Below are 144179 nucleotides of genomic sequence, written 5' to 3'. Positions count from 1 at the left end.
CTAGAGGGGACAAAGACGGTTTACGGAGAACAACCCGCCGCAAAAAAGATGTTCGCCGTTGATGAAGTTATTCCAATATCAACACTCTCATTGACAAAGGACTTCGGTTTGAAAGCGAGATAGGAAGCCAAATAGCAATCATCGATGCCAGCCTCGACCCAACAGGACGAACATGGGACTAACGAAGACGATGATTACGGGGTTCCTCGGTTCTTCATAGTCCCGGATAATTCTGACACTACCAAATCTACAATTGAAGAGCTGGAGCAAGTCAAAGTGATTGAGCATCAGCCTGATAAAAGGGTATACCTAGGCATGGGGTTGACCCCCGAGCTCAGGAAGAAACTTATTCAATTTCTTTGAACTAACATGGACTGCTTTGCTTGGTCCCATCTCGATATGACAAGGATCCCTCCAGAAATCACTATCCATAAATTAAGCTTGCACCCGAAGTTCCATCCGGTGAAGCAGAAAAGAAGACCCCAGTCCGAGATCAAACATGCCTTCATCAAAGACGAGGAAACCAAGCTTCTTAAAATAAGGTCCATCCGGGAAGTAAAATATCCTGAATGGTTAACAAACATAGTAGTAGTCCCTAAGAAAGGGAACAAACTTAGAATGTGTGTAGATTACAAGGATTTAAATAAAATCATGTCCCAAGGATTCTTTTCCTCGGCCTAATATGGATTGCATGATCGATGCCACGGCCGGCCACGAGATTCTGAGTTTCTCGATGCCTATTCCGAATACAACCAAATTCAAATGGACCCGGATGATCAAGAAAAGACCTCGTTCATCACTAAATATGGTACCTACTGCTATAACGTAATGCCCTTCGGATTAAAAAATGTTGGTACTACTTACCAATGCCTAGTAAACCGGATGTTCGAAGAATAAATAGGGAAATCAATGGAAGTTTACATTGATGATATCTTAGTTAAGTCCCTGCGAGCAGAGGACCATTTGAAGTATTTGCAGGAAACCTTCAGTATATTGAAGAAGTATAACATGAAGCTAAATCCTAAAAAATGTGAATTCGGGGTCGGGTCAGGTAAGTTCCTCGGATTCATGGTATCTAATCGAGGGATCGAGATCAACCCCCACAAGATCAAAGCTATTGAGGAGATCATGGTAGTAGACAACATAAAGGTCGTGCAAAGGCTAATCGGGCGCATAGCGGCCCTGGGGCGATTCATCTCGAGGTTGTCAGATAAGAGCCACTGATTTTTCTCGTTGTTGAAGAAGAAAAATAATTTTGCATGGACTCTGAAATGTCAACAGGCCTTAGAAGAGCTTAAACGATACTTATCGAGCCCTTCATTGCTTCATACGCCAAGGGCAAATGAACAAGTGTACTTATATTTGGCAGTATCGGAAATAACGGTAAGTGGAGTCTTAGTCCGGGAAGGACAAGGTACACAATTTCCTGTTTATTATGATAGTCGAACCTTAGGTGAGGCTGAGACCAGATATCCCCACCTAGAAAAGTTGGCGCTCGCTTTGATAAGTGCCTCTAGGAAACTAAAGCCATACTTTTATGTCACTCCATATGTGTTATAATAACCTATCTACTTCGGAATATTATGCACAAACTCGAACTTTCGGGGCGATTGGCCAAATTGGCTATAGAGATCAATGGGTATGATCTTGAATATCGACCCTGAACAACCATTAAGTCTCAAATTTTTGGCTGACTTCGTGGCCAACTTCATACCGGTCTTAGCGCCCGAGGTCGAAAGAGAGTTGTTCGTAAGCTCGGGTACATCCTCGGGATTCTGAACCCTTTTTACGGACGGTGCTTCGAGCTTAAAAGGGTTCGAGCTCGGTATCGTGCTAAAACCACCCACAGTCAACGTGGTTAGGCAATTTATTAGAATTTTGAAATTGACTAATAATGAGGCCAAATATGAGGCCATGATTGCAGGTCTTGAACTAGCCAAAATCTTGGGTGCGGAGTTGATCGAGGTCAAATGCGACTCCCTCCTCGTGGTGAATCAAGTTAACGCCTAGATAAGTTACAAGTAACCTTGCAACATGTACCGTGAGATCAAAATAGTGAGGCCGATGAGCTCGCAAACTTAGGGTAGTCGGTCGAGGACAGCGAGCTCAACTCGGGGCCATCGTGCAACTCATGAGGCCGGTAGTCGAAGAACGTCACGCCGAGATAAACTTTACAAGCTTGACCTGAAATTGGAGAAATAAATTCATAGAGTATTTGAAGACCGAAAAGCTTCCCTCAGATCAAAAAGAGTTGAGGGCCCTACGCACAAAGGCAGCACGATTCACCTTGTCCGAAGACGGAACCTTGTTCAGGAGAATATTCGATGGTCCACTAGCGATATGTTTTGGGACCGGGTGATACCAAATATGTTCTGAGGGAAGTTCATGAGGGCACTTGCGGAAATTATTCCGGTGCCGAATCGTTGATCCAAAAAGTAATCAGAGCTGGCTATTACTGGATCGACATGGAAAAGTATGCAAAAGAGTTTGTTCGAAAATGTGACAAGTGCCAAAGACATGCACCGATAATTCGCCAACCCGGGGAATTACTCCATTCGTTCTTGTCGCTATGGCCATTCATGAAGTGGGGAATGGACATCGTTGGACCTCTTCCATTGGCACCAGGTAAAGCTCAATTCATTTTATTTATGACTGACTATTTTTCTAAGTGAGTTGAAGTACATGCTTTCGAGAAAGTTAGGGAGAAGGAGGTCATTGACTTCATTTGGGACCATATCATATGTCGATTAGGGATGCCATCCCAAATTGTTTATGACAATGGGAAACAGTTCATCGACAGCACAGTAACCCAATTTCTCGAAGATCACAAAATCAAAAGAATGCTATCGATACCTTATCATCCTAGAAGGGACGGGCAAGTCGAATCGACCAATAAGACCATCATCCAAAATCTTACGAAGAGGCTATCCGATGCCAAAGGGAAGTGGAAGGAAATTCTACCCGAAGTTCTTTGGGCATACCGCAAAACCTCAAAATCCAGTACCGGGCCTACCCCCTTCTCGTTGGTTTATGGTGCCGAAGCTCTAGTACCGGTCGAAGTCGAAGAACCGAGTGTCCTGTTCCGATATGCAAAAAGGGAATCAAATGACGAGGCCATGAATACGAGCCTGGAATTATTTGATGAAAGGCGTGAAGCCGTGTTCGTCCGACTGGCTGCCCAAAAGCAACAGATTGAGAGATACTACAATCGAAGAGTCAATCTTCGATATTTTAATGTTGGGGACTTGGTGCTAACGAAGTCTACCCTCAACATCCGAAATCCGAACGAAGGGAAATTAGGTCCAAATTGGGAAGGACCGTACCACGTCCTCGTGGTCACTAGGAAATAATCTTATAAAGTCAGAATGCTGAACAGGGAACCACTGCCGAGCAATTAGAATGTAACTCACCTAAAACGATACTACTGCTAAGGTATGACCACTTTTCGTTTCCTTTTGTCTTTTGACTAACACTTGTAGGTGATCGACAAGATACAACATGAAGTCTTTAGGTCTGAAAGCACGCGTTGCACTCTTTTTTTCTTAGACCAGTTTTGTACCAAATGGGTTTTCCGATGAGATTTTTAACGAGGCAACAATGGATCATGCTAACTTAGAATCAAAGGCCGATCACAAATCGATATCGAAGACTGTGTTCACAGTATCCGATGTCTCTCTACAATCAACCTCGAATACTGGGGGGATTACCCTAGGATATCGAATTGCTTTAGCAAGGAAGTTATTTCATAATGGAAGGGTCTCAATAGGTCGGATTTGTTGTAAGGGCCAAATGGTCGAACGAACCATGCCCACGTAGATTGTTCGAACCCTGGCATAAAACAAGTACGCATGTATGAATATTTTTGACAAGAATAAAGAGAAGTACTTTCCTTGCAACTATTTTACGTCTTAGAAAAATTTTCACTTTACAATTCCATACTTTCAATCTCTTAAAGAAACGAGCTCAAGGGCCGATTATAACCAAAGTTTGGATTATCACTCCTTTCTTTAAGATTGATTGTGTTTGACCATTTTCTGGCTCGAAATGACTCTATTTTTAGTAGTTCCTCTTTCGTGCGTCTTTCTCGATAAGGTAACAGAACAACACAAAAATTGCCATCTCAATAACCTAATCGTGCATATATTTTTTTCATATTATTATTGCATTAAATTTAAACTCATGTCTAATCGACTGAAATTGGAAGTAAACAATTTTCACATAGCTTCGTGCAGACTACTCTTAGGCCAATGGGACACTCCAATTATTTATTTTAGATTTTTACTCGTCTACAAAGAGTAATATTACTCAACATAATGCACGTTGGAATTTGGAATTCTAGGTCTCGTGAATCACTAAAAATTACTTTCTTTTTTGTTTCGTTTGTCAGCAAACAATGTTTCATTAATCTAAATAAGTAAGATTCCTATGTTCTTAAATTATTTGAAGCTCTTAGCAACTTAACTAGGTCTAGGATAAACATGTTAAACTAAGCCATTAAGAACTTTGTTCAATACCTTCAATTGAGCCATTTTCTTTCAATAATGGTGGTGTCTAGATTAGTTTTGTGTGCCTACTAAGGTTTAGACCGGTAAAAAAAGAAAAAAATTACTTACTCCCGTTATTCCAATTTATTTGATGCATTTCATATTTCAAGCATCAAACTTTTTAATTTTGATCGTAAATTTAAACATAAAATTATTTTTTTTTAAATGAAATTTACATATTTAAAAGCTATATCAAAAGTACTATAAGTCGCAATAAAATTTAAAATATTCAAAAGACATATAAAAAAATAATGATCATAGAAAAAACTCGTTATCAAAGAAATTGGGACGAAGTGCACCAATAACCACTTTTACGTCTGCTATTTAAAATATATTCACAAGTTATAATGTATTTAAAGATTAACCAATTCGTCCAAACTTCATATCGTTGTGAGTCTAGTCTGGTAGGGTTTTTGTCTAAGTTAGCTAGTTGCAATGTCGTGTCTTACTATTTAGCTTTTCAGTGCCGGACTTATTTACTAGCTATCACTTTTGTTTTGCATCTTTCTTCTGGATTTCATGTTGTTCCTATTTTTCTTATGATTTCTGTGGTGATATTAATATTGTCTCATTTTGTCTTTTTGTTCTCTTGAGCCGAGGGTCTTGCGGAAACAACCTCTCTACCCCTTAGGGGTAAGGTCTGCGTACATACTACCCTCTCTAGACCCCATTAGTGAGATTTTACTCGGTTGTTGTTGTTGTTGTTCTTCTTCTTCTTCTTCTTCTTCTTCTTCTTCTTCTTTTTCTTCTTCTTGTAATTTCAAATTCAGGACTAAGTGTCTTGAATTTCTGAATTGTTAATTTGAAATTCAGGACATAAGATTTATATTTCTGGACATAATTTTTTAACTTTAGGACATGACATCCTGAAGTTTGAACTTGAGGTTTAAAGTCTAGGACGTCATGTCCTAAAGTTTAAGTTTATTGGCTAATTTTTAAATTTATTATAAATTAAGTATATATTTTAAATAACATACTTAAAAGTAGTCACCTGATGTCATTTTCACAGTAAATTGGGAGAAAGAGAGTAGTATTTTTTGTTTTTGAATTTGAACTGCCATTTACCTACTTTATTAATCACTTGATCACATTCATAAGTGGTTCAATTTAAGTAATATCATGCAAATTGTGTGAATTCGACTTTAACTTCTTTTCCCCCTTCTGTAAAAAGATACACTATACATGTTTAGAAAAAGAAAATGGATACTACTATTAGAATTATATTTAAAATTTGAGAGTTATTTGGACTTTTTTCTTCTTAAAGAATTTGCAAATAATATCTATCCATTTCCTATTAAAACTTCATTAATAATAAAAACAAATACGAGATAATTTACTAATGGGGTGCAAATATGATTGAATCCTTTCCTTGAACAAAAGAAATAATACCCCTTCCGTTCACTTTTGATTGTCATGTATTTTAAAAATAAACTTTCATTTTTATTTGTCACTTTTCACATATTAAGAGAAAAATAATTTACTTTTCTTGTTTTGCCCTTAGTATTAATTAATCATTCCAAATCATTTTTCGAATTAATTAAGACTATACATCAATTAATATCGGTATCATTGTAAATTAAGCACTTTATTTATTATTTCTTAAGAGGCGTACAAAATATAAAGTGAACAAGTAAAAGTGAACGGAGGGATAACTAAAATTCAGCTATCTCTATATGGTGTACAAGTTAGCAGTCAGCACAATAGGCAGAGAGGCGAAACTAGGATTTCAAACGTATGGTTTGAAATTTTAATTGTCTTAAGTTACTACTTACTAGGTTCTAAATTAAATGCTTCAATTTAACTACTTTATTGATTTCTTGATCACACTTTTAAATGCTTCAATTTAACTAATATCATGCAAACTGTGTGAATTCGACTCTAACTTCTTTTCCCCTTCGAGTAAAAAGACACACTAAACATGTTTCGAAAAAAAATCGATACTACTATTAGAACTATAATTAAAATTTGAGAGATAGGGTGTGTTTGGTATGAATGAAAATATTTTTCGGAAAATATTTTTCAATTTTCTTATGTTTGGTTAGTTTAAATATTTTGGAAAATATTTTCGGAAAATATTTTTCAATTTTCTCATGTTTGGTTAGTTTAAATATTTTGAAAAATATTTTGGAAAATATTTTTCTTATGAACTTATTTTCCTCTAATTGGTGGAAAATGTTTTCCTTATTAAGAGAAGGGCAAATATTTTCCAAAACCCCTTCTCAATCTTCCCCACCCTCACTAACCTACCCCACCCCCTCTCCAAAGAAAGGTTTTTTTTTTTTCAAATTTCAGTTTTTCCGTTACCCCCCCCCCCCCACCCTACTACCCCTCTATCCCCCCTTTCCAACTCAAAACCCCAAAAATATTTTTTTTACCTTAATTTTTTTTTTTTTTTGCAATTTCAAATTTTTGTTTTTTCGTTTTTCTACACCACCCACCACCTACGCACAAAAAAAATTATATTTTTTGTAACAAAAAAAATTAACTTTTTTTTTTTGTAATTTAAATTTCTGTTTATTTCTGCACCACTCACCACCTACCCACCTCCTCACCTGCCCCTCCCTCACCGGAAAAAAATATTTTTTAAATATATTTTTCAGTTTTAATTTTTTTATTTATCGGTTTAAAGGTTCAAAATTTTACAAGTTCCAAAATTATGAGTTCAGAGGTTTATGTGTTTGGAAGTTTATGAGTATAGAAATTATAAAATTTATGGGTTCGAAATTTTGTGGTTTTGAAAGTTTAGCGGTTCGAAAGTTTATGAAATTTGTGGGTCTGGAAGGTTGTTGGTTTGAAAGTTTATGGCTTCATGTTTATTATATCTAATTTTTTTATGAATACTCTTGAGAAGTCATTTTCTTTAATTTGCGTATCAAATACTGAAAAATGAATAAGATTACTACATGTTTTTCAAAAAAATATTTTCCGTTATACCAAACACACCCTTAGTTTGGACTTTTTTCTTCTTGAAGAATTCACACATAATATCTATGCATTTCCAATTAGAATTTCGTTAATAATATACTAAAAGTGGGAAGCCACGAATGTCAAGGTTGAATTACCAAAATTACCGTGTAAAATTGATGGACCCATTTACCCCTTCAAATCAAATGACTTTTCTGCATTAAAGTACAAGTATGTAATTTTAGATAGCCGTTGGATTTTAAAGTCTCGGCTTGACATGATCAGAAAAATTATTGTGGTTACTTCAACATTAAAAGCATACAATGTATAAATTGTTCTTTCTGAATGTTACTGTCTTTTCCTATTGGAATTTATAACTTGAGATAATGGAACATTAATGTGGTAATTAATAACTCTATTTTCAACAAAAGAAAATATAAGGGAACAGATATTACGTTGAGAAAGAAAAGGCCAATGATTGTTTTGATTAATTATGACTATAAATTAAGGTGTCTAACGGGTGGGCCGGGCCGGGCTGGGTAGGCAAATTTTGGAACTGGACGGGTTGAGAACCGGCCCGGTTACAGGTTAGGGCTTACCAAGTTTAACAGGTTCGGGTTCATCCGGATAAAAAATGAATCGTATGGGTTACGGGGTACAACGGGCCGGGCTGGGCCGGATTATATAATTTTTAATTTTTTTTTGTATTTTGTATAACTATTGTAAGTTATATTAATATAAAGTAAAAATATAAAGAATACAATGAAGATGAGAAAAAATTGCACTTATAAATTGCAAGTGCTACATTTATTTCAAAATTCAAACTTACGAATTGAAAGGTTTACATTTAACAACAAGTAAATTAACGAAAAAAGAATAAATTCAAAGGTTTTGCATTGCCTTAGCAAGTTCTTCATAATAAATATGAACTGATTGGCCTTCTTCTGGAGTGTTAATTTCAGATGGGTTACCATGTGTTAATATATCTCCAAGTTCCTCATCTTCTTGGCTATCAACATCTTCACGTCCTTGATTTCTTTGTTCCGATCTAATCCAATCTTTGAAACTTACTAAAACTTCCAAAGCATTGCTTCTCAATGAGTGACGGGTGTCTCCAAGTTATTGTCTTGCTTGGCTAAATGCACTCTCTGATGCAACAGTTGAAATTGACACATTCAACACGTCCCGAGCCATAGCGGAAAGAATAGGAAATTGCTTTCCATTCTCATTCCACCATCTCAACGGCGAAAATTCCTTTGTGCGACTTTTTGCTTCTGCAAGTAGAAATGAAGTTCATCAATGTTCCTGCTACTGATTTGAGTGTTAGAAAATATAGAAAAAATATTAAAACTATCAAGGCCTTCATCATCATCCACAGTAGTAGAAGTGGTACAGTGCATAGTGGGATTAACATTTCCTATATTAAGAGCATCATCATCAATTATATTTTCATAATAATTATATAATTATTGTAAAGAATCATTTAGCTTGTTCATACAAATATATATATGTGTGTGTGTGTGTGTGGTTTCAGTTGGTCCAATATCCATATAAGTATATAAAGCATTCATTAATTCGTGACAATCACTCATCTTAATAGAAGTATTTAAAACAACACAAATTAAGTAAATCGGAGGAATTGGAAGGAAATATTTTTTGAATTTTGCTTGCATTTGTTCAACAACATCCCTATATTTTTCTTTCTTCTTAAATTCAGAGAGTAGAAAAGAAATTTCAGCTATATGTACTAAAGTCATAGTAACAGTAGGGTAATATACTCCAGAAAACTCAACAGTAGCTGTATAAAATTTATGTAAAAATTTACCAACATCATTAATGACCTCCCAAGTAGTAGTTGTTAACATACGGTTTGGATCAGTACAATGCGTATTAGCAACTTCAGTTATTGGGAATCTATATTTGTAGCAATATTTTAAAAATATATATGTATAATTCCATCTAATAATAATTTCGTCTGGCATGAATCTGGGTTTAAGGTTATTCTCGGTACACTTATTTTTAAATTCCCTAATTCTAGATTGTCTATTATTTCCTTGAATAACACCAACTGCTCTTCTAACATGAGTAATCTCAATTGAAAATAAATCTAAGTCATTTTAACAATTAAATTATAAACATGACATGCACACCTAACATGAAAAATTTCGTCAAGTGGTGGTTGCAAATACAGTTTTAATATTGAAATTGCGGCATTATTGTTAGAAGCATTATCAAAAGACATACACAATACTTGTTGCTTGAGATTATAAAATTCAACAACTTCACAAATAGTAGTACTTATAAACACAACAGCATGACTCTGATCTTCATCATATTTAAAAGCGATAATACGTTTTTGCATACAGTAATTATCATCTATCCAATGACATGTAATTGTCAAATAATCATTTCCATTAACAGCATGACCAATAACAAAAGTTAGAGAAACTCTACAAGGAAGGTGGCAAAACAAATAACGTATGTATGTTTGATATTGTCCATGAAGTCTAAAGATATTAGATCTACAAGTGCTTCTAGGGATACCTTTAAATAAAGGATTATAAATCCTTTGAATATACATAATAAGATATGATGAAGAAGCAAAAGAAAAAGGCAGACAACCCAAAACAATCATTTTTGCTAACTCATCACGATCCTTTATTTTATTATATTTCATAAGTCCTCCAGTAGTAGGGTTTAGAGATGCTTGATTTTCATCTCCATCAGAGCCTCATTCTATAGGATGTTCAATTCTCATATGTCTACTAAGTGTTTCAGGCTCCCCTAATTGTCCTCCAGTCTTATGTTTAAAAGTATCATTACAAAGTTTGCATTTAACTCTATCAGTACCTTCTATTTCGTAAAAAAATTTCCAAACCTTACTTCTTTTTCTCCGATTTATAGTCGGGGCCACAGGTGGTCTACTACTAGCACCACGACCACCACCACTCTACCAGCTCCAACACTACTAGGTATAACTGGTATCTCATCTTCCATTTTTAATTCATTATCTTCTATACCGATATTTTTCTGTAACTGTTCATAATCTATATTATTATCATGTAATGTTTTAGGAATATGCGTAGAGTCATTTAAATTACTACCAGATGCTGAAGCAGAAGTACTGCCTCTTTTTTTATTTCCCCGATTAGTAACCTTATTACAAACTCTTTTTGCAGCATTAAACATATTGTGAAAATTTAACTACTAGCAAAAATTAAATATGCAAATAAAATAGTAAATAAGAGAAAGAGTTGGAGGGAGTGCACCGAATTCGACAATAAATTGAACACTTGATAATTTCGCAACTCCAATATTACCACGAAGAAACGTCAATTGTTCAAACTTCAAATATTAAATAATACGATAAATAAAATTCCAAAAAAAAAACGAGAGCCAAATACTTAATTGCACTTTAGGTGAAGAATTAGAGAATGATAATTGAGAATATGAGTTTGAAAAATGAGAGATGAGTGAAGAAATGAAGAAGAGGGAGAATGTATTTATAGTTTTCAAAGGGCTAAGTAGGTAATTACAAAAAGTGTTTATTTTTTTTTTAAAATGCCCAAAAATGGGCTATTTGTGAAAATTTGCCATTGGGCAACGGCTCCAAGGCCAGAAGACCGTTGCCAACTGTTAGAAAAAGGCCCCACTACAAACAATAAAAAAAATTAAGTAGCTGTTATATCGGTCTGGGCCGGTCCGGGCTAGGCAGTTAACCGGTTATGCAGTAAAAATCGTTGACTCGGTTTGATCGGGTCGGTTAACCGGTAGCCCCAACGTAAACGGAACAACCCCCATACCCCATTAATCCATCCCCACCCTGCCCCTTTGTACCGATCTGGGCCGATTCCGGGTTTAACCGATCTGGCCGGTCCGGTTACGATTAAACCCGGCCCGTTAGACACCCTTACTATAAATCCTTCAATCATGGGGCTTATTCATTCTCATAATTAGCTTTGCAATGACATTTTCAAATTTATTCTTTGTTGTGTTTCTTTCTTATCTCGATTTTGTTGCATGCATTTGATTGTTTGATGTGCTTCAACATCAAATTAACCACTTTGGAATATGAAATACAACAAGCTGACAAGTTACAGAAAAAGAAATCAGTGTAGACAGGTACAAACAATTAGGAGTTTCATCCGAGTGAGTTAAGGGCAATTTTGTTGTTCTATTTCATATTATTTGTTTTCTATTTAGTGTTTTTTTGTTTATTTGGAGAACCTATAAAAATTTTATTTTTGCCGCTGCAGTTGTCTCTATTTAGCTTTCTTTTGTTACATATCATATACCGTATTTTGTATTTGATAAAATTAAATTAATCTCATGACACACTGTATATTTGTATCCACTATAACTAAAAATAAATGTACAACTTTGCATGTTCAAACGTTATCTAATCACTTTAGAGTCAACTGTAAAATTGGTCGAATACGCTCACTATTCATGATCTCGTATTTTTTTCCTTCAAATTTCATGTTAATCATACACATATTTCAATGATGTATGTGCCATTTAAATAAATTTGTACTAACTGTGATGGGAAACACGTGCAACACACATGCTCATAAACTAGTAATAAGAATAAATACGAGATAATTTACTAACGAGTGTAACTATCTCTATGCGGTGTACAAGTTAGCCGTCAACACCATAATAGGCAAAGACGAAATTAGGATTTCAAATTTATTGATTTAGAATTTTAATTGCCTTAAGATATTGAGTTCTAAATTAATAATTATATATATTTAATAAATTTTTTAAAATAAATACAAAGATCGAACTAAAACTATTAAGTTCGGCCGAACCTCCCTCTCCCCCCTCTAGCTCTGCCCCTCATAATAGGGCCTCCAAGCTGAAACAACCAACTGAGATATTACCCAAAATAGAATGGTCCATTTATTTATTTATTTATTTGTAGTAAATAGCCAAATATTTATATTTCCTCTAGAAAAACAAAAACAAAATATCCATCTTGCTCCAACTTAATCGTTCTACAGTAAAAATCGTTGACCGGGTTTGACCAGACCGGTTAACCGGTAGCCCCAACGTAAACGGAACAACCCCTTTAACCCAGCCCCACCCTGCCCCTTGTACCGATCAGGGCCGGTTCCGAATTTAACCAATCTGGGCCAGTCCGGTTACGGTTAAACTCGGCCCGTTAGACACCCTTATTATAAATCCTTCATTCATGGGGGCTTATTCATTCTCATAATTGGTTTTGCAATGACATTGTCAAATTTTTTTCTTTGTTGTGTTTCTTTCTTATCTCGATTTTGTTGGATGTATTTGATTGTTTGATGTGCTTCAACATCAAATTAACCACTTTGGAATATGAAATACAACAAGCTGATAAGTTACAGAAAAAAAATCGGTGTAGACAAGTACAAACAATTAGGAGTTTCATCCGAGTGCGTTAAGGGCAATTTTGTTGTTCTATTTCATATTATTTGTTTTCTATTTAATATTTTTTGTGTATTTGGAGAACCTATAAAAAATTTATTTTTGCCGCTGCAATTGTCTCTATCTAGCTTTCTTTTGTTACATATCATATACAGTGTTTTGTATTTGATAAAATTAAATTAATCTCATGACACACTGTATATTTGTATCCACTACAATAATGACCTAGTATAATCCCACAAGTGGGGTCTGGGGAAGGTAATATGTACGCAGACCTTACCCCTACCCCGAAAGGTAGAGAGGCTGTTTCTAGGAGACCCTCGGCTCAAGAAAGCAACAAGAGACGATATATTAGTACCATAAAAAGGCATAATAAAATAATAGCAATATAAGAGATACGAAATACAGAATACGAAATACGAAATAGATGGCTGGTATAATAAAAACTAGCATGTAAAGCCCTACATCTATAGACGACCAATAACATTCTTAGTCTAACTCCTAACTGGCTAGTCTCACTCTATTGTGCTGTAGAAATATTCACAACTTTCCCCTAACATACAACCTTAATGCTCGACTTCCACAATTCCCTGTCAAGGGCCATGTCCTCAGTAATCCTAAGTCGCGCCATGTCCTGTCTGATCACCTCTCCCTAATACTTCTTAGGTCCCCCTCTACCTCTCCTCGTACCCACTACAGCCAGTCGCTCACACCTCCTTACCGGTGCATCAGTGCTCCTCCTCTGAATGTGCCCGAACCGTCTGAGTCTTACTTCCCGCATCTTGTCCTCCGTAGGGGCCACACCCACCTTCTCTCGAACATCTTCATTCCTAATCTTATCCATCCTTATATGCCCGCACATCCACCTCAACATCCTCATCTCTGCTACTTTCATCTTCTGGATGTGTGAGTTCTTTACCGGCCAACACTCAGTCCCATATAACATGGCAGGCCTAACCACTGCTCTATAAAACTTACCTTTTAGTAATGGTGGCACTTTCTTGTCACACAGGACTCCCAACGCTAACTTCCACTTCATCCACTCCACCCCTATACGGTGTGTGACATCCTCGTCAATCTCCCCGATCCCCTGAATAACCGATCCAAGGTACTTGAAACTACCCCTCTTGGTAATGACTTGAGAGTCAAGCCTCACTTCAACTCCCGCTTCCGTCGGCTCCACCCCAAATTTACACTTGAGGTATTCCGTCTTCGTCCTGCTCAACTTGAAACCTTTAGACTTAAGAGCATGTCTCCAAACCTCTAGCCTCTCGTTGATGCCGCCTCGTGTCTCTTCAATTAGAATAATGTCATCAATAAATAGCATGCACTATGGCACCTCCCCTTGAATATGATGAGTCAGTGCATCCATCATCAGGGCAAATAGGAATGGGCTGAGCGCAGACCCTTGGTGCAACCCCGTAATAACTGGAAATTGCTTAGAGTCGCCTCGTACTGTCCTAACCCGAGTCTTAGCTCCAGCATACATGTCTTTAATTGCCCTAATATAGTCAACCGGGACCACTTTATCCTCTAAGCAGCTCCATAAGACCTCCCTAGGAACCCTATCATACGCTTTCTCCAGATCAATAAACACCATGTGGAGACCTTCTTCCTATCCCTGTACTGTTCCATCATCCTCATAATAAGGTGGATAGCTTCTGTGGTAGATCGCCCCAGCATGAACCCGAACTGGTTGTCTGAAATAGACATTGTCCTTCGCACTCTCATTTCTACCACTCTATCCCAAACTTTCATAGTATGACTCAGTAATTTGATACCCCTATAGTTGTTACAGCTCTGAACATCACCTTTGTTCCTATACAACGGAACCATTGTACTCCACCTCCACTCTTCAGGCATCCTATTAGTCTTGAATATAACACTAAATAATCCAGTAAGCCATTTCAAGCCTGCTCTACCCACACACCTCCAAAGTTTAACCGGAATTTCGTCTGGCCCGGTAGCTCTGCCCTTCTCATCTTACGCATTGCCTCTATGACTTCATCGATCTCAATGTCCCTACAATTACTTAATTCATGGGGACTGTCGGCACTCCTCAATTCCCCTAGTATAATATCCCGATCCCCTTCTTCACTTAGAAGTTTATGAAAATAGGTCTGCCACCTCCTCTTAATCTGATCATCTCCTATCAAAACTTTACCTTCATCATCTTTTATGCACCTCACTTGGTCCAGATCTCGAGTTGTCCTCTCTCTCACCTTAGCGAGTCGGAATAACTTCTTCTCCCCATCTTTGTTCCTTAGTTCCTCATACAGACGGGCAAAAGCTGTCGTCTTAGCCTCCGTCACTGCCATCTTCGCTTCCTTCCTAGCTACCTTATACCTTTCATTGTTCGCTCTCTTCTCCTCCTCGCCAGTGCTCCCTACTAACCGCAGGTAAGCCGCCTTTTTTGCTTCCACTTTACCTTGGACAACTGCATTCCACCACCAATCTCCTTTGTGGCCACCATTGCGGCCCGTAGATATCCCTAACACCTCTCTCGCCGCCTTTCTTATACAGTCTGCCGTCGTCGACCACATTGTGTTTGCGTCCCCACTACTTCTCCAAGCTCCCATTACCGATAACCTTCCTTCCAACTCCTTAGCTTTATCCTTAGTTAAGGCGCCCCACCTAATCCTGGGGCGTCCTTGTACTGACCCCTTCTTCCTCCTTATCCTAATACAAATGTCCATCACCAAAATCCTATGCTGCGTTGAGAGGGTCTCACCTGGGATAACCTTGCAGTCCTCGCACAACCTTCTGTCGCATCTCCTGAGGAGGAGATAGTCAATCTGAGTCTTCGCCACCGAACTTTGGTAAGTAACCAAATGCTCACCCCGCTTCGTAAAACTTGAGTTCGCAATGACTAGATCGAAAGCCTTGGCAAAGTCCAACAGCGAAATGCCCCCCTCCGTTCCGTTCCCCGAAATCAAAGCCGCCATGCACCTCAGTGTACCCACCTGTAGATGACCCAATCTGACCATTGAAATCTCCTCCTATGAATAACCTCTCGGAAGGCGAAATACTACGAACGATCTCATCCAACCCCTCCCAAAAGCGCCTTTTAATATCCTAATCCAAACCTGCTTGCGGTGCGTACGCGCTAACGACATTTAAAGTACCCTCACCCACCACCAACTTAATAATCATTAGTCTATCATTCACCCGCCTGACCTCTACCACGAACTCTCTAAGATGACTATCTACCAACATACCCACTCCATTCTTACCCCTCAGGACACCAAAGTACCACAACTTATACCCATCCACGTTTTTCGCCCTCGATCAGACCCACCTAGTCTCCTGGACACATGCTATATTAATCTTCCTCTTCTGAAGGATTTTCGCCAACTCTATGGATTTACTCGTTAGTGAACCTATGTTCCATGACCCGATTCTCAACCTATAGACTCCCTTGCCCCCTCTACCTCCCCTGCCACCCGTCCCACCCCTGACCAAGGCCCACACTCTACCCCACCCAAGGACATGCCCTTATTCTATCATCCCAGACTGCAGCCACTACACCTACAACAATCTAAAGAAGACTCGCTAGTGCACAACGGACAACGAATCAAACTAGAAGGAAACAAGTGATAACTAGTATCCTAGTTGAAAGATTTAACTATTGCAAAGTAAAGTAACAACAATTTAGCTAACACCAAAAGGGAAACAGTAAAACAGAAGGTACCAACTCCCGATAACAAAACCTGTGGCTGATTTACTGTACTTGATATAGTTGTACGCTCACGCACCACTTCCTACCGCCCTTTGCTGACACTCGCCCAGGTTGCTCTCCTTTGCCAGTGCTCATGCGCCCAACTTGTCTCCAATACTTCGAGAATTTCCTGAAAACATAGAAAATACCACGACCCAAAAACTAGAAGGAGCTATCACCGCTACCACTGGTGTAACCCCAACAATATGAAATGTACAAAGAAAGGAGAAGAAGAAAACGAGAATATAAGGGGGTGGGGGCAGATTTGGGAAGCAAAAGGGGCGAGGCAAGAAGACAAGCAAACAAGAAGACAAGAAAGAAAGGAAAGTAATGGGGAAGGAGAAGAAAGCAGGAGAGAGAAAGAGAGGAAAAGAAGACAAGGGGTGGGGTGGGGTGGGGGTCTTACCTGATTCGGTGGTCGCCGGAGGTCGGAGATAGAGACGTTAGAGAGATGGGAAAGAATATTATAAAGCGTAATCTTGAAGCTTAAAAAAAATAAAACAAATAAAAACTTTAAACTCATATATTTGTATCCACCATAACTAAAAATAAATGTTCAACTTTGCATGTTCAGACGTTATCTAATTACTTTAGAGTCAACTGTCAAATTGGTCGAATATGCTCACTATTCATGATCTTGTATTTTTTCCCTTCAAATTTCATGTTAATCATACACATATTTCAATGATGTATGTGCCATTTAAATAAATTTGTACTAACTGTCATGGAAAACACGTGCAACACACATGCTCCTAAACTAGTAATAAGGATAAATACGAGATAATTTACTAACGATTGTAAATATGATTGACTCCTTTCCTAAAACAAAATAATAATAATTAAAATTCAACTATCTCTATGCGATGTACAAGTTAGCAGTCAGTACTATAATAGGCAAAGGCGGAATTAGGATTTCAAATTTATTGATTTGAAATTTTAATTGCTTTAAGGTATTAGGTTCTAAATTAATAATTATATATATTCAATAAAAAATTTTAAAATAAATACAGAGGTCGAACTAAAACTATTAAGTTCGCCGCCGAACTCTGCCCGCTCACCCCTCTAGCTCTGCCCCTCGTAATAGGGCCTCCAAGCTGAAACAAACCAACTGAGATATTACCCAAAATAGAATGGTCCATTTATTTATTTATTTGTAGTAAATAGCCAAATATTTATATTTCCTCTGGAAAAACAAAAACAAAATAATTATCTTGCTCCACTTTTTCTCCTCCTGCATTTTTCCATCAACAAATGGAACTCTGAAAAATCGACACAAAGCATCAAGAAAACTACATAGTGAACAACAGGAGGAAATTCTCAAGATATATAAAGGGATTGAAGAAATATTTCAATCTTTCTTTTGAAAAAAGGAGATGGCTTTAATGCGCCTTCTCACCCAGGTCACTTCTTTAATTCAAACCTTTTTTTTTCAATTTCATCGGAAAGATTTTTTTAATTTCATTTTTGTTTGGTTTATTGATTGATTGATGGTTTGATAATTCAGTCTATTAGGTCAGAGAAGCCCTAATTTTTGTAGTTTTATGTGTTTTTATTTCAAAGGTTGGATATTTATAAATTTTCTTATGAAATTAGTGGAAATTTTAGAGTAATTAGCTTGCTCCTAACTTGGGGTTTATCTTTGTTTTTTTGTTCCGTACGATTATGTCAGAGAATGAATCTTTTTGTTCTTTCCAATTAAATTATTGGAAATTTTAGAGTGTTTAGCTTGTTCCTAACTTGGGTCTTCTCTTTTATGTTTCTTAGGATTATTTTAGTGCTATGCTACTGTCAGAGAAACCCTAATACTGGTAGTTTTATGGGTTTTTATTTCAAAGATTGAACCTTCTTTTTATTTTTGTTAAATTATTGAAAATTTCACAAGAGGGTGTGTTCTGATGGTAAGCAACCTCCACTTGCAACCAAGAGGTTGTGAGTTCGAGTCTCCCCAAGAGCAAGGTGGGAAGTTCTTGGAGGGAAGGATGCCGGGGGTTTATTTGGAAACAGCCTCTCTACCCCGGGGTAGGGGTAAGGTCTGCGTACACACTACCCTCCCCAGACCCCACTAAGTGGGATTATACTAGGTTGTTGTTGTTGTATTGAAAATTTCACAAGGTAGGACATGTGGCTGCTTCAGCTTATCGAGGATATGGCCCACGATAGGAAGGTGTGGAGATAGAGGATTAGGGTTGTAGGTTGGCTGATAGTAGTGTGTTCCTCGTAGGCTTACCAGTAGTATTAGGATTATTTTTGTATTATCTTATCATGTGTCTTTATCATTACGTGTTGTGTCATTCGTGCTCGTTTCCATATTACATTGTTGTTACCATTGTTTGCTACTTGGCTGCTTTATCTTATCTCCACTGTTCTCTGAGCCGAGGTTCTATCGGAAACAACCTTTCTACCTTTATAAAGTAGGGGTTCTTAGTCTGCGTACACACTACCCTCATTAGGCTCCACTTATGGGTTACACTGGGTTTGTTGTTGTTGTTGTTGTATTGAAAATTTCAGAGTAATTAGCTCGGTCCTAACTTGGGTTTTTATCTTTTTGGTTTCTTAATAGGATTGGTTTAGTATTATGCTACTGTTTTCCAAGTATACTGTTTTACTGAGACTATAACGAGTCCAGAACCAAAGTAATAATATTTTGAACTCAAACTACCAAAATATGTGTTAAAAAAAGGGTGAACAATTTTATATATAGCGCATGAAATAAATGGATCAATTACCCCGTTAATGTATAGCGCATGATGCGCTATACACTTCTTTTCTATCATATTCCACTTAAAATCTAAAGCCAGTCACGCTCCCAAAGCTCACAAAGTTGAACTGTTTTTACTTAGAAGCTTTAAATTCCGATTTGTTATACACTTCCCCAATACGAAATTCCGATTATTTATGTTGGAAATAATCAGTCTTTGATAAACTGATTCAAAATTCTGTAAACAATAAGGGGTTGTTTGATTTATCGTATTAACAAATTATTTCCAACATAAAGTATTTATATAAGTTATACAATATTTGATTATAGTATAAAAGGCCGTGTATTTCAATACAACATCTGGTTGGCTTTATTAAATTCTGCATTTGTGAATATCTCTATAAGTTATGCGAGAATTTGCGTATTAGTTATGTGAAATAGAATACGGAATAAGAGTACATATGTTAGCACTACATGAATACGAATAACTAAAAACAAAATTCCCTAAAAGTAAAAAATTATCGTATAACAATGTTATTTACTGTATAATAATCTTCACATTATTATGTAAAGTATAATCAGCCTATGCATAATTAGTACGTGAATCAAATGAACCTTAGTCTAAAATATCATACAACACTAGGCGTACTAGTTTTTGATACTAATAAGCACTCAATGATATATAAGTGTGTGTAGCTTAAGTGACAATTAGTAGACACATTCTAATTGTTTAACTCTAGTCATTCCCACCGTTCAAAGAACACCAAATCTGTTGTGTATAGTTACCCCGTTAACGTATAGCGCATATGTTTTATGCGCTATATATAAAATTGTTCATCCATTTTTTATCACCTATTTTGGTCGCTTGAGTTCAAAATGTTGTTTTTTTGGTTCCAGCCTCGACTATAACTGCTTTATCTCTTTTTTCTTGTTATAATAATGGTTATGAAACTGAAGAGCGTTTTTTGTTTTATTTTGTATTTATGTTTTTGAGTCTATATCTTATTTAACTTATAGGCAATACCAACTAGTTAGGATTAAGGATTAGTTTTTCCTGCTATGTTTTAAATTTGCTTTGGTGTTTGCTCTAAAATTATGTATTCTGGCTAGATTATAAGTCCGTGCCGCGTGGATAAGTGTTTATGACGACTCGTATAGTTGACCTGAACTAGCCTAGAATTGAGGTGTTTTTGATTGATTGCAATATCAGAATCAAGAATTTTAACAAGGGGATTCAAAAGTTTCAAACTTGCAACCTAAAGTAAATAAAGGGGATATGAAAGCTTACATATATATGACAAAATTGTTTACCCTATTTGGGCAGTACATTTTCCAACGTAGGGGATTTCACTTCATTGGCTGTGGCTCTGCCACTAATTGACTGATGGTTTGGGTTTTCACTCTATTAGGTCATAGAAACCCAAATCTTGCTAGTTTTATGGGTTTCTTTTTCCAAGATTGAATCCTTTCTATTACTTTTGGCAGAATAGCCTGGTAGACTCTTGTACTTGTCCCGTTTTGTCATCCCGGTCCCTGTATTCTATAGTTTGTTAAGTGAATACTTGTACTTGTTCAAACTCTATATATTAAACCCTTATGACGTTGACCGAGACTATAAGGCTGACTTGGCTTCGGTGCGTGACTCACACGCCTTTTAGGGGCGTGAGGCTTATTAGAAAGCCCTAGCAGTAACATTCCCATTATTTAACAGCCTTCTTCTTTATTCTTCATTCATTCTCCATTGTTGAACCTAGTTGGAACTCTCTTGGGTACTTAATAAAATCATCTCTCTTCTTTCTCTTTAATTTTTTTCCAGTTTTTTCGTCCTTGTTTGGGATTTTGTTGATAAAATTACACCTTTATAGGACTCCATAAGCAAACAAACAAAAAACTCTAATTTTTTATCTGATAAAGCATCCGAGATTCTTTCAAGGTCAACCCTCAGGGGTTGACCTTGGTGGCAATTGACTTGAGCCTTGGGGTTTGCTCCCTTTCAAGGTCTCAAGTTCGAAACCCACTGGGTGCAAACAATTTCTGAGGGCCATCGGACTGGGTAAAACCTGGATTAACCGTGGTGCACTTGCGGGAAACTCCTTACCGAGGGCCTGTGCACCCCCGGGATTAGTCGGGGTTCGTAGAGATCGGACACCCGGTGCAAATAAAAAAAAAAAGCATCCGAGATTCTATATCTTCCCCCAAAAATCATATAATATTACGATATAACTTGGTGAACCACAACCCAGAATGAAATCCAACTTACTTCACAAAAAAAATCAGATCGAAGACTAATTTGGTATTTTACAAACAAAACAAAAAGACCTAAAGCGAAACAGAATAATCGAATATGTCACTATATGCATGACAGTATAATAAAGGGGCTTTGTGCTTCAAAATGCTTACAGAACCAGTAAGCAAACAGAATGAAAAAAGATATTCAGACATACTTAAGAGCATTAATTAGCGACCTAACCTAGCCATTAACTGATAAACGAGCCAAAAACGAAATTAAAAAAAAGAGATAAGAAAAATGAGTTAAGAAGAGATGACAATATTTACCACAAAATGACAGAAGAAGCGCAAAAAACGATGACCGGAAATTCAATGAAAGAAGACGAAGGAGAGATAGAGCAGAGAAGACGATGAAAGAGAAACAGTCTGTGTAAAATGAGGGAAATAGGTTTTGGGGGGTTTTAATTTAATTTTTAACATATTATTTCATATGTGACACTAAATAGTGACATGGAATCCTACGTGGAGGCAATTGTGTTGCACGCATACTGACCTCTGGAGGCAATTGTGTTGCACGCGTACTGACCTCTCCAAAAAAGGGTTTAATACATAGAGTTTCAAACAAGCACAAGTGTTCACCTAACAAATTATAGAATACAGGGACCGGGATGACAAACTGGGGCAAGTACAAGAATCTACTAGCCTATTATGCTATTTCTTTTCTATTAAAATATTGGAATTTAACCCTCAGGGGTTGGCCTGGTGGCAATTGACTTGAGCCTTGGGGTTTGCTTCCTTTCAAGGTCTCAAGTTCGAAACCCACTGGGTGCAAACAATTTCTGAGGGCCATCGGACTAGGTAAAACCTCAATTAACCGTGGTGTACTTGCGGGAAACTCCTTGCCGAGAGCCTGTGCACCCCTGGGTTTAGTCGGGGCTCGAAGAGACTCGGACACCCGAGGCAAATAAAAAAAAAATATTGGAATTTCAGAGTATTTAGCTCTGGTTTGGTTCTTGCAGTAAATTTTTTTTTATTGTGTTTGGAGTTTTATATGTCCGTGCAGGGATAAGTGAAATTTGGAGAACCTCTAGTCTTTGATAATCACTAACTTGACTTGGAAGACTCATTATTTAGTATTGGAATGAGATGGAGTTGATAGAGCTTAATGGATAAAGATGTTTCATTTAACCAACTCCGACTAATTTGGGATTGAGGTGTAGTTGATTGATTGTATCTCATCTAGCTCATTACGTGTTTCTACCAGTATCTTTTGTTCTAAGGTGAAATATTCGTGTTGAAAAAAAATAAATTCCCAGCTGCCTTTTTTTAGATTGGTCGTATTTAGTTTGGCAGTGTTCCTCATCTTACACTGCGTGTTTTATGATGGTTTTATTTCCCTATTTTCTCTCCTTTTATGTCTGTAATAGTACCTTCTTTTGTTTTATAGGTTGAGAGGCATCAATCTCAACTGAGGCAGCTAAGCTCTTTGTTCAATAGAACGTATCTTACTTCTAGAAGGATCATAGGAAGTGATGGTATGCTCTGCGTTTTTGGCACTCATGGAGTACAGTTTCTTTGTTTCTCTCTAAATAGATGTCATATCATATGGTTGATGACATGGCATTTTTTTCCCATGTAATTTATCCTATCTTTCCGCATGTTATTCATGGTCCTCTAAAACGTTCAGCTGTTGTGTTCTTTAAATTGAACAATGGCCATACCTTAAATTTTGTGAAATACTCTAATCACTTTACTTGTAGCTAGACACAGATGACGATCTAGAAAACAAGGTTCAGTAAGTTAAAGAATGAGGTGGGTGTGACATGAATAATGTACCAAAGCAAGTGGAAGAAAAACTCTCTAGACGTCGAAATAAGATTATTATGTCAACCTTTTGGAACTGCTTTTATAAAATAAGTCTTGCTAGATTAGATTTGCACACTAGTAGAAAATAATTGAACATTTGAGATTTTCTTGGAAATCTCTCTATGTCTGTCTACCTTTGCATGTCGCTAACAAAAAAACTGTTTTTGTATTTTAATGCTAGACATGTTATCAAAGTGGTGTAAATTTTGATTATAGGTAGTTTAATACTGTTGATTTTCTCCCTGTAGTTTATTGTTTTTGCAAATAATTTGGTTTAAACAGTTTTCTTGTGCTTTGCAAGAGAATGTTGGAGACCATTTTACCATCTTTTGTAAATGAACATGCAACCTCTCAACTCGAATGCAACCTGTTTCTTTAGTATGCTTCACGGAAAGAGCAAGCAAACCTATTCAGTTCAGTGCAATGACAGTATTTATACATGAAATTACAATTGGTAACTTCAAATTTGGAAGCAACTTCGGTCATCTTTTGATTGAGCCAGCAACCTTATGTTCTTTTTCCAACTTGTCTCTTTTTTGTGTGCAGTGCATGGAGTTGCAAATATCAAACAAAGGTTTCAGTCTAGTTATGTGGGCAGTCTAGGCCGCAGAGCACGTGAAACAAATGATAGTAGTAATGCTGCATATCATAGAAATGACCAAGAGGCAGTCATAAGGTTGTTTGAAAGCCAACCTTCATTGCTTTCTAATCCAGGAGCAGTGTCGGCGTATGTTAAGGCACTGGTAAAGGCTGACAAACTTGATGAAAGTGAGCTGCTCCGGACTTTGCAGAGAGGTAGTAATAATTAGAATGTCTCTTCTTACCTTGTATTGTTTGGTTGTCTCGCCATTGATAATAGTTTACGCTAAATATTGAACATTTAGTACTTGCTGATGAGGGTTTCTGTCTTTTTAATTAGTTTAGCATGGATACCAATAGTGCTTACGAGAGCTGTTTTCAGGGATTTCTGGTTCTACTAGTTCTCATGTGGAGGAAGAAAATTTAGGGGCACTATCTGCTTTTAGGAATGTTGGGAAAGCAACAAAGGATGGTGTTCTTGGTACTCGTAATACTCCTATACATATGGTGGCTGTTGAAGGAGGTAACTTCAAAGAACAGTTATGGCGTACATTCCGGTCTCTGGCTGTGGCCTTTCTCTTGATTTCAGGAATTGGTGCTCTCATTGAAGATAGAGGAATAAGCAAAGGTATAGGAGTTCTGCAATTTTTGTTGGACTTTTTCATTTTTGTCCCGTCGGCCGAAAATAATTACAGGCTCTAGCCCAAATATTCAAAACATATACACTGATTATGTATATTTTATGTATATTTGTACTTAATATCCAAAAATATACATTTTCCGGCTATTATTTCTTAGGGCGGGCCAAAAATGTAATTATCCCATTTTTGCTTGGCTTTTGAAACTTTATTCAGATGCATTCTACTACTGTCTTTTTCTTAATCCATTTTCTGAATCAGGACTTGGTTTAAATGAGGAAGTGCAACCGAGTATGGAAACCAATACAAAATTTTCCGATGTGAAGGGTGTTGATGAGGCAAAATCTGAGCTGGAAGAAATTGTTCACTATCTCCGAGATCCTAAGGTGAGTTAATCTGGGTGGTTTTTTCAGTAACCACAAGCAGTTCAATCACTTCATCTGCAAAATAAAGTCCTATTGATATTTGTGTCATTAATCCAGGTAAGTAAACAAAAAAAAACACAGTGATGAATTTTGTTCTTTGCTGTTCCATTCAGTAATATACTAGAAATGCAGGACTGGAGTTCATCATTTACGACAGTGTTCTCGCTAGCCCTCTTTCAACACCCATCTGAAAATATCCCAAGGATAGAAATGTGCGAGAACACATTTCATCAGTTGTTAATTATATCTACAGTGTGTTCTGTTGGGGCGAAGATATTATGGATAGAAGGAGAAGTTAGAGGATTATAAGGTTATTCCCCTTGTGCTCATAAGTAGGTCATGATCATTCAATTAATTCAGCTGTTGAACTCTGATTAGGTTAAGTGTTGAAAGTTTTAGTTTATGCTATAATGGTGCCTAAACACAGATCAAAGTAAATTGTTTTGGCCGTGATAGTCAAATCAGTTAATGGTCACTTATTGCATGTCCATTTGGTGAATAGTATATCATAAACATGATTGAAAAGTACACGGAAAACAACATGTTTCCGAACAGCCAACCATTACATACCTACAAGTTTACTTAGGATACTCTAGAATTTCTATTCCAACGTGATGCTTATTAAAAAAAACAAAGAATTAAGAATACAAAAAAACACGGTGTTTACTTGTGAGTTTAATCTAATATGGACTGCCACGAGCTGAGGTACACGAGAGCTTAAATGGATGTCATTAGCTGTAAAAAAAATTTGTTTAATTCTGTATTTTCTTTAGCTTTTCATGAAAATTCTGCTTAAAACCGGAAAAAAAAAACGGGAATTTAGGTTTTGACCTCCCTAAGTTCAAAGTAGCTACACCATTATTATAACATTCAAGTGGAATCAGCTGCTTTCAGTCTTCATCGAGCAATAGATACCCTTAGGTAGTAAAAGAGGAGAAAGGGTACACGAGAAGGCTTTTGGTGGCTATTGGTGCTTTTGCTTACCTTCTATTATACTAAATCTTTTAAACTGTTGCCTATAGTTTCCACTTCTGGTCAAAGATACTTATCTTGGACAGTAGAATTTGTAATGTATGACTTTCTTATTTTTGATGATTAGTAAATGTGGTTATATATGGCTCAAATGTGTTAACGTCTCATTAGCTGCAATATGTCCCCTTCACATTTCCCCACTGCTTTTTATTGTTTATTCTAGCCTATGTTGCAGACTCTCCAAAATGGTGCTGCACCCGTGTCGGATCCCCCAAAAATGCACTACTTTTGGAGGATACTGACACAAACCCGGAGACATTTTCGGAGAGTCCGAGCAACATAGATTCTGGCTGGGACTTGAGAGGTGATCTTTGTTTTAAGGGTTTGAGGTAAATATTTTGCAATTGCTCATTTCAGCGAACTTTTGGGTACAGCGTTTCACTCGTCTTGGTGGCAAGCTCCCAAAAGGCGTATTACTGGTTGGTCCCCCTGGAACTGGTAAGACCATGTTGGCGAGGGCCATAGCTGGAGAAGCTGGGGTTCCCTTTTTCTCATGCAGTGGCAGCGAGTTTGAAGAAATGTTTGTCGGTGTCGGAGCTCGGAGAGTGAGAGACCTTTTCGCCGCTGCTAAGAAGCGATCACCATGCATTATATTCATTGATGAGATTGATGCTATTGGAGGAAGCCGTAACCCAAAGGACCAACAATATATGAGGATGACTTTAAATCAGTTGCTTGTCGAGCTGGATGGCTTCAGACAAAATGATGGTATCATTGTGATTGCTGCCACTAATTTTCCTGAGTCACTGGATAAGGCATTGGTGAGACCTGGACGGTTTGATCGCAACATTGTTGTCCCAAATCCTGACGTCGAAGGGCGGAAACAGATTCTTGAATCTCACATGTCAAAGGTAATCTTTCCCCTGTTTTCTTTTCCCATTTATTGTTTTAGATGATAAACCTGTTGTGCGTCACATCCTCTTTCCTGGTGTATTGGCGATATATTTTCATGTACCCTGCACGCTGGATTATTCGAAGTTTTCAAAGATGCAATAAATGTTATTGATTCATTTCTTATCTCGTTGCTATTTTTTTTATTGTAAATTGCTACTCTCTATTTTCATGTCCTAGAATAAAAATGAGTTACTATGTTGCACTATGTCAAGCTTCCTTTTTTCCATGTTTGGTCTATCATTGCTAATTTCTCATCTAAAGAATATCCTGTTTGGCAGATTCTGAAGGCAGACGATGTTGACCTTATGATCATTGCTCGGGGTACTCCTGGATTTTCTGGTGCTGACCTTGCGAACTTGGTGAATATCGCTGCTGTGAAGGCTGCAATGGATGGTGCCAAAGCCGTAAGCTTGGCTGATCTAGAGCATGCTAAGGACAAGATCATGATGGGAAGTGAGCGTAAATCGGCTTTTATATCCCAAGAGACGAGAAAACTCACAGCCTACCACGAAGGTGGCCATGCACTTGTAGCAATGCATACAGACGGGGCTCTTCCGGTGCACAAAGCAACTATTGTTCCACGAGGCATGGCTCTTGGTATGGTTGCTCAATTGCCTGAAAAGGACGAGACTACCATGTCTCGTAAGCAGATGCTTGCTCGGCTTGATGTTACAATGGGTGGGCGAGTTGCTGAAGAGCTCATTTTTGGGGAAAGTGAAGTAACTTCTGGTCCGTCTGATGATCTCAAGCAAGCAACAAAGCTAGCGAGAGCCATGGTCACCAAGTTTGGTATGAGCAAAGAAGTGGGGCTCGTTACTCACAACTACGACGATAACGGGAGGAGTATGAGCACTGAGACTAGGCTTCTTATCGAGAAGGAAGTAAAAGAATTACTTGAAAGGGCTTACAACAACGCAAAAACGATTCTCACTACCCACAGTAAAGAGCTTCATGCGCTTGCTAATGCATTGCTTGAGCAGGAGACATTAACCGGAGGCCAGATCAAGGCCTTGATTGCCCAGGTCAGTTCTCAACAAACACAGCAACAACAACATCAATTAGTTAGAGTTGAAAGTACATCACAGTCCAATTCAAGACCTCCCTCGAGTCCAAGTGCAGCTGCAGCTGCGGCCGCTGCTGCTGCAGCCGCTGCCAAAACCAAAGGCATTGCTCCAGTAGGACCTTAGTTCAGAAAACATTGGTAAAACTATTTATCAATTCAATGTGCATATAGTTGATTATTTTCATGCAAGACTTCCAACCCTTTGGGAATCATTGTCGAGCTGCTGTTAGCGAGGGGAATCCATATATATAGGTTAATTTGAGGTCAAAGGTTTTTTAACAGTTTAACGGCAGGTGATCATGTATTTTCAAGTGCATCTCTCAATTTCAAGTCCTCGTATCATATATCTGGCATTGTCTTTCTTGTTAGATTTTAGCTGTTGTCTTCCTTTTTGTTCCCATTTTCTTCGAATATTTAGTCCCACGGGAATATTGTAAATTTCAGTGCAAGAACTTGGTTTTGCCCAGGGGTGGCAATTTGAGCCCAAACCCATCTAACCCGCCCAACTAGCCCAGAGATTAATGGATTGGGCTACAAACATTTTAGCTCATGGGTCAATTTGGGTTGAGCCCAAGTTAACCCATCATTTTTTATAGCCCATTCTGACCCATTTAACAGCCCAAATACAACCCATGAAACTCACCCAAAACAAGGGATTTTTACCTTCCTATACCACATAGGAAACCTTATTACCCTCAATGTTTAAGGTTTGATTTAATTACAAACCCGTATACCAAATTACCAATCCTATACCATACTTAATTAAGGGTCTAATTAATGGGCAGTTTTTACTCCTTAATTAAAGGTATCCATATATCTCTCGTTTCTCTCTCCCCTTAATTCCTAAGATCTGACCAGCGTCGTTTTCCCCCTCCAATAACAACAACCCAGTATAATCTCACTAAACAGTATAATCTCACTTAGTGGGGTCTGGGAAGGGTAGTGTGTACGCAGACTTTACCCTTACCCTGGGTTAGAGAGGCTGTTACCAAATAGACCCCCGACCTCCCTCCCTCCAAGAACTTCCCACCTTGCTCTTGGGGAGACTCGAACTCACAACCTCTTGGTTAGAAGTGGAGGTTGTTTACCATCAGCCCAATATGTACATGATTTGAAAAGAAATTATGGGAAGCTACCCGATTTAGTTGTTTGGAGCTTCTGCTTTGCATTTTCTGCTACTTTTGCGGAAAAAATTAAATTTTTTAAAACCTTGGCCTATTATCTTTTAGACTATTGATTTGCAAAGTTATAACTGTATCACCTAGTTGCAATGTATGTGGGTAGATGTAAGAAAATTGAAGAACAGAAAATTGAAGAATAGAAGTCCACTCCATTCGAAGCTTCGCTTTCGAAAATAGGATTTTTGAGTTATTTGTTTGGATTGAGTGTTGTTCTAATTGATTAAAACATCAAGAGAAGTTCAAATTAAAATTTGAAGTGATTTGGAGTAAATTTGATCAGGATTTGAATTAACTTTCAGAAAAGACGCAAAGAAGAAGACGAAGTCAGTTTTTGTATAATGATGTATACTATTATATAATATTGTATATGGTGTATAAATACTTCTTATACACTATTATATACCTTTATACAAGCATCTGTAGACGAACTTCTTCCACGATTTAAGTTGCAATTCTTGTTCAAAACCATTCCAAATCTCCATTAAATGACTTCAAATTTGTATACAATCTCTTTTTGCTATTTCTAACAAGTCTATAGGACGCCCACTCCAAATTTCTCACTAAACCATATTCAAGATTTAAACCTACTTATTTAAGCGTGTTCAACAATGGTGAATTATCTTAAAAATCTAAGTTTTCACCACCCAAACGGATTTAGTTTGTTGAACTAATATTTAAGTCACAATTACTGATTCGAAAATTAGATTAAAAGCTTGGACATTTTTAAAAAACATTTTATAGTAATTTCGCGTACCTATTTGGAGTTGAATCTTAGCTTATTATTTTGGGCTACAGCTTTGCAAAGTTAAATGTAGGCCACTTAGTTATAATGTATGTGTGTGAGCTGTATTTATGCTTCCTTTTACAGTTCTTGAGTCGAGAGTCTATCAGAAATAACCTCTCCACCTTCGTAAGGTAAAGGTGGTCTGCGTACAAATTACTCTTCCCGGACCTCACTTGTGAGATTTCACTGAGTTTGTTAATTGTTGTTGATTTTTGTAAGTATTTTCCATTTCGCTTTATTTTGAATAACAAATTGTGCCCTTTCCTTCTATTTTAGGATGTCACATCATTGAGGGCAAGAACAAAAAATTGCCACCGTGTTAGTTACACTTATATTTGAGAGAAGAATCTTAGTCCTATCAAATAGGTCATTGCCAGTGAATCACTGGGGACCCTTTGGCACATCATTCACACCTTTTAGCTAAAACAAAATGGCTCCTCATAAAGAAACAGCAAGACAATAGTTGTGCAAAGTGGCTGAGAATAACTTGATATTGTGACCCTTGTTTTTCTTCGGTACACCAGAGTCGAATCCAAGATTTTAAGTCAATCGTACATTGTATCACTGCAACCTGTTACTCCTATATAATAATGTGTACCGACTTAAAGTGAGTATATTTTATTAAGATTATCTAACTATATATGCCCCCTGACGGTTATCCGAGCTTTAGTCTAGTGGTAAGAGAGCAACACGTTATGTGAGAATTAGGCGCATGTCAGAATTTTGAACCGACAAAAATCGAATATTTAAGTAGAAAAAAATAGAAAGACGGATATATTATTCATAAAATTTCGAACAGTGTGCCACTGGGACCCTTTTGGCACATCATTCACACCTTTTAGCTAAAACAAAATGGCTCCTTGATATTGTGACCCTTATTTTTCTTCGGTAGATCAGAATCGAATCCAAAATTTTAAGTCAGTCATATATTATATCCCGTTACTCCGATGTAATAATGGGTACTAGCTTAAGTGAGTATATATTATTAAGATTTTCTAACTATGCACGTCCAGCCAACGGCCACTAGAGTTTTGGTCTAGCGGTAAGAGAGCATCACATTATATGAGGATTAGGTGAACGTCATGAGTTCGAATCTTGCTGGAGACAAATACCTAATATTTAAATGAAAAAAGATAGAGATACCGACATATTTATTATCAAATTTCGAATTGTGTGCCATCGACCCTCGGGGATTTTGGAAGTTGTATGTGGAGTTGTATATGTCAAAACATTTGTTCCTATAGAAAGGCCCCTATATTTTCTCAAGTCTCTATCATGGGCCTTAACTGCAACTGGCATTGCAAAACAAGGTCCTTTTGTACATGTCTTTCTTGCCTTGATTATCCAGACTGGCTGAAAATGAAATCATGATAATGAAGCCATCATATGTAGAATGTATGCATTAATTCTCTTTGTATGGTGCAAATGCTTTTCAATTTTGGTTGCTCACCCGATATTCGGTATCCGTTTTGAATCTCGACTAGTCCAGGTTCGCACCAAAAAATCTCACTTTGGGAGATAAAGCGCTTCCTACCAAAAGTAACTTCGTTCTCTTGATCGAATCTGATATCTGATTAAGGATTGGAGGAGTACTTATAATACCACCGTAATGTTTGATAGTTTTCCTTTTTTTTTTTCCTGGCCACTCGAAATACTATGTTAAATATATTGAGAAAAGAACTACCACATGATATTCTCAAGCCATGTCTCTGAGGTGTGCATAAGTCTATCAAATATTTAGTTTAATAATGTGTTTCTTTTTTTGCGAAAAAAGGAGCTGATGTGTCGAACTTTTGTTTTTTAAGAGGTAAATATAACTATTTTGATAAATGTGTATTATTTGGTATTAAAATTAATTTTTTGTATATCATACAACTCTTGAAGGGAAGCCTTGGCGTATTTGGTAAAGTTGTCTCCATGTGATCAGGAGGTTACGGGGTCGAGCCGTGGAAACAGCCTCTTTCAGAAATGCAAGGTAAGACTGCGTACAATACACCCTTGTGGAAACAGCTCCTGAAGGGGAGTTTTGGCGTAACTGGTAAAGTTGCTGCCATGTGACCAGGAGGTTACGGCTTCGAGCAGTGGAAACAACCTCTTTCATAAATGCAGGGTAAGACTGCGTACAGTAGACCCTTATAATCTGGCCATTTCCCAAACCCCGCGCATAACGGAAGCTTAGTGCACCAGACTGTCCTTTTTTTAAATTATTTCATAAAGCTCTAAATTTTAAAAAGAAATTAAATTGACATTTAAGGTTGCTTCAAAAATTAGTTAAATTTGAGCAAAAGAAAATAAAAATGATATTGAAATTCGAAGGAGGTGGTTCAAGAGTGTGTGTTTATTTCTTTTAGGGTAAAGTTTCCAATGGTTCTCTAAAGTAAAACATCAGACATCTTTTCTTGAAACTTTGTAGCTAAATATTATATGGCCTCTAGCATGCGCGCGTCTCGACTATTATTTTGCTGTAATTGTATCCACTGAGTTACATATACGTCGACACATAGACACACAAATATATTATGTGCGTGCAAAAAATTTAAAAATAATATTATATTATGCAATATATATTTATAAATTTTCTCATACCCCATGATGTTGGATAATACTGAGTATATATCGAGAATGATACTATTTCATACATAAACTGCAAGAAGCTGTCAAGGTCTACTACAACTGTTAAATGTGGTACCAAATTCTATCTCTGGCTCAACCATATCCCAACAAAAAAGTATTTGCTTCAAACATTTTGGACCAAATTAGAAAGTGGACTCTGTATTTTATTGATTACTCAAAGATGATAAAATGGATTTTTTCTCAAAATGGTTTAAATATTTGGTGTCTGAAATTCACTGGTCCAACTAGAACGGATTTGCACTATAAAAAATTAACTATGAGGGTTTTAGCGCTCTCTACCAAAGAAAATTTCGGTTAAGACTAAAGGAACCTTTACCATTACACCACCGTCATTAGCGATAGAAACGATAATACTAGCTCAATAGTTATTGCTATTAAAAAATTTTAACATTTTTTTGGCACCTTTTAATTAGTTGGATAACAAAATTCTGTTTTTGTAAAGAGTTTGTACATTCTTATGTTATTTATTTCATTTTTTGAGTTGGATCTTTGATTAAATAGTGAGAATAACTTCCTTTCAGTTCAATAATAATCAGGGGCGGATACAGAGTAGAAGATACGGGTTCGGTCGAATTCAGTAATTTTCGTCCAAATCATGTATTTGTTTCAAGAAATTCATTGAATATGATAAATTATTAATTTAAAACTCAATAACTTTAAAATATTTTGTATTCTGAAACCATAAAGTTCAAATTCTTGCTTTGCCTCTAATAATAATGACAAATATAGTGTACATATAGAAGAAAACAATTAGTGATCCTACTAATTTTTTATTTCATTCTCTTTCCCAAACACAATTGTAAGAAATGGACAATACATGCAAGAAAACAAAAAAAAAATAATATAGTAATTGTACCAAATTACACAAAAACCTTATTAGAACTAATATTAAGGAAAAAAATTTGAAAACAAAAAGTCATCATGACTAATTGACTACTAAGAATCAAATCAATAGAGTTCATCAACATAAGGAGAAGAATTAGAAGTAAAGAACCGAAAAATCTCCGAGAGTTAGTAACACAAGATCTGAAACTCGGGGAATAATGAGTCAGTCCCTCCGTCTGTTCTCCGTTTTCCTAATATCTTCAATCATTTTCTCCACCACAATCATCTTTGGCCTATCACCGAGTGATGCAAGGTTTGAAACTCGGTGAATAATGAGTCTGCCCCTCTATCTGTTCTCTGTCTTCCTAATATCTTCAATCATTTTCTCCACCACAATCATCTTTGGCCTATCTTTTGGAGATGAAACCAAACAATCCATAGCCACTTTTAATAGTGCAACCATTTCATCTTCCATTTCTTTATACCTAGCAAGTTCAAAATCAAATATATCCCAAGTCCATTCTTTATTCACAACTCTTTGTACCCATTTTGCCAAACTTGTTTCTCCTTCACTTGTTGCAATTTTCCCTGTCAAAATCTCTAATAAAACCACCCCAAAACTATAAACATCACATTTTTGAGAAAATTTTCTTGGATTTTGGTTTGTGTTCATGTTGTTTTGAGTTAATAATTCTGGTGCTTTGTATCCATTATTTGATGAATTTGGCATTTGTAAGAGCAAATGGAGACATACATCAGAAATACAAGCATTGCCAAAATGATCAATTAGTATGTTTGATGATGTGAAATTTCCATGGCAAATCTTGGTTTTGTTGTAACTATGCAAAAAAGCAAGTCCTTTTGCTGCTCCTAATGCATATTTTAATCTTGTTGACCAATCCAATGGTGTTCTTCCTGGTCCACGATTTCCTGTAAGTTTAAGTTTTATACACAGATAACGTAAAAAAAAATATTTACACTATAATAAATGTAACAAACTATAATAAAATAAGACATACAACAAGTTATAAAAGGTTAAATTTTAGTATTTGTACTAACCATATATATTAGTTAAACTTTAAGTCAATTAATCAATTACATCTCAATCCATAATAATCAGGATTAACTATATGAATTCTTTATATCCATTCCATTTTATTTAGTAACTTTATCCTAATATTAAATACTACTTTGTGTTAAGGCAAGATAGGGGAATTCTAAAGCTAAGCTTTTCTTTAAATTTCATACTTAACTCACATAGATATACAAGTTTCTAATCAAAATAAAAAAACTTCTTGTAAATATTAGACCTAGTAAAAGTGTAACAACTAGTACAACAACAAAAATAACTAACTCTCAACTCCAATTAGTTTATACCCTATGTATCTTTTGTTATATTCTTAACTACCGAAGGAGAACCTTGGAGCAATGGTAAAGTTATCTTTTATGACCCATAAGTCACGGGTTCAACCTGTGGAATCAGCCACTGATGCTTGCATCAAGGTAGGCTGCCTACATCACACCCTCTTGGAGTACGGTCCTTCCCGAACCATACGAACACGAAATGCTTCGTGCACTGCGCTGCCTTTTTATATTATTAACTAAATAATTTGAACTTTGGAATTAAAAAAGAAGAGATAGAAAGAAATTACCATGTAAGAGATTATGAAGACTTCCATTGGGTAGAAAATCATAGACAAGAAGCAACTCCTCTTTAGAAGAATAATAAGCTCTAAGTGACACAACATTTTGATGTCTCAAACCACCAATTAATCTCAAAAATCCATCCAAATCCTTCATTTTTTTTAACTTTTCAATCACCCTTTTCACCACAACAACATCTTTACAATCCATAGCCACTTTATAACTTGTTCCAACACTCCCTTTTCCCAACATCTCAGCTGAAGCCTTCAATAAATCCTCAACTTTACTAAATCCTTTGCACCCTTCAAAACAGACCATTGTTGCAAATTGATCACTTTTTTTGTCCTTTAAAATATGGCCATATTCAAATGAATGGTACAAACTTGAACTATTACTACTATCATGATATTTCTTGACCTTATTGTAAATTTCTTTTTCTTGATTCTTCTTTTTTCTGTAATAACAACACCATGTTATTACTAAAACTGTCAACATAACTCCCACTGCATCAATTGTGACTATCAAAAGAAACATATTTTCACTTAGATTTTTCTTCTTTTGATTAGGAAAATTGAGTTGTGAGGGATCGGTATTCATCACTGTTGGATTACTATTCACTATTTCACTCGGGCAAATTGATCGTAACGGATATCCACAGAGGTGAACGTTTCCTGTAAGAAAAATACATTAGCTTTCGCATTTTTTTTTTACAAATACAAAATAAAAAAGAAGAGATCGACTCATGTTGGAGGGGTTGGATTATGACCGTGATCTCAAGATTATTTGCATCGTATGACCTTTTCTGAGGCCACTCTTTAAATTATGTCCTTATTAGTCCAGTTGGCTAATTTCTAAGAAAAATACGTTAGCTTTCACTTTTTTTTTCTTCATAAAACGAAATTGAGAAGGAGGGGAAATTGGATCACATTGGACGAGTTGAGTTAGGGAGAAATTCAAAAATAGCCAGATTTACAACTGGTCGTTCAAAAATAGCCTAGTTTCAAAGTAATCGAAATTTAGCCACTTTTCATGTAAAGATAAATCTGAGCGAAAACACTGTTCAAAACCCGAAAAATACGCTAGTATATTAGTGAAGTTCCAGCATAAGTATGCTTGAACTCCAGCATATTATACTGGAGTTCCAGGATAAGTATGCTGGAATTCCAGCATAATATGATGGAGTTCTAGCATGAGTACACTAGAACTCCAGCATAATATACTGAAGTTCCAACAAGTATAATTGTCTAGTATAATATACTGGAGTCAGCAAAGTATACCGGTCCAGCATAATATGCTGGAGTTCATACACAGGTGCATCGAACTCCAGTATATTATGCTGGACCGGCCTCTGTTGCAGCAAAATAATGGCTATTTTTCATTGACTTCGTAAACGCTGGCTATTTTTGAATGACCAGTCCGAAAACTAGCTATACCGTACTATTTTTACGTTGAGTTATGACCGTTAATTACTTCAAGATTATTTGCACCATACGGCATTTTTTGATGCCACTCTTTAAATTGTGTCCCTTTTAGTCCAATTGACTAAGTTTCGCCTAGTCCACTGAAATAACGGGGACAAAATTTAAATAGTGGATTCCAAAAAAGCCATGCAGTGCAAATAATTCGTTTTCTATTCATCTCAACTTAAACCATTTTGACCTAACCAAACTTAGACAGGTAAGTCCTACTCGACTGAAACAATGAGGACAAACTTTAAATGGTGGCCTCCAAAAAAGCCATATAGTGCAAATAATCCATTTTCTATTCATCTTAGTTCAAATCATTTTGACCGAAACAAACTTTAGACAGGTTAGTCCTAGCCCACTGAAACAACGAGGACAAAATCTAAATAGTGGTCTCCAAAAAAGTCATACAATGCAAATAATCCATTTTTTGTCCATCTTAATTCAAACTATTTTGACCGAAACAAACTTTAGACAGGTTAGTCCTAGCCCACTGACACAACGAGGACATAATCTCCAAAAAAAGTAATATAGTGCAAATAATTCGTTTTCTATTCATCTTAACTCAAACTATTTTGACCCAAACAAACTTTACATAGGTTAGTCCATAACTCAGTTTATTGATTTGACTGGTTTTTGACCTGTTCAAGTTTGACTTGACTCGCCTATCTGCTAACATTATCTATAAAAGACAACAACAATAACAACAATAACAAAAAAGTCAGTGTAATCTCACGAATGGAGTCCGGGGAGGGTAGTGTCTACGCAGACCTTACCCCTACCTTTAAGAAGACAGAGAAACTATTTTCGATAGACCTGAGGAATTACCTGTAAAAGATGCTACTGGAAATTTGGATAACCAATTTGGAATTTTCCCACTAAAGTTGTTGCTAGAAACATTGAAATCCTTAAACGAAGCAACATGTCTTGTTTCATCCATACCAAGTGATCCACTAAATGAATTAAACTCAAGATGTAGAGTCATCAAATGTGGCAATTGATTCAACTCAGTCACCGGAATCTCACCAGAAAATTTATTATACGACAAATCAAGTCGCCGGAGACGCTTTAAACGATAAATCCCAGGTGGGAATTCACCAGAAAATTTGTTATGTGACAAATAAACATGTTTAAGATTAGGCCAAGAATTGAAATTTGGAAATGAAGTGAGAAAATTATGGTGTAAACTTAGGTGACGAATTTGAGTAAGATGAATTAAAGGGTGTATAGAACCTGTAAGATTTAAGTGATTAAGTACAAGTTTAATGACTCGACCAGTCACGCGATGACACGTAACACCTAGCCATGAAGAACAAGGATCATTATTTTTGGACCAAGAAATGAGAAAATTTGAAGTGTCAACTTTGGATTTGAAGGTTAAAAGGGATGAAAAATCATCAGAATGAGATATGGTGAAGAAGATGGAGATGAAGAGAGAGAAAGAGAGGATTTTAGAGAGAGAAAAATGGTTTTTTGGATTTAGAGGTAGCATTTTTTTTTTTTGGAGAGGTTTGTTTTCTTTGGAAAAAGTTTATAGAAGAAGAAGAAGGAGGAGAATGAAGCTGTAATATGGTTGTATTTGATATTATTATCGTCTTATGATGATGTTGACATTACCGTTATCTTTAATTATTTGTATTTTTTCATCCTTTTATATTTTTTTAATTTGCTAATAAATTCTATTTTTTTTTCTTTTTTTGATCAATAAATAGAGACGGTTCAACTTGAACGTTATCTTTAATTATTTGTATTTTTTCATCCTTTTATATTTCTTTAATTTGCTAATAAATTCTCTTTTTTTCTTTTTTTGAGAATTTTCAATAAATAGAGACGGTTCAATTTGACAATATAATAATGGTAATATTATTTTTTCACAAAGTATTTTCGCTTCCGCTTCTTTTTCCTTTTTTATTATGGTTCACCCTTCTCACAAAAATATGAAAGTAAAATAAAACTAAAAACAAGAACCGTCTTTTTATTTATTCTCATTTTGATTTTTTTTTTGGTCTGATTTCTTGTAATTTGGTTGATGAAATAAAATAAATATTTTAGATTAAGTTAGTTGAATGCATGATGTTGCATACATACTTAGATATTTGAAACGGGACAATTAAACTTGTTAGTATATTACATTACACTTGAATTAAGAATTGTTTCAATCGAGCACATGAACACATGATAAAGTGTTTTTATTAGACACTTGTTGGGAAAATTTGAATAAATAGCTCTTGATTTTCTTCTTTTAACGGAGCAATGATTTTGTTTATCGAAGCAATGATTTTATTTTTAGTTGATTGGGTTCTTTTAAGTGATATACCTTTTTTTTTTTGGTTTGTTATAGCAAAGGCTTATATTTTATTTGCATAATTAAAGAATGTTGCATATTTTAAACGATTAATTTATTCACGTAATGGGCACTTGAGAGCACTTACATAAGCTTTTTTTACAATTTGAGTCGAAAGTGTATAATAGAAATATTTTATCATGTGTTCAGGTACTCAATTAATATATGCCTAAGTTACAGTGTCTACATAAAATATAGTGACAAATATAATTAAGGGGTTGTCGATGTATTCCGACTAAGGTATAAATTACAAAGCAAAACAAGATTATCTTAAAAGTAATCTTCTTGGTAAAGTATTAAAAAGAAAAATGTGGAAGGTATAGAAAGAAAAAGGTAAAAAGGAAAGGAAAGAGTATAAAATTAGAAAGTGGCATTAGGTGTTTTTTTGGCTATTAATCTTAGCTGTGAAGTGATGACTTAGTGTTATGATTAAAGTTTGGTGGATTATTAATAAATGAAAAAGAAATTTCTTAGCATTTTTTTGCACCCAACAATGGAAATTACCATTCAATTATTCGTGAAGGATACGTATCATTTTGTTTTTGGCCCTTTTTTAAAGTATTGTTACCGTTGCATTAACCCATTGGGTTAATTCATCATTGGCCTTCGTCAAAATTGTATGGCGTAGCTAGATTTACGGTTGGCTATCGAAAAATAGCCACTAACCTAAATGTAATCGATTTCTAACCATTTTAACTTAAAATATATTGATAAATGACATAATTGTCCTTGACCTTTTTAACATAATATTTAGTTACTTTTTATCGCCTTTCTCTTTGTTTTTACATCAGTTGTACGTATTTCGCTTCTTGAGAGAACACTTTTCTTCGAATCTTGTCTGGGTTAGGTCCAATTTTCTTCAAAATTATGGGTGAGTTTTGTTTTTTACGATAATGTGTTTGAATTTTCGTTGTTATTAATGATTCTTTAGGTTTAATTTTGATTTCCGTACCGTTAAGGTTTAAATATTTATTGTATTTTAACTTTTACGATTTTTTCTCTGTTCATTAGTTTGTCTTACTTCTGGTAATTTTGTCACTCTGTTATTAGTTTTATATTATAATGTTGTAATCGTTGTGTAATTTATTTTTATAAGTTTTTCAAATTTTTCTAGTCTCTGTATATTAGAGTTAATTTTCAAGTATTTTCTTGCTTCATCTGCATTTTAGATTTCGCCAGTTCTTGTCAAATTTTGATTATGGTTTTGTCCAGTATATTATATTGGAAGTCTGTCATGTGAATGTTTATCTTCCAGTATAACATACTGGAAAAATATTATAATACAGTTGAGTTTTGTTTCATTGTAGTATATTTTGCGGGACGTCTGCTGTGTGTGAATAGTTGACGTCTAGTGTGTGGGTTTTGATTATGTTTTTTGTTTATTAAATTTAGTAAAATTTTGTCCAGTATATTATACTGGAAGTCTGTCACGTGAATGTTTATCTTCCAGTATGTTATACTGGATGAATATTATAATATAGTTGAGTTTTGTTTCATTGCAGTATATTTTACGGGACACCTGCTATGTGTGAATAGTTGACGTCTAGTGTGTGGGTTTTGATTATGTTTTTTGTTTATTAAATTTATTAAAATTTTATCCAGTATATTATACTGGAAGTCTGTCATGTGAATGTTTGTCTTCCGGTATGTTATACTGGATGAATATTATAATATAGTTTGAGTTTTATTTCATTCCAGTATATTTTACGGGACTTCTGCTGTGTGTAAGCTTTTTCTCCAGTATATTATACTGGATGAGTTCTGTTTAGACTAAAATTATGTTTTATTTGTCATTACTTTTTTTGAATGATTATTTGTCTTTTTTTAATTATGCTCTTTGATCCAGTATATAATACTTGAGTTTTGTTTGATTTCAGTATTTTTTAAATGAAGTGTGCCATCTTTATACGGAAATCTGTCTTCTGAAGGCTTGTATCCCAATTTTTTTATATTGTGTTGTTTTTTATTATATTTTTTGTTTATTAAATTAAGTAAAATTTTGTCTAGTATATTATACTGGAAGTCTGTCATGTGAATGTTTGTCTTCCACTATATTATACTGGATGAATATTATAATATAGTTTGAGTTTTATTTCATTCCAGTATATTTTACGGGACTTTTGCTGTGTGTAAGCTTTTTCTCCAGTATATTTCATTCCAGTATATTATAAGGAGAAGCTTTGTTTTATGATCTAAGTATTTGAAATCTACTGTCCATTTGCCATCGAATGCGATAAGCAAGAAATTTGTATGCATCCTGCATTTAATGAAACCAAATAATAAGTTGGAGTTATAATTCGAGCAAAGTATAATAGATACAAATTATAAATTGTCTTACCTATCTCTATTACAATATACTGACCTATATAGCTTAATAACTAAATTTTTCAGTATAATTATCAGTAAACAACTAAAATAAGAAATACAACAATAGTTAAATCAGCAAACTTTGGGTAAAATATCTTTTTTGTGAACATCCTGTATAAAATACTGGACATTATAATTCCGCAAGGTACATCTCCAGCAAAATATACAGCAACCCAAATAATTAGATATTTAGATGCTATACTGTTAAAAAATATAACTCCAGTATAATAAGATGGAAATAATTGAGTTTTTCATATAACTTAAGTAAATTTCAGCTTATTATAATGGAGTTACTGGAGTCACACAAACTTCCAGTATAATATACTGGAAGAATCTAATTTTTACATATTAATTTAGAAAAGTCCAGCAAATTATACTGGTGTTATGTTACGAAGGATTCTATATTATTTATAGTTATTTTGAACAATGTAGATTTTATTAGTTACGATCTAAATTACAGAAAAGAAGATATTTAATACAATTTAGCACAGATTAACGCATTGAGAAAATTAGACAATAACACAGATTAAAGCATTAATTGAGAGAGTTAAATCGGCAAACTTTGGGTAAAAAATCTGGTTTGTGAACATCCTGTATAAAATACTGGACATTATAATTCTGCAATGTACATCTCTAGCAAAATATACAGGAAACCAAATAACTAGATATATAGAAGTTATAATGTTAAAAAATATAACTCCAGGGTCATAAGCTGGAAATAATTGAGTTTTTCATATATATTAAGCAAATTCCAGTTTATTATACTGCTGTTACTGCAGTCAAACATACTTCCAGTATATTATACTGGAAGTGTCTAAGTTTTATATATTAATTTAGAAAAGTCCAGCTAATTATACTGGCGTAATGTTCTGATGGATTTTATATTATTTTTTGTGGTTTTGAACAATGCAGCTTTTAATAGTTACGATCTAAATTATAGAAAAGAAGATATTTAATACAATTAAGCACAGATTAACGCATTGAGAAAATGTGTCAAAATAACACAGATTAAAGTATTAATTGAGAGAACTTACTTCGATTTGCAGAAAATTCGAAGAATCAAAAAATTTTACTGAGAGAATTTTCTGGTTTGAATTACAAACGGAAGAATTGTAGAGAATCACCATTAAATCTGTGATGGTAGAAGATAGATTTAATTGAGGGAGCTTACTTCGGTTTTCTGTTTAAAGCCGGAAGGTTTTGCTAAAGAAGAATATAAGGTCAAGTCGCATAAATTTAATAAACATGGTAGGAGTATTTTAGTCAATAAATTATTACCGTGCTTAATTCGCGGCTAAATATCGTTGACTTTTGATTATGTGGCTAAATTTGATTGACCAGGTGTAAAACTGACCATTTATAAATTTTACGCTTGGCCTTCTGATATAAGATTTAAAGCAAATACAGAGTTTTGTGTAGTATTGTGAACTCATTACTAACAATAAGTACTACTAAACCAAAATTATTTTAAAATATTATTTTCTGTAGTTATCTTTTATTTTTATAGCAAAATAAGTATTTATAGCATATACTACTATTGAGGCATGAAATACGCTATTTATGTTTTTCCTCTCTCTTAGACAGCTGAACATACCTATTTTTAAGGTGATTGCCGTTACTGTATTCATGAATACATGGTGCGAATACATGTGCGTACAACTAAACTGCCCTGATTTTAGGCACTGATGTTCATGAATACAGTAGCGCGAATACATGTGAATACATGCGCGTACAGCTGAACTACCCTGATTTTAGGCGCTTTTTGCTGTTATATTCATGAACACATGGCGCAAATACATGTGAATACATGCGTGTACATCTGGATTGCCCCGATTTTAGGCGTTTTTTACTGTTATATTCATAAATACAGTAACATGAATCCATGTGAATACATGCACGTACAGTTGGACTGCCCTGATTTTAGGCGCTTTTTGCTGATGTATTCATGAATACATGGCGCGAATACATGTGAATACATGCGCGTACAGCTGGACTACCATTATTTTTAGGCGCTTTTTCCTGATGTATTCATGAATATAACAATATGAATACATCGAATACACTACTGTAACAACTGAATAGTAGCTATAAGAAGTAATTATGTATATGGCCATTATAGAAAATTAATATATATATATATATATATATTAATGAATGTTTAACCAATTCAAACACCAAATTAGTTAATGTTGTCAAACTCAATAAAAAAAAAAAATTCCACGAGTTAGATAGAATTAGATTAAAAGCAGGTGAATGATTAAGTAAAGATTATTGTCCTTTTAACTTGGACAAGTTGCTATATACCCAAGCTGATAAATTCCGTTAATGTTGCCTTATAGCTAAGCTATAACCAAGTTACTTTCTATTATGATAATAACACGTTAACACTACTAAATTATCTAGTTAAAATAGCATGGTCTAACCAGTTTTCGGACTAGTCATTCAAAAATAACTAGCGTCTGCTAAGTCATTGAAAAATAGACACTATTTTGATGCAACAGAGACCGGTCCAATATAATATACTGTAGTTCGGTGCACCCGTGTATGAACTTCCACCATATTATACTGGACTGGTATACTTTGCTGGCTCCAGTATATTATGTTGGACCGGTATATTATACTGGAAATCCAGTATATTAGAGTTTCAGTATAATATATTGAAAATCCAGTATATTATGCTGGAGTATTTTTCTGGATTTTGAACAGTGGTTTCGTCCAAATTTATCTTTACATAAAAAGTGACTAAATTTTGATTAACTTTAAAACTGTGGTTATTTTTGAATGACCACTTGTAAATCGGGCTATTTTTGAATTTCTCCCAATTATCTAAGGTCACAGCCTGTTAATTATCCACTAGAGAGGTGCTAAAAGTGAAACCGGCCTTCAACGTCAATCGTTTAGGCAACAACTTATTGGATAAAAAATTCACATATAATCACTTTTCAACTTTTGTAATTAAAAAAATAGTCATTATCTTGGAATTTCAAATCTCAGAAGTGAAACTCTTGGATAATATCATAGAATTTCACTTGTGAAATTTATAACTTCAGGGCAGTGGCTATTTTTCAAAGGTATAGGCACCAATTCTACCAATCTTATTGGATGGGTTTTTTGCTGGATAAAGTACACAAATAGCCACTTTTCAGCCAATTGTAATTGAGAAATAGCCACTACGTGGAGTTTCAAATTTCATATGTGAAATTTTAGAACATTATTACGGAGTTTCAAATACAAAATTTAAAACTCCATAATAATTGTTATTTTCAATTACAGGGCTGAAAACTGACTTCGTACGCTTATGCTGATTTACAAGTTGTCATTCAAAAATAACCACAGTTTCAAAAGTATTCGAAATTTAGTCACTTTTCATATTCGGACGAAAAAACTATTCAAAATCCGAAAAATATTCCAGCATAATATACTGGACTTCCAACATAATTATACTGCAGTTCCAGCATAACTATATTGCAGTTCCAGCATAATATACTAGAGATTCAGTATAATATACTGAAGTTCCAACATAATATATTGGTTCATAATAATATGTTAGAAGTTCATACACAGGTGCTTCATTCTCCAGTATATTATGTTGGAACTTTCCGTATGTTGGAGTTCCAGCATAATATGCTGGAAGTTCATACACAAGTGCACCAATCTCCAGTATATTATGCTGGAACTTTTCGTTTTGCAGCAAGATAGTGACAATTTTTCAATGACTTTGTATACGCCGATTATTTTTCAATTACCAGTTCGAAAATTGACCAACCCGTGTTATTTTCACCGCCAGCTAAGGCCCAATGGGTACTTCTGAAACCCACATCCACATGAATAATTGCTTAATCATTCAGGGACATGAGCCCAGAAATGCAACATTTATAATTAGGATCTCCAACAAATTTAAGCATAATTGATATTTGTAAAATAGAATTATAATAACACAAAGAAAGTATGAGGAAACCAAATCAATACTTTTTATTTCCAACCCCTCTGCTTCTTTAAATTTCTTGATATAGGAAAATTTCTAAATTCTCTATGGTAAGCAACCTCCACTTCCAACGAAGAGGTTGTGAGTTTGAGTCTCCCCAAGAGCAAGATGGGAAAATCACCAAGAGGTTGTGAGTTCGAGTCTTTCCAAGAGCAATGTGGGAAGTTCTTGGAGGGAAGGATGCCGAGGGTCTATTGGAAACAGTCTCTCTACTCCAGGGTAGGGGTAAGTTGTGCGTACACACTACCCTCCCCAGACCCCACTAAATGGGATTATACTGGGTTGTTGTTCTTGCTGCTGCTTGTTCTGCTAGCAGTTTGCAAACAATCCCAGGAAAAAAATATATATTGAAGAAAAACAATATGATTACACTTGATGAAAGAAAGAAAAAAAGTAACAATACAAAATTCCCAAACCAAATTGAGTTAAAACCAAAAAATATAAAGAAGTCTTAACTAGAAAGTCCATCTCAAGATCTTAATTCTCAAATCAAACTTACATTTAGCATCAATAATTGAAGCCACAGTTGGAATTTTTCCTTTAGGAATTAGTCCATGTATATTATCACACGTTATTCTAATTCCCACTTTTTTACTTTTCAATTTCTCCATTTTCACAACCATTTTTGTATCCAACAAAATCTTCACTGGCAATCCATTTTTTCTCTTCAGCTCTGACTTCAATGTTGAAACTGAATCCACATCAAGATCTTGTGATACAATTGACAATGTTGAATGTATATTAGTAATATTATTTGGTATACTAATAAATCCTGGAAAATTTCCATTTGCTAGAACAATTTGGTTTGTTGATTCTGCTGTTAGAACAATTGGATCATAAGTGTAAATAAGTTTCTTGTTTTTATTTTTGGTAGAGAGAGTGATATTGAATTTAGTGGTGAGTTTTGTAGTGTCGTCAGAAGTTGTAGTGAGGTTAAATTGTGAGATTTTGAGAGAAGAAATGGCGAACGAAGGAAGTTGAGGGTGGTAAAGGACGTAAAAAATAGCACCAGCAATAGCAGCAAGAACAAGAATGGAGAAAATGATGAGTACAGACCAGAAACAACATAAACAGAAACATCTACGACAGTTGCAATGACGACGGCGGTTGTGTCGGCGGTTTGGTCGGTAAGGGATGACTTTTGGCTTGTATGTTTGGTTTTTCATGGTGGGGTTTGTGGTGGGAGTGGTGGTGGTGGTGGTGCCACTAGGTTTGGTTGCCATTTTGGTACAAAGTGAAAAATGTGGTACAAAGAAAGAACAAAAACTTTAAGAAGAATATACCGTTATTGTTGTTGTTGTTGTTATGGTTTGAATTGAACCTGGCTAACTTCGTAACATTCAGAACCGATCGAGCTTGGCTAATTTTGTAATGTTGATACTATGAAGTGGTAGCAAAAGAGATAGCATAGATAAAGAAGAAAATATGTGAAAGAGTTATCAAGAAACTATATAAATGTTGGTGAAAAAATGAAAATGGTGAAGTGTCAATGTCTTAGTTCTTTGGTTTTTTCTTAAATTTGGTTCAAAACCCTTTTGGTGAGAGACGTGAACTCCATAACCATAAAGGAAATTGGATACATAACAACTCACCAACAATATTTTCTTGCCTCTCTCCCCTCTACTTTATTTTTAGTTTTTGTGTAACTATATATTTCACTTTTACAGCTTGTTTGGATGATTATTATGTATCATTTTATATTGTATTGTATTATATTTTACTACTATATAATATTTGAATAGATTATATCGTTTGTCGTTGTTTCATGATATTATGCACTAGTAATATAAAGAATAAACTTGCAATATAACCAAAAAAAATAAGGTACATGGTAAAATTATAATATAAAAAAGGTAGGGTAAATGCTAAAATATGATTATTTAATAATAAAAAAGAATAAGATAAGAATAAATTAAGGTAATGACATGATCACACCAAATCGGTCGTTATATAAAACGACGTTTTTCATCGTTCGATAACGACGGATTTAACGCGATACAATACGATAAAGTTTAATAATTAAAATAAATATTGTATTTAAAGTAACAATACGATACAACACAATATGTAATAACCATCCAAACAATTAAAAATTCTCACGGATAATTATGGAACTTTCATGTAGAAATTAAGGCCAATTTTCATAGAAAACTCAATCTAAACCAAGGTATTTTACATATCAAACCAAACGAGTACGAGTTATAGAACTAGTCTTAATCCATAGGCAGTTTGGTTCAAATGATTATGTGAGTTATTTCAGTATAATTTTTTGGATTAAATTTCTTTTCATATTTGGTTAGAGGTACTAATTAAAAATGATATTATACAAAAATCTCGGTATATGAGATAAATTGTCTAGGTTATAGTCTTGATTTAAACCAATATTTATCTAGCAATTTACTTAGCTGTCTTCTTTACTCTTTTGAATTTTTTTGATGAACATATTTTAGATTCATTTAAGATTCAATAAAGATTCATTTAAGTTTTAATTATCTCAAATTTATGTATTTAGATTAGGTGCGGTGCACGTTTCATGAAATCTAGGTTTAAGGTGGACACGTTTGAATAATAATAAAATAAAAAATAAAAAGGATAAGGGGTATATACCCCATCATTTTTGAATGTTTGGTAGCTGAGAAAAGGATGCACTTCCACATTAATGATCCCAAATCCTACTAAACACTTTGTCTTAATACTTCTTCTCTTGTTAACGAGTCGAAGCTAGGAAAAATGACATTATATAGCCGGTGTGTGTTATATATTTTGTATGTCATATATAAAAAATATATAAATTTTATATGCTTTTACAGCTATCTAATATAATTCCGGTCACTAGCTAAAAAGTGCTTATATTAAATAAAGCAATTGAACCATAAGTAGTTACAAATTATAAAAATACCTACTAAATGATAAATGAGTGTATAAAAGGTACTTAACTTATATTTATAGATTTGGTGTAAGCACCGAGCGCGACTAAATTTTTACCTAAAAGTCTCAACTCTCTATATTTCTCCAGTTCAATTATGTTTTGTGTGCTTCGTATAAGTACTACTCCTCAAAATTACAAGCCTACATAATTACTCACAAACCTCGCTTTGGCATAATCGAACAGATGCAAATTCGGTGTTTAAATTTAATGGATTCAATCATTAAACAATTTCGTTTATGAGTTCCGAGTTTAACATTTGTTTAAATTTAATAACTTTATATAGAAATATATATTATGTATGGAAAATTTGAGATCTTTACGTTTTAATTATATAGTTTTTCTGAAAATATGACATTTTTCAGGATTTTTACATATGTAGTTGGCCGGGTTAAGTGATTACATATCCTTTCTAGTATACATAGATTATATACAATTATACATATGTTATACATAAATTTTACATTTTTTTTAAGTTTAAACGATTGAGTGGACAACTATTTAAATTATTTCTTTCTATTTTTTCCACAGGTAATTATCCCCTTAATTATTGGGTAACTCATAGTTTTGTCCGTTGTTTAAGTTAGGGAAAGCAAAGAAATGGATGTGCCAAAAATCCAGCGTTACAGCAAGAGAGGAGTTGAATAAGACATTATAATAAGGCCAGACAAACATTCACATGAAAACAATGTGTAGCTTTTGTCATAAACCCAAAATGTTAGAGAAGACGTAATACATTTTTTATTTTTTCAAATTTTTATGTTGACATATTCTACACCTTGGATTAAATTTTATAAAAAAATTCCTTGAAATGTTAGTATTAATAATCCAAATATATGTTTGTTAATTGTCCATGGTAGATCAATCAACTACTTATAAGCAGTAACAAAGATAAAATTTCATCAAAGAGATGCAAAATAAAAAATGTTCGGCTATATATATATATATACACACACGTACACAAACACAAAATAATTAACCTATATATTGAATATAATTTTTCAGCAAAGAAAATTCAATGGAACTAATATATACTAGTTCTAAGCAGAGGCAGAACGTACATTAGGATGATTAAGGACATGTACGAATGTGCTAAGATTCATGTGAGGACTGCGGAAGGAGACTCAGAACATTTTTCTGTGGAGATGGGGTGTATCAGGGATCGGTCCTTACCCCATTTTTGTTTCCCCTAGCGTTGGATGTGCTGACACGACACATACAAGGGAGGCCGCTATGGTGTATGTTATTTGCTGATGACATAGTACTGATTAACGAGACGCGAGGGGGTGTTAACACTAGGTTAAAAGTTTGGAGACAGACGCTGGAATCCAAAGGCTTCAAGTTGAGTAGGTCAAAAATTAAATACTTGGAGTGCAAGTTCAGTGATAGACACATGAAGAAGTAGTGGAAATGAATATTGATACTCAAGTCATTCCCAAAAGAGACAGTTTCAAGTATCTTGGGTCTATAATCCAAGGCAACGGAGAGATTGACGAGGATGTTATTCACCATATTGGAGGGAAGTGGATGAGATGGAGGCTAGCTTCAGGTTTTATGCAATAATAATGTGCCGCCTAGACTTAAGGGCAAATTCTATAGGGTAGTGGTTAGACCGACTATGTTGTATGGAACTAAGAATTGACCCATCAAGAAGTCCCATATCGAGGAGATGAAAGTAGCTGAAATGAAGATGCTGAGATGGATGCACGGACATACCAGGAAAGACAAGATTAGGAATGAAGTTATTACAGACAAGGTGAGAGTGGCCTCTATGGAAGATAAGTTGCGGAATCGAGGTTGCGATGGTTTGGGTATGTGAAGAGAAGTGACATAGATTCCCCAGTAAAGAGGTGTGAGCGGTTGACTATAGCGGCTTGAGGAAGGGCAGGAGTAGGCCAAAGAAGCATTGGGAGAGGTGATTAGGCAGGACATGTCATTGCTTCATCTTACCGAGGACATGACTCGCGATAGGAACGTGTGGTCGAGGATTAAGGTGGTGGGTTGACATGTAATTGTGAGTTTCTCCTAGGTTTACCAGTTGTACTAGTACTATTCTTGTATTCTTTATTCTTATTTCTTTATTACTTGTTATGTCACTCGCTTCCACTACTTATTACATCATTGATGATATTGCCTGTTGCTTTAATTTATCTTATCGTTTCTTAAGCCGAGTGTCTATCGGAAACAGCCTCTCTGCCTTTATATGGAAGGGGTAAGCCTGCGTACATACTATCCTATCCAGATCCCACGTATGAGATTAAGTTGAGTTTGTTATTGTTGTTGTCGTCGTCTAAGTAGGGGCCTATCTAGGATTAAGAGGTTTCAGATACCAAGTTAATCGATTTGGTCAACTTTGTACTGTGATTCAAGTTATTCATCTTTTTTTTTTTATATATAGACATACAGAGCTAGAAAATAAATAAGTGGAGCCTTATTTTTATTAAACAAAAAACAAATGTCAACAATACATTAAAAAAGAAGCTCAGCGGAAATATTTGCTACAGTCTCCGTGTATTCATCTGTGTGTGTCCGCCTCTTTAGTTTTAGCCACTTTTGTTATTGAGGATGGCACTTTAATATTACTACTAAATCTTATAAACTTCACCAAATCAATAATCCGTGTTAAAGGGGGGGGGGATTGGTAGTGCTTTGGTTTAACTTGATTTTGTAGTAAAAAATCTCGAGCATAATTGATTTGGTTTTGTTTTAGCTAAAAAAATCAAATCGAAATTAAATCAACCTGACATTATATGTATGCAATTTATTTTTAAAAAGTATTTATTGTAATATAATTTATAAGTATTTCTTAAGCGTTTTCATAGTTATTGTCTTTTAACATATTATTTCAAGCTAGGACTTAGGATTTTCGTATGGTTCGATAAGTTTTAGGGATCTTTACACGAATAGCCGACCTGATTCACTGTTATTTTTTCTAGTAAGTATACATAGCTTATACAACAATTATACATAAGTATACACATATTACGCATGAATTATATATGCATTGTATATCGGCCAGCTATTTTTAGTTTATACGGTTGGTTGAGTGGGCAACTATTCAAATTAACTCTCCTAAGTTTTATAGCTCATAGATGTCCGTAAATCAAATAAAGCAAACCAAACAAAATCAATACTAATACTAACAAAAAATTCATTCAACACTAGGAATGACAATAGTGTTGGATATATATTTTTATTTTTTAGTTCTGCATTGTTTTAGACTATAAAAATGCTAACTTAGTTTTATTTTCTTTAGTGTTTAGTCATATAATTAATACTGATTAGCCATATTTATTTAATTTTAGCATGGCTTAGTACTTTTAAATTATATTTATTTTTATTATGTCTTATTAATTAGCCATATTTGTGTTATGCGATTTTATTATTTTTATTGTTGAATATTTTAGTGCAATGGCATGACGCATCTCATATTTTATATTATTTTCTTGAGAAATACCTTATTAAGACTAAAGAAATAGTTGAAGCGCACAATATATACTTTGTGCTATGAAAACTTTAACGACAAAACCCCCCAAAAAATTGAAAAAATTAAAAATCCGAGAACAATTGAGATTTAAAATATTTAATTTTTAATGGTTTGGTTTGGTTTCATTTATAAATTCAAATATCTGACATAATTGGTTTGGTTTGATAATTAAAAAATCAAATCAATCCAACCCAATTTATATACATCCGAAATGTAGGTTATTGATGCACCAACTAAGTGCACAACTTCCGAGAACAAAATATAACAAGATAGCTCATCAAGGAAGGAACTACAATGACAAATTTCGATACTTTTGGTTGCCTATAAGTCCCTCCCATGTCTATTTTCGCAACCTTGATGGCTGATAAACTAGGGACTACATTTGGTAGAACATTCTCCGACATAACTTATACTATAATTTGGCCCGCTTGAGGTAACTCTTTTGCTATATAGAGCACTACGTTGAGTAATATATTAAAATAAATTACGGGGCAAGAACAACAAATTATTTACCTTTCACACGTAGCGGAAGAATTGATGAACTCACCATCAAAAGAATTGCCTCAAGTCGAACTTCGATTCACTAGGAAATGATCTGTAATGACCCGACCGGTCGTTTTTTTTAGAATCTCGTTCCCCTAAATAAGACTCCCGTATGTGCTTTTACTATTTTATGACATGTGAGGATACTTGGTTTGATACTTGGAAGGGTTCGGGTTGAAATCGGAATAATTGGATCCTTAAGTTGGCCTTAAAAGGCTAAGTTTGACTTTGGTCAATATTTTGAGTAAACGACATCAGAATTGGGATTTGACGGTTCCAATAGGTTCGTATGATGATTTTGGGCTTGGGCGTATGCTCGGTTCGGATTTTGGATGACCCTGGAGAGTTTCGATGTCTAATATCAAAAGTTGGTTTTTAAAGTTCTTTAAAATTTGGTTTGGAACATGTTTTGATGACATCGAAGTCCAAACAGAATTCCGAGACCAGGAATAGTTCTGTAATGTCATTTAAGACTTGCACGTAAAATTTGGTGTCATTCCGAGTTGATTTGATTGAAATCGGACGTGCGGAAGTCTTTTTAGAAGTTTTGAGTTCATGAGTTAATTCATGCGTTTTGGCATTGATTCGTGGTTTTTGATGTTATTTTAGTGTTCCGATGGTGCGAGCAAGTTTGTATGATGTTGTTAGATAGGTGTGGATATTTGGTGTAGAGCCCCGAGGGCTCGAGTGAGTTTCGGACGTGCGGAAGGGATGAAAAACACACCAAATTTCTAGCATTTCTTGGCATCAGTTGTAGGTCTTGCAAATGCGAGAAATAGTTCGCAAATGAGGACTTTGCATTTGCGAGATGATCTTCGTAGTTGCAAAGAAGCTCAGCCTTGAGATTTTTCTCATTTCTGACACCTGAGCCGCATTTGTGAACTAGGCAGTGATCGCATTTGCGACCCCTCCGTCATATTTGCGACCTTAGCAGCTGGAGCCAAGCCTCGCATTTGTGAGAGTTTTGCCGCATTTGTGAACCTGGTGTCACAAATATGACATCAGAGTCCTATTCCCATCTCATTTGATGCATGACTTAGACCATTTATTTCATCTTACTTCATCTCTTGGGCGTTTTTTGGAGCTTTTGGAAGGGAGTTTTCACCTAGCACTTTGAGGTAAGTAATTTCTACACAACATGAGTTAAATACATAGATTATGGGTAGATTAACATGTGAAATTGATGAAATCAAGGGTTTAGATGAAAACCTAGGTTTTGGGTAAAATTGAAATTTGACCACGAAAATGGTAATGGAATTTGATAAAAATCATATATTTATGTTCCTAAGTTTATGGGTAACAACTTTCTTCGAAAATTTCTGGAATCCAGGCACGTAGGGTCGGGGTGAATATTAGGAACCTTGCATTTTGGGTTGGGTAATTACCTTAATAGTGAGAATATGAACTTTTGAGCATAGATTGATTAATTTATATAATGTTTGACTAGTTTCGAGTCGTTTGGAACCAAATTTAGAGGTTTGAGCACTTTCTTGAATCAGGGAGTGGACTTTGAGACGAGGTAAGTCTCATTTCTAACCTTATAAGAGGAAAATCTCCCCATAGGAGAATTAATTAATATACGTGACTATTTTGGGGGGCTATGTACATACGAAGTGACGAGAGTCCGTGCGTATCTACTATTCATGCTAAATCCAGGTAATCTAGGACCCCTACCATACTATACTTGAAATAATTGCGCCTTTACTTATCAATTAGATTGCTTAAATCACAATCCCATAAATTGTACAAGAATTTCAAAAGAATAAGTCTTCACTCATTTGAGGTTATGAATAAGACATTTGACTGTTATTGAAAAACTTGTGTTCTTTAAGTGTTTTCTATTGTGGAGCGAGCCGAACACCTTGGCAGATTAAATAGATGCATCTATGGTTCGCGTCGTTCGACCCTCGGCAGTGCACATTTAAATATTATTGTGGGTTCGGGCAGTACGACCTCGGCATTATTTGCGCATGTTAACTCTTGGGAATAATAACTGTGAAAAAGATATTTTTCATCTCTTGTTGTTGAGTTTTAGTACATTTATTGTAATTTATGCTTATTTATGATTTTGAATATTTATCATTAGCATCAGTAAGTGTCAGTCAACCCCTCGTCACTACTTCTTCGAGGTTAGACTGGATACTTATTGGATACATATTGTTTTAAGTACTCATGATACACTTCTGCACTTAACTGTGCAGGATCTGAGGCAGGTGCATCTGGATTTCTATCCGGTGCACATTCTTGATCTTGGTTTGAGATTCCACGGTGAGCTGCCCTTCCGAGCCGTTCAGCAGCATGCTAAAGTCTCTCTTTTATTTTGGTTTCTGTCTATTCCCTTTTGGACAATAGAATAGACATTCTTTTGTATAATCTACTAAGTTGCCCATATACTTGTGACACTAGATCCTGGTATGTATTAGTAGACTTTTGGGTTTTGTCCTTATGGTTATAAACATTTCTACTGGTTTCACATATTAATTTAAATCAGTCTCTTGTCAAAACTTTTAAGTTAAGGAAAATCATTACATGAGAAATTAGTTAAAAATGGAAATGTTATTAAGTTATTAGTTGTCGGCTTGTCTAGTAACGGTGCTGGATGCCATCACAACCTGATATGGAATTGGGTCGTGACAATATGGTATCAGAGCACTAAGTTCACGTAGGTCTCACAAGTTATGGGTAGGTCTAATAGAGTTTTACGGATCTGTGCGGAGACGTTCGTACTTATCTTCGAGAGGCGGAGACGTTCGTACTTATCTTCGTTAGGAAACTACTCTTTATTCATCTCCTATCGTGCAGTTGATGATATACTAACTTTCTTCCTTCTATTCTCTCACAGATGGTGAGAACGCGCACAGTAGATATTCCTGACCCGGGAGGAGTTGCTCCCCCTATTGCTAGAGGCCGAGATAGAGGCCGGAGGAAGACACCGGGCCGAGGTAGGAGGTAAGGACGTCCCAGGGTTGCCCCAATTGCACCGCCAATGGATCCAGTGGAGGATCCCATAGTTGAGGAGCAGGGCGAGGTGCTTGCAGCAAAGCTAGCCCCGATCGACTTCATGACAGCACCAGGCTTCCAGGAGGCCATGGGCCGTATGCTATAGTTCATGGATTCCATGACTTAGGATGGTTTACTTCCAGCAGATCTGGCCATATTTCAGGCGGGAGAGGGAGCACAAACCCCTACCGCTCAGGCCCCTGGGCATGTAGCCACTATATATCATAGCCCGGGCACACTTCCGTAGGCAGGGCCTAGCCAGTAGCAGTAGCTCTACCTGAGCCTAGGCTAGCTGCGGCTGGCGAGCCGTAAAAACTTTTAAACAGATGGACTAGGCTTCACCCTTCGGTCTTTGGGGGTGAGCGACACGAGGATCCTCATGACTTCATTGACTGGTGTAGGGACTGACTGCACAACATGCTTATATTGGAGTCTCATGGGGTGGATTTCACTACCTTTCAGTTGGAGGGAAATGCACGTAGGTGATGGCAGTCTTATCTTCTTGGTAGACCAGCAGATTCTCCTCCCATGACTTGGGACCAGTTCACCCGCCTATTCTTGGACAGGTATCTTCCACCCTCTCAAAGGGAAGAGCTACGGTTTCAGTTTGACCAGCTTTATCGGGGTCATATGTTCGTGACCGATTATGAGGCAAGATTCTCCGAGCTGTCCCGCCATGCACTATGATACTCCCTACTGAGGCAGAGCGAGTGCGGAGGTTTGTTGCGGGATTGCACTTAGGTATTCAGGCTAGTATGGCTCGAGAGGTGGAGATGGGGACTCCCTATCAGTTAGTAGTGGAGATTGCTCGCAGGATTGAGGGTTACCGTCAGAGGGGTAGAGAGCATATGTAGCAGGACAAGAGGTCTCATTTTTTTGGAGAGTTCAGAGGTGCCTCATCTGGGGGCAGAGGTTATCTTGGGAGGGGCCAGCAAATCAGGCCCCCATATTCAGCACTGCCACCTCATCGAGGTGCTCTAGTGAGGCCCAATTTCAATGCTATACCGGAGAGTTCTTACTACCCGCCAGCTATACAGGGTTCTTCCAACGGGTATTCCAGTCATCAAGATTCTTCCAATGCTTACTTCAGTGCCATGCCAGAGAGTTCATATCGCCCACCAGCTATTTAGAGTTCTTCCGGTGAGTATTCAATCCATCAAGGCCAGACGTCGGGCAGCAGGTCACCGCGTCAAGAGGTTGTTTTGAGTGCGGGGATCTTAGTAATGTACGCAGATATTGCCCCAGGCTTCAGGGCAAGGTAGTGCAGCAGGGTTAGCAGCCCATGATTACAGCTCCAACAACCGCACCAGCTGCCCGGCCGCTCAGAGACAGAGAGCAAGCGGGTAAAGGTCATCTCAGAGGTGGAGGTCAAGTAAGCGGAGGCCAGCTAGGTGGCACTACAACCAGATTTTATGCTTTTCCGGCTATACCAAATGCAGTGGCCTTAGATGCCGTGATCATAGGTATTATATCTGTATGTGGTAGGGATGCTTCAATATTATTTGATCCAGGATCTACCTATTCATATGTGTCATCCCTGTTTTCTCATTTCTAGATATTCCTCGCGAGTCTTTGGTACTCTTGTTTATGTTGTCCACTCTTGTGGGCAATTCTATTATTGTGGATAGGATTTCTTGGCCCTATGTGGTTACATTCTGTGGATATGAGACTAGAGCGGACCTTCTGTTACTTGATATGACCAATTTTGAGGTCATCCTGGGCATGGATTGGTTATCCCCATATCACACCATCCTTGATTGCCATGCCAAGATTATTACATTAGCGATGCTAGAGTTGCCTAGATTGGAGTGGAAAGGTTCGTCTATCAGTACATCTAGTCGGATTATCTCTTTTCTGAAGGCTCGGTATATGGTCAAGAAGGGTTATTTGGCTTATCTAGCCTATGTTCGGGATAATACCGTAGAGTCTGTGACGATTGATTCAGTGCCAGTAGTTCGGGAGTTCGCCGATGTGTTTTCTTCTAACCTTCTAGGCATGCCACCAGATCATGATATTGATTTCTATATCGACTTGGATCCAGTCACTCAGCCTACATCTATCCCACTGTACCATATGGCTCCAAAAGAATTGAAAGAGTTGAAGGAACAACTTGAGGAGTTGCTAGCAAAGGGGTTCGTCAGGCCGAGTATGTCATCTTAGGGTGCACTAATATACTTTTTGTGAAGAAGAAGGATGGGACTATGTAGATGTGCATTGATTACCTCCAATTGAACAAAGTCACCATAAAGAACAAGTACCCATTGCCGCGTATTGATGATTTTTTTGACCAATTGCAGGGTGCTAGGGTGTTTTCCAAGATTGACTTAAGATCGGGGTACCATCAATTGAAGATTCAGGACTCAAATGTTCTGAAGACAGCCTTCCATACTAGATATGGCCATTATGAGTTCCTAGTGATGTCTTTCGGCTTGACTAATGCCCCAACGACATTTATGGATTTGATAAAGGGTGTTCTGGCCTTATATTGGTTCCTATGTTATTGTCTTCATTGATGACATCTTGATTTACTCACGTAGCATGGAAGAGCACAGGCATCATTTTAGAGTGGTACTTCAGACCTTGAGGGAACAGAAGCTATTTGCTAAGTTCTCCAAGTGTGAGTTTTGGTTGTATTTTGTGGCATTCTTAGGGCATGTAGTATCATACAAGGGTATTAAGGTGGATCCTAAGAAGATTGAGGCAGTTCAAATTTGGCTCTGTCCCACTTCGGCAACTGAGATCAGGAGTTTTCTTGGGTTAGCAGGTTATTATCGCCGGTTTGTGGAGGGTTTTTCATCCATTGCAGCACCTTTGACCAGATTGAACCAGAAGGGTGCTCCGTTTCGTTGGTCCGAGGATTGTGAGGTGAGCTTTCAGAAGCTCAAGAAAGCTTTGACCACAACACCAATTCTAGTGTTGCCTTCCGGTTCGAGGATGTATACAGTTTATTGCGACGCTTCACGCGTTAGCTTGGGTTGTGTATTGATGTAGGAGGGGCAAGTTGTTGCATATGCTTCACATCAGCTAAAGCCCCATGAGAAGAATTATCCAGTGCACGATTTGGAGTTGGCCGCGATTTTTTATGCTCTTAAGATTTGGAGACATTATTTATATGGGGTGTCTTGTGAGGTTTACATCGATTATCGCACTTTGCAGCATTTGTTCAAGCAAAGGGATCTCAATTTGAGGCATCGTAGATGGCTTGAGTTACTAAAGGATTATGACATCATCATTCTTTATCACCCGGGCAAGGTGAATGTAGTCGCGGATGCCTTGATCAGGAAGGCAAAGAGTATGGGTAGTTTGGCATTCATTTCAGCAGAGGAGAGGCCACTAGCTTTGGACATTCAGTCTTTGGCTAACAGACTTGTGAGGTTGGATATTTCAGAGCCTATCTAAGTTCTTGCATGTATTGTTGCCTAATATTCACTATTGGAGCAGATCAAGGCTCGACAGTTTAATGATCAACACTTGGTAGTTCTTAAAGAGACGGTACTACAGGGTGGTTCCAAGGAGGTTTCTATTGGCGAGGATGGTGTTCTGCGACTCCAGGGTCGTCTATGTGTTCCCAACATTGATGGCTTGAGGGAGAAGATTCTAGAAGAGGCACACAGTTCTCGGTATTCCATCCATCTAGGTGCTACAAAAAAGTATCGTGACCTAAGACAACATTATTAGTGGCGGCGGATGAAGGCAGACATAGTTGAGTACGTAGCTAGGTGCCTAAATTTCCAACAAGTTAAGTATGAGCACCAGAGGCCAAGAGGACTACTCCAGTAGATCTATACCTGAGTGGAAGTGGGAGCGCATTACTATGGACTTTATAGTTAGGTTGTCGTGGACTTTACTGAAGTTTGATGCGGTTTGGGTCATTATAGATAGGTTGACCAAGTCGGCACACTTCATTCCAGTTGCAACTACTTATACTTCAGAGAGGTTGGCCCATATTTATATTTGGGAGATAGTTCGATTGCACGGTATGCCTGTTTCCATCATATCAGATAGAGGCTCTCAATTCACTTTGCATTTTTAGAGAGCCGTACAGAGTGAGTTGGGGACCTGTATAGATCTCAGTACTGCGTTTCATCCACAGATCGACGGTCAGTCAGAGTGGACAATTCAGATCTTGGTTGACATGCTCAGAACATGTGTGATTGATTTTAGAGGACAGTGGTATCAGTTCTTGCCTTTGGCCAAGTTTTCTTACAGCAGAAGTTACCAGTCTAGCATCGAGATGGATCTGTTCGAGGCTTTATATCATTGGCGATGTCGTTCTCCCATTGGATGGTTTGAGCCCGGAAATGCTAGGTTGTATGGTACTGATTTGGTGAAGGATTCCTTAGAAAAGGTGAAGTTGATCTAGGAGCGACTTCACATAGCACATTCCCAGTATAAGAGCTACGGAGATCGGAAGGCACGTGACTTGTCATTCATGGTAGGTGAGAAGGTTCTCTTAAAGGTATCGCCGATGAAGGGGATCATAAGGTTTGGGAAGAGAAGGTAAGTTGATCCCAAGGTTTATAGGCCCATTTGAGGTTTTGAGGCGAGTTGGAGAGGTTTCTTATGATCTTGCTTTGCCTCCCAGTCTATTAAGAGTTCATCTAATTTCCACGTGTCAATGCTCGGGAAGTATCATCCCATTTTATCCCATGTGTTAGAATTTAGCACTATTTAGCTTGATGAGTTCTTGGGTTATGAGGAGGAGCCAGTTGCCATTGTTGCCAGACAGGACCGTCAGTTGAGATCTAAGAGGATTTTCGCGGTAAAGGTTCAGTGGAGGGGCCAACCAGTTGAGGAGGTGACCTAGGAGTCCGAGGAGGACATGCGTAGCAAATATCCACACTTATTCAGCACTATATGTATGTTTCTAAACCCATTCGAGGACGAAGGATTGTTTAAGAGGTGGAGAATGTAACGACCCGGCCGGTCATTTTGCTTTCTAGAACCTCATTCTGCTAAATAAGACTCCCCTTATGTGCTTTTACTATTTTATGGCTTGAATGGATGGTTGGTTTGGGACTTGGAAGGGTTTAGGTTGAAATCGGAACAATTGGTTCCTTAAGTTGGCCTTAAAAGGCTAAGTTTGACTTCGGTCAACATTTTGAGTAAACGACCTTGGAATTGAGATTTGACGGTTCCAATAGGTTTGTATGAAGATTTCGGACTTGGGCTTATGCTCGGTTCGGGTTTTGGATGATCGAGGAGCATTTCGGCGCCTAATATCAAAAGTTGGTTCTTAAAAAAAATTTAAAACTTGGTTTGGAACAGGCTTTGGTGATATCGAGGTCCAAATAGTATTTCGAGATCGAGAGTAGTCCCGTAATGTCATGTAAGACTTGCACGCAAAATTTGGTGTCATTCCGAGTTGATTTGATAGGAATCAGACGAGTGGGAGTCTTTTTAGATGTTTTGAGTTCATGAGTTAATTCATGCGTTTTGGCGTATGATTCGTGGTTTTTGATGTTATTTCAGTGTTCCGATCGTGCGAGCAAGTTTGTATGATGTTTTTAGATAGGTTTGGGTGTTTGGTGTGGATCCTCGAGGTCTCGAGTTAGTTTTGGACGTACGAAAGGGATGAAAAACACACCAAATTTCTGGTATTTCTTGGCACCAATTCCAGGTCTCGCAAATGCGAGAAATAGTTTGCAAATGCGTACTTTGCATTTATGAGATGATCTTCGCAATTGCGCAGAAGCCACCATGGGAATTTTTTGCATCTGCGATACCTTAGCTGTATTTGCAAACTCAGCAGTGATCGCATTTGCGACTCTTCCATTGCATTTGCAACCTTAGCAGCTGGAGCCAGGCCTCGCATTTGCGAACCTGGTGTCCAAAATGTGACATTGGAAGCTTGTGCCCAGCTCATTTAATGCGGGACTTAGGCCATTTATTTTATTTCACTTCATCTCTTGGTCGATTTTTGGGGCTTTTGGAAAGGAGTTTTCATCTAGCACTTTGAGGTAAGTAATTTCTATACAATATGAGTTAAATACATAGATTATGGGTAGATTAACATGTGAAAATTGGTAAAATCAAGAGGTTAGATGAAAACCTTAGTATTGGTTAAAATTGAGATTTGACCACGAAAATGGTTATGGAATTTGATAAAAATCATATATTTATGTTCCTAAGGTTATGGGTAATAACTTTCTTCGAAAAATTCTGGAATCGGGGCACATGGGGCCGAGGGTGAATTTTAGGAACCTTGAATTTTGGGCCGAGGGTGTTTGACTAGTTTCGAGTCGTTTGATACCAAATTTGGAGGTTTGATCATGTTCTTGAATCAGGGAGTGGGCTTTGAGATGAGGTAAGTCTCCTTTCTAACCTTGTAAGAGAGAAATTTTCCCATAGGCGAATTAATTAATATATGTGACTATTTGTGTGGGCTACACACGTACGAAGTGACGAGAACCTGTGCGTAGGTACTATTCATGCTAAGTCCGGATAGTCTAGGACCCCTACCATGTTATACTTGAAATAATTGAGCCTTTAGTTATGAAATTAGATTGCTTAAATCACAATCCCATAAATTGTACAAGAATTTCAAAAGTATAAGTCTTCACTCATTTGAGGTTATGAATATGACACTTGACTGTTATTGAAAAACATGTATTCTTTAAGTGTTTTCTATTGTGGAGTGGGTCGAGCGTCTCGGCAGATTAAATAGATGCATCTATGGTTCGCATTGTTCGACCCTCGATAGTGTACATTTAAATATTATTATGTTGGTTCGTACCGTACGACCTCGGCACTATTTGCGCATGTTAACTCTTGGGAATAATAATTAAGAAAAAGATATTTATCATCTCTTGTTATTGAATTTTAGTACATTTATTGTAATTCATGCTTATTTATAATTTTGAATTATTATCATTAGCCTCAGTAAGTGTCAAGTCGACCCCTCGTCACTACTTCTTCGAGGTTAGACTGGATACTTACCAGGTACATATTGTTTTATGTACTCACGTTATACTTCTACACTTAACTGTGCTAGATCTAAGGCAGGTAAATCTGAATATCTATCCGGTGCACATTCTTGATCTGGGTTTGAGATTCCACGGTGTGTTGCCCTTCCGAGCCGTTCAGCAACATGCAATCTCTCTTTTATTTTGGTTTCTATCTATTCCTTTTCGGATAGTAGGATAGACATTCTTTTGTAATCTAATGTAGAACAAAAATGTAAAAATATTTTGTTTGACACAAAATAAATATACCAATCCAGCGATCTAAAAATTCCAAGATTGATAAAATACAAACAACATATAATATTGATCATTTTAAGAAAAAGAATAAAAGGTAAACCAAAAAATCTTGAAGAACATATTTTTGTTTTCTAAATATCTCCTTCTTTAAGGTTTAAGCTTTATGATTTACGGTTGAAATTCATCATAAAGCTTGAGTGGATTGAGCAACACGTGTTAAAAAGTGTTTTAAAATTGAAACAATTTTGTATACATCTTTGAAGTATTACTTACTGCATGCATTATAAATTAATCCTAACGTCAATTATACGATTGATTTATTTAAATACTGATTGAGATTCTAAAATAAAATTACAGTTCAATTAATAGGTTGCACATGTAAAAATGATTATTTGAAAAAGGTTTGGGTGGAACCCACTTCTATCATTAATATGTAGTACATGTACAATTCAAAGTTTGATGGGCCCATGTTTTTTGTACACAGTTACTGCTAAAATGAAACTGAAAAGACAAAAATAACTCGTGCGTTGCCCATATACTTGTGACACTAGATCCTGGCATGTATTAGTAGACTTATGACTTTTGGGTTTTGTCCTTATGGTTATAAACATTTCTACTGGTTTCACATATTAATCTAAATCGGTCTCTTGTCAAATCTTTTAAGTTAAGGAAAATCATTACATGGAAAATTAGTTAAAAATGGAAATGTTATCAAGCTATTCGTTGTGGGCTTGTCTAGTAACAATGTTGGACGCCATCACGGCCTGATACAGAATTGGGTCGTGACAACTCCCACAAACTAAATGTCTTCTCTTATGTGAGTATTTTATTCTCACAGAACAAGAAAAGTCCTCCCCCGTATTGCAATATTTGCTTAGTTCTATGTAGTCAATCTTGTTGTACTTGTCGGTACATCTACTTCATTGCTATCTTATTCACATTTTACATGTTACATTCCGCATTTTCGTACGTTAAAGTTTCGTCATAAGTTAATCGACGTAAATTCGTGAATGAGATTATTTTGGGGTTATTAAGTATTACTCTATTTCAAATAAGTGATAAGTAAATTAATGAAGGTGAGAGGGTAAGCGAATCAAAGAAAGCAAGTTTCATCGAAGTTTGTCATATTGGGATAAAATACGGTCCGAACTATAATACCCGGTATTTATGGACTAGTACCATACAAGATACCACATGACCATGATAGTAAGGCGTATAAGGTATGATAAAAGTGAGTAGTATTTTAAGTAATTTGAGATACTTCTTAATTATATTGATAATTGGGTAATTAATGACTTTAGTGGTAGATTTACTAATTAATTTATTTATTTGGATAAGTTTAATCATTCTTTTTAACGTGGCAGCCCAAGACTACTCTTAGTCATTAAAATATGTGGCATGTAGGGGCCTTAAGGACAAAGATTAGTCATCCTAAGTGGGGCCACTCTCTTTGATAAAGACACCAAGTCATTAAAGGGGAATGATATGTTTAAAATGCAATGGATTACAAAAAGCTCTTATGAAGTGAGATGCTCTTAAGACCCAACATGCGGATCTTCCCATATCAGTAAGAAAGTGAGGTGATTATGTTTGCTAAGCTATTGGATGAAAGCCACAAAATTCATACGATACTATGTAATGTAATAGCAACGAAATTTGCAATTCTAAGGAAGCCTCGTACAATCTTTCTCAAGAATATCATATGGATTCTTCCCTACTTCGATCTGCCATTACGTGTTGTCACAACAGGCGTATGTTAGAGGAATTGTCAAGAGAATCGACTGTCACGACCCAAGTTCTCCCTCCGTGAACTGTCATGACATCACCTAGTTTCTACGACTAGGTAAGACTAACAAATTGCAGAAAAAGAAAATGAAATACGAAACTGGCAAGTTACGGATAAAAAATAATAAAAGAGTCTAAAAAATGCCGCTCGGCATATACAATAGATACTCTCAATACTGAATCAAACTCCCAAAACCCGGAATCTCATGAAATCACAAGTTGTAGAGAAACTATATAGTGTTCTAACTCTAGAATGTCTAATCCAAAGTAAATACATGAAGTCTAAAGCTAGAGGGGAGAATAGAGAAGGACTTTCTGGATTTGCGGACGCGGCAGATATACCTCGAAGTTTCTGATATCGCCCGCCTCACTGGAAGAATAGCTGAGCAGAAGAACCTGGATCTGCACACGAAAAACATGTGCAGGAAAGGGCATGAGTACACCACAATGGTACCTAGTAAGTGCCAAGCCTAACCTCGGTCGAGTAGTGACGAGGAAGGTATATATATATATATATATATATATATATATACACACACACACACACACCTATATATATGTATATATAATAAGGTAAAACAATATGAAATGTGATAGTATAATTAAAGTACTAACAGTCGATAAAGAATGAAATCATAGAAAGAATATAACTCAGTACACAGAGATAGCAACAGGGGATCTCCTAGGATATCGTCCCATAGTCCAAAACGTAAATGTGCAGAGGATCTCCAGGATATCATCATGTAGTCTAAATCATAAATATGCAGGGGAATCTCCCGTATACCAATCCGTAGTCCCAAAGTAAATATATAGTACATGGGAATCTCCCGGGTGTCCTCCCGTAGTCCCAATGTAAACGTGCAAGGGGATCTCCTGGAATACCGATCTGTAGTCCCAAAGCAAACAATGCCGGGGGATCTCCCAGAATATCATCCCGTAGTCCCAGAGTAAACATACAACAGTCTCAAGAAAGAATCTATAGTTCTATTCGAGAATAAACAGAAATTCTACTCTAAACATGTTGCACAGAATGTAAGTAAGCGGTTAAAGCATGTAAGACAATTAGATCACATAAGCATGCTTTTTCTAAATTAAACAAGAGGTTTCAAGTACAAGTATTGCTCAATTACAAGAAAACATAGATATCTACTTAATGAAAATGAGGTTTTTCAATAACTAGTATGTATACGCACTCGTCACCTCATGTACAAGAACTCATATAACAACAATACCAAAATCCTAAGGGGAGTTCCCCACACAAGGTTAGGCAAGCCACTTACCTCGAACCAGCTCAAAATCAATCCGAAATCACGCTCTTGCCACGAGTATCCAACTATGAGTGGCCCAAATCTAATCAAATAAATTTCATAATGTAAATATAACTACAAATAACGAGTTTAGCTAAAGGAATCGAAGCTAAGGTAAGAAAATAGAAAAATGCCCAAAAATCCTCCCCGGGCCCACATCTCGGAATCGGGTAAAAATTACGGATTATGAACACGCATTCACTCACAAGATCACTCGTCCAAGAATCACTCAATTCTGACAACTAAAACCCAATCAAAACCCAAAAACTCGGTTGGGAAACGTTTTCTCCAAATCCCCATTCTTCCACTCAATTTCTTAGATTAAATGCGTAAAACAACAATAGATTGATGAAATATAAATGAAATATGGTTAGGAATCGTTACCCACTGATTTCCTCTTCAAAACCCCCTCAAAATCGCCTTCTCCCCACCTAAAAATAAAATTTGATGTTATGAACTTCAAACCCTCGAAATTTCTATATCTGCCCAGCAATTACCGCATCTGTGGTTCATGGGGCCATACCTGCGGTCCCGCACCTGCCGAAAAAGGCATCACAGGTGCAAAATTCACTTAATGGGCTGGGGCCGCATCTGCAGTCACTTGGTCGCAATTGCGATCATCAAGCCGCTTCTGCGGCGCCGCACCTGCGGGCTCCTCACCACAGGTGCAAAAATACCAGAAGCAGCAAACTTCAGAATAGCCTAAGTCCAAATTCAACTTTTGTTAAGCATCCGAAACTCACCCGAAGCCCTCGGGACCTCAACCAAACATACCAACCAATCCTAAAACATCATACGAACTTAATCCAACCTCGGATCACATCAAACAATGCTAAAACCACGATTCACCCTCCAATCCAAGCCTAATGAACTTGAAATCTCAAGAATTCTACCACCGATGCCGAAACCAACCAAACCATGTCTGATTGACCCCATATTTTGCACATAAGTCACATTCAATACTACGGAGCTATTCCAACTTTCCGAAATGGATTCCGACCCCGATATCAAAATCTCACTATCGATCCGAAAACTTCAAAAAGTCAACTTTCGGCATTTCAAACTTAAATACCTCCAAAACACAATCCGAACACACCCCTAAGACCGAAATCACTCAATGGAGCTAACGGAATTGATGAAATTCCATTTCAAGGTCGTCTTCACACTACTCCGAGTACGATCCAAATTCTAAAGCTTAAGCTCTCATTTAGGGACTAAGTGTCCCAAAACACTCCGAAACTCAAAATGAATCTTCCCAGCAACTCACAATAGCAGAAACAAATACGGGGAAAATAGTTAATAATGGATCAGAGCGTTAATTCTTCAAACGACCGGCTGGATCGTTACATCCCCCCCCTCTTAAAATATTCGTTTGTCCTCGAACGAGCATAGAGACATACCTGAAGTGGTAAAAAGATGAGGTTAACGGCTGCACATATCCTGCTCGGTCTCCCAAGTCTCCTCCTCGATCGGCTGACCCCGCCACTGAACCTTCACTGATGCAATGTTCTTTGGCCTTAGCTTTCGAACCTGCCTATCCAATATCGCCACCGGCTCCACAACATAAGATAGATCCTTGTCCAACTAGACTGAATTGAAATTCAACACGTGTGACGGATCCCCATGATACTTTCGGAGTATCGAAACATGAAATATGAATGACCAAGCTGGGAGGTAAGGCAAGATCATAAGCAACCTCCCCAAAATGTCGCAATACCTCAAAAGGACCAATAAACCTCGGACTTAATTTACCCTTTTTCCCAAATCTCATAACGCCCTTCATAGGAGAAACCTGAAGCAAGACCCACTCTCAAACCATATAGGAAATATCACGAACCTTTCGGTCTGCATAACTCTTCTGTCTGGACTGAGCGATGCAAAGTCTATCCTGAATCACCTTAACCTTCTCCAAAGCGTACTGAACCAAGTTTGTGCCCAATAATCTAGCCTCTCCTGGCTCAAACCAACCCACTGGGGATCTACACCGCCTACCATACAAAGCCCCATACGGTGCCATCTGAATGCTGGACTGATAACTGTTGTTGTAGGAAAATTCCACCAGTGGCAAAAACTGATCCCAAGAACCTCCAAACTCTATCACACACACACATAGAGAGCATATCCTCAAGAATCTGAATAGTGCATTCGGACTGTCCATCTGTCTGGGGTGAAATGTTGTGCTCAACTTTACCCGAGTACACAACTCATATTGTACGGCCCTCTAGAACCGTGATGTAAATTGAGTACCTCTATCTGAAATGATGGAAAATGGAATACGATGCAGACGAACAATCTCCCGGATATAAATCTCCACCAACCGCTCCAAAGAATAGGTAGTACACACAGGAATGAAAATACGCGGACTTGGACAGCCGATCCACAATCACCAAAATGGTATTGAACTTTCTCAAAGTCCGTGGGAGTCCATGGTGATCCACTCCCACTTCCACTCTGAAATCTCTATCTGCTGAAGCAAACCACCCGGTCTCTAGTGCTCATACTTTACATGCTGACAATTGAGACATTGAGCTACAAATCCAACTATATCCTTCTTCATCCGCCTCCACTACTAGTGCTGTCTCAAATCCTGGTACATCTTCGCGCCACCCACATGGATGGAATATCGCGAACTATAGGCCTCCTCTAGAATCAACTTCCGAAGCCCATCAATAATGGGTACACATACCCAACCCTGCATCCTTAATACCCCGTTATCACAAATGGTCACATCTCTGGCATCACCATGCAAAACCTTGTCCTTGAGGACGAACAAATGAGGTCATCATATTGACGCTCTCTGATACGATCAAACAAAGAAGACCGAGAAATCACACAAGCTAGAACCCGACTGGGCTCCGAAAGATCCAATTTCATAAACTGGCTGGCTAAGGCCTAAACATCCATCACCATGGGCCTCTCCGCTATTGGTAGATAAGCCAAACTCCCTAAAATCTCCGCCCGACGACTCAAAGCATCCGCTACCACATTGGCCTTGCTCAGATTGTGAGCACGTGATTTTTGCCCTACAAGAACTACTCCCACAAAAATTCAATAAAATAGTTGTGTGTTGTTTGTGATTTATTTGTATTTGTCTGTCTACGTTTTATTCTATTTTTACTACTAAAAAATACAAAAAATATATATATGTGTTGCATGTGCATTTAGGATTTGATTTTGCAAATTAGGATTTAATTTTACAATTTAGGATTTAAGTAAGCAAGGTTTGTTTTACAAAAATAGAAAATCACAAAAATATATGTTTTGCATTTTTAGCACTTAATGTCCGAATGGTGTAATTTTATCTTTATTTGATGTTTAATTCAGTATGGTAGCTAGTGTTAGGAGTTAATATTTTAGTTAATTGTCAATAATTTAATTAAGATTTTTAGTTGAAAAGGAATTAAAAGAAAAATAAAAGAAAAGAAGAAAAGAGTGAAATTTGGGCCGGTTTCATGTGCAAGAAATCAGGCCCAAATCACCCGTGCACCAGGTCCAGTCTGGCCTGGCCAGAGGCGTCTTAAAAACGACATCGTTTAGTCACTTTTAATCAAGGCCTTTGGATTAAATCGATCCAACGGCCGAGATTCAATCTCCTTACCTATCCCTTGGACCGACCCATTATCCGGTTCAGACCGACCCCCTACTTAAACCAAACGACGCCGTATGGTTTAACCTCCTTGATCCTGGTCGTTGATCTTAATTGATCTAACGGCCGAGATTAAAATACCCCCCCCCGTATATATAGCCTTAATTCCTTACCCCGCCCCTTCAAACGAACCCCCCTTTCTCTGTATCGTCTCCAAGCTCAGAGACGATCCCTCCCCAAACCCTAGCAGCCTCCACCCCTCCCCTTCGCCGTAAACCTGGCGGCAACGATGCCGGTGACCACCAAAAACACACCCCTGAACCCCCAGACCCTCCCCTCTATGTATCCACAACCCTTCTCCGCGAATCATTACCAAACGTCTCAAATCTTCATCTGAAGAATCGGACCAAAACCTTAGTTCACCCAATCGCCCCCAAATCAACACCCAACGTCCACCTGACTTCCCTCGTCCCTAAACCATTAATAGATTCCCTCGAATCTCGTTGGATTTTCTCGAATCTTAGATTGAAGTTTGACCCCAAACCCTAGTTCTTTCAAGCTCGAGGTTCAGTGGACAGTCGAAGATCTGTAGGCCAAATTGGACTTTAATCGTGTGTTTTCACATTGAAAACACACGATTAAAGTCTGCTTTGGTCCAAATCAAAGGATCCAAGGATGAGTTCATGATGGGGTCCGTTTTGGCCCCAAATCCAAAGGTCGGAGGTTCGAACTCGGTCCTCGTTTAAACTGGTAGGTTTCTGCTTATTTCTCTTCTCTATTAGTATCGTTCAGTAAGTTCATTTTCTACCCCTTTCTTTAGGATAGAATGCTTTATGTTTGTTCTGTATTTTGTCTCTTTTTTGTATTGTTGTTTACATCGAATTATTCAGTGTCCATAATGCTTTGTATAAAACCACGACTACTCCTATAATTGTTTGATGGTTACTACTTGTTCAAATTGGCCAAGTTTGCTCTTTGTTGTTCATCATTTGTTTGGTTCCTTGCTCATTTATTTTTGTCTAAGCTGATTAGGATTGGTTCCCAATATGGTTAGCTTATTCCCTGTGTATGTGTGAATCAGTTTGACTTTAGTAGTTCAATACAGGTTGCCTTGAATCAGTAGTTTTATTTGGATACTATTTGGAACTAATCTGAGCGCAAGTTCTAACTGATTTTGCTGAATTGAATCTCAATGATTGTCCTGTATTGGATTCGGTTTTGATATGCTTGTTAGGTATCGGTTCATGTGGCTAGGTAGTTAATTGATTAGCTGAATTAGTTATAACTATTTAGGTTTGTTGCCAGTTAAAGGGATTGGGTAGTACAGTAATTTCAGAGGCTTTAGGAGGGTATTTTGAGGATTGAAAAGTTCAGAAATTGGTTAGTTTATGTGGGCTGGCAGTAGGGTACTAAAATGCCATTAAACTAATACAATTGTTTAGTATTAGTGGGGAACAAAACTTGATAGCATGGGGGGTAATTGAATATTATAAGCTGCCTATACCTTTTGGGCACAAGACATATGATAGTGGGCTGTAAGAGAATATCATGGGCAAAAGATGGTGGTGGTATTAGTTTAAGTGCTCTTGAGAGGGGGAGGGGTCTGTTTTGGGGGGCAGATAAATAGAGGAAGGTTTGGACATAATAGGGGGCTGGATGTTAGAGAGAGGAGAGGGACCTGAAGAGAGGAAAAGTGAATCTGAGAGGAATAAATTTCGAGTCTTGAATCAATTCTAAGATAGAGTTTAAAAGAAAAGATATTGTTCCATTGATTGCTAGGCAGAACTTAGATTCCAAGCATTAGTTCCTGCCCCTTTGATTGTTGAATTCATTTGGCAGTCTATTGATTCTGCTTCTAAACTTATCCGAGCTCAGTTTTTTCTGTTTTGGGTGTTTGTATTGTTGTTGGTTGACAAACTCATTCTGGGCTGGGGTTGAGCGTTATTCTATTTTTTTAAAAATTGGTTTTGGAGCTGTTCTGAATCCCATTGCTGCTGTATTGACTGTTGCTGACTTCTCCTTCTTCTTGTCCTGTTTCCCAATCCATGTACACATTCGAATCCACCATGATGTAGCTTTGAAATGGAGTTGATGATATAAAAGTGTTCATCAAATCCCTGTTTATTTGGATTTTAGCTGTATTTATGGTTAACATAGACAGTAACTGTTTTGGGTTGCCTAGCGTAGTTTAGTTTTGTATTTTACTGTTAAAACTTGGGCTGTGTAATTAGAACTGTAGTGGACTTTTGGACTATTGTTTGGAATGGTATTAGCTGTAGCATAATTTAGCTTGATTCTGTTTAGTTTAAACTTTTAGAACTAAAAACGGTTTGAGCTGGAAATCAATATGGCTATCCGTTGTTTAACATATACATGAGAATAAGTGTCCTGGACTTAGCTAATGTGCGCATCTGAATTGTTATCGTTGAATTAACGTTGGGACTCGTGAGTACTCAGATTCATGGAATTGGTTCGTTGAGTCTAGTAGTTGGCTTTAGTTAATAACCTCTCTTAGTTTGATCCACACCTTCAAATAAATACCTTCAGTTACTTGCATGCCTGAGTAGAAAGCTACAATCAAAACAATCCATACTAACTTGCATCAAGTAAATGAACTTTAGACAACTCAGGAATAATTGCTCAATTCGAATTGTTGCGTTAGGTTTTTTTTGGACTCAATATAGTTTTCAGTTTTTTAATAAGCAGCCCAGGTCCATCTCTGATGGCCGTGTATAGTTGGGTCTAGGCTGAAATCAGTGCATAACCCGTCAGGGCCTGAGAGTAACACTCTCTTCATCGGGTTTATCTTAGAGCCCGATGGCTTTGGCGTAGATTTATTATGTGGTTTGCCTTGGTCCAGCAACAAATAAATTAGGACCTCTCTTTTATCGGTAGAGACAATAAAGGTAGAAAATCGTAGTCACTCTAGGATCGGCCTTAAAATAAAAAGATGAGCCTCGCCGAATAAAAATGCAAAATTGCGGGGCCCTCATCAAATGTATATGTTAAAACACTTAGATTTCGGGATGGGCTGTTTAGAGAATTTCACGGCCTTCCCTAAAATAACAACGCGTTAGTCTCTCTAGGCACGTATTTAATAATGTTACCTCCCTAAACTCGGGTGCACATTTATGTGACCCAAATCCAGATCTCAACGAAGTCAAAATGTGTTGCTAATCACGGGTACATTGATTGTGACGTGGTTTGAGATGCATTTCCACAACGTTGCAAATTCCTTTTAAAAATAATGAATGAGACGAGCCTCGACAAACAAAAATACACAAGTTGCAGGGCCCGCTATACGTGTTGGTAAAATTACTTAGACTTCGGGATGGGCAGTTTAGCAAAATTTCACAGCCCTACCCAAAATAATGACACGCTAGTCGCTTTAGGCGCGTATTTAATAATGTTATCTTCTTAAACTCGGGTGTACATTTATGTGACCCAAATCCAAATCTCAATAGAGTTGAAATGTGTCAATAACCATGGGTGCATTGATAGGTTCAAAATGTATTAAAATCAGATAAACAAGCCAAATATGACAGTTGAGCGACCGTGCTAGAACCACGAAACTCGGGAATGCCTAACACCTTCTCCCGAGTTAACAGAATTCCTTACTTAGATTTTTGGTTCGCGGACTGTAATACAGAGTCAATCTTTTCCTTGATTCGGGATTCAACCGGTGACTTGGGACACCATAAATCTCCTAAGTGGCGACTTTGAAAGAAATAAATAAATCCCGTTTCGATTGTCCTTTAATTGGAAAAACTCCCTTCTGCGCCCCCTTGGCGGTGGCGCGGGTGAAAAAGGAGGTGTGACAGCTCTGGCGACTCTGCTGGGGAAAAGACCCAGAATATCTGGTTCAGGGTTCAAGAATTCGAGCTTAGATGAATTGTTATATTTGGCTTTGTTTATTATCTGGTTTTTACATGTTTGGGCCTAAGGTGCTAAATGCTGCTTTTACCGCTTTGATATTATCTGAATTGTATATAAACTATGCCGAAACTCTTCTCTTCTTACCTCCGGGGATGAGCTTGCTGGTCGAGACTCCCTATTCTGTTAGTGTCAATACCTGAAATAAGAAAGAGGCCAGACAAGTTACAAAGTCGGACGATCCCGCGGGTCCCCGGTACGTAGCCCCTCCTCGACTCGAGTTGTCCGCTCGGGTACACAGTCTAGAACAAATACCTAGGTTATGAACCTAGAATAATGTCGGATCCCTAGTAGGAACGTTTGTTTGCATCACACGCATTTGACTTTGGAGGCTCAACACATGGGTTGGGTCTGTCTAGGACAGGTGTACCAAAAATGAAAACGACCATCCTGATGCATCTTACTTGCTTCTACTTGTGCATTTATTTGTTTCGGACTTGCTTGCTGACCAGCTTTTGAGGAAAGAGAAACAGCAGTGTGAGGGTTAAAGAGGGTTAATCACCTGTTTTGGAAAAGTCATCAATGTCCGAATAGCGTCGAAACTCTGTCGAATTTTTGAGAAAACGAAGAAAAGAAAAGGGTTGTGTTTATGAAAAAAGGGTTTTATTTGCCATTGAAAAGAGTCTTGTTTTCAAAAGAAGTTTGTTTTATCTACCCGAACTACGTCGGTTTGATTCTCACAGGGTGCGGGATACGTAGGCAACTCTCATCGGGTCCAACCTCCCCTTCTACAAAAAAAAAGAAAAAAAATGTCAAATTTTAATTGTCAACGTAAATAAGTCGGGTGATGCCGTTTTTGGCAAGAATAGTCGAATGTTCTCGAAAGGGACGCCGGAAGGCTGACTTTGCATAAACGGCCACTTTTAGTCATTTTTTTGGATTTTCGACCGGCTGACTCACCCAACTTTAAAATCTTCATCCCCGAAGTGCTGAAAAGCCGTGTGCGGAGCCGGATCTTTCTTTTAATCTGTGAAAAATAAAAAAAAATAGTCAATTTATTGAGTCAAATAAATTTTATTTCTTTGCCACCTTAATAAATGTGCAGGATGAGCACGATTCAAAATGAACCTTTTTCAATAATGACTAAAATCCTTCTCAAGCTGCGGCTATGGTGGGATGATTTAGGTGGTGAAGGGCAAGATGAAGTCAAGAAATATCTAAAAGGTCTTACGGGTTTATTGGAAATCCAGCCTCGGGAGGATATCATAAGAGCTTTGGTCACCTGCTGGGACCCGACACACAATGCATCGGTTCTTAGATTGGTCACTGTGCATCGGTTCTTAGATTCGTTAAAGATACCTAGGACGGTCCACAACACAGATTTGGCCGCAGGTTTTTGTAATCCGCGCTTCATATACGACAAATACGGTCATGTTGGAGGATTCAACAACCCGAATAACAAGTTATGCAGCAAGGGTAACCGTCAGAAGTGGGACGAGCATAGATGAGTGGCTTTTATGATAACCTTTTTGAGCCTTTTGGTATTCCCAAGGAAAGACGGAAACATTGATCTGAAAATAGCTGGGGTCGTCAGTACTTTGCTCATTCAAGACAAAAGCACTCTTGCGCCTATGATAGTATCTGATATCTTCAGAGCTCTCACAGCCTGCAAAGCCAGAGGGAGTTTCTTCGAGGGGTGTAACTTATTGCTACAAATATGGATGACTGAGCATCTCTGCCACCGTTACCAGCTCTTGAGTTATGGTTCCTCGAAGAAAACTTGCATAGAAGAGTTCTACACAAGAATCAAGGGGGCCAGTCTACCCGAGGGAGTTACATCATGGACATTATTCTTTCGGACCCTCACCGCCAGCCAAATACAGTGGACACTAGGATGGTTTCCTGTGGACGAGGTCATCCATATGCAGGCAGCTAGGGCCCACTTTCTATTGATGGGGCTCAAGAGCATTCAGCCTTACGCGCTGTATCGGGTTTTGAGACAACTCGGGAGATGCCAAACAGTGCCTTAGGAAGAAGATCTTAGTGCTCAAGTAATTGAGATTATCCCTGACGGACAATTCCCTGAAGCAAGAGTTTGTCAGATCTGGAGTGAATGCCAATATTTAAAAGCAGATACTTGCATGCAGGATCAGGCCAAAGGCGAAGTGGTGCCAGGATACCTTGCTTGGTACATGAGAGAACTTGAGCACGAAAGGCCAACCAAAAAACCTCACATTCAAGAGTTCGTTGAGGCGTCACAAGAACTGTGGGACTGGTTGGCCAAAGAGGGCGAATACCGGGCCGAAGTAGGCAAGCTGAAACAACAGATCAAAGATCTGAAATTTGAGAACAAGGTGCAAGTTGCTGCCGATGAAGGGGAGAAGAATAGGTTAGCCCAAGCAAATGAGGCTATCAAGGCTCAGATCCGACAAATGAGGATAGATGCTGACAATCAGCAAAGGAGTTGGTCGGATGAAAGATTGATTTACGAACTAAAGAAGGAAATCGGTGAGTGTCGGGATAATTTGAAGAAATCTGAGGGTACCATAGCACAACTCCAGGTACAATAGGCAAAGAGAACGAAAGAGCGCACACAGTACCTATGGCAGGCAAGGAAAGATTATGAAAAGACCATTGTCAGTCTAAAAGGGAAAATGACCACCCTAAAGGACAAGGCAGCTAAACAAGCTAAAGATTATGAAATCAAAAGTGGACACTGTTACGATTTACTGGCTCAAATGAAAGATGAAATACGGCAGCTCCAAAGGCAGCATCTCCAGGATTCTTGGGTTTTGGGGGGCTGTAGGGATCAGATAAGGCGCCTGCTCATAGAAAAAGGTCTAACCAGGAACAAGATTGGGACTATTGCCCATGCTATCATTAGGAGATGCCGAATGTGCGAAGACATGACTCGCACTACCTTCATGTCAACCGTAATGATTTTCATCAAGCAGACAATGTACGAACTGGGGCAACTTGAAAGGGATCTCGCGCTTAAGCCTGCGGCAAGGCCGAACGATGCCTCACGGGCACCAACTTTTAAAACTTTAATGTGTTCATAGTTTGAATCTGCATTTTTCTTTCTTTCCCAGAGTCTGTTGTCTGTTAGAGTCTGTTAGTGGTTATCAAGTTTGTACTTGGTTTGGTTTCGAGTCTGTTATTTTCCTTTCCAAAAGGCGTCTAGGTTGTAATAGAATGTTTATTAATGAAAAATCGAAGTTATTATCTTTTCTTTTCGCACTTATAAGGCAGAACTACGCCCGGTCTAATTCATGCGGGGACATGATACGTAGGCAATCTCTATAGAATTCGACCACCACTAAAAAAGAGAAAAAAAGAAGGGAAAATGAAAAATGAATAAAGAAGGATAAAATAAAGGAAGCTTAAAAAAGGAGCACAATTATGAGAGGCCGAAATAACGCATGCAACTGAAGCAAATGCATGATAGAAATGGTTAATTGCCTAGATGCATTGCATCCCAACGTGTAATTGCGTATGTGTTAAACTCTAAAACTAACAAGTTTGTTGATATACCAGAGAATTCAAGCAGTTAGTTTATTTAGAGGATACTGACACATTACCATTACCAAACCAGATCGAAGGAACCAATACCGGAAATCATGTCTATTCCAGATGTTGACACTAGTGTTGAGGTAGAAGAGTTGGACGTCTATAAAATGAAAGAGGAGATGCTCAAGCTTAAGCAACAGATGGCCGAAATGTACCTGGCCTGGTCCAAAGGGAAATCACCGCCAGCTTACCCTGCCAACTCGGCTCTTACCCCACTATTAGCTCAGTCTCAGGATCCTCCCGCCACCGATCCAGGTTTTCCCATTTATCAGCACTACCATGGCACTACTTCTCATACGCCACAAGCTCCACCACCAAAATCAGTTCCATACCCTCCTCCGCCAATCACCCCTGTCTTTGTGACATCTCCACCAACTGCACTCCATAAATCCCCGAGTGAACCTTTGTTCCAAGCACATGACAATCAGTATTACCCCCTGGAGCTTACCTTCAAAGCGCCTGGAGCCTATCCACATGATCCATATTCTGACCTACCGGAGAAAGCAGAAAAACCGGCCAGAAATCCTGAATAGGAAGAGATGTTCAGAAAAATGAAAACATAGAGCAATCCTTCAGGGATATGAGAGGGCTAGGAGGTCAGGTAAGTGTGGCTTACAAAGATCTGTGTTTATTCCCGAATGTACAATTACCGGCAGGATTCAAAATGCCCAAGTTCGACTTGTACAACGGACACGGTGATCCGGTGGCTCATCTGAGAGGTTTTTGTAGCAAGATGAGGGGAGCGGGCGGAAAAGATGAATTACTGATGGCGTATTTCAGCCAAAGTTTGAGTGGGTCGGCGCTAGAATGGTACACCAGGCAAGATCATAACAGGTGGTACACATGGGACGATTTGGCCCAAGCATTCCCTTGTCACTTTCAATATAATCTAGAGATCATTCTGGACCGACTGTCCCTGACCAAACTAGAAAAGAAGCACAGTGAAAGTTTTAGAGAGTATGGGTTCCGGTGGAGGGAGCAAGCAACAAGGGTAGATCCCCCAATGAAAGAAAGCAAGATGGTCGATTACTTTTTGCAAGCTCTGGAGCTAACTTACTTTGGCCATTTGGTGTCCGCAATTGGCAAAACTTTCAATGAAGTTGTGAAAATGGGAGGCATGGTCGAGGAGGGGCTTAAGTACAACAAAATCATGAGCTATTCAGCGATCAAGGCAACCACTCAGGCCATCCAAAGCGGCACTGGGGTGTACTTGGGAAGAAGAGGAAAGAAGATGTCACGACTGTTGAGTCCGGAGCCTGGTTCGGATCCAGAGGTCAGTCACCCTACTATAGCCAACCACGACCATACCACCAAAATTACCCCCATACTCCATATAGCCCTCCATAACATTACTACCCACCGCCAGATCCCCATTTTCTCGTCATCTCCACAAAATCCCTACCCAGCCCCACAGAACACATATCCACCCCCAAGGGCCTACAGAAATCCCCCCGGGATAGGTTTTAGACCAAACCCAGCCCTCAAGAATGAGAGTCCACAGAAGCAAAAGACTTTCACTCCACTGGGGGAATCATATACCAGTCTTTTCCACAGATTGAGGCAGTTGGGCATGTTGAGTCCAGTTGAGCCCAAAATGCTAAATCCTCCCCCTAGAAATCTTGACCATTCGGTGAGTTGTGAGTACTGTTCAAGAGCCCCAGGGCATGATACAGAGAAATGTTGGAAGCTGAAAACAGTTGTGCAAGAGCTTATCGATACTCATCGGATCGAGTTTCAAGCACCCGAAGCAACAAATATTAATTAGAATCCATTGCCAGCTCACCATGAGACACACATGATTGAGTTGATACACAAAGAGGGGGAGCCCCAGAAGCCCTCACAGACGGTAATGATGATCCGTTCTAGCGAAACCAGCTCAAAGGAAAAAGTAACCAGTGGGAAGTCCGTGGTCCAGTTGAGAGGGGTAGATGATAAGCCAGCTGTGGTAGCCGAGAGACGGTCGTCAAGCATTGTTGCAGTGAAACCAGAGAAAGCTAAAGTGGTAGTGCCAGGGGTTGCAAGTAAACCTGTTGTGGTTGTGAAGGGTGCTCGCACAAAGACTGTCATTATAAAACCGGTAACTCAGCTTCCAGTGATCAACAACAGAGCTGTTCCTTGGAATTATGAACAAGCGATGGTGATATACAAAGGGAAAGAAGTCAAAGGAGAAGTGTGTGAAGCTCAAGGTCTAACGCGTTCGGGGAGGTGTTTTGCTCCCACAGAATTAAGAAGGTCCAATCCAGTAGCAACAAAGAATCCAGTTACCGAAAAGAGGAGGAAGAATTTTTAAAGAAAATGTAGGCACAAGATTACTCCATTGTGGAGCAGCTGAGGAAGACCCCGGCACAGATCTCATTGTTATCCTTGTTGATCCATTCAGATAAGCATCGCCAGGTATTGATGAAAATTCTGAACGAAGCCCACGTTCCGGATAAGATCTCTGTGAACCATCTGGAGAAAATAGCAAACAAGATTTTTGAGGTCAACGGGGTCACTTTTTCAGACGATGAGTTGACCGTGGAAGGTACAGAACATAATAGGGCCCTCTATTTGACTGTGAAGTGTGAAGACTCGGTAGTCACTCGAGTACTGATTGATAATGGCTCCAGAGCCAATATATGTCTGTTGACCACCTTGAACAAACTGAAGGTCGATGGTGACAGAATTTATAAGAACAACATCTATGTTCGAGGGTTTGACGGTGGTGGTACAAACACAGTGGGTGACATCATACTTGAATTAACAATTGGTCCGGTCGAGTTCACCATGGAGTTTCAAGTGCTGGACGTGGCAGTGTCATATAATCTTCTGTTGGGGCGACCCTGGATCCACGCTGCCAAAGCAGTGCCTTCTACATTACATCATATGGTCAAATTTGAGTGGGATAAGCAAGAGATCATAGTACACGGGGAAGAAAATGCAAACGCCGTAAGTGATGCCATCATGCCCTTCATAGAGACTGATGATGATAAGGGACCGTAGGTTTACCAAGTTTTCGATACGGTTTCAGTGGGTAAAATTTCTGAAGGCGAAGACCTTCCACTTCCCAGGATCGCAGCTGCGACTGTCATGGTAGCCTCAGAGATGTTGAAGAACGGGTTTGTGCCAGGCAAAGGTTTAGGGGCTGATCTTCAGGGTATTGTTTAGCCGGTTTCTTTGCCCAAAAATCTAGACACCTTTGGGTTGGGGTTCAAGCCTACAACGGCGGATGTGAAACGAGCCCGCAAGTTGAAGAAAAGAGGTTGGGTCCTTCCCAAGCCAATCCCACGCCTGTCCATATTTTTTGTCAAGCCAAGCATCAAAAAGCAGTTACTGTCCAAGGTTACAGGGCCATTGATTGGTGCATATGGAGACTTAAATGAAGGTTTCGAAAGATTATTCACCGAAATCAACATGGTAGAAGTTGGGGAGGGGTCCAGCAAGGCGGATGTGCAGTTTATGGGGCCAAAGGCAAAAATCAACAATTGGATGGCTACTCCTTTTCCCATTAGGAGGGAGTCTTGGTAGTGGGCTCTGATTTTCCTTCCCGTTTTCTGGATTATTCCAGGGTTGTAGTCCATATTTCTTTATTTTGTTGTGTTCGCCCAAGTGTGAAACTTTGTTATCCTGTAATTCAATAAAATAAAAAGTTTCTTCTTCATTCCTTATTATATTTTAATTTTGTTCTCTTCTTTTCTTTTTTTGTACAGTTCTTTTTATACTGGTCTTAATGACATGGCGCGTATAAGGAATTCTCAGTCCAGTCTTAAAAATCAATTTGATTCTGAAATGATAGTTCAAGAAGTAGATTGTGATTACGAATCAGAATATGATGATGAGGATGAAGCCTTCGAAGAAATTAGTAAGGAGTTAATTCACTTCGAAGAAAAACCAAAACCCAATTTAAATGACACAGAAGCTGTCAATTTAGGGGACACAGACAACATCCGAGAGGCTGAAATAAGTGTCCACCTTGAGCCAAAAATCCGGGAGGAGTTAATCAAAACACTCATTGAGTACAAAGTTGTTTTTGTGTGGTCATATGACGACATGCCAGGATTGAGCACTAATTTAGTGGTTTACAAATTGCCCACTGATCCAGCATTCCCTCCCATCAAGCAAAAGTTGAGGAAATTCAAAACTGATATGAGTGTGAAGATTAAAGAAGAGGTTACCAAACAGTTGGATGCAAAGGTTATCCGGGTCACCCTATATCCTATTTGGTTGGCTAATGTTGTGCCTGTGCCGAAGAAGGATGGCAAGATCAGAGTATGCGTCGATTACCGCAATCTCAACAAAGCAAGTCCGAAGGATAACTTCCCACTACCCAATATCCACATTTTGATCGATAATTGTGCCAAGCATGAGATCGAATCTTTTGTGGATTATTATGCCGGGTATCATCAGATTCTAATGGATGAAGAAGATGCAGAAAAGACGACATTCATCACACTCTGGGGAACTTATTGCTATCGGGTAATGCCATTTGGTTTAAAGAATGCTGGGGAAACCTATATGAGGGCAATGACTACTGTGTTTCACAATATGATACACAAGGATATTGAGGTATATGTAGATGATGTGATCATAAAATCAAAGCATCAGGCCGACCACGTCAGGGATTTAAGTAAATTCTTCCAGAGGCTTCGCAGGTACAACCTCAAACTCAACCCCGCCAAGTGTGCATTCGGTGTTCCATCCAGAAAACTGTTGGGATTCATAGTTAGTCAGCGAGGCATCGAGATAGACCCATCAAAGATCAAAGCCATACAAGATTTGCCCCCTCCGAGGAATAAGACGGAAGTGATGAGTCTGTTAGGAAGGCTGAACTACATCAGCAGGTTTATTGCTCAGCTCACGACAACTTGTGAGCCTATTTTCAAGTTGTTAAGGAAGGACGGTGCGATCAAATGGACTGACGAGTGCCAATAAGCATTCGACAAGATAAAGGGTTACTTGACAAACCCACCTGTGCTGGTTCCGCCAGAACTAGAGAGACCTTTGATTCTTTACTTGACAGTCTTGGAAAATTCATTTGGATGTGTACTGGGGCAGCATGACATCACCGGCAGGAAGGAGTAGGCCATCTATTATCTTAGCAAGAAGTTCACAGCTTATGAGGTTAAGTACACTCACTTGGAAAAGACATGTTGCGCCTTAACTTGGGTGGCACAGAAGTTGAAACATTATTTGTCATCCTACACTACTTACCTTATTTCACGCTTGGATCCATTGAAGTATATCTTCCAAAAGCCTATGCCGACAGGAAGACTTGCAAAATGGCAGATTTTGCTCACAGTGTTTGACATAATCTATGTGACTCGGACTACGATGAAAGCCCAGGCATTGGCCGATCATTTGGCCGAGAACCCGGTCGATGAAGAGTATGAGCCGTTGAGGACTTATTTTCCTGATGAAGAGGTGATGCATATTGATGAACTAGAACAAGCCGAAAAACCAAGCTGGAAACTTTTCTTTGATGGGGCTGCTAACATGAAAGGCGTCGGAATAGGAGTTGTGCTTATTTCTGAAACAGGGCATCACTATCATATTACGGCTCAGCTTCGGTTTTATTGTACCAACAATATGGCTGAGTACAAAGCATGCATTTTAGGTTTAAGATTAGCTACGGACATGGATGTCCAGGACGTCTTGGTCTTAGGAGACTCGGACCTCCTGGTGCATCAGATTCAGGGTAAATGGGAAACAAGGGATTTGAAGCTCATACCATATCGATAATGCTTGCTCGATCTGAGTAAACGATTTCGATCAGTGGAGTTCAGACACATCCCAAGAGTTCATAATGAGGTCGCCGATACTTTGGCCACTTCAGCATCGATGTTGCACCATCCGGACAAAGCTTATGTCGATCCTTTGCATATTCAAGTCCGAGATCAACATGCTTATTGTAACATGATTGAAGAAGAACTGGATGGCGAACCGTGGTTTCACGATATCAAGGAATACATCAGAATGAGGATATACCCAGTGCAAGCCACGGGGGATCAAAAGAGAACAATTCGATGGTTGACAAGTGGATTTTTCTTGAGTGGAGGAGTTCTGTATAAGAGAACACTAGACGTAGGACTGTTAAGATGCATAGACGCTAGACAGGCTATGACTGTCATGTCCGAAGTACATTCAGGAGTCTGCGGACCACACATGAGCGGATATGTGTTGGTAAAGAAAATTCTCCAAACAGGTTATTATTGGCTCACCATGGAGCGAGATTGTATCAGTTTTGTGCGGAAATATCATCAGTGCCAGATACACTGAGATCTGATTCATTCTCCACCGTCAGAATTACATACAACGTCAGCACCATGGCCATTTGTTGTCTAGGGCATGGATGTCATTGGACCTATTGAGCCGGCAGCTACCAACGGTCATAGGTTCATTCTGGTGACCATCGATTATTTCACTAAGTGGGTTGAAGCTAAGACTTTCAAGTCGGTAACTAAGAAGGCAGTGGTAGATTTTGTTCACTCCCATATCATCTGTAGATTCGGAATCCCAAAGGTGATCATCACGGATAATGGTGCTAATCTTAACAACAATTTGGTGAAAGAGGTATGTCAACAGTTTAAGATTACACACCGCAATTCCACCCATATCGTCCCAAGACGAATGGAGCCGTTGAGGCAGCCAACAAAAACATAAAAAAGATACTTCGGAAGATGGTAGAAGGTTTGAGGCAATGGCATGAAAAATTACCATTTGCATTGTTGGGTTATTGCACTACTATCCGTACTTCAGTGGGTGCAACTCCTTATTTGTTGGTATACGGAACTGAAGCAGTGATACCGGCAGAAGTTGAAATTCCATCCCTTCGGATTATCGCTGAGGCTGGGATTGATGACGATGAATGGGTCAAAGCCCGGTTGGAGCAGTTGAACTTGATTGATGAAAAGAGATTGGCAGCAGTATGCCACGACCAACTATATCAAAGGAGAATGGCAAGAGCCTACAACAAGAAGGTGCGCCCTAGAAAATTTGAAGTGGGGCAACAGGTGTTGAAACGAATCTTGCCACATCAGGCCAAAGCAAAAGGCAAGTTCGCCCCGAATTGGCAAGGGCCATTCATTGTAACCAGAGTGTTATCCAATGGCACTTTATGTTTAACAGATAGCGAAGGGAAATGCGTCGACATGGCTATCAATGCGGATGCAGTTAAGAGATATTATGTATGATTTCTTTTGATTGTAATTGATGTTTGTCTGTACTTGGCATTTATCGGATAATGAAATGATGGAGGCAATTCTTTCTTCTATCCAAACACTTTAACCTTTGCTTCCCCTTTTGAGCCTTATTTATTCTTTCATACCCCTTGTGAGCACGTGATTTTTGCCTTAACGAAAACTACTCCAAAATAAATCAAAAATAAAATAAATTTCTTTTACTGTGATTTGAATTTTGCGTGATGTTAAATATTTGTGTTATGTCCGTAAATGTTTATTTTTGTCATAATAAAATGAAAAATAAAATAAAATACATATTGCATGCATATAGGATTTAATTATGCATTTAAGAGATAATTTAAATAACATCACAAAAAAATATGCATTCGTTCTATTTTTAAATGTGTTACTGTGTGATTAATGTTTTGACTATGTGTTAAATAGTTGTTATAGAGTAATTAATATATTGTGAAGTTAAAATTGTTTAAATTGAAAATTTAAATTAGAAAATGAATTAGTTGAAAAAGGAATAAAAAAAAATCGGACCTGGATTTAAATCCAGGCCCAATTACCCCAACAGCCCAACATCCCCTGTCCGGTCCAATTCAGACCAGACCAAACGACGTCGCTTCTGGATTTTTAATCTGGGCCGTTGATTCATGTCAATCAAACGGTCCAGTTCAGCCCCTGCACAAAAGAAACGACGACGTTTAGGGCAATCAAATCTGAACCGTTCATCCATCCTGATCCTACGGCCTCAAAAACTCACCCAGACCCGATCCATTTCACCCCCGGGTTGACCCCTTTCCCCAACTTAAACCAAACGATGTCGTTTGGTTAAGTGGATTGATCCTAGCCATCCATTCTACTTGATCCAACGGACGATACCAATCCACCCCACCCCTATATAAATCCCAAGCCTTACCCCGGCCCCTAACTGAACACCCCCCCTCCTACACTGTTCATCATCGTCCCCCAAACCCCCATTCCTAACCCTAGCCGCCCTAGGATTCCACCGCCTGAAACCCGGCGGCATCAACGCCGCCGGTCACCATCTTGACACCCCAGAACCCTCTGAACGTCCCCTACACGAATATGACCTTAGATTCCTTCGAATCAGGCCCCAACCCTTCGAATCTTAAATCGAAGGTTGGCCTGAAAACCTGATCTAAACCAATCAGCACCTAGTTAACACCATAGCTTCCCCTAGTCATCCTGAGTATGGATCTGTTGTTTGTTTGGCTCGAATCAGTTCCGAGCTTCTCGAATCTTCTTTTGAAGATTCGGACCAAACAAGAACAAGCTCAGATTTGTTTTAAGCTGACACCAAATGACCCCTAGGTTACCCTCACCCTTGTGTCATGTTTGGTTCTTCTCGAATCTGACCAGAAATGGTTAAATCCCAAATCGAATTTTTAAGAACCCTAAAAATACCAAACTTTCGGATTCTGTTCAGATTAAGTAAAGATTGAGGTTCAATCGACCTTAGTCGAAGTATTTTCAGTGGAAAATACTTCGACTAAGGTCTGTTTGATTTCAAACAAAAATCCAAATCCAAGCTGAGTTCGAGTCGGATTAAAATTGAAGATTCAAAGGTATTTTTTCTATTATTTTGTGTATTCTACGTGTGTTGTTGTTTGTCTTAATAGCTTGTTAATTTTTCATGATTTTATTTGATTAATTCTGTCACCTTTGTCTCATGCCCGTCTATATGGTCAAATATGAAACTGTTTCAGTTGGTTGTGATTGTTCATAATGTAAGTAATCGACTCGATTAAGTTCGTCGATTAGTTATATTATGAATTCTCACTTATGATAATGCTAATAAAAAAACAGTCTGCTTCTATTGTTTTAGACCAATTATGGACAATTGTTGTAGATAATCAGTTTAAATTAATACTCGTCAGTTAAATCACCCTTGTTTACATTTCAATGAGTCTGTCAAAATGAATGCTGTGTATATGTTGATTTCTGAACCAGTAAGTTTCAGGGTGATCTGAATTTCAATTCAATTTTTTTGGTTCTGTTAAGCTCTGCGTAGTGTTAATGTGTTTGTATGCAAGTTCAGCTGCTCAATTTGAATCTAGCTTGTCCATTAGTTATTAGACATTGAGTTTGTTGGGTCAATTAACTAACAATGAAAGGACAGAATGTTATTTGATTTAGGAATTGGTTGTTAGCTGCTAAACAAGTTTAATTCAGATAACTTGGACAGTAATTACAGTAGGATTTTAGGGACATTTCTGGGAATGAAACAGATAAAACAGTAAGAGTAATATGATATAATAGTGGGCTGATAATGGAGTGTTAATGGCTATATTTAAGTAATAAAGGGGGAACAAGGGATAATGGGGCTGCTGAAAATCATGTTAGGATCACATAAAGTATTAAAAAGTAGTTTTTAATGGAAACTTTCTAATTTTTAAAGGGATAAAGGGTCCAGCCACCATGACAAAGGTGCAACCAGCCCTGTATAAATACAGGAGCTGGACAGCTTAAAAGGGGGGACTTTAAGAGATTGAAAAAGGAGAAAAAAATCAGTTTCCAGAGAGAGGGAAATCAGCTTTTCATAATAAGAGGGCAGTCAGTTTTTTTAGACTTGGAGAAGAGTTTTAAGAGGGAAAAGAGAGAGTTTTTCAAAGAATAGGGGCAGTTTTCAGAAGAAGAGAGTTTGAGAGATAGAGCTTAAGGCAGATTTTAGGAGATTGAAAGAGGAAAATCAAGCAAAAACAGAAATTTGAAAAGGAAGATAGAAAGAAAGGAAAACAGAGACACTAAAACAGAATTCTACATCGGAAATTAGTATTAAAGCTGATTCTGTGTTCTTGAAATTGAAAGTTTTCAGTCTGTTTTGTTCTAAACATCAAAAATCAGAAATATTACTCTTGGTATTGAATCTGTCCGGATTTGTTCGATCTCATTCTTCAGTTAAAAATCTGAAGTTTCTTAAAAGTACTTTTACTGTGCATCTGGGCTCTTCGAATCCTATTCTTGTTCAGACTTGCTGTGTTATCAGTATATTCTACTGATTTTGTTACTGCTGCAACTGCTGAAACTTACTTCTTCTACCTCCATTTTCAGGTACATGTCTTTTAAATTTTATGTCAAAAAGAGATTCAACATGACAAATCCATGAAGCTTGAAATGCTATTTTCCAATTGTCCAAGTTCATTAGTTTTAATTTCATTTTTATGTTAGTTAACTAGTAGTGAATTCAATTTGATAGCTATGAGTTAAATTGTCTTATTTTGAAATTCATATAAAGTTTTTGTAATAATGTTAGCCATTCCGAAATCTCATTGGTATAGGTATATGTGAATTGTCAAAACAGGGAGTAAGGCATAAAAATGGGCCATTGATTACATCCCATAATACCATTAGCTAAATGTAAAGATTAAGAAGTTACATTAGTAGAATATCTTGTAACAAATATGATTTTGTTTAGATTGGTATAAGTTATTATATGGTATGATGACAGGTATAATCATATGAGTAAAGTAAGTTGGTATAGTTCGTCATGATGTTAAAACGTTATGAATGTTTACGCCAAACAGTTAGGTTGCATGTAAGGTAACTTTGTTGAATTAACTTGTATAATAATTCCCTTTCTATAAATTCGATGCTTATCTACCTTCATAAAACAAAGTGACCAAATAATTAGGCCCATTAGATTAAAAGCGAGTATATGAGAATGAAAAGAGATGTACAAACATAAATTGCCACACTTTACATCAATGATAATTAGAAATAGAATTTGCATTAAGTAAATAATGAAAAATTCTCGGAAAATATTTCCTTCCTTTATGAATCATTTATTTTCAGTTTCATATGCAATTTATTCTTTGGCATATATATATATATATATATATATATATATATATATATGTGTGTGTGTGTGTGTGTGTGTGTGTCATATTTGTTTAAAAATAGTATTAATCATATTTTTATTCTGTTCTTTGAATTTGAATAGTTGGAATGAATATAACTTATATTCGGAAATCATAATCGACGAACAACCTTTAATAGATTGCGAATTCTTTTCAAAGAATTTATAGGCCTCTAAATAGGAGTTTCTCATGATTTTCACATAAAAGAAATACATGAATATAATAAACAATTTGTGGAAAATTCCTAAACCATTACAAATATTTTGCGCAATTAGGGATACGTTCGCGTGCCCTGATTATATTTTTAAAAGTAAAAATTCGGATTATGCGTACGCGCAATTTCGAGCGAATATTTAATAAAAGGATTTTTCCAAAGGCGTTAAATCAATTTCATAAAAATCCGAGATGTACGGTTCACTATTCAAGAAAAACAAATATTCTTGATTCGACGTAATTCCGAAAAATGATTGTTTAATAAATATATTACCAAAAGTTATTGTGTACACGTACGCGTGACACAATTCAGTATTTTTAAAATTTATAACACGAATATACGTACGCGTAATTCGATTCAAAGAAGGGTTATCAATCACAATAAGTATAAGCGGTAGTAAAAACAGATAACATCTAGTATTTAATAAAAATCAAGATAATTAAGCCAATAATAAAAACAGTTAAGCGACCGTGCTAGAACCACGGAATTCGGAAATGCCTAACACCTTCTTCCGGATTAATAGAATTCCTTACTCAGGATTTCTGGTTCGCAGAATAATAAACAGAGTCATATTCTCCTCGATTCAGGGATTAAAATTGGTGACTTGGGACGCCTTAAAAATCCCAGGTGGCGACTCTTAAATGATTAAATAAATCCCGTTTCGACTGTCCTTTAATTGGAGAAAACTCCCCACGCGCCCCGCGGGCGCGGCAAAAAGGAGGTGCGACAGCTCTGGCGACTCTGCTGGGGAACAAAAGTGAAACTGTAACCCAGAACCATTGGTTCAAGGTTTAAAGAATTCGAGCTTAATAATCTGTGTTAATTGGCTTTATTTACTATATGATTTTCAACTGTTTATATGCTAATATGCTAAATATTTTTTTTACCGCTTTAATATTATTTGAATTGTGAATATATACAACTGCTACGAAACCCCCTTCTTTCTGAGTCTTCTGAATTTATGGTGTACACGTGCGCGTGACCCACCTTTCTGTTAGAGTCATACCAAATAAGACGGAGTTGGGACAAGTAACTAGGCCGGACAGACTTTCGTGCTCCCGGTACGTTGCCCCCGCTTCGGCTCAAACTGTCCGTTTGGGTAAGCCAGGTTTAGAACAATCAACCTAAGGTTTTACACTTAGAATAACTCAGCCATGTACCGGATCCCTAGTAGGAACGAATATTTGCATCATATGCATTTGGCCTTGGAGACTCAACACAGGGGTTGGGTCTGTCTAGGACAGGTGAACCCAAAATAAAAAGACCATCATGATGCATCCTACTTGTTACTTGTGCATTCATTTGCCTCGAACATGCTTGTTGACCAGCTTAAATAAAATCATGGTAAGAAGAAAGGAAAAAGTGGGTTGTTTTAAATTTCGAAAAAAAAAGGTTTTAAATCTTGAAATAAAGGTATTTAATAAATAAAAAAAAATTCGAAAATTATTTTTTTTTAGTATAAATTTTCAAAAATGAATTTTGACTTTATCAAAATTAAATTTCAGATGCAAAATGAGCATCACACAAAGCCCCTCATCCACAAGTACGGAAGAATTTCTATGTCAGCTTCAAATGTGGTGGTATGATTTAGGCGAAGACGGTAAAAAATGGGTCGTCAAGCATTTAGGAAATCTCACGGACATTATGAAAGTTAAACCCCGTGATGATCTGATTGCGGCGTTAGTAACTTTCTGGGATCCTGTTCACAATGTTTTTCGTTCTCTGACTTCGAGCTTACTCCTACATTAGAGGAGATAGCTGGATATATTGGTTTTGACGGAAGTTTAAGAAATCAAAGCTTGATATTCACAAAGGCTCCTTCAGTACATCGATTCTTCGGTCTTTTGAACATCAGCAGTCAAATCAGGAAAAGCAATGTCATCAATGGATGTTGTTCCTTCAACTTTTTGTATTCAAGGTTCGGAAAGTCAGATGGGTTTGAAATTCATGAAAAAGGCCTTACTAATAAGCAAAACAAAGACACTTGGCAGATTCACCGTCGATTTGCTTTCATGGTGGCTTTTCTAGGAGTCATGGTCTTCCCAAATAAAGAGCGAACAATTGATATTCGCACCGCAAAAGTTGTGCAAATCCTTACCACCAAAGAAAATCACACCCTTGTCCCCATCATTCTATCAGATATTTATCGGGCTCTGACTTTATGTAAATCAGGAGCAACGGTCTTCGAAGGATGCAAAATTTTGTTGCAAATGTGGGTGATGGAGCATCTCCAACAACAGCCCAAGATCATACAATATGGGTCAAAAAATGATAATTGCATCGAGAGCTATGAGGAAAGAACAAAAAATTATCAAGCTCCAGAAGGGATAGAAGCATGGGTATCTCATCTAAAGGCTTTAACGGCAAATCAAATTGAATGGACTCTGGGATGGCTCCCGATGAGGGAAGTAATACATATGTCAACCTCAAATAGTTATCTACTACTATTGGGATTAAGAAGCATTCAGCCATATGCACCACTAAGAGTCTTAAGGCAACTAGGGAGATATCAAATAGTTCCTGATGATGAAGATTTGAGTATGCAAGTAATCGAATTACACCCAGAAGCCACTATTCCCGAAGCTCTACTTCAGCAGATGTGGAATGGATGTCGATACTTGAAAAGTGATACTCAAGTCCCAGACACTACAAAGGGTGAGATGAATCCTGGATATGCAAGGTGGTTCGAAAAACGGTCTCGCGTGGATGATGTACCAGAACCTGAGCTAAAAAGGCCAACAAAAAGACCCCATGTTCAAAACTTCAATGATAAAATCCAAGAGCGGTTGATCTGGGGAGAAAAAGAAAAAGGGTACAAAGCAACTATCCATGCCCTAAAAGAAAATCTAAGAAGCCTCAGTTTGGAGAAAGATTTGCAAGCACAAGAAGCCGAAGGCGAGAAAAAGAGTCTAGCTTGTGAGAATAAAAATCTTCATGCTCGATTCCAAAAAATGAAAAATGTTTCTGAAACGCCAAAGAGGAGCTGGAAGGATCAAAAAACCATCGCCAATCTCTTTGAAAGAATGCAAGATTATGATTCCATTCTTGCGGAAAATGAAAGGGCATTGAGCAAAGCAAAAGAAAAGATCCAACAATTAAACGAAGAAGCCAGATCTAACAAGGAACGCCAAGATAGGCAATCCGAAAAAGACAAGGCACAATTCAAGAAGGAAAAAGATTATTGGATGCGATCAGAAGACCAGCTTCGTGCACAACTAGAAGAGGCAAGAAGATGCAACAGAGAACACCAACAAGCAGACCTCGACAGGGAAAGAGCGCAAGCAAGATTAGAGCAGGCCAGACTCCGAGCTTTGTTAGAATCAGCTCTAGATCGTGAGAACCGTGTCAGAGATATAGCCACCACTCGTCAGCAGCAATTGCAAGACCAAGACCAACGTCTCCAAGGTTTCAGGGCACAAATCCACGACCTGGCAGTCTTCACATCTCAAAGTTATGTAAACTGCCAAGGAATGGATTATGAAAGATTTACTGAGCATGCGCCCACTTTTGCTCGTCATCTAGCAATGGAGTTGGAAAGGATGTATCGTACGCTGGGAGGCCATCCAGGTCAAGCCCCACATTGAGCAGATAATCCAATATTTGACAACAAAAGTGGAAAGTGGGGCATGTTGTGAGATGTTAAGAATTGTATCTTTTATTTTGATTTAAGTGTGTGTGTTTCAAGCCATTTTCTTAAAGTTTTCAAATGTAATTCCATCTTTGTGTAATGAATAAAAATGATTGTCTTTGGTCCGAACTACGCAAGGTCTGATTCATGTAAAGAGCATGATACGTAGGCAATCTCTCAGATTCGACCACCACGATAAAAGATATGTATAATAAATAAAAATGAATAACAATAAAAATTTCAAGAAAAACTGGGACGACACAAGCAGCCGAGCAAATGCATAATAGAAAGGGATTATTTGTCTAGGAGCATTGCATCTCAACGTATGATTATATATGTGTTAAACTCTCAAAACTAACAAGTTTGTTCATTTCAGAATTCAAGCAGTTAGTTTCTCTAAAGAGTATACTGGCATATTATCACTATCACACAAGATCAAAAGGACCAATACCCGAAAGTATGTCTATCCCAGATATTGACACAGGTATGGAAATAGAAGAGATGGATGTCGGGAAAATGAAAGAGGAGATGTTTAAGCTCAAGCAGCAAATGGCTGAGATGTACCAAGCTTGGTCTACAGGACAGTTACCCCCATCTTACCCAAATAACCCTGCTCCATCAATGACCCAAACTCAGGATAATATCACCACTGAATTATCCCCAAGTTTCCCCATTTATCAGCACTACCGAGGCACCACCTCTCAGACACCACAGTCTCCACCTCCAAAGCCAGTTCCGTACTTTCCTCCACCTATGACTCCTGTTTTCGTAGCACCTCCCCCTGCTACATTTCACAAATCTCCTAGTGAGCCTACATTCCAGGCCCAAGACAACCAATATTACCCCCCGGAGCCCACCTTCAAAGCCTCCGAAATCAATTCAACTGCTCCTCGGTTTGATCTCCCAACCGAAATTGACAAGCCAGCCAAAAATGTTGAACAAGAAGAGATGTTCAGGAAGGTCAAAAGTCTAGAACAATCGTTCCGAGACATGCGGGGATTAGGTGGGCAAGTCAGTGTAGCATACAAAGATTTATGCTTATTCCCTAATGTACAATTGCCAGTTGGCTTCAAGATGCCCAAATTTGACCTATACAGCGGGCACGGCGACCCAGTAGCCCACTTAAGGGGTTTCTGTAGCAAGATGCGAGGAGCTGGGGGAAAGGATGAATTATTAATGGCATACTTCAGTCAAAGTCTAAGCGGATCAGCTTTGGAGTGGTATACACGCCAGGACCATGGAAGATGGTACACCTGGGATGACCTGGCACAGGCATTCGCATACCATTTCCAATACAATCTGGAAATCATCCCAGATCGATTATCTTTGACCAAATTTGAGAAGAAACACAATGAAAGTTTCAGAGAGTATGGTTTTCGGTGGAGAGAACAGGCAGCAAGAGTGGATCCTCCTATGAAGGAGAGCGAAATGGTAGACTACTTCCTCCAAGCCTTGGAACCAACTTACTATGCCCACTTGGTTTCAGCAGTTGGGAAATCATTCAACGAAGTAGTGAAGATGGGAGGTATGGTGGAAGAAGGCCTCAAGACAAATAAAATCATGAGCTATTCAGCAATTAAGGCAACTACTCAAGCTATTCAAGGCGGGGTAGGAGGAATTGGAAGAAAGAAGAGGGAGGAAGCAGCGGTAGTTGATTCAGGAATTTGGCCGGGACCCAGAGGTTCACCGCTTTACTACAATCAACAACGACCTCGCCAATCAGCTTACCACCATGATTCATCCCAAAACTACTATCACCCTTCAGAACCTCATTTTTCCATTAACCATGCTCAAGCATACAATCAGCCACCTGTTCACACCAATTGGCGTGCTCCTGTCACACCAAATACTTACCCACGAGCCTATCCCGGACCAGGTTTCAGGCCTAGGCCAGCATTCAGGGGAGAAAGGGAACAGAAAAAGAAAACTTACACTCCATTGGGAGAGTCTTACACTAGTCTGTTCCACAGGCTGAGACAGCTAGACATGCTGAGACCAATACAATCCAAACTACCCAATCCTCCACCAAAGAATCTGGATTACACCATTAGCTGTGAATATTGCTCCGGTGCACCAGGCCATGATACGGAGAAATGTTGGCATTTGAAAAATGCAATACAAGAGCTGATTGATACTAATAAAATCGAGGTTCAAAACCCCGAAGCTCCAAATATCAATAGAAATCCAATGCCAGCCCATCAAGAGGCTAATATGATAGAAATCATACAAGCTGATGGGGAGACAAAGAAGCCGTCACAAACTGTCATGATGATCAAGTCTCATGAAACCAAGCCAGATAAGCAGTTAATGGAGGAGAAGCCGGTGTCTAAGCAGAACAAAAATGGTGATGAACCGTCTATGATAGTCGATGAGGGATCATCGAGCAAAGTTGCCGCAAAACAAGAAAGGCCGAAAGTGATAGTACCAGGGGTTGCTAACAAACCCATTGTATTCGTGGAAGGAGCCCGTACAGATCGGGTTATTATTGCACCTGTAATCCAGCTGCCGGTCATCAACAACAAAGCCATCCCATGGAACTACGAACGAGTGACTGTAATGTACAAGGGAAAAGAAATCAAGGAAGAAGTGTGTGAGGTGCAAGGCTTGACTCGTTCGGGAAGATGTTTTACTCCCGAAGAACTGAGAAAAGCTAAAAACAATCCAATGACAACAAAGAAAGTTGTGACGGAAGAAGAGGCGGAGGAGTTTTTGAGAAAAATGAAACTCCACGATTATTCTGTTGTGGATCAATTAAAGAAGACCCCCGCTCAAATTTCATTGTTGTCATTACTGATCCATTCAGAGGAGCACCGTCTGGCGTTGATGAAAATCCTGAATGAGGCTCATGTTCCTGAAAAGATCTCTGTAAATCATTTGGGAAAAATAGCCAACAGAATTTTTGAGACAAACAGATTTACATTTGCTGATGATGAATTGCCTGTGGAAGGTACCGAGCACAATAGAGCTCTTTACCTCACCGTAAAATGTGAAAACTCCGTAGTAACTCGGGTATTGGTTGACAATGGGTCAAGTGCAAACATATGCCCTCTCTCCACTTTAAACAAATTAAAAATTAAAGAGGAGAGGATCCAGAAGAATAGTATCTGTGTACGAGGATTTGACGGTGGAAGCAGAGATTCATTTGGCGACATAGTGTTGGAACTAACTATAGGGCCAGTTGAATTCACAATGGAATTCCAAGTGTTGGACATATCTGTTTCTTACAACTTGTTATTGGGTCGACCATGGATCCATGCTGCTAAAGCAGTCCCGTCAACACTACATCAGGCTGTCAAGTTTGAATGGGATCATCAAGAAGTAGTCGTGTATGGAGAAGAAAGTTTAAATGCTCACAGCAGTACCATTGTACCGGTCGAGGGAACAGAAAATGACCAGGGACCATGGGTATACCAAGTGACAAACACAGTGTCGATAGAGAAAATTCCAGAAGGGAAATACCTTCCGAATCCAAAGATATCCTCTGCTTCAGTCATGATAGCTTATGAAATGTTAAAGAATGGCTTTATACCCGGCAAAGGTCTGGGCTTATCTCTGCAAGGAATTGTACAACCAGTATCTCTCCCCGAGAACTGGGGAACATTCGGTTTAGGGTTCATACCCACCGCCAACGACGTGATAAGGGCCAGGAAGTTGAAACACCAAGCATGGGTTCTTCCAAAACCAGTACCACATCTGTCAAAGTCTTTTGTCAAGACCGGCGCTAAAAATCGCCCGATAACAACAATTCCTAAATCCCGGGTCAATCCTGAGAAGGAATTAATTGAAAGGTTCGAGAAATTGTTTAGTGATGTGAATATGTTGGAAAGCGGAGAAGGGTGTAGCAACGCAGAAGTTCAATTCGTTGGGCCAGAAACAAAGCTCAATAATTGGAAAGCCACTCCTCTCCCAATTCGAAAGGAGTCTTGGTAGTTTATTTTGATTTTCTTTCAGTTTGTTTGGGTTATTTCAAGGTTGTAATCCCAAAGTTTGTCTTACAGTTGGTTTGAAGTGTGCAAAACCTTGTTATCTTTCATCATCCAATAAAAAGCAGTTTCCTTTTTATTATCATTCCTAATAGCTTTCTTTTCTTTTTCTTCTTTTCTGTACAGTTCCTTTTACGCTGGCTCTAGTGATATGGCATGCATGAGGAATCCTCAGCCCAGTCTTAAAAATCAATCTGGTTCCGAAATATTAATTCAAGAAATATATTGTGATTATGAATCAGAATATGATGAAGATGAGGTTTTTGAAGAGATTAGTAAAGAGTTAATTCACTTTGAGGAAAAAATCAAACCTAACTTGAGTGATACCGAGGACGTCAATATAGGGGACACGAGTAATGTCCGGGAAACTAAAATAAGTGTCCATCTCGAACCAAAGATCCGAGAAGAGTTAATTAAAGCACTCATAGAATTCAAAGATGTTTTTGCATGGTCGTATGACGACATGCCGGGCTTGAGCACTGATTTAGTGGTCCACAAATTGCCCACCGATCCAACGGTGCCTCCTGTCAAGCAGAGGCTGAGAAAATTCAAGCCTGATATGAGTATGAGAATTAAGGAAGAAATCACCAAACAATTGGAAGCAAAGGTCATTCGAGTCACTCGATATCCTGTTTGGTTGGCTAATGTCGTTCCTGTGCCAAAGAAAGACGGCAAAATTAGAGTATGCGTCGACTATCGCAATCTCAACAAAGCAAGTCCAAAGGATAATTTCCCATTACCCAATATCCATATTTTGATCGACAATTGTGCCAAGCATGATATAGGATCTTTCGTGGATTGTTATGCCGGGTATCATCAAATTCTAATGGATGAAGAAGATGCAGAAAAGACGGCATTCATCACACCATGGGGAACTTATTGCTATCGGGTAATGCCATTCGGTTTAAAGAACGCCGGGGCAACCTATATGAGAGCAATGACCACAGTGTTTCATGATATGATACACAAGGAAATTGAGGTGTACGTGGATGATGTGATCATAAAATCAAAGCATCAGGCCGACCACGTTGGGGATTTGAGGAAGTTTTTCTTGAGACTTCGCAGATACAACCTCAAGCTTAACCCTGCCAAATGCGCATTTGGAGTTCCATCCGGAAAGTTGCTGGGATTCATAGTCAGTCGACGAGGCATCGAGCTAGATCCGTCAAAGATTAAAGCCATCCAAGAACTGCCACCTCCAAAAAACAAAACTGAAGTAATGAGTTTGTTGGGGAGGTTAAATTATATCAGCAGGTTTATTGCTCAGCTCACGACAACCTGTGAGCCAATTTTCAAATTGTTAAAAAAGGATGCTGCGGTCAAATGGACAGATGAGTGTCAAGAAGCGTTCAACAAAATAAAAGGGTACTTGTCAAACCCACCCGTGTTGGTCCCGCCAAAGCCAGGAAGACCTTTGATTCTTTACTTGACGGTTTTGGAAAATTCATTTGGTTGTGTATTGGGGCAGCATGACCTCACTGGCAGAAAAGAACAGGCCATCTACTACCTTAGCAAGAAGTTCACAGCTTATGAGGTTAAGTATACTCATCTGGAAAAGACATGTTGCGCCCTAACATGGGTAGCTCAAAAATTGAAACACTATTTGTCATCCTACACTACTTACCTCATTTCTCGGTTGGATCCATTGAAATACATTTTTCAAAAGCCTATGCCAACGGGAAGACTTGCAAAGTGGCAGATATTGCTCACGGAATTCGACATCATCTATGTGACTAGAACTGCAATGAATGCTCAAGCACTGGCCGATCATTTAGCCGAAAACCCGGTCGATGAGGAATATGAGCCGTTGAAGACTTATTTTCCTGATGAAGAAACAATGCATATCGACGAGGTGGAACAAATGGAAAAACCTGGCTGGAAACTTTTCTTTGATGGAGCCGCTAACATGAAAGGAGTCGGAATAGGAGCTGTAATCATTTCTGAAACAGGGAATCACTATCCTGTTACGGCTCAATTGCGATTTTATTGCACCAATAATATGGCTGAATATGAAGCTTGCATTTTGGGGTTAAGGCTAGCTGCAGACATGGGTATCCGAGAAATCTTAGTCATGGGAGATTCGGATCTTTTGGTACATCAAATTCAAGGAGAATGGGAAACCCGAGACTTGAAGCTCATACCATACCGACAATGTCTACATGATCTTTGTCAGCGGTTTCAATCAGTGGAATTCCAACATATTCCAAGAATCCATAATGAGGTGGCCGATGCATTGGCTACCCTGGCATCAATGTTGCACCATCCGGACAAAGCTTATGTAGATCCGATACATATTCAAGTCCACGATCAACACGCTTATTGCAATATGGTTGAAGAAGAATTTGATGGTGAACCATGGTTCCACGACATCAAGGAGTATATCAGAATGGGGATATATCCCGCACAAGCCACAGGAGATCAAAAGAGGACCATTAGGCGATTAGCAAATGGATTCTTCTTAAGCGGAGGAGTTTTGTATAAAAGAACACCAGATCTTGGATTATTAAGATGCATAGATGCCAGACAAGCTACAGCTGTCATGTCTGAAGTACATTCAGGAGTTTGCGGACCCCACATGAGTGGATATGTGTTGGCAAAGAAAATCCTCCGAGCTGGTTACTATTGGCTTACCATGGAGCGAGATTGTATCAGTTTTGTGCGCAAGTGTCATCAATGCCAAATACACGGAGATTTGATTCATTCTCCACCATCCGAGTTGCACACAATGTCGGCACCATGGCCCTTCGTTGCCTGGGGCATGGATGTGATTGGACCAATTGAGCCGGCAGCATCCAATGGGCACAGGTTCATTCTGGTAGCTATTGATTATTTTACCAAATGGGTTGAGGCCAAGACATTCAAATCAGTGACCAAGAAAGCTGTGGTCGATTTTGTCCACTCAAATATCATATGTCGATTCGGAATCCCGAAGGTGATCATCACAGATAACGGTGCTAATCTTAACAGCAACTTAATGAAGGAAGTATGTCAACAGTTTAAGATTACACATCGCAACTCTACCCCATATCGGCCCAAGGCAAATGGAGCAGTAGAAGCAGCCAACAAAAACATAAAGAAGATACTTCGGAAAATGATAGAAGGTTCAAAACAATGGCATGAAAAATTACCATTTGCGTTATTGGGATACCGCACTACTGTTCGCACTTCAGTAGGAGCCACTCCTTATTTGTTGGTATATGGCACTGAAGCAGTAATTCCTGCAGAAGTTGAAATTCCTTCCCTTCGGATCATCGCCGAAGCAAAGATTGATGATGATGAATGGGTCAAAACCCGTCTGGAACAGTTAAACTTGATTGATGAAAAACGATTGACCGCAGTATGCCATGGTCAATTATATCAAAGAAGAATAGAAAGAGCATACAACAAAAAGGTGCGTCCTCGGAAGTTTGAAGTAGGTCAGCATGTGCTGAAACGTATTCTTCCACATCAGGTTGAAGCAAAGGGCAAATTTGCCCCGAATTGGCAAGGACCATTCATTGTGACCAGAGTATTATCGAATGGTGCACTATGCTTAACAGACATTGAAGGCAAATGCATAGATATGGCGATCAATTCTGACGCGGTAAAGAGATATTATGCATAACTTTTTGAGTGGTTGTATTTAGCATTATTTCGAAGATTGGAATGACAAAGGCAATTTATTCTGCTATCCAAACACTATACCATTTGTTTCCCCTTTGAGCCATACTTGTTTCTTTCCTACCCTCTCTTGGAATCAATAAAAAAAAATAATAATATAATTAAAAAAAAAATCACTATCATCAGGTGAACTACGTTTGACCTGATTCCTCAAAGAAGGATACGTAGGCGCTTCACGGCTCGGTCATAGGGTGCACAATATACATAAAATGTGCACAAAAAGAAACATCAAGCGACCCCAATCAAGGAACTGGGGCAAGAATTGTATTGGGAATAAGAAAAGATTCCAAGAGTTGTAATTTTAAACACATACCAAAATTGTTTAAGCTTTTCCATTCCTAACCCCATACCAGAAAGACCTTTCGACCAATCTTATAAAAATGCTGAGTCAAGCAAATGAAGATGGTTCATAATACTCTGGTACAAACAAGAAAAGAAAGTAAAAACGAGAGAGTCTTATAGGTGAAAACCCACACGGGCACCATAAGGCGACGGAAGTTGAGAGAAAAGTAAAATGAGAGAGTCTTATTGGTGAAAACCTTCGTAGGCACCATAAGGCGAAAAGGAAGTGAAAAATGAACAAATGAGGAAAGTTTATCAGTGAAAACTCTTTAAGACTTTGCAAGTCCAACAGGTCTGTGAAATGAAAAATGAAGTTGGGTTAGGGAAATTTTGGCAAAAACAAAAATGAGGCAATTGAAAGGAGATTGATTAAAAGACTGGGTTGATTAATCCGAAATGCATACCATGATCATTGGTGCCAGTAACTCCAATCAGATAAGTTTTCATTCTTGCTCCAACAGTCATCCAAAATTGGATTTTTCTTTTCATTCTATAATTGTCGAAATCAGCGTATTTCGCCACTAATAATCTTACTTTCTCCAAGCTTTGAGATAAGTTTTATTCCAAACAAAATAAGAAGGACTGTCAATATATGCTACCAAGATTCAAGGTTGCAAGATACAACCACGAAAGGTGGGAGATAAAATATGGGTGTAAGAAAGGTGAAATCAAAAATGGATCAGCAAAGTCAGAAGGGGCATATGACTACAGTTAAAAGGTTTTGAAGGAAAACATACAAAAGGGAATCCTATAGTCAAGGATCAATTACAAAGACAAAATAGTCTTTTCAACCATTCCGAGGCAATAAAGAGAGATAAAGAGAAGCATCACCATCTGCAAGAATACCACAGCAAACCAACCTGCTTTAAACTAACGAAGTTTTCTTTGATTTAAAACAGGGGCAAATACAATATTTGTGTCAGGAAATACCTGATGAAGAAATTAAAGAAGTCAGGCGTCCACCTGGAGAATGAGGATGAGAAAAGGAGAAGTCAGGCGTCCACCTGGAGAATGAGGATAAAGAAAGAAGAAGTCAGGCGTCCACCTGGAGAATGAGGACAGAGAATTAAAGAAGTCAGGCGTCCACCTGGAGAATGAGGATGAGAATTAAAGAAGTCAGGCGTCCACCTGGAGAACGAGGATAAGAAATTAGAGAAGTCAGGCGTCCACCTGTAGAATGAGGACAAAGAATTAAAGAAGTCAGGCGTCCACCTGGAGAATGAGGACAGAGAATTAAAGAAGTCAGGCGTCCACCTGGAGAATGAGGACAAAGAATTAAAGAAGTCAGGCGCCCACCTGGAGAATGAGGATGAGAAAAGGAGAAGTCAGGCATCCACCTGGAGAATGAGGACAAAGAATTAAAGAGGTCAGGCGTCCACCTGGAGAATGAGGATAAAGAAATTGAAGAAATCAGGCGTCCACCTGGAGAATGAGGATGAAGAATTAAAAAAGTCAGGCGTCCACCTGGAGAATGAGGATGAAGAATTGAAGAAGTCAGGCGTCCACCTGGAGAATGAGGATGAAGAAAGAAAAGAAACAGTCAAGGCACCCACCTGAAGAACGAGGGAATGAAATTGAAATGTTGAAATCAAAAGTCCGCTTATATGGAAAAGGAGCACACATAGAATCAATAAAGCAGAGAAGTCCAACAGAATCCCCAGCAAGAAACAACAAGAGTTCCAAAAGGAATACGGAATAAGCCAAATGCCCAAGATTCACCAAGATATCAAGACAACAAGAAACGCAAGGGCATGATCTAGATAAGATTTTTATAATTCCTGTACCATAATCTAGTTTAATTTTTGTATTACCTTGGAAGTAAGGTGTAATAAGGAGGTCAGCAAGCAGTAAAAAACAGCACGAAGCAGCAGTAACATCACAGTCCCACGGTAGTCCCAGCTACCCAAAAATTCCCGAACTACACTGACCTGATTCCTTTATAGCCAAGGATATGTAGGAAACCTTTGAAGCAGAGGTTCGGTCAAATCTTTCAAAAATGCTTCCCACGGAGTATTCGAACGGGCAAAAATCGCTCGTATCCGCTCACTTTATCTTTGCACGAAAACTCTTCGAGTTTCCGCACAAAGAGGGGCAGCTGTGAGCACGTGATTTTTGCCTTAACGAAAACTACTCCAAAATAAATCAAAAATAAAATAAATTTCTTTTACTGTGTAATCTTTGAATTTTGCGTGATGTTAAATATTTGTGTTATGTCCGTAAATGTTTATTTTTGTCATAATAAAATGAAAAATAAAATAAAATACATATTGTATGCATATAGGATTTAATTATGCATTTAAGAGATAATTTAAATAACATCACAAAAAATATGCATTCGTTCTATTTTTAAATGTGTTACTGTGTGATTAATGTTTTGACTATGTGTTAAATAGTTGTTATAGAGTAACTAATATATTGTGAAGTTAAAATTGTTTAAATTGAAAATTTAAATTAGAAAATGAATTAGTTGAAAAAGGAATAAAAAAAAAAATCGGACCTGGATTTAAATCCAGGCCCAATTACCCCAACATCCCAACATCCCCTGTCCGGTCCAATTCAGACCAGACCAAACGACGTCGCTTCTGGATTTTTAATCTGGGCCGTTGATTCATGTCAATCAAACGGTCCAGTTCAGCCCCTGCACAAAAGAAACGACGACGTTTAGGGCAATCAAATCTGAACCGTTCATCCATCCTGATCCTACGGCCTCAAAAACTCACCCAGACCCGATCCATTTCACCCCCGGGTTGACCCCTTTCCCCAACTTAAACCAAACGATGTCGTTTGGTTAAGTGGATTGATCCTAGCCATCCATTCTACTTGATCCAACGGACGATACCAATCCACCCCACCCCTATATAAATCCCAAGCCTTACCCCGGCCCCTAACTGAACACCCCCTCCTACATTGTTCATCATCGTCCCCCAAACCCCCACTCCTAACCCTAGCCGCCCTAGGATTCCACCGCCTGAAACCCGGCGGCATCACCGCCGCCGGTCACCATCTTGACACCCCAGAACCCTCTGAACGTCCCCTACACGAATATGACCTTAGATTCCTTCGAATCAGGCCCCAACCCTTCGAATCTTAAATCGAAGGTTGGCCTGAAAACCTGATCTAAACCAATCAGCACCTAGTTAACACCATAGCTTCCCCTAGTCATCCTGAGTATGGATCTGTTGTTTGTTTGGCTCGAATCAGTTCCGAGCTTCTCGAATCTTCTTTTGAAGATTCGGACCAAACAAGAACAAGCTCAGATTTGTTTTAAGCTGACACCAAATGACCCCTAGGTTACCCCCACCCTTGTGTCATGTTTGGTTCTTCTCGAATCTGACCAGAAATGGTTAAATCCCAAATCAAATTTTTAAGAACCCTAAAAATACCAAACTTTCGGATTCTGTTCAGATTAAGTAAAGATTGAGGTTCAATCGACCTTAGTCGAAGTATTTTCAGTGGAAAATACTTCGACTAAGGTCTGTTTGATTTCAAACAAAAATCCAAATCCAAGCTGAGTTCGAGTCGGATTAAAATTGAAGATTCAAAGGTATTTTTTCTATTATTTTGTGTATTCTACGTGTGTTGTTGTTTGTCTTAATAGCTTGTTAATTTTTCATGATTTTATTTGATTAATTCTGTCACCTTTGTCTCATGCCCGTCTATATGGTCAAATATGAAACTGTTTCAGTTGGTTGTGATTGTTCATAATGTAAGTAATCGACTCGATTAAGTTCGTCGATTAGTTATATTATGAATTCTCACTTATGATAATGCTAATAAAAAAAAGTCTGCTTCTATTGTTTTAGACCAATTATGGACAATTGTTGTAGATAATCAGTTTAAATTAATACTCGTCAGTTAAATCACCCTTGTTTACATTTCAATGAGTCTGTCAAAATGAATGCTGTGTATATGTTGATTTCTGAACTAGTAAGTTTCAGGGCATTGTCAGTATACTGACAATGCCCCTGCATTTATGTTGATCTGAATTTCAATTCAATTTTTTTGGTTCTGTTAAGCTCTGCGTAGTGTTAATGTGTTTGTATGCAAGTTCAGCTGCTCAATTTGAATCTAGCTTGTCCATTAGTTATTAGACATTGAGTTTGTTGGGTCAATTAACTAACAATGAAAGGACAGAATGTTATTTGATTTAGGAATTGGTTGTTAGCTGCTAAACAAGTTTAATTCAGATAACTTGGACAGTAATTACAGTAGGATTTTAGGGACATTTCTGGGAATGAAACAGATAAAACAGTAAGAGTAATATGATATAATAGTGGGCTGATAATGGAGTGTTAATGGCTATATTTAAGTAATAAAGGGGGAACAAGGGATAATGGGGCTGCTGAAAATCATGTTAGGATCACATAAAGTATTAAAAAGTAGTTTTTAATGGAAACTTTCTAATTTTTAAAGGGATAAAGGGTCCAGCCACCATGACAAAGGTGCAACCAGCCCTGTATAAATACAGGAGCTGGACAGCTTAAAAGGGGGGACTTTAAGAGATTGAAAAAGGAGAAAAAAATCAGTTTCCAGAGAGAGGGAAATCAGCTTTTCATAATAAGAGGGCAGTCAGTTTTTTTAGACTTGGAGAAGAGTTTTAAGAGGGAAAAGAGAGAGTTTTTCAAAGAATAGGGGCAGTTTTCAGAAGAAGAGAGTTTGAGAGATAGAGCTTAAGGCAGATTTTAGGAGATTGAAAGAGGAAAATCAAGCAAAAACAGAAATTTGAAAAGGAAGATAGAAAGAAAGGAAAACAGAGACACTAAAAGAGAATTCTACATCGGAAATTAGTATTAAAGCTGATTCTGTGTTCTTGAAATTGAAAGTTTTCAGTCTGTTTTGTTCTAAACATCAAAAATCAGAAATATTACTCTTGGTATTGAATCTGTCCGGATTTGTTCGATCTCATTCTTCAGTTAAAAATCTGAAGTTTCTTAAAAGTACTTTTACTGTGCATCTGGGCTCTTCGAATCCTATTCTTGTTCAGACTTGCTGTGTTATCAGTATATTCTACTGATTTTGTTACTGCTGCAATTGCTGAAACTTACTTCTTCTACCTCCATTTTCAGGTACATGTCTTTTAAATTTTATGTCAAAAAGAGATTCAACATGACAAATCCATGAAGCTTGAAATGCTATTTTCCAATTGTCCAAGTTCATTAGTTTTAATTTCATTTTTATGTTAGTTAACTAGTAGTGAATTCAATTTGATAGCTATGAGTTAAATTGTCTTATTTTGAAATTCATATAAAGTTTTTGTAATAATGTTAGCCATTCCGAAATCTCATTGGTATAGGTATATGTGAATTGTCAAAACAGGGAATAAGGCATAAAAATGGGCCATTGATTACATCCCATAATACCATTAGCTAAATGTAAAGATTAAGAAGTTACATTAGTAGAATATCTTGTAACAAATATGATTCTGTTTAGATTGGTATAAGTTATTATATGGTATGATGACAGGTATAATCATATGAGTAAAGTAAGTTGGTATAGCTCGTCATGATGTTAAAACGTTATGAATGTTTACGCCAAACAGTTAGGTTGCATGTAAGGTAACTTTGTTGAATTAACTTGTATAATAATTCCCTTTCTATAAATTCGATGCTTATCTACCTTCATAAAACAAAGTGACCAAATAATTAGGCCCATTAGATTAAAAGCGAGTATATGAGAATGAAAAGAGATGTACAAACATAAATTGCCACACTTTACATCAATGATAATTAGAAATAGAATTTGCATTAAGTAAATAATGAAAAATTCTCGGAAAATATTTCCTTCCTTTATGAATCATTTATTTTCAGTTTCATATGCAATTTATTCTTTGGCATATATATATATATATATATATATATATATATATATATATATATATATATATGTCATATTTGTTTAAAAATAGTATTAATCATATTTTTATTCTGTTCTTTGAATTTGAATAGTTGGAATGAATATAACTTATATTCGGAAATCATAATCGACGAACAACCTTTAATAGATTGCGAATTCTTTTCAAAGAATTTATAGGCCTCTAAATAGGAGTTTCTCATGATTTTCACATAAAAGAAATACATGAATATAATAAACAATTTGTGGAAAATTCCTAAACCATTACAAATATTTTGCGCAATTAGGGATACGTTCGCGTGCCCTGATTATATTTTTAAAAGTAAAAATTCGGATTATGCGTACGCGCAATTTCGAGCGAATATTTAATAAAAGGATTTTTCCAAAGGCGTTAAATCAATTTCATAAAAATCCGAGATGTACGGTTCACTATTCAAGAAAAACAAATATTCTTGATTCGACGTAATTCCGAAAAAATGATTGTTTAATAAATATATTACCAAAGGTTATTGTGTACACGTACGCGTGACACAATTCAGTATTTTTAAAATTTATAACACGAATATACGTACGCGTAATTCGATTCAAAGAAGGGTTATCAATCACAATAAGTATAAGCGGTAGTAAAAACAGATAACATCTAGTATTTAATAAAAATCAAGATAATTAAGCCAATAATAAAAACAGTTAAGCGACCGTGCTAGAACCACGGAATTCGGAAATGCCTAACACCTTCTTCCGGATTAACAGAATTCCTTACTCAGGATTTCTGGTTCGCAGAATAATAAACAGAGTCATATTCTCCTCGATTCAGGGATTAAAATTGGTGACTTGGGACGCCTTAAAATTCCCAGGTGGCGACTCTTAAATGATTAAATAAATCCCGTTTCGACTGTTCTTCCATCCAAACACTTCAACCTTTGCTTCCCCTTTTGAGCCTTATTTATTCTTTCATACCCCTCTTTTGGAATCAGTAATGAAAATGAAAGAAAAAGAGAAGAGAAAAATAATGATAATAAAGACAAAAGAAAAGTCACAAGAAAAACAAAGGAATTGGGAACTACGTTTGACCTGATTCCTCAAAGAAGGATACGTAGGTGCCTCACGGCTCGGTCATAGTGTAACAAAAATAAAAATCCCCAAGCAAGAAAACTGGGGCAGAAGTTTGTGTTTGTAATTTTGGAAAGGAAGTTTGATTCCAAGAGTTGTACTGTTTTACCCGTCAAAATTGTTTTGAACTCTTGATACCCCTTTTCTTTAGCCATACACAAAAATCCATATTGATGTCCAAAAAGACCTCCCGATCAGTATCCAAGAAGTGCCAAATCATGCAAACGGAAGTCGGGGATAACACCCCGATCCTCAGCAGAGAAGAGGATCATGAACTGGAAATGAATTGATAGTCGAAAAGAATCCCCAGCAGAGAGACTCATATCGGCAGCACTCCAATCGCCAGCTAAAAAATAAAATAAAATGAGAGAGTCTTATCGGTGAAAACCTTCACAGGCACCATAAGGCGACGGAAGATGAGAGAAATAAAACGAGAGAGTCTTATCGGTGAAAACCTTCATAGGTACCATAAGACGACGGGAGTTGAGAGAAACGAGAGAGTCTTATTAGTGAAAACCCCTCGAAGGGCACTATGAGGTGACAAGACAAGATTGGCGGAAAGGATCCGCATTTGGCAAAGAGTTGAGTACCTGTTTATACCCAGCAAGATGAGGTCGTCCGAAAGATTGATTGATACAAATAGATAGGGATAATTAATCTGGAATGCATGACATGATCATTGGGATCGGTTATTTAGATAAGTTTTTCCTTCTTTTCTTTTCCCCAGCATTTGTTCAGAAAGATTTCTTCTTCTTTTTTCTACCTTTTGAAATCATCACTTTTTTTGGTCTAAAGACTTTACCTCCCCAGCAGTTCGTTTTTGAAAAGAATTTTCAGAGCTTACTACCAGTTGCCAAAATGGTGCAAAACAAAATGCGAACAGGACAGGCCAAAGTTAAGGCGACAAAGCGAAAAGGAGTTGGTCGCAAGACCAAATGATGAATGGGTCGAGATCCCAAGAGGACCAAATTTCCAGGGGAAGTTGGAGAAAAACGAAAAAGCAACAGTTAAAAGGTTATGACGATCCCCAACAGATTTGCGAGATACAGGAACAACTCCGACAGATTCTCGACCAAGTTCCGCAATGGTCGGACAACATAGAGCGGGGAAGGAAGAGAAAAGAAAAACTATCCCCAGCAGGAATATCATCCCCAGCAAGTTTTGTGATAAAGCGCAAAGCAGGGGAAGGAAGAAGGGAAAAACCATCCCCAGCAAGAGTGGCACGACCACTCACCACGTTTTGAACTAACAAATTTTTCTTCGATTTGAAGCAGGAAAAGGAAATGCTATTGACAGCAGGAAGACATGGCCACAAAGAAGACTATCGAACTGGGGCAAAAAAATTTCGCTCATTGCAAAAAAATTCTTGAGATTAGATAGCCGCTTGGGAAAGAGGGAAGATAACACAAGTTTTGAAAGAAATAAAATCCCCAGCAGTATGCGAGAAAGGGCGATACAAGTTTTAAAGAAAGCAATCTTGGAAGAAGCAAGATAACCCGAGTTTTAAGGGAGGTAGTCTTTGAAGGAAGAAGAAAAAAAAAGAAAAAGAAAAAAGAGGAAGACCAGTTTCGCAAAAGGAAACAGTTTGAAGAGGAATAAAACATCAGTCTCAAAGGAAGTAGCCTTTGAAGGAGTAAGATAACATATTTTTTAAAAAGTGTTATCCCCAGCAGTTCGCAGAGAAATGAGACACCGGTTTTGAGGGAAGTAGTTTTGAAGAAGGAAGACAATACAAGTTTCGAGGGAAGCAGTTTTGAAGAAAGATAATTCAAGGAAAATGGTTCAGGAGGTAAGGGGAAACAATGGCGATTTATTTTTCGAAGTTGTTGTTGAAGTCAGGAGCCCGCCTGATGCGATTTATTTTTCGAAGTTGTTGTTGAAGTCAGGAGCCCGCCTGAAGAACGAAATGGCGATTTATTTTAAGATGTTGTTGAAGTCAGGAGACCGCCTGAAGAACGGAATGACGATTTATTTTTCGAAGTTTTTGTTGAAGGCAGGAGCCCGCCTGAAGAACGGAATGTCGAGTTATTTTAAGTCGTTGTTGAAGTCAGGAGCCCGCCTGAAGAACGGAATGGCGATTTATTTTAAGTTGTTGATGAAGTCAGGAGCCCGCTAGAAGAACGGAATGGCGATTTTATTTTCGAAGTTGTTGTTGAAGTCAGGAGCCAGCCTGAAGAACGGAATGACGATCTATTTTTCGAAGTTGTTGTTAAAGTCAGAAGCCCGCCTGAAGAACAGAATGACGATTTATTTTTCGAAGTTGTTGTTGAAGTCAGGAGTCCGCCTGAAGAACAGAATGGCGATTTATTTTAAGTTGTTGTTGAAGTCAGGAGCCTGTCGGAAGAATGAAATGGCGATTTATTTTTCGAAGTTGTTGTTGAGGTCAGGAGCACGCCTGAAGAAAGGAATGGCATTTTTATTTTCAAAGTTGTGTTGAAATCAGGAGCCCACCTGAAGAAAGGAATGGCATTTTATTTTCAAGTTTTGAGGCTGGGAGCCCGTCCATATAACAGAGGAATACATTGAAGTTTGAAGTCAGTAAAGAAGAAGGTTACAACAAAAATCCCCAGCATAAGTTGAAATTCAGAAGTCGGAAGGAAGGCAACACTAGTCAGTAGAAGGCAGTTCAAACTTCGAAGAAACGAAGCTCACAAGAAGGAAATAAGCAGTTCAAGTTCGGCAATCAAGAAGGAATACGAGTCAAGTCAGAAGCAAAGAAACATTAGAGGAAACGCAAGACAGCAAAGCAACAAGGCAACAACAGTCACATGACCGAGTTTGAGAATAAATCTTTGTAATTCATAGGCCATAGCTTAGTATAACTTCTTTATTTTTATCAAGGTGTAACAAGGAGGTCAGTAAGTAGCAGCAGCAACAACAACAACAGTAACAACAAAATCCCAGTCTCATGGTAGTCCCAGCTACCAAAACTTCCCGAACTACATTGACCTGATTCCCTTTTAGCCAGGGATATGTAGGAAACCTTTGAAGCAGAGGTTCGGTTAAATCTTTTCAAAAATGCTTCGCACGGAGTATTCCAACGGGCAAAAATCGCTCATATCCGCTCACTTTATCTTTGCACGAAAACTCTTTGTATTTCCGGACAAAGAGGGGCAGCTGTGAGCACGTGATTTTTGCCCTACAAGAACTACTCCCACAAAAATTCAATAAAATAGTTGTGTGTTGTTTGTAATTTATTTTGTATTTGTTTGTCTACGTTTTATTCTATTTTTACTACTGAAAAATACAAAAAATATATGTGTGTGTTGCATGTGCATTTAGGATTTGATTTTGCAAATTAGGATTTAATTTTACAATTTAGGATTTAAGTAAGCAAGGTTTGTTTTACAAAAGTAGAAAATCACAAAAATATATGCTTTGCATTTTTAGCACTTAATGTCCGAATGGTGTAATTTTATCTTTATTTGATGTTTAATTCAATATGGTAGCTAGTGTTAGGAGTTAATGTTTTAGTTAATTGTCAATAATTTAATTAGGATTTTTATTTGAAAAGGAATTAAAAGAAAAATAAAAGAAAAGAAGAAAAGAGTGAAATTTGGGTCGGTTTCATGTGCAAGAAATCAGGCCCAAATCACCCGTGCACCAGGTCCAGTCTGGCCTGGCCAGAGGCGTCTTAAAAACGACATCGTTTGGTCACTTTTAATCAAGGCCGTTGGATTAAATCGATACAATGGTCGAGATTCAATCTCCTTACCCATCCCTTGGCCCGACCCATTACCCGGTTCAGATCGATCCCCTACTTAAACCAAACGACGTCGTATGGTTTAACCTCATTGATCCTGGCCGTTGATCTTAATTAATCTAACGGCCGAGATTAAAACCCCCCCCCCCCGTATATATAGCCTTAATTCCTTACCCCGCCCCTTCAAACGAACCCCCCCTTTTTCTCTGTATCGTCTCCAAGCTCAAAGACGATCCCTCCCCAAACCCTAGCAGCCTTCACCCCTCCCCTTCGCCGTAAACCCGGCGGCAACGATGCCGGTGACCACCAAAAACACACCCCTGAACCCCCAGACCCTCCCCTCTATGAATCCACAACCCTTTCTCCGCGAATCATTACCAAACATCTCGAATATTCATCTGAAGAATCGGACCAAAACCTTAGTTCACCCAATCGCCCCCAAATCAACACCCAACGTCCACCTGACTTCCCTCGTCCCTAAACCATTAACAGATTCCCTCAAATCTCATTGGATTTTCTTGAATCTTAGATCGAAGTTTGACCCCAAACCCTAGTTCTTTCAAGCTCGAGGTTCAGTGGACAGTCGAAGATCTGTAGGCCAAATTGGACTTTAATCATGTGTTTTCACATTGAAAACACATGATTAAAGTCTGCTTTGGTCCAAATCAAATGATCCAAGGATGAGTTCACTATGGGGTCCATTTTGGCCCCAAATCCAAAGGTCGGAGGTTCGAACTCGGTCCTCGTTTAAACTGGTAGGTTTTTGCTTATTTCTCTTCTCTGTTAGTATCGTTCAGTAAGTTCATTTTCTACCCCTTTCTTTAGGATCGAATGCTTTGTGTTTGTTCTGTATTTTGTCTCTTTTTTGTATTGTTGTTTACATCGAATTATTCAGTATCCATAATGCTTTGTATAAAACCACGGCTACTCTTGTAATTGTTTGATGGTTACTACTTGTTCAAATTGGCCAAGTTTGCTCTTTGTTGTTCATCATTTGTTTGGTTCCTTGCTCATTTCTGTTTGTCTAAGCTAATTAGGATTGGTTCCCAATATGGTTAGCTTATTCCCTGTGTATGTGTGAATCAGTTTGACTTTAGTAGTTCAATACAGGTTGCCTTGAATTAGTAGCTTTATTTGGATACTATTTGGAACTAATCTGAGCGCAAGTTCTAGCTGATTTTTCTGAATTGAATCTCAATGATTGTCCTGTATTGGATTCGGTTTTGATGCGCTTGTTAGGTATCGGTTCATGTGGCTAGGTAGTTAATTGATTAGCTGAATTGGTTATAGCTATTTGGGGTTGTTGCCAGTTAAAGGGATTGGGTAGGACAGTAATTTCAGAGGCTTTAGGAGGGTATTTTGGGGATTGAAAAGTTCAGAAATTGGTTAGTTTAAGTGGGATGGCAGTAGGGTACTAAAATGACATTAAACTAATATAATTGTTTAGTATTAGTGGGTAACAAAACTTGATAGCATGTGGGGTAATTGAATATTATAAGTTGCTCATACCTTTTGGGCACAAGACACATGATAATGGGCTGTAAGAGAATATCATGGGCAAAAGATGGTGGTGGTATTAGTTTAAGTGCTCTTGAGAAGGGGAGGGGTCTATTTTGGGGGGCAGATAAATAGAGGAAGGTTTGGACATAATAGGGGGCTGGATTTTAGAGAGAGGAGAGGGACCTGAAGAGAGGAAAAGTGAATCAAATAGGAATAAATTTTGAGTCTTGAATCAATTCTAAGAGAGAGTTTAAAAGAAAAGATGTTGTTACATTGAGTGCTAGGCAGAACTTAGATTCCAAGCATTAGTTCCTGCCCCTTTGATTGTTGAATTCATTTGGCAGTCTATTGATTCTGCTTCTGAACTTATCCGAGCTCAGTTTGTTCTATTTTGGGTGTTTGTATTGTTGTTGGTTGACAAACTCATACTTGGCTGGGGTTGAGTGTTATTCTGTTTTTTTAAAAATTGGTTTTGGAGCTGTTATGAATCCTATTGTTGCTGCATTGACTACTGCTTACCTGCTGCTGACTTCTCCTTCTTCTTGTCCTGTTTCCCAATCCAGGTACACATTTGAATCCACCATGATGTAGCTTTGAAATGGAGTTGATGATATAAAAGTGTTCATCAGATCCCTGTTTATTTGGATTTCAGTTGTATTTATGGTTAACATAGACAATAACTGTTATGGGTTGCCTAGCGTAGTCTAGGTTTGTATTTTACTGTTAAAACTTGGGCTGTATAATTAGAACTGTAGTGGACTTTTGGACTATTATTTGGAATGGTATTAGCTGTAGCATAATTTAGCTTGATTCTGTTTAGTTTAAACTTTTAGAACTAAAAACAGTTTGAGCTGGAAGTCAATATGGCTATCCGTTGTTTAACATATACATGAGAATAAGTGTCCTGGACTTAGCTAATGTGCGCATCTGAATTATTATCGTTGAATTAACGTTGGGACTCGTGAGTACTCAGATTCATGGAATTGGTTCGTTGAGTCTAGTAGTTGGCTTTAGTTAATAACCTCCCTTAGTTTGATCCACACCTTCAAATAAATACCTTCAGTTACTTGCATGCCTGAGTATGAAGCTACAATCAAAACAATCCATACTAACTTGCATCAAGTAAATGAAATTGAGACAACTCAGGAATAATTGCTCAATTCGAATTGTTGCGTTAGGTTTTTTTTTTGACTCAATATAGTTTTCAGTTTTTTAATAAGCAGCCTAGGTCTATCTCTGATGGCCGTGTATAGTTGGGTCTAGGCTGAAATCAGCGCATAACCTGTCAGGGGCGTGGGCCTGAGCGTAACACTCTCTTCGTCGGGTTTATCTTAGAGCCCGATGGCTTTGGCGTAGATTTATTATGTGGTTTGCCTCAGTCCAACAACAAATAAATTAGGACCTCTCTTTTATCGGTAGAGACAATAAAGGTAGAAAATCATAGTCACTTTAGGATCGGTCTTAAAATAAAAAGATGAGCCTCGTCGAATAAAAATGCAAAATTGCGGGGCCCTCATCAAATGTATATGTTAAAACACTTAGATTTCGGGACGGGCTGTTTAGCGAATTTCACGGCCTTCTCTAAAATAATAACGCGTTAGTCTATCTAGGTGCGTATTTAATAACGTTACCTCCCTAAACTCGGGTGCACATTTATGTGACCCAAATCTAGATCTCAACGAAGTCGAAATGTGTCGCTAATCATGGGTACATTGATTGTGACGTGGTTCGAGATGCATTTCCACAACGTTGCAAATTCCTTTTAAAAATAATGAATGATACGAGCCTCGACAAACAAAAATACACAAGCTGCGGGGCCCTCTATACGTGTTGGTAAAATTACTTAGACTTCGGGATGGGCCGTTTAGCAAAATTTCACAGCCCTACCCAAAATAATGACACGCTAATCGCTTTAGGCGTGTATTTAATAATGTTATCTTCTTAAACTCGGGTGCACATTTATGTGACCCAAATCCAAATCTCAATAGAGTTTAAATGTGTCAATAACCACGGGTGCATTGATGTGACGTGGTTCGAGATGTATTTTCACGATGTTGCAATTCTCTGTTAAAATAATAATAATGATAAAATCGGTTCAAGGTTAAAATTGGCACATAGGTTCAAAATGTATTAAAATCAGATAAACAAGCCAAATATGACAGTTGAGCGACCGTGCTAGAACCACGGAACTCGGGAATGCCTAACACCTTCTCACAGGTTAACAGAATTCCTTACTTAGATTTCTGGTTCGCGGACTGTAATACAGAGTCAATCTTTTCCTCGATTCGGGATTCAACTGGTGACTTGGGACACCATAAATCTCTTAAGTGGTGACTCTGAAAGAAATAAATAAATCTTGTTTCGATTGTCCTTTAATTGGAAAAACTCCCTTCTGCGCCCCCTTGGCGGTGGCGCGGGTGAAAAAGGAGGTGTGACACAGGTGATACAAGATAGTGTTATCATAGTCCTTCAGCAGCTCTAACCACCTCCTCTGGCGCAAATTAAGGACCTTCTGCCTGAACAGATGCTGCAAACTCTGGTGATTAGTATAGATCTCACAAGGAACACCGTACAAATAATGATGTCATATCTTCAAGGTGTGAACAATATCAGCTAACTCGAGATCATGGACGGGATAATTCTTCTCATGTACCTTCAACTGTCTTGGCGTGTAGGCAATCACCCTACCATCCTGCATCAATACTGCTCCGAGGACAATCCTCGAGGCATTACAATAGATAGTATAAGACCCCGAACATGTAGGCAATATCAAAACTAGGGTTGTAGTCAAAGCTATCTTGAGCTTCCGGAAGCTCTCCTCACACTCTTTCATCCACTGGAACAGAGCACCTTTCTAGGACAGTCTAGTCATAGGTACTGCAATAGATGAAAATCCCTCAACAAATTGATGGTAATAACCCTCCAAGACAAGAAAGCTACAGATCTCTGTAGCTGAGGATGGTCTGGCCCAACCCTGCACTGCTTCCACTTTCTTCGGATCCACCTTGATCCATTCACTCGATACCACGTGACCCAAGAATGCCACAGAATCCAACCAAAACTCACATTTTGAGAACTTTGCATATAATTTCTTTTCTCTCAAGGTTTGATGCACTGTCCTCAAGTGCTGCTCATGACTTTCCCTACTCTGGGAGTATACTAGAATATCATCAATAAAGACAATGACGAACGAGTCAAGATATGGCCATAACATGATGTGCATCAAATGCATAAATGTTGTTGGGGCATTGGTCAACCCAAATGACATAACAAGGAACTCGTAATGACCATACCGAGTCCTGAAAGTAGTCTTCGGGATATCTGGCTCTCGAATCTTCAACTGATGATAACCTGAACGCAAGTCAATCTTAGAAAACACTCGTGCACCTTGTAACTGGTCAAACAGATCATCAATACAAGGCAAAGGATATCGGTTCTTCACTATAACTTTGTTCAACTAGCATAATCAATGCACATACGCATAGAACCATCCTTTTTCTTCACAAACAAGATAGGAGCACCCCAAGGCGATACACTGGGCTAAATAAAACCCTTATCAAGAAACTCCTGTAACTGATCCTTCAACTCCTTCAACTCATGAGGAGACATACGATAAGGAGGAATAGATATGGGTTAAGTGCCTGGCAACAAATCAATGCCGAAATCAATATCTCTGTTGGGTGGCATACCCAGAAAATCCAAAAAAGTCATAGTACCCTGGCGCAAATGCTTAAACTCTGCGCGCCATGCATCCTTGAAGCTCTGAGGAACATACTTCCTCAAAAACATATCTGAAAACTTGGTCCATGTAAGGGATGCTGCCTCAGCTGGGTTGTTCCATCTCATAAGTATGCCACCACTGATAGACTGCTCCTCGAAGTTGGAAGGCAGTGAAAAAAACCTCACTCGATCCTGATATACCCATAGTGCGGAGGATACGGTAGCACTCCTCCAAAAATCCTAGAGCATTATCTGATGCTAGATAACTAAATATAGGAGGCTTGTACTTCTTGAACCTCTCAAGCCTCCGTTGCTCATCCTCTGAAGTTGCTACCCTATCCTCAGGCTAAACTGGGGCTACAGGTGGTACCGGTATAACCTTTGGGATCTGATCAACCTAGACCCACTGCTTAGGAGTGCGGGTGGTGGGAATCTATGCTCCTTCCCCAGCCTGAGATGTGGCTGCATCAAGAGGAATCATCCCTGCCTGAGCTAGAGCGGTGTACATGCTCACGAACTGTGCAAGGATCTCTTGAAGAGCTGGAATAGTAGTAGCAGTAGGCGTATCAGGTGCCTGAGCTCCAACTGGAGCTACTGGTGGCTCCTAAGTGGCAGCTCGCGCGGGTGCTCTAGCAGCACCAGGTGAGCGTCCTCGGCCTTGATGTGCCGGAGAATTTCGGCACATTTAATACAAATTGCTTATATTTTAGCTTGTTTTAAATGCAATTATCTTTTATACTTATGTAACTTTAGTGTTTTTGCAGTGTATGAGGTTTAAAGACTTAAAAGCATGGAAATGAAATCAAAAAGCCACAAAAAGACAAGAAAAGAGCAAAATGCATCGCAAATGTAGAAATGCAGACCGCAAATCTAACATGCAGGCCGCATAATGCTCAAGGGAATCGCAAACCACAACAGTTTGTTAGCTAAAGTCCAGTGTAAGAAATGCGGCCCAGTTTGCGATTGCATAACAAGTTTACGAGCCGTATAATGGACCGCAAACTCGTCATGAAGGTTGCTGAAGGTGGAAAATGTGAAGCGAAATACGATCGTATATCTGCAATGCGGACCGTCGAACGTGAATGCGATGAAGGCCTGGAAACTAGGGTTTAAAGATGTGATGGTCATGGTGAGAATATCGACCGCATGTCTATTATGCGATAGAAAGGCGGTCGCATAATTGACCGGAAAGGGTATTTTTGTCCCGAGTTTTGACCCACTATAAATAGATTTACTAGGGTTTTGTGGGGGCATCTTGTCTTGTTTTTGAGATACATTCCAAGTCTTTAATATTCCTCTCTTTTGGAAGCTTTTGAAGGAAGAATCTTGCACTTTGTAAGCTTTATGTCATTAAATATTCCTATCCTTTTGTATTTTAGTATGTGTAGCTAACTTTAAATACTAAGGTTGTGGACCCTAAATGGGTGTTATGTTAATGGGTGTAACATTGAATATATGTATAATGGTTGGTTGATATATATTTATTTCACATTCTTCATTTATTGTTGGTGGTTGCAAACATTAACAAGTTCCATTAAATTCTTTCTTTACTTGGAAAAGTGAGTTAGGATTTAGTAGAAGTAAATATCAAAGACTCAAGGCTTTAAACCTTGTTTAATAGAATCGCTTAGGAATAAGTGGGTTTTATTTGGCATATATTGATTGTTCTTAATTGCAACTCTTTTATATTTGGAAAAATCACAAAGAGGAAATACTACCCAACTATTGAAAAATATTGGGTAGTCATTTAAAAATCATTTGAATATCTAAAGAACCTTCCATTAGAAATATATCATATTAACACTGATAGCATTACACTTCATTGAAGGGGACACAACCTTGGTTTTCTTAATCAAATTATTTACATTCTCAACATTACAATTAGTTATTTCTTCAAACCAAAATCATTTCATACTCTTGTTACAATTAATCGAATAGAATTACGACTTTAGTCAAGTAACACACTACTCGAGTAACCTTTTCACGCCTATTTCCTGTGGGATTCGACCCCAACCTTATTGGGTTATTATATGTGACACCGACCACCTTACACTATTTAATTAAAGTGTAATTTGAGCGTATCAAATTTTGGCGCCGTTTCCAGGGAATACGGTTTTGAAATTACTAATTAGTGTGTGCTTTACTTTACGTATTATTATATTCCATCATACTTTGCTTGTTTTGTTTGGTGTTGATAGGAAAACATGGCTGAATATGAAGAAAAAGAAATGGAGGAAGAAATGGAAGAAAATCCTTTTGTGGACATAGATGAGTACATCAAGGATACAAATGTTATTGTACCTCCGGTTGTTGGTGTTACAACTTCCAAGGTGGAACATTGTTTAATCCTTATGCTCAAAGCGGAGGGGGTTTTCAGGAATTCCACTAATGATGATCCAACACAACATCTTAGAAACTTCTTGTGTGTGTGTGATGCATAAGCATAACAATGTATCTGATGATGCCCTAAGGTTGAGGGTGTTCAAGTACTCACTAGCTGGGGACGCAAGGAAGTGGCTTTAAAATGTGCCACCAAACTCCATTCATTCTTGTCCCGAACTTGTCCGGGCATTCTTAGCTAAATGGTTCCCGCAAAGTAAGAAGTTTGAGCTCCGGGATAAAATCTTCTTTTTCAAGCAAGTACCGGGAGAGCATCTACATGAGGCATATGATCGATTCAAGTTATATTTGGTAAGGTCTCCCAACCATGGTTTTCCGGATTCTATCTTGTTGGAAAAATTCTACATGGGCTTGGATCCTATGAACCAATCTATAGCCAAGAATGCAGCTGATAGATCTTTCATGGACAAATCATTCGCAAGGGTCACACAAATACTTGACAAAATGGCAAAGCATAATCAAGCATGGCACTCAGAGGACATCATAGGTGGCATTGCATATGGATCTCCTTCCTTGACCACCATGATCAAGGAAAACCAAGATAGAGATCAAGTGATTGCAGGGCTTGCCACAAATGTCAATGTGTTGACAAATATGTTCACAGAAAACCAAACGAAGAAAGTAAATGTGGTGGAGGATGTGCAACCCTTATCGAATGAAGACTTTGAGGAGGCAAAATATGTCAACAACTCTCAAGGAGGTTATCAAAGGCAACAATACCAAGGTCAAGGATAACAAAATCAATGGAGGCCTCACCCGCAAGGGCAAGGCAACCAATAGTGGTGAAATGACCAAGGCGGTTCAAATCAAGGAAATTGGAACAACAACAACAACTTCTCAAATCAGAGTTCAAACCATTATGTTCCTCCAAAGGGTCAATATTCAAATCAAGGTTCCTCAAGTGAATCTAAGTTGGAAGGCATGCTTGAACGGGTACTGCAAAATCAAGAGAAGTCTGACACTTCTATGAGGAATATGACCAAGCTTGTTGGCTCTCATACCGCATCCATTCAAAAATTGGAGATGCAAATGAGAGACCTCCGTAGGGAACAAAATTCGTAAAAAGGGACACTTCCAAATGACACAATTGTGAACCCCAAGGGTAGTGGGGGTGGTCTAACTTCTCATATCATGGCAATTACTACTCGGAGTGGGAAGGTACTATAAGGAGGGAGTGAACAAGTGGTTGAAGTTGAAGAGTCCGAACATGAAGTTAAGGTTGAAGAGCCAAGTATTGTTGAAGTTGAAAAGGTTCCAGAAGAGTTGAAAGTGCAAGAATAAAACGAGGAAGAGGTAAAGGAAAAGGTAAAAGAGGCACCAAAAACTCTACCACTTATTTCTAGACCCCCTCCTCCATTCCCTCAAAGACTTGCTTAGGAAGGTTGATGATAGCAAACTCGAAAAATTTTGTGACATTCTCAAGAAATTATCGGTGAATATTTCATTTGTGGAAGCATTTCAAGAGATGATGGGTTTTGCTAAATATTTGAAAGACTTGATTACCAAGAAGAGAACTACCAAAAATGAAGTGGTGAATGTGACTCACTGGGTTAGTTCCATCATTGCAACATCCACCGTTCAAAAGAAAGAAGACTCGGGGGCTTTCACCATTCCTTGTACTATTGGGGCACATGATTTTGCAAGAGCCCTTTGTGATAATGGGGCTAGAATCAACTTGATGCCTCTTGCCATTTACAAGAAAGCAGGGTTAGGTATGCCAAGGCCCACAAGTATGAGATTGAAAATGGCCGATCGTTCCATAAAGAGGCCAGTGGGAATTGTTGATGATGTGCTTGTTAAAGTGGAAAAGTTTCATTTACCCACCGATTTCATAATCCTTGATTGTGTAGTTGACAAAGAGATCCCTATCATTTTGGAGAGACCATTCCTAGCCACAGGAAGAGCACTAATGGATTCGGAATGGAATGAGATCAAATTCCGTGTGAATGATGAAGAGGTCATATTCCAAGCAAGCAAGGGTATGAAACTACCCATGAATATGAGAGCATCTCGGTGATTTATATTTTTGATGAAGTGGAAGATGCGGTTGAAATAAAGAAGGAAGAACAATACCTCGGTGAGGCGTTGGTGGCTATTTTTGTGAACTTTGATGGTGAAGATATGGAAGGATATATGGAATCGGTAAATGCATTAGAGGGGCTTGGGTCCTACACTTATGCTCCGGCAAAGCTCTATCTCGACTTGGAGAATAGAGACACTCCTCCCGCAAAGCCTTCTATTATTGATCCACCGCAACTAGAGCTCAAACCACTTCTACCACACTTGAGGTATAAATTTCTTGGCTCAAATGATACTTTACCGGTAATCGTTTCTTCTTTGTTGAATGATGTGCAGGTAGAACAATTGTTGGAAGTCTTGAAGGAGCATAGGCAAGCTATTGGATGGACAATTGCGGACATCTAGGGGATTCCCGCCGAAATTTGCGAACACAAGATCCAATTGGAGAGTGAGATGAAACCAAGTGTGAAACATCAACGACGGTTGAACCCATCCATGCAATAGGTGGTAAAGAAAGAAATCATCAAGTGGTTGGATGTCGGGGTAGTCTACCCTATTGCCGATAGTTCTTGGGTGAGCCCGGTGCAATGTGTGCCAAAAAGGGGAGTCATGACCGTGATTGAAAATGATAAAAATGAGCTCATCCCAACAAGAACGGTGACCGGATGGAGGGCATGTATGGATAATTGGAAGCTCAACAGTGCCACATGCAAAGACCATCTCCCTATGCCTTTTATTGATCAAATTCTTGATCGGCTAACGGGAAGGTCATTGTATTGCTTTCTTGATGGATATTCCGGCTACAACCAAATCAACATAGCATTGGAGGATCAAGAGAAGACGACATTCACTTGCCCTTATGGAACTTTTGCCATTAGCCGGATGCCATTTGATTTGTGCAATGATCCGACTACTTTTCAAAGATGCATGTTGTCCATTTTTCCCGACATGGTGGAGGATTTTCTAGAGGTTTTCATGGATGACTTTTCGGTGGTAGGTAACTCTTTTGAGCATTGTCTCAACAATCTTAGACAAGTGCTTAAGATATGTAAGGAGACCAACCTTGTGCTCAATTGGGAGAAATTCCATTTCATGGTGGATGAAGGCATCGTATTGGGGCATAAAACTTCAAAATATGGCATAGAGGTTGACCGGGCAAAGATCGAGATTATTTCCAAGCTTCCACCTACTTCCGTTAAAGGTGTTCCAAAGTTTCTTGGGGCATGCCGGGTTCTATAGGCATTTCATCAAGGATTTTTCCAAGATTGCAAATCCTATGTGCAAACTCCTTGAGAAAGATGCAAAATTTGTTTTTGATGAGAAATGCCTCAAGGCCTTTGAGGAATTGAAGCAAAAGCTCACCACGGCACCTATTATTGTCACGCCCGATTGGTCTCTTCCTTTCGAGCTCATGCGTGACGCTAGTGTTGTAGCTATTGGAGTAATGCTTGGCCAATGTCACACAAAGAATGCAAAGCCGAGGTTGATTCGGTGGGTCTTGTTGTTGCAAGAATTTGACTTCGAGGTCAAGGATTGCAAGGGAACGCAAAATCAAGTGACAGATCATTTATCAAGGCTTGAAGAGGCAGGGAGGCCAAAGGGAGATCTTGAAATCAACGATGCATTTCCAGATAAATAAATATTGGCACTATCTAGCAGTTTTGCTCCTTGGTATGCCGATATTGCTAACTACTTGGTTAGTGACTTTATTCCTGATGGATTGGAATCCTATCAAAAGAAGAAGTTTTTGAGAGATTGTCGGTAATACTATTGGGAAGAACCATTCTTGTTCCATATTTGTGCTAACAACATCATCAGAAGGTGTGTTCCATAAGAAATGATTATGCCAATTCTAAAGGCATGCCACGACTCACCGGTTGGGGGTCACCATGGGGGAAATCGAATGGTAGCTAAGGTGATTAAATGTGATTATTATTGGTCGTCGATCTATCATGATGCCAATCAAATGGACAAGGCTTGTGACCAATGCCAAAGGCAAGGATAAATCTCCAAGAGGCATAAAATGCCAATGAACTTTGTGATGGAGATAGAAATCTTCGACGTGTTGGGAATTGATTTTATGGGTCCCTTTGTAAGCTCTTGTGGGATGAAATATATCTTGGTGGTTGTGAACTATGTATCCAAATGGGATGAATCAATTGCCTTACCTAACAACTAGGCAAAGAGTGTGACCACATTCTTAAAGAAAAACATATTCACTCGGTTTGGCACTCCTAGAGCCATTCTTAGTGATGGTGGGTCCCATTTCTGTAACAAGGATTTCACGGGGCTACTAGATAAATATGGCGTCAAGCATAAGGTGGACACACCTTATCATCCCCAATCAAGTGGCCAAGTTGAAGTTTCTAATCGGGAGATAAAGAGCATTCTAGAAAAGACTGTTAATGCAAACATGACCGATTGGTCAAGGAAGTTAGATGACGCATTATAGGCGTACTGCACAGCGTATAAAACTCCTATTGGCACTTCTCCTTATCGGTTAGTCTCAGCAAAGCTTGTCATCTACCCGTAGAACTGGAGCACAAATCCATGTGGGCTCTAAAGAGGTTGAACTTGGATTGGGCTAAAGTTGCAAATTTGAGGTTAATATAACTCAATAAAATGGAGGAATTCCGTTTCCATGCATATGAAAGTGCAGCTGTGTATAAAGAAAGGATGAAGTTCATCCATGACAAAAAGATCCTGAAACGGGAGTTCAAGTCAGGTGACTTGGTTTTGCTCTTTAACTCAAGGCTCAAATTGTTTCCGAGCAAGCTCAAATCAAAATGGTCTGGTCCATTCAAGGTGGTCAATATCTCTCCTTTTGGAGCTGTGGAACTAGAATCGGAGGATGGGCTCCGAACCTTCAAAGTGAATGGCCAGCGAGTCAAGCACTACTTGGGCACAGATGGAAAAAAACATTTTGTGGAGTAGCTATCTCTCAAAGATGGTCCATGCTCGGCCAATGAGTGAATCCAAAGGAATGCCAACTTCGTCGTGCCGCGACATTAAATCAAGCGCTTCATGGGAGACAACCTATGTGTGGTAACACCATTTTTGTCCTTTAAATTTTTAATTTTTGTTAGATAGATTTAATTGATCAATTTAAAGTGTGTGTTAGAGTGCAGGGGATTCAAAAGATTATAACACTGGGTAAGATTGCATGTGAAAGGGAAGAAAAATCACCTTGGGAAGTTTGCTACACAAATGCAGTCACATTTTCACTATACGGACTGCATTGTGGTCGCAAACCCAGACAGTGTGTTTGGCAAAAATCGGTGGAAAGAATGCGGAAATGATGTGCACTTTGCGGACCGCATTTCCACTCTGTGATCGCATAGTGCACCGCATTTTTGCCCTCAAGCAGCTCGAAATTAAATCCACCGCATAACTCTTATGCGGTCGCATAATGTGTTATGCGGTGACTTACCCATCACAATTCTCCCAAGTAAGTCCCTCGCATCTCTTCAGCATCTCAAACACGTTCAAAACAAAAAAAAATATCAGAACGAAACAAAACCAAACAAAAAAAAACAAAGAAAGGAGAAAGCAAAACGGCTAGTGAATCAAAAACTTAAGGCAACACCTGTGAAATTATCTCCCAAGTGTGCTCATTAATTCGACACTGGTATGTTTTTCTTGTCCCGATTTCATCCTTGCAAGCTTTAGTTTCAATTTGTTTTTGTTTCTCCTATTTATGTTCCTATTTTCTTTTTCTTCTATTTTAGTTGGGTACCTGTTCGTAATGTGATGGGGTTCTTGGTTAGGTAGTATGTTTGGGGTTATGGGTAGTGAAACTAGGTCTACCATTGTTCAGGGTTGAAGTCAAAAAGTTAAGAACGATGACTTCTGTGGACTACATAATCGATTTGCGGTCCGCATTGTTGCCGCAAAAACAAACCCTAGATGGCTGAGGAAGATGAAAAAAATGTGGCGACTTTGCGATCACATAATTAATATGCAGACCGCAAAGTCACCGCAAACTGGGACAGTTTCAATGGCTTTGTAACATGCTGTTTGCGGCCAATTTGCGATCGATTTCCAACTTTGCGATGGATTTTGTGATCGCATTTTGTGATTCTATTTTTTGAGCATTCTAGTATGCGATGGTTATGCAAAACACATAATGGTTATGCGATCGCATAACCCATCGCATACTTAGATCATTTCATGAGTCTGAGAAGTTGCGACAAGTTTGCGGTCCGCATAATGGTTATGCGACCGCATAACCTGTCGCATACTTGATTTTTTTTTAGTTTTTCTATTTTCTTTTCATTGTTGCGTACCATGTTGCTCACATTTAATCTCTATGCAAATATGGCTCACAAGAAACATACAGCCTCTACCCAGAAAAGGGCCTCCACCAGTCGTCAAGCACAACAAGCAAAACGTTCACGATCAGACCCAGGCTGATGAGGAGGATGCCTTTCCCTCAGTTGACTACAAGCTGAGGCAAGAAGGAAGAGAGGAGATGACTTCCAGCTCAGGTTTGGGGTCGAAGGGTCCCGGGAGCTATATAGAGAAGGGCTAACAATGTGACGACCCGGCTGGTCGTCTTAAGAATTAATGCCCCGATCCCCTATTAACTGCTTTCCCCAAGTTTATTTCTGCTAATGTGATTTGCCGGGATGTTCGGTTTGAGTTTCAAGGAGTTTTAGGACACTTAGTCCCTAAATGAGAGCTTAAGTGTTGGAAAGTTGATCATAGTCAGAATAGTGTGAAGATAACCTCGGAATGGAAATCTGATGATTCCGTTAGTTTTGTTGGGTGATTTTGAGGTTAGGAGTGTATTCGAATTGTGTTTTGGATGTCCGTAGCTAATTTAGGCTTGAAATGCCGAAAGTTGAATTTTTGAAGTTTCCGGTCCGATAGTGAGATTTTGATCCGAGGGTCGAAATGGAATTCCGGAAGTTGGAGTAGCTCCATGGTGTTGAATGTGACAAGTGTGCAAAATTTCAGGTCATTCGGACGCGGTTTGGTTGATTTTTTTATCGAAAGCGTATTTTTAGGAATTTTGGAGTTCTTAGGCTTAAATCCTTGATTAATCCGAGGTTTTGATGTTGTTTTAGGTGTTTTAAGGATTGGTACAACTTTGGATAGTGTTTTGTGACTTGTTAGTGCCTTTGATTGAGGTCCCGGGGGCCTCGGGATGATTCCGGATGGTCGATGGAAGGATTTTTGAAGTTAAAAGATTGCTGGTTCAGGTGGTACCTGTCATAACCGCACCTACGGTTTGGGTTCCGCATGTACGGAGCCACAGAAGCGGCGTAGAAACCGCAGAAGCGGATTTTTGGCTTTTCATTCAGGTTCTGCAGATGCGGAAGGTTCACCGCAGAAACGGTTGCGCATCTGCGAAATGGTGATCGCAGATGCAGTCTCTGGCCATTTTAATGAAAGTCGCAGATGCGTTGCTTGTTCCGCAAAAGCGGGACCGCATCAAAATCACTCGGCAGGACACATAAATAGTTGCCTTCGCGAATTTGAGGGATTCTTTCACCATTTTCATCTGGGTTTGAAGCTTTTGAGAGAGATTCTTGAGGAAAACAAAGGAAAATCACTTGGAGGTAACATCCTTGACTTCATAACTCGTTTTTATCTGATTAACGACCTAATTAGTGGTGAGAAATTTGGGAAAATGGTTAATTAGGGCTTGAGTTTAAGAGGCCTTTAAATGAGGATTTGAGGGAACAATTGGACTCCGATTTCAGTATTCTTGTTATATATGGACTCGTGAGAGCACGAGGTTTCTGAAAATATAAATTTCACCTGATTCCGATACGTGGGCCCGAGGGGCATTTTGGTCATTTTACATAATTTTGCGTATTAGCTTACAATTTAATTGTAGAATCAGTTACTTGAATTGTTATTTACATTATGCAATTGAATTGAATAGATTTGGGCTATTTGGAGTCGAGTACTCGTGGCAAGAGCGTGGTTTCAGGTTGATTTTGAGCCGGTTCGAGGTAAGTGGATTGTCTAACCTTGTGGGGGGGACCTTCCCCTTAGGATTAGTATGTTTGATAATTGAAATGCCTTGTACGTGAGGTGACGAGTGCGTACTTGTGCTAATTGTTGGAAATCCGGTTTTCTTTAAGTAATTACTAGTATGTTTCATTTCTTGTTTCTATTACTTGCACTATTAAGCCTGTTGTTAGCTTTGGAAAGCATGTCTAAGTGACTTAATTGTTTTATTTGATTCAACCTGCCTTACTTGAATTCTGTGTAGCATGCTAGGCTAGAATCACTTATTGCCTTAATATGAAATTTTGCCATTTTTGTATATCTTCCTGCTGCTGCTGCGTATTTATTTTGGGACTACGGATGTGAGATTTCGGTAGCTCCCCCTTGTTTGTTTACTTTGGGACTACGGGTTAGATTCTCATTAGATCCCCCTGCATAATTACTTTGGGACTATGGGTTAAATTCCCAGTAGATCCCCCTACACAGTTATATGGAACTACGAGAATGCACCGGGTAGATTCCCCCAGTATTGGGTATTTACATTTGGGACTACGGATGGGATTCCGGTAGATCCCCATGCACTATGAGTTGGACTACAGGATAGGATCCCGGGAGCTCCACTGTACATGTACATATGGGACTACAGGACGGTATCTTGGGAGATCCCCGATTGTGATTATTGGTACTGAGCCGTAATTCCTTTCCATGTTTACCTTGTTTTCTGTATAGGTGTTGTTGTCCTGTACATCCTGTGTTATTTTACTACCGCACTTATTTATACTGTTCTGTTTTATATTGTTGATCTTTATATTTTACTTGACCTCAGTAGGGCCCTGACCTTCCTCGTCACTACCCAACCGAGATTAGGCTTGGCACTTACTGAGTACCGTTGTGGTGTACTCATGCCCTTCTGCGCATGTTTTTCATGTGCAGATCTAGGTACCGCTACTCAGGCCTACCATCCTTGAGAGAGGCAACTGCTTAGAGACTTCGAGGTACATCTGCTGCGTCTGCAGACCGAGAAGTCCCTTTCTATTCATGTTTTTAGTATTTAGCCCTTCTGTACTTCTGTTCTTATTAGACAAAATTCCGGAGTTAGAGCAATGTAGTATTTCTTTTTCTTAGCTTGTGATTCGTGGGTTTCTCGGTCTTGGATTTAAATATTGGTTTTGAGATCTATATAAATATGGTGTATATCGAGCGGCACATTTAACACTATTATTGCCTTATTTTTGTTTTTAAATTATTTTACTTCCGCAAGTTTTGGTTATCTTCTACAAGTTTAGGCTTACCTAGTCGTAGAGACTAGGTGCTGTCACGATGGTTCACGGAGGGCGAACCGGGGTCGTGACAAACAAAACGCAAAATCCTGGCCGAAAAGCAACTCAGTCTGAATGGGCTACAAGAGCAATACCCCCACATATAGGAGAACATCAAAGCAAGAAAATGGGAGTGTTTCATTGAGCTGCATGATGACTATAATGAAACCCATATCCGTGAGTTTTATGCCTCGTATGGAGCCTCCAGAACTGCTCACCACAATCACAACAGGGTTTTTCTTGACATTGTATTAGTTCGGGGGAAGAGTGTGTTCTGCAGCAGTGAGACCATCAATGAGTTTTACTTCCCTAACTGGAGCCCGGGCACAGCTGAGTATGCCGCCAAATGGGCAAACCGGGATAATGAGCGTAGCTAGATAGCTTCTATGATAGCCAAGGGGACCCCTGCTTGGATCAACCCTGTGCACAAAATATACAAGGAGGATCTCACACGAGAGGGCAGATTTTGGCTTAGCTTTGTCACCTCTTGACTGATACCATCCAGAAATGAGACTGACATAAGCATTGAGAAAGCTTTTCTCATTGCATGCATTATGGCGGGAATCAAGATTGATGTGGGTGATTTATCTTCCGGGAGCTAGGGATCCGGGCAAAGCAGACAACCACTTCACTTCCATTCCCCTGCTTGATCACAACCCTCTGTAAGGCTCTAAAAGTCCCTACCATGCCACACACTAACAAGACAGTGAAGGCACTAAAGGATATTAATATCACGCGCATTAGAGATAATTGTTCCTCCCCCAGAGGCTCAGACTCAGACTCTTGTTGATATAGAGCCCTCAGATTCTCAGACTTATGTGTCTCCTCAGGCTACAGTTGCCTCCACTTCCACTTCATAGCCCACCTCTCAGTCCATCATTACTCAGCCTTCTACTATACTGCCAGCTGTCTTGAGGCTAGGTCTCTTAGCTCAACATGCCAATGCTAAGGTAGAACGGCTTCTAAAGAATCTCCCTACCCTCATCAAGCAAGCCCTAACTCATATCCAATCCTCAGTGATGGCTTTCCAGCAGCAACAGACATCTTATGGGGATCACTTGACACAGCTTGAGTTGCGGGTTGAGAAGATAGAGTGGGGTGAGGTTAGTGACTTGCCAAAGCTCCGGGAGGAGGTTGCCACTATGAATATTGAACTCCACAAAATGCAGTCTCTGGAGTTCGATCTATCATCCTTCCTGCCCAAGGAAGGTGAGCAGGGATCAGACACAGCAGTACCTGGCCTGGATCTTGACTTCTCCACACTGATGACAGACATTGCACCTCCGACTGTCGGGACTTCCCAACCTCCAGCTCCCCCTACACGTATTGACGTTCCTTCTGAGGAGGATTCCGGACATTCTACAAAGTCCGAAGGTGGGGAGGCAGAAGAGGGAGAAATTGAGGAGGATTCATGGTCTGAGGAGGAGGATGGCCCTCAGGAGAAGGGTAAGTAGATTGCTTCCTCTACAGTTGAGGATGAAGAACAAGCAGCAATTCAGGTGGCGATAGCACATTCTCTAAAAGACATGGTCGCCCCAGCAGATCCATCGACCACTCAGCCATCAGCGGGCGAGGCTAGCAGCTCACAGGCCCCAGCTCCAGTATTGGGTCAGCCAAAGATCCCTCCTCCATCAGTGGAGGTCACTCCTCAGGCCGAGATCTCATATGTCCCAGCTTTAGCATCAGAGGGTGACCCCACCATCATTCAGCCGGCTTTGACTCCCATAGCACTTAGTGTGCCTCAAGGAGCCCCTAAACTCTGTTTTACATTCTTATGCATTGGGGACAATGCATGCTTTTTAGTTGGCGTGGTAGCCTTGTATAATTTTTTGTGAATCCAACTGTTGTACATGTTTATGCTTTGGTGCTACATAAGCAAACTTTCATATATATTTGTGTTTTGTGATTCTGTATATTGGTGTTTTGTGGTTTTAGTACATAAGTTATCTTTGTATATATAAAAAACAAAAATAAGTAGATAGTTGTATGTTCATCTTTAGTAATTAGCAGTGAATTCTCCTTGGTTTTCGCCGGGTTCTTTTCCAAGGGTGTAATAGTAGAACCATGGCGGTAGAATGAAATATTTTGACCGGTTTGGTGTAGTTGTCTAGTGTCAAGCATATGTTCCTGTATATAGCCTATACCCTTCCATTACTAAAAAAAGAAGAGATCAACTATGTGAACTTGAGGCTCGCTCTTTGACTCTATGTCTACCTAGAGTTATACTTGTAAATATGATGAAAGCTTTGAGTTGCCAAGTGTTGGCTCGAGGGCTAAAAACTATGTGAGCTAAACAGTTCATGTGCCATGTGTGTAAGTCTTTGTATAAATAATTCTTGTGTTTACTTCTGCCATCTAAAACTTGCCCGGTTGGTTTTTTGATGCTTATAATAATTACATTTGGTTGGAGAAATGACCTTAGGCCGTCTTTGTGATTTTGGAAAACCAGTTAGCCTTTCAAGCCACCCATTGTACAGATAGTATCACTAGTCACCTCCCTTGAGCCTTTAACCTTTTCTTTGGCTACCTCATTACAAACCTTTCCTTTTTTATAAAATAATTCCCTCTTTTGAACTCGTCCCTCCTTGAACATTGAGAATGAGGCTAAAAGCCTAAGTTGGGGGTGTGGTGTCAAGCCGGAAATAGGCAAGGTTGTGCATGAGTGTATGAATTGTACCTTAAGGTGTGAAACTATTCAAGCTCCAAAAGCAAAATAAAAAAATATATATAAAACAATTTTTGCAAGAGAAAAGAAAAAAAGAGTTGGAGTCTTGAAGAGAATTGAAGAGGTAGTTAAGGTGGCTCAATGTGGGAAAAGTAGAAGCTAATGAGGGCTATGTGGCTTGAAAAGAAGCAAAGAGCAACAAGAAAGAAAAATGTGAGTAGTGTTCAAGGAGAGTGTAGTCACTTGTACCCAAATGTTTATCCAACTCTTACCCAAACTACATTACAAGCTAAAAAAGTCCTTATGGGATCTCCAACCAAACGTTCTTAGAATAAAGCAATGAATTAAAATAAGGGCAAGCCTATGGTATGGTATGTTGTAACACTTGAAACTCTTTTTGAGAGTGAGTGTATTTGTGAATTTGTCCCTTTTTGTTGTCATTGTAAATATTGTGAGTTTGGGACTTTATTTCTAGTGAGGGCACACAAATTGTGAGGTTGGACAGACGTTGAGTTTTTGAGTCAAATGCAAGTGCACTCAGCTGAGGGCAACATTTTGTCAAATTGATCGAGGCTCAAAGTTTCACAAGTTGATTAGTTTCTTTGTAAATATTGATGGTTCAGGAATGGTACGCAATCAAAAATGCATATTTGTAGTACTGTAAATGAACACCGTCCATGGTCACTATTGTTTTTTATCTTTTAGATGGAGTCTAGAATAGGATAGTATTGTTTTAGTTGCTTGAGGACAAGCAAGAGTTTAAGTTGGGGGTGTTGATGTGCCGGAGAATTTCGACACATTTAATACAAATTGCTTAAATTTTAGCTTATTTTAAATGCAATTATCTTTTATACTTATGTAATTTTAGTGTTTTGCAGTGTATGAGGTTTAAGGACTTAAAAGCATGGAAATGAAATCAAAAGGCACAAAAAGACAAGAAAAGAGCAAAATGCATCGCAATGTGGAAATGCGGACCGAAAATCCAACATGCAGGCCGCATAATGCTCAAGGGAATCGCAAACCACAACAGTTAGTTGTCCAAAGTCCAGTGTATGAAATGCGGTCCAGTCTGCGATTGCATAACAGGTTTGCGAGCCGTATAATGGACCGCAAACTCATCATGAAGGTTGCTGAAGGTGGAAAATGCGATGCGAAATGTGATCGCATATCTGCAATGTGGACCGCAGAACGTGAATGCGATGAAGGTCAGGAAACTAGGGTTTGAAGATGCGATGGTCATGGCGAGAATACCGACTGCATGTCTGTTATGCGATAGAAATGCTGTCGCATAATTGACCGAAAAGGGTATTTTTGTCCGATTTTTGACCCACTATAAATAGATTTACTGGGGTTTTGTGGGGACATCTTGTCTTGTTTTTGATTCCAAGTCTTTAATATTTCTCTCTTTGGAAGCTTTTGAAGAAAAAATCTTGCACTTTGTAAGCTTTATGGCATTAAATATTCTCACCCTTTTGTATTTTAGTATATATAGCTAACTTTAAATACTAAGGTTGTGGACCCTAAATGGGTGTTATGTTAATGATTGTTTAACATTTAATATATATATATATATATATATATAATGGTTGGTTGATATATATATTTATTTCTCATTCTTTATTTATTGTTGGTGGTTGCAAACATTAACAAGCGCCATTAAATTCTTTCTTTACTTGAAAAAGTGAGTTAGGATTTGGTAGAAGTAAATATCAAAGACTCAAGGCTTTAAACCTTGTTTAATAGAATCGCTTAGGAATGAGTGGATTTTATTTGACATATATTGATTGTTCTTAATTGCAACTCTTTTATATTTGGAAAAATCATAAAGAGGAAATACTACCCAACTATTGAAAAATATTGGGTAGTCATTTAGAAATCATTTGCATATCTAAAGAACCTTCCATTAGAAATATATCATATTAACACTGATAGCATTGCACTTCATTAAAGGAGACACAACCTTGGTTTTCTTAATCAAATTATTTACATTCTCAACATTACAATTAGTTATTTCTTCAAACCAAAATCATTTCATACTCTTGTTACAATTAACCGAATAGAATTACGACTTTAGTCAAGTCACACTATTCGAGTAACCTTTTCACGCCTATTCCCTTTGGGATTCGACCTCAACCTTGTTGGGTTATTATATTTGACACTGACCGCCTTACAATATTTAATTAAAGTGCAATTTGAGCGTATCAGGCCTCTACCCCGGCCCCGACCTCTGGCAGCTCTAGTAAGGGGCGCGGGTGCTTGGTCATCTCCGGTAGCATGTATCCTCACCATCTGTGAGAGAATAGACGACAGAGGTTTAGAATTTTGATATCAAAAATCTCGCACGGCAAGGAAATTAAATGAAGTGGAATTTTTCCTAACAGTTACATAGCCTCTCGTAGATAAGTAAAGATGTCTCCATACTGATCCGCGAGACTCTAATAATCTGGCTTGTGATTTATGACTTCTATGAACCTAGAGCTCTAATACCAACTTGTCACGACCCAAGTTCTTCCTCCGTGAACTGTCGTGACAGCACCTAGTCTCTACAACTAGGTAAGTCTAACAAATTGCGGAAAAAGGAAATGAACTACGAAACTGGCAAGTTATGGATAAAACATAATAAAAGAGTCAAAATGCCGCTCGGCATATACAATACATACTCTGAATACTGAATCAAACTCCTAAAACCCGGAATCTCATGAAATCACAAGTTGTAGAGAAACTATATAGTGTTCTAACTCCAGAATGTCTAATTCAAAGTAAATATAGGAAGTCTAAAGCTAGAGGGGGGAATAGAGAGGGGCTTATGAATCTGCGGACGTGACAGATATACCTCGAAGTATCGTATATCGCCCGCCTTACTGGAAGAATGGTTAAGCAGAAGAACTAGGATTTGCACACTAAAAACATATGCAGGAAAAGGCATGAGTACACCACAACGGTACCCAGTAAGTGCCAAGCCTAACCTTGGTCGAGTAGTGACGAGAAAGGTTAGGGCCATACATACATATATATATATATATATATATATATATATATATATATATATATATATATAACAAGATAAAATAGTATGAAATGTGACAGTATAATTAAAGTAGTAACAATCGATAAAGAATGACATCACATAAAGAATATAACTCAGTACACAGAGATAGCAACAGGGGATCTCCCAGGATATCGTCCAGTAGTCCCAACCGTAAATGTGCAGAGGATCTCTCGGGATATCGTCCAAGCCCGAATAATAAATATGCAGAGGAATCTCCCAAAATACCAATCTGTAGTCCTAAAGTAAATATCCAATACAGGGGAATCTTCCGGGTGTCGTCCTGTAATCCCAAATGTAAACATGCAGGGGTATCTCCCGGAATATCGATCTGTAGTCCAAAAGTAAACAATGCAAGGGGATCTCCCGGGATATCATCTCGTAGTCCCAAAGTAAACACACAACAGTCTCAAGAAAGAATCTATAGTTCTATTCGAGAATAAACAAGAATTCTACTCTAAACATGCTACGCATAATACAAGTAGGCAGTTAAAGCAGGTAAGACAATTAGATCACATAAGCATGCTTTTCCTAAACTAAACAAGAGGCTTCAAGTACAAGTATTTCTCAATTACAAGAAAATATAGATATTTACTTCATGAAAACTGGATTTTTCAACAATTAGCACGTGTACGCACTCGTCACCTCACGTACACGGCACTCATATAACAACAGTACCAAAATCCTAAGGGAAGTTCCCCCCACAAGTTTAGGCAAGCCACTTACCTCGAACCCGCTCAAAATCAATCTAAAATCACGTTCTTACCACGAGTATCCAACTCTGAGTGGCCCAAATCTAATCAAATAAATTTCATAATGTAAATATAACTACAAACAACGAATTTAGCTAAAGGAATCGAAGCTAAGGTAAGAAAATAGAAAAACGCCCAAAAATCCTCCCCGGGCCCACATCTCGAAATCGGGTAGAAATTGCGTATTATGAACACCCATTCACTCACAAGATCACTTGTCCAAAAATCACTCAAATCTGACAACTAAAACTCAATCAAAACCCGGTTGGGGAATGTTTTCCCAAATACTCATTCTTCCACTCAATTTCTTAGATTAAATGCGTAAAATAACAATAGATTGATGAAATATAAATGAAATCGGGTTAGGAATCATTACCCACTGATTTTCACTTCAAAACCCTCTCAAAATCGCCTACTTGGGAGCTAAAAATCAAATTTGATGTTATGAACTTCAAACCCTCGAAATTTATATATCTACCCAGCGATTACCGCATTTGCGGTTCATGGGGCCGTACCTGTGGTCCAGCACCTACAGAAAAAGGCATTGCTGGTGCAAAATTCACTTAATGGGCTGGGGTCGCATCTGCTGTCACTTGGCTGCATCTGTTGTTCCGCATTTGCGGTTACCCAGCCGTGTTGATACCTAATTTTTTCCTCATATGTTTTAACATACATATATACTTTCAGAATAGCACATATGTAGTTATAAGCATACATAAGTATTTTTATAATTTTTCTATAATTTTTAAAAAGCTCCAAATCAATTTATTCCTTCTCTTTTTATTTATAAAAATTTCTAAAAATTATCCTTCAAATTATTTTTGTGGTGATTTAGTCATATAAATTCTTTATTTATGCCAAAATAGTGTTTAAACATTTTTAGTGCATTTTTGTAAATTATATTTATATTTTTAGGCTAAATTGCACATCTTTGCAATAATAGCCCTACTAATGCATAATTGCATTATTGATGAATAAAATGGTACATTTTTAAAATATTAAACAACTATTTTAAATTATTTTAGTACACTAAAATATTTTTTAGAAGTCATTTATTATTTCGATAAATTATATAGTTATTTAAAGTGGCTATTTAAAATCTTGCCTGTTTTATTTTAATTTCAACCCTATTCCAACCCAATACCAGCCCAATTTTTAATTAATATTACCCAACCCAAACCCTGAAGACCCGATCCGGCCCCAGTATCCTTAATCTCGACCGTTGATCATAAAAATCAACATCCACAAACGACCCTTCCTAAAATAAACCAAAAGACCCCCCCCCCCCCCCCCAAACCCTATCATCCTACACCATCTGCCGCCTTGAAACCCCTCTCCTCTCTCAAATGCTCTCTAACCTAACCCTAATCAAACCTCATTGACACTCACCTATGGCTATCTACGGTGGTTTCTCACCATCTGCCAGGCCTCTAATGGCCTCTCTCACGTTATTCTTGCCATCTCCAAGAACCTCAGGGACCAGGGCTAGTTGGCTTGCATCTATGATTCCTTTTTCGCCTGTTTCAGGCCATTCCAGTGTGATTCCGAGTAATATTATCCTATATTATCTATGATCTATGGGTTTCTAAGCATGTTTCTTCACCTCTATATGGTTCTCTTCGAAACCCTAATTTTTTTTCTGAACCTCTTAGATTTGAGAGGATTTGGACTCGTTTCATATGAGTTTTACAACAACCTTGATTTTCTTTACAAGAATCGTATGATTTTCAAGTGATTTTCATTTTTTCTAAACTAGGGTTTCTGAAAATCTCTTTTACAAAATGTTTGATGATTTTTGGGTGTTTAATCTTCTGTTTCTTATATATTTTGACTGATTTTGTAAGTTGGTTAAAACCTTAACTCGCTTGTACTGAAAATCCTAATTTTTGATGTTCTTTGTTTGGTTTCTTAGTACTGGTATATCGATTGTGTTCTTGCTTTGGGTTCTTGTGATTAATAGTGATTTTCTTGTCCTAATATGCTTCTACTGATTGATTCCACAAACTTCCCTGATTTGCTACTTAATTGATCTCTTGCCTTATTTTGTTAAGCTTTTTATTACTATATAAACCCCCTTTTTTTTTCACTTCTGGACACTGAATAATAGTTCGAAAAAACCACTACTCTTTACACTCTAAAAGGCTCTCTTTCTACTCTCTTTTCTACTTGTGATCTTTGCCATTCTAGTCGGCTGCAAGCCAAGGCTGGAAGTTACACACTACCTTTCTCACATCTTGTACTTTTCATTATTTAACTAGGTATGCTTCTGATTAATTTTTAAGAATCAAACCTATGTGTTTACTTACTGTTTTAGTTCATATGACTTAAGTTTGTTCATATTTCTGTCTACTACTTATCCAAGCATGTCTAATACTACCCAGTCAAACCTATGATTAATATGTTTCCACTTTGCTTGCATGTTTGCTATCTTAATTAGCATGTCTGCATAGGTAACTTAAGCCTGTTTGGACTAATTACTGTCCTTCCTAAACTCTATTTCTATGTAATTAGCATTCCTCCATTATTAATACTTTCCCAACATGCTCATTCAAGTCCTTGCCTGTTCTGTTTCATTCCTACTAAGTCGGTCAATCCCTTTAAAGTAATTCTAGCTGTGTGATGCATGTTTCTGCTGTGATCTTTGTTGCATATGTGGAACCCCCTCAAAACTCCCTATGTCCTGTCATTTGTATGCTCCATTAAGAGATACCATCTATGTTCCCAACCCCTATCCCATTTGTGTGAAAGTTGTTCCTGAAACTTGTACTATGACTTGGTTCGGATTGCCAATTGTTTTCTTCACACTTTTCCTCAAATTGTTTCAGCATTAATGGTTTTCAAAAGTTCTTTTTCAATTTTAAGACCTTTCTATTAAACTCTTTCAACTGTTATACACTTCCACTTATTCTTAGAATACTATATTCTGCCCCTCTGATATGTGTACTGCCTTGAGATCCTTGAGATCTCTCTGAAATTTGGCATGTAAGAGCTAGGCTTTCCACACTGCACCTAAATCAGTTATCATTTGAGAAAAGGTCTAGGTGTGAGCATTTCCTGAGATCCTTGAGGTCCTTAGGGAACTCTGACACACCTAGACATGAAATTGGCTATGGAACTTTAGCATTTGAGGCTATTGGAGGCTTGGAAGTCATTTGGGCCTACTGTAGGCTCCCTATAGATTAACTCCTATTTATTTATGTATTTTTACTTAATTCATTGGTTTGTAATAATTATTGTAAACAACAGTGGGGTGATTAGTGAAAAAGGAACGGTAGTATATTATTGTGGTTAAACTGGGTAGATACCAAGCCTATAGGGTTGTGTTAACTCAAATATATTTGCTATGTTGGCTTTACTTCCACAATATTAGAAACCATGACTATAGGATCTAAATGGTGTCGCGCCCCCTTTTTTTCCCTCTGCGGAGAGAAGTCCGGGTTTCGACGTTCATGGGGGAAATAACTCATTTCCTTTTGGGAATTAGGTATTTGAAGAGTCGTCACCTAACGGATTATGGTGCGTTAGGGCACCCAGAGTGATTAAATCTTGGATTAGTTTGCATTATCAGGGATTTAGGGTAAGGGCTCGAAATAACATTGAGGTGAAGGTGGTAGGCACCCCTCTCGGTCCACAATGGTGGGTCCCGACCGAACTTATGCTTATGAACTAGACCATTAACAAATAAATAGTTTTAAACACATAATTACAAATAAGAGCAGGTTTCGGACATTACATGACTCAAATAATAAGACAAAGGAAAGGTTTAAACAAATTGTATACATATAGGAAAAGTTTAAGCAAAGGAATTTTTGGGAAGGATGGGTCCTAGGTTGGTTAGCCTACAGGATCACCCCACGCAATGTCCGGTAAACACTCCTCAATGAGGGGCTACATGTGACATTAGTGCATAGTCATCATATCCATATCTACCCTTCTCACCCCTTAGCGATTATTAAGGCGAGTGTTGTTTAACGATCTTTATTGTGTGATGTTACCCGTCCCTTCTTAATGGTCCTCGAGGAAATCAGGACCTCTACCTATAAGGAGTTCTAGACATACCCTTAAGGTTTAAAAGGAGAAAATACTAGGCGACAGGCAAGAACAAATAGGACTTTGTCAAATAAGGCAGAAAAGAAGCAATTAGAGGCTCAGGTTTACCTCCACAAATAATGCACATAAGCAGCACGACTCAAACACAAATAAGGGCAGTATTATTAAACAGGATCCTAAGGCATGATGTCTAAGTGAATATCAAAACATAGAAGATAGACAGTTTATTTTATAAACTCAGAAGTAGTGGCCATATCAGTTTGCCTACTGATTTTAAGCCTATTAACCATTAAATAGTAAACAAAAGAGGCAGTTTCCAGTTTTATAAAAATTTGATTACCTAAGGCTTGCCTAGGCGTGGGATCATGCACAAGATTTACCAGAGTTATTAAAAATAGTTTAGAAGTTATTATACCTAAAGTATGATGTTCTAAGCGTTGTAAATCTGAGAATACAAGGAGTTATTACCAGTCTATTTAAAATAGTAGAATCAGAGGTGATACCATCTTATGTCCTTTTTCATGCATTAGTAGTTTAACTAGGTGTGATTGAGCGAGTATGAACGAGATCCTAAAACGGGGTATCTAATATGCACATAAAAAATGCAGAATGATTTATATGCAAAATTCCTAAAGCATGATTTCTAAATGCACAGAGAGTTACAACATTGTTAAGCATGATTTCCATATGCATAGGAGTAACAGTTTTGTGTTAATGCTGTTATTTATCCTAGAAGCAGGATTTATAAGTAATAAATAAGGTCAAATGAGATGCTGAAGCAGTAAATCTAAAACATGATATCTAATGCATGACATGCTTTGGATGTGTTGGTCCTAGACATAGATTCTAATGCGCATATAGGAAATGTAAACCTAAGGCATGGTTTATACCCATTGATATTGCTAACATATATAACTACCTTCCCCTTTTCACTAGCCAGCCCCAATATTCGTTTTCAATAATTATTATAAACCAATATTGAAATGAATTACATAGATAAAGAAAATAAGAAGTTACACTATATGGAGCCTAAAAACAGGCCCAGATTTCTAGAACCTCAAATGCCCAGATTGTTTCATAGCCTTTCTCATATCCGGGTGTATCAGAGTTCCCTAAGGACCTCAAAGGATCCTGGGCAGTTCTCACACCCAGATTTCACAACCATAACTGAGTAAGTGCAGTGTAGAAGAGCCAGCTCCAATGCATCAGAGTTCAGAGGGATCTTATAGGGATCCCTAAGCAGTCACACATTGGAGGGGCCAGAACTTAAAGACCTAAGAGTAGTATGAGAGTGTTTGACATAGTTTTGAAAAGGTTTGAATGAAAATAGTGTTGAAAGAGACTCAGTTGAAATAGTTTTATATAATAAAGAGAGTTGCTCAGTAAAATAGTTTTTTGACAAGAGTTATGGAATCAAATAAACAATAGACCCAACACAGAACCAAACCAGATTTTGCAACATTCAAAGAACAACCTTCACACAAGGGTAATGGGAATTGGGGACATATAAAGCATATGCAGTGAACACATAACAGACAGAAGTGCACATAACTACAGAATCAGAAGTATTCTAGGAGGATTCATGGGATTAGGGTGCAACATGAATTTCAGAATTAACATAGAACCAAGTAACTTAAGGTACAAATTGTTTTGCCAAAGAAAGGTTCATACTAAAACCAGTTAAACATAAAATGGAACAGAGTCACACTGAGACATATTACAAGGGGGGGTAACATTTCATAAGCATGTTGATCCTAATGGGAGTAGTACATAACATAACTAGATAGACAAGAAAGCATCTCAACTATAGGTTGCACAACAAAACCATAGATAGAAACATACTAGAAACAGGATGAACTGAAGTAGTAAAAGAAACATATTGTTTTTGAAACTTGAATTGAAATCAGAACATACTAGTAAAGAAGATAGTAAACACAAAATGGTGGATAGGAGAGCACAATAATTAGCTTTGGCTCACAGCCAGCTAATTCAAGAAAGTAGCAAGTAGCAAAGTAAGAAAGCAGAAAGCTTTGAGCGTGAGAGATAGGTTTTTGAACCAATGTGTTCGTGTGTTTGTGTTAATGAGAGAGTATGTATATATAGTTTGAAACTATGTAGAATAATAAGGTACGAATCAAAGTCAAGCAGTAATTATGGGGACTCAGAATCAATCAGTATAAAATCAATGTAAGACTCCTCAATTAAGGGAGTTAACTTCAAAAGGTAAAGACAAATAAAGAAAAAGATCACATAAGACTGGAACATAGCACATAAGGAAATATTTTCAAGCATAGTAAGTATAGAACAAGTAATTAGGCTAGGTTCAGAAAATCTAATTAAGGAAAGTACTAGGCTAGGTTCAGTCCTAATTCAATGATGTATACTCCCGACTCACCTAAATACTTGACTGTTGTTTTGAAGTCGTGCACTTACTTGTTATATTTATGGAGGTGACTGTGGGCCAGTAATTTGCTCTCTTTAAATGCAGCCCTAATTATTTTTAATTAACGCCTAGACTTTTATCTTTTAAACCATATGAAGTTCTAGAACTACCCAAATTAGAGGTCCTAAATTCCTCTGGGGCCACAAGGAAGGGACGGGTAGTGCACGCATAAGACATTTATCAAGGTTATTAGAATGCTTTAGGCTATGACCAAGGGGGGAATTGGGTAGCAAGGATATGATGACTACGCGCTAATCTCACGTGTAGCCCCTCATTGAGGAGTGATTATCGTGCATTGTGTGGGGTGATCTTGTAGGCTAACCAACCTAGGACTCCTCTTTCCCAATTCTCGTTGTTTAAATAAATTTTACTTTCCTTTATTTATGTGCCACTTGTTCAAGTCTTTTCCATTTGTTCCTTTACTTAAATCATACATGTGCTCAAAAATGCCAAAACATGCCTTTATTTGCAAGTACATGCTTAAACTGTTTATTTGTTAAAAGGACTAATTCCCATAAGTATAAGTTCAGTCGGGACCCACCGTTGTGAACCGAGAGGGGTGCCTAACACCTTCCCCTCAAGCTTATTTCGAGCTTTTACCCTAGATCTTTGGTAATGTAAACTAGTCTAAGAGTTAATCGCTCTAGGTGCTCTAACGCACCATAATCCGTTAGGTGGAGACTCTTTAAATACCCAAATCCCAAAAGGAAATGAGTTCTTACCCCCACGAATGTCGAAACCCGGACCTTAGGAAATGGGGAAAAGAAGGGGGCACGACAAACCGCACCTACGGTTCCTGAAGCCCTAGACTTTTTCTGCTTCTGCAATCATCAAGCCGCTTATGTAGCGCCACACCTGCGATCTCCTCACCGCAGATGCGACAATACCAGAAGCAGCAAACTTCAGAATAGCCTAAGTCCAAATTCAACTTCTGTTATGCATCCAAAACTCACCCGAGGCCTTAGGGACCTCAACCAAACATGCCAACTAAATCCTAAAACATCATATGAACTTAATCCAACCCTCGGATCACATCAAACAATGCTAAAATCATGATTCACCCTCCAATCTAAGCCTAATGAACTTGAAATCTCAAGAATTCTACAACCGATGCCGAAACCAACCAAACCATGTCTGATTAACCCCATATTTTGCACACAAGTCATATTCAACACTACAGAGATATTCCAACTTTCAGAATCAAATTCCAACCCCGATATCAAAATCTCACTATCGATCCAATAACTTCAAAAATTCAACTTTCGATATTTCAAGCCTAAATAAGCTACAAACCTCCAAAATACAATTAGAATATGCCCCTAAGACTGAAATCACTTAACGGAGCTAACGAAATTGACGAAATTCCATTCCGAGGCCGTCTTAACACTACTCAGACTACAGTCCAAATTATAAAGCTTAAGCTCTCATTTAGGGACTAAGTGTCCCAAAACACTCCGATACTTAAAACGAATCTTCCTAGAAACTCATAATAGCAGAAACAAATACGGGGAAAGCAGTTAATAGGGGATCAGGGTGCTAATTCATAAAATGACCAGCCAGGTCGTTACATCGGCTCAGGTACGTTAAGGCTACCCCTTCTTTCCTTTTGGCATGATCCATACGAAACAAACGAAACGAGTAAATGCTCATTTTCCATAAATAACTCTATTCATAGAAGTATTAGAGGTGACTATGTTCTTAAATTCCCATATGTCTTATTATTCTATCGTCTGTTCATGGGTCTCATAAAATACGTAAGTTGATAAGTTTATTTCATGATATTAATCAAAGGCATAATGGTCTTATGACACTCCGAATGATTTTATTGACGTAATTCTCATATATTGCATTCATTTACATTGACTCGTGACCAGATGGTGTTATATAGACGTATATATATGGGAAAAGGTTACGGCGTTATATACGCACCACCACCTGATCAGCTGGTATACGTTGATGATTTTTTCCACAGTGACTGAGATGATATGATGGGATACCCTCAGAGGCTTGATGATGTTATGACACATGTACATATGCACGACATAACATTCATACGTATATGCATGAAACTATAAGTATTTCATGATTTACAAAGTTATTCAGACTTACATGCTGAGTCTTTTACTTCTTGTGTCTCTCATGTCTATTACTTACTGATTTTCATCCTTACACACTCGGTACATTATTTGTACTGATATCCTTTTTGCATAGGGACGTTGTGTTTCATACCCGCGGATCCTGATTGACATGTGGAGAGTCCTCCAAGTAGGCTATTAGCTCAGCGAAAGATGTTGATGTGCTCCATTTGCTCCGGAGTTGCTTGTTGGTTAGTATGATTTAGACGTGTATTATTTTGTATGGCGGGGCCCTATCCCAACCTTTATAATAAGTATGTACTCTTAGAGTCTTGTAGACAGATGTCATGTATACGTGTATTTGTATGGCCTTTTCGGCCTATATTTAAAGTATATAATGGATCACATTGGCCTTATAGGCCCGTACGTCACATGTATAAGTTTCTATATCAGGTTGGGTCGTTCTATGTCGGGTATTCCCTGCTGATTACTATGGTTATATCATGACGCACCTTCTGGCCCACTTATCTAAGATGATGTAATAAGAAATATACGTTACGTTGGTACTCGATTGAGAAAAGTACCGGGTGCCCGTCGCAACCCATCGGTTTGGGTTGTGATAGGACATTTTGTGGTGATCATTTCTTACAGGTCATTCGTTGTCTCTACTCTTATTTGTTGACTTGAATTGTGGTAGAATACTTGCACAAGCATACACATAATTAAATCATCCATATCGGTTTTAAAAGATGAATCCTAGTGTTATTGTCCATCTTGTCTACTTGCTTTCTGTGAGGATTGTTCTATTGGCACGTGAGCTGTCCGTGCAGTTATGAGTTGTAATGTGGGCATAATATGCCAAGTGATTAGGGTTTATGAATTGGGTCCCATGAACTATGATTCTGAGGTCGGTACCTTGTGGAAATGCTTGAACAAAACTAGTGCAAAAGCGATTGTTCTTATTAAGTTGTTGTTGGGTTTCTCTTTATTTGGTTTCACCGGACTTAGACTGTGATCGGCTTACTCTACACCATTATTACCTAAATGCTTCCTGTTGAACATGGTTGTTACTAATGTATCATTGCAAGTATTGTTTTGTACTTTATCCTGATTAACTTTATATTAATCTTGTTTTTCTATTAGTTCACATTCACGCTTGTTCAAGTTGTTTAGTCTGGTAGGTTTCTTGACTATCCCTCGTCACTACTCCACCGAGGTTAGTCTTGATACTTATTAGGTACTGCTGTGGTGTACTCATACTATGCTTCTACATATTTTTGTACAAATCCAGGTGCTTCAGTTGTTGTTGATTACTAGCTGGATGGTCGAGCATTTCCATGGAGATTCAAGGTAAACTTGTCATCGTGTTCGCAGGCCTCAGAGTCACCTTCTGATATTGTACTTGTATTGTTTAATTCTATTCTGAACAGTTATATTTAGGTATTTTTCTAGTAAACTCAGTAGAGCTTATGACTTGTACTACCAGTTTTGGGATTGTAAGTTGTGTATAAAGATCTCTAATTCATATTTATCTTTTGATGGTTGAATTCCTCGATTTATTTTGTAAGTGTTAGGCTTACCTACTCTTAGAGACTAGGTGCCGTCACAACATCCTACGGAGGGATATTGGGGTTGTGACACAACTACTCTTCTTCTATTACATCGTCTTCCTCAAGTTCGGCCCTATTGGTGAACATTTTCTTCTATGTCAGCTTTGTGATGATCCTCCACGTCGAGCTCATCTTCACGAGCTTGGATCGATTCTTTGTCCCCCTTCGCTTTAGACTCCTCATCCTCTCCTAGTACCTCGACATGTATTTCTTTATTTTCATCCCTGCTAGTGTTATGTGCTGATGAAACGAAAGGGAATTCAGTCTCATAGAAATCAACATCTCATGAAACAAGATATTCTTTCTTCTTTGAATCATACAATTTCCAATACTTCTTTCTATAGGGATATCCCATGAAGATACACCTACAACTTCTACTTGAAAATTTATCACCCTTCTCCCCCTAAACTTCGAGTAGAACATCACGAGCCAAATACTCGAAGATGTCCATACTCAGGCACTCGACCATATATTGATTCATAAGGTGTCTTTTCATGCAAGATTGAAGACAGAGTTTGATTAATCAAGTGACAAGTTGTCAAAACACATTCCTCCAAAAATGTCACGACCCTAGTTCGCCCTC

General features: G+C 38.2%; 6 protein-coding genes across 9 annotated transcripts; 3 read left to right on the top strand and 3 right to left on the bottom strand.

Moving 5' to 3' along the window:
- Positions 1-8567: 8567 nt before the first annotated feature.
- LOC138876944 (uncharacterized) lies at positions 8568-14181 on the bottom strand. The gene is made up of 2 exons (XM_070156210.1): positions 13833-14181; positions 8568-8722 (listed from the first exon to the last, which is right to left on the bottom strand). The coding sequence occupies exons 1-2, from the start codon at positions 14179-14181 to the stop codon at positions 8568-8570; spliced, it is 504 nt and encodes a 167-aa protein (XP_070012311.1).
- Positions 14182-17736: 3555 nt separating this feature from the next.
- LOC104213823 (ATP-dependent zinc metalloprotease FTSH 4, mitochondrial-like) lies at positions 17737-28340 on the top strand. 3 transcript variants are annotated; one of them, XM_009763370.2, is made up of 8 exons: positions 17737-17972; positions 22947-23034; positions 23745-23819; positions 23912-24160; positions 24327-24572; positions 24844-24968; positions 26414-26890; positions 27212-28340. In XM_009763370.2, exons 1-8 carry the CDS (start codon positions 17946-17948, stop codon positions 28118-28120), a joined length of 2196 nt encoding a protein of 731 aa, XP_009761672.1. In that variant the 5' UTR covers positions 17737-17945; the 3' UTR covers positions 28121-28340. The 3 variants fall into 3 exon arrangements, with proteins under 3 accessions (XP_009761672.1, XP_009761674.1, XP_009761675.1); XM_009763372.2 differs by lacking the exon at positions 23745-23819 and having other exon boundaries at positions 17739-17972; XM_009763373.2 differs by lacking the exon at positions 17737-17972 and having other exon boundaries at positions 22945-23034; positions 23667-23819.
- Positions 28341-33349: 5009 nt separating this feature from the next.
- Positions 33350-38061, bottom strand: LOC104213822 (probable leucine-rich repeat receptor-like protein kinase At1g68400). 2 transcript variants are annotated; one of them, XM_009763368.2, is made up of 3 exons: positions 37356-38061; positions 35073-35735; positions 33350-34350 (listed from the first exon to the last, which is right to left on the bottom strand). In XM_009763368.2, the coding sequence occupies exons 1-3, from the start codon at positions 38017-38019 to the stop codon at positions 33767-33769; spliced, it is 1911 nt and encodes a 636-aa protein (XP_009761670.1). In that variant the 5' UTR covers positions 38020-38061; the 3' UTR covers positions 33350-33766. The 2 variants fall into 2 exon arrangements, with proteins under 2 accessions (XP_009761670.1, XP_070012295.1); XM_070156194.1 differs by having other exon boundaries at positions 35073-35366.
- A 7617-nt stretch (positions 38062-45678) lies between these two features.
- On the bottom strand, positions 45679-46446 carry LOC104213820 (NDR1/HIN1-like protein 13). The gene has a single exon (XM_009763366.2). The coding sequence runs from the start codon at positions 46444-46446 to the stop codon at positions 45679-45681; it is 768 nt and encodes a 255-aa protein (XP_009761668.1).
- Positions 46447-56461: 10015 nt separating this feature from the next.
- LOC138876943 (uncharacterized) lies at positions 56462-117697 on the top strand. Its single transcript, XM_070156209.1, has 8 exons — positions 56462-56642; positions 56735-57311; positions 57717-58044; positions 58171-58548; positions 58621-58799; positions 59344-59527; positions 59855-59977; positions 117455-117697. The coding sequence occupies exons 1-8, from the start codon at positions 56462-56464 to the stop codon at positions 117695-117697; spliced, it is 2193 nt and encodes a 730-aa protein (XP_070012310.1).
- Positions 117698-119124: 1427 nt separating this feature from the next.
- On the top strand, positions 119125-120080 carry LOC138876942 (uncharacterized). Its single transcript, XM_070156208.1, has 2 exons — positions 119125-119635; positions 119692-120080. Exons 1-2 carry the CDS (start codon positions 119125-119127, stop codon positions 120078-120080), a joined length of 900 nt encoding a protein of 299 aa, XP_070012309.1.
- Positions 120081-144179: the final 24099 nt, after the last annotated feature.

Source organism: Nicotiana sylvestris, chromosome 9 (assembly GCF_000393655.2).
Source record: "Nicotiana sylvestris chromosome 9, ASM39365v2, whole genome shotgun sequence".
Classification (NCBI taxonomy): Eukaryota; Viridiplantae; Streptophyta; class Magnoliopsida; order Solanales; family Solanaceae; genus Nicotiana; species Nicotiana sylvestris.
Note: the sequence above shows the minus strand (reverse complement) of the source record. Positions and strands in the feature narration are given on the sequence as shown.

What these genes read in the sequence shown, in the direction of transcription:
- LOC104213823 (XM_009763370.2), top strand. Translation starts at nt 17,946, where the DNA reads ATGGCTTTAATGCGCCTTCTCACCCAG. An exon ending in TAATGCGCCTTCTCACCCAG is followed by an intron (nt 17,973 to 22,946) that starts GTCACTTCTTTA and finishes TTTGTTTTATAG; the next exon opens with GTTGAGAGGCATCAATCTCA. An exon ending in GCTCCGGACTTTGCAGAGAG is followed by an intron (nt 24,161 to 24,326) that starts GTAGTAATAATT and finishes AGCTGTTTTCAG; the next exon opens with GGATTTCTGGTTCTACTAGT.
- LOC104213822 (XM_009763368.2), bottom strand. Translation starts at nt 38,019, where the DNA reads ATGCTACCTCTAAATCCAAAAAACCATTTTTCTCTCTCTAAAATCCTC. An exon ending in TCCAGTAGCATCTTTTACAG is followed by an intron (nt 35,736 to 37,355) that starts GTAATTCCTCAG and finishes TTTTTCTTACAG; the next exon opens with GAAACGTTCACCTCTGTGGA. An exon ending in TCTTCATAATCTCTTACATG is followed by an intron (nt 34,351 to 35,072) that starts GTAATTTCTTTC and finishes TTAAACTTACAG; the next exon opens with GAAATCGTGGACCAGGAAGA.
- LOC104213820 (XM_009763366.2), bottom strand. Translation starts at nt 46,446, where the DNA reads ATGGCAACCAAACCTAGTGGCACCACCACCACCACCACTCCCACCACA.
- LOC138876944 (XM_070156210.1), bottom strand. Translation starts at nt 14,181, where the DNA reads ATGCTATTTATTGATGACATTATTCTAATTGAAGAGACACGAGGCGGC. An exon ending in AGTGCCACCATTACTAAAAG is followed by an intron (nt 8,723 to 13,832) that starts GTAAGTTTTATA and finishes TTCTACTTGCAG; the next exon opens with AAGCAAAAAGTCGCACAAAG.
- LOC138876943 (XM_070156209.1), top strand. Translation starts at nt 56,462, where the DNA reads ATGATTACAGCTCCAACAACCGCACCAGCTGCCCGGCCGCTCAGAGAC. An exon ending in TGAAGGATTCCTTAGAAAAG is followed by an intron (nt 59,528 to 59,854) that starts GTGAAGTTGATC and finishes AGCACTATTTAG; the next exon opens with CTTGATGAGTTCTTGGGTTA. An exon ending in GGGGCCAACCAGTTGAGGAG is followed by an intron (nt 59,978 to 117,454) that starts GTGACCTAGGAG and finishes TGGTGTTGATAG; the next exon opens with GAAAACATGGCTGAATATGA.
- LOC138876942 (XM_070156208.1), top strand. Translation starts at nt 119,125, where the DNA reads ATGGGTTTTGCTAAATATTTGAAAGACTTGATTACCAAGAAGAGAACT. An exon ending in CATATTCCAAGCAAGCAAGG is followed by an intron (nt 119,636 to 119,691) that starts GTATGAAACTAC and finishes TTTTTGATGAAG; the next exon opens with TGGAAGATGCGGTTGAAATA.